Source organism: Erpetoichthys calabaricus, chromosome 4, assembly GCF_900747795.2.
Source record: "Erpetoichthys calabaricus chromosome 4, fErpCal1.3, whole genome shotgun sequence".
Taxonomy (NCBI): domain Eukaryota; kingdom Metazoa; phylum Chordata; class Cladistia; order Polypteriformes; family Polypteridae; genus Erpetoichthys; species Erpetoichthys calabaricus.
Window position 1 is genome coordinate 45,375,767 of NC_041397.2, and position 144,179 is coordinate 45,519,945.

At 38.4% G+C, this 144,179-nt stretch overlaps 2 protein-coding genes across 3 annotated transcripts; one reads left to right on the forward strand and one right to left on the reverse strand.

Moving 5' to 3' along the window:
• Window positions 1-8,723: 8,723 nt before the first annotated feature.
• Window positions 8,724-14,033, reverse strand: lipt2 (lipoyl(octanoyl) transferase 2). The gene is made up of 2 exons (XM_028799393.2): window positions 12,863-14,033; window positions 8,724-10,709 (listed from the first exon to the last, which is right to left on the reverse strand). Exons 1-2 carry the CDS (start codon window positions 13,317-13,319, stop codon window positions 10,438-10,440), a joined length of 729 nt encoding a protein of 242 aa, XP_028655226.1. The 5' UTR covers window positions 13,320-14,033; the 3' UTR covers window positions 8,724-10,437.
• Window positions 14,034-24,468: 10,435 nt separating this feature from the next.
• On the forward strand, window positions 24,469-69,807 carry pold3 (polymerase (DNA-directed), delta 3, accessory subunit). 2 transcript variants are annotated; one of them, XM_028799390.2, is made up of 12 exons: window positions 24,469-24,657; window positions 25,526-25,581; window positions 30,191-30,293; window positions 35,279-35,318; window positions 37,873-38,005; window positions 49,472-49,736; window positions 50,001-50,070; window positions 50,202-50,388; window positions 52,450-52,559; window positions 59,416-59,507; window positions 59,963-60,041; window positions 68,535-69,807. In XM_028799390.2, exons 1-12 carry the CDS (start codon window positions 24,601-24,603, stop codon window positions 68,744-68,746), a joined length of 1,404 nt encoding a protein of 467 aa, XP_028655223.1. In that variant the 5' UTR covers window positions 24,469-24,600; the 3' UTR covers window positions 68,747-69,807. The 2 variants fall into 2 exon arrangements, with proteins under 2 accessions (XP_028655223.1, XP_028655224.1); XM_028799391.2 differs by having other exon boundaries at window positions 49,472-49,703.
• The last annotated feature ends 74,372 nt before the right edge of the window (window positions 69,808-144,179 follow it).

Below are 144,179 nucleotides of genomic sequence, written 5' to 3' on the forward strand. Positions count from 1 at the left end.
TAATCCCAATGTAATTAGAGGCTCAATTTAAAGTATGAGCCATTTTGACCCTCATTAACAAAGCTAAATGCATCTGCTTTGTTCGTGTGTAGGTGTGTGCAGTAAAGTACATTACTACAAACACCTTGATAACCTTTGAACCTCCCCGCCTAATTTAAGGATTTACAAATATACCGGTGTATTTATATCCACTAATCTAAAAAGCCTCTTAAAAATCAAGGCAGATCAATTTGCTGCACTCCACTTAGACATGGAATGTTATCTAACTTGTTAAACAAAAATGAGTTCAGATATGAAATTTAGTTAAAGTATACATTAACTAAATATAAATACAGTATATTTAAGTTTCCAATTTGAAGGATCTTTCTAGAATGCATTGTTAACCACTATAATTCTGGGGTTATTTGGAACTATTTTTTAGTTTTTTTCCCTTTCATTTAGGATTCAAGACAATTATGTATACAGAAGTGGCTCATTCATATAGCACTACCGTTATTACATGTCAGATATTTTTAGAGAAACTGAATATACAGTGCATCCGGAAAGTATTCACAGCGCATCACTTTTTCCACATTTTGTTATGTTACAGCCTTGTTCCAAAATGGATTAAATTCATTTTTTTCCTCAGAATTATACACACAACACCCCATAATGACAATGTGAAAAAAGTTTACTTGAGGTTTTTGCAAATTTATTAAAAATAAAAAGCTGAGAAATCACATGTACATAAGTATTCACAGCCTTTGCTCAATACTTTGTCGATGCACCTTTGTCAGCAATTACAGCCTCAAGTCTTTTTGAATATGATGCCACAAGCTTGGCACACCTATCCTTGGCCAGTTTCGCCCATTCCTCTTTGCAGTACCTCTCAAGCTCCATCAGGTTGGATGGGAAGCGTCAGTGCACAGCCATTTTAAGATCTCTCCAGAGATGTTCAATCGGATTCAAGTCTGGGCTCTGGCTGGGCCACTCAAGGACATTCACAGGGTTGCCCTGAAGCCACTCCTTTGATATCTTGGCTGTGTGCTTAGGGTCATTGCCCTGCTGAAAGATGAACTGTCGCCCCAGTCTGAGGTCAAGAGCGCTCTGGAACAGGTTTCATCCTGAATGTCTCTGTACATTGCTGCAGTCATCTTTCCCTTTATCCTGACTAGTCTCCCAGTCCCTCCCTCTGAAAAACATCCCCACAGCATGATGCTGCCACCCATGCTTCACTGTAGGGATGGTATTGGCCTGCTGATGAGCGGTGCCTGGTTTCCTCCAAATGTGACGCCTGGCATTCACACCAAAGAGTTTAATGTTTGTCTCATCAGACCAGAGAATTTTCTTTCTCATGGTCTGAGAGTCCTTCAGGTGCCTTTTGGCAAACTCCAGGCGGGCTGCCATGTGCCTTTTACTAAGGAGTGGCTTCCGTCTGGCCACTCTACCATACAAGCCTGATTGGTGGATTGCTGCAGAGATGGTTGTCCTTCTGGAAGGTTCTCTTCTCTCCACAGAGGACCTCTGGAACTCTGACAGAGTGACCATCGGGTTCTTGGTCACCTCCCTGACTAAGGCCCTTCTCCCCCGATTGCTCAGTTTAGATGGCCGGCCAGCTCTAGGAAGAGTCCTGGTGGTTTCGAACTTCTTCCACTTACGGATAATGGAGGCCACTGTGCTCATTGGGACCTTCAAAGCAGCAAAAATTTTTCTGTAACCTTCCCCAGATTTGTGCCTCGAGACAATCCTGTCTCGGAGATCTACAGACAATTCCTTTGACTTCATGCTTGGTTTGTGCTCTGACATGAACTGTTAACTGTGGGACCTTATATAGACAGGTGTGTGCCTTTCCAAATCATGTCCAATCAACTGAATTTACCACAGGTGGACTCCAATTAAGCTGCAGAAACATCTCAAGGATGATCAGGGGAAACAGGATGCACCTGAGCTCAATTTTGAGCTTCATGGCAAAGGCTGTGAATACTTATGTACATGTGCTTTCTCAATTTTTTTATTTTTAATAAATTTGCAAAAATCTCAAGTAAACTTTTTTCACGTTGTCATTATGGGGTGTTGTGTGTAGAATTCTAAGGAAAAAAATGAATTTAATCCATTTTGGAATAAGGCTGTAACATAACAAAATGTGGAAAAAGTGATGCGCTGTGAATACTTTCTGGATGCACTGTATCAAGTTCAAGAGAAAGCAACATTTTACACTAAAGCATGTTGTAAAAATCAAAAGAAATGGGTGCACAAGCCTAGGCAGTGAGAATACTGTTCAATTTTCCTACTGTATATGTACTGTTAAGTAAAAACTGAATTGTAATTTAGAAAATTAAATCATCAATTCTATTTTGTTCTACAAGTGCAAATCAGGTGTTGTGCTTTTGCATCTGGCTAGGGCACTCTTTTAAATCTTATTTGGAAAGTTTCTTTTTTTCCTGTTGTAATAATATAGTTATTCAGTTAAACAATGACATTGTGTATTCCTATTCAGAGGAATATAAGACATAAAGAACATAATGTCTATTTCATAATCAGGTAGCTAGGACAGAAAATTATGTAACCCCAGTAGTGAAAGTAAATCCGTGTGAGTCACAAGTTTTTATCACAACATTTCAAAGCATTGCATCTTGAGTCACATATTTTGAGTTGTGCTTTGTCTCTTCTTAAGAAGAGTAATGGTGCTAATCACACTTTCCATTGGCACTCAGACTAGTTATTGAGTAAAATTCCTAATGAACAATGTGCATGGCTCAAACCTATTTTTACAAGGGATTTATGTATTCAGGATACTTGCACTTATTTCAAACCTTTTAAAAAGCTTGTATTGTTGCATTGGTAAATTACACTGAAAATGACTAATTCTTAATATTAAACTGATTAGTTCATTCAGATTCAGACACTCTTGTGAAGACATGCCTTCTTCCCCAGTTTTCAAGTTTACGCCTTGGCCTGGCATCGAATACTTTTTCAATATTTTTTTGTTCTGGATCTGGCAGGGTAAGCCAATGATAGAAGACGATGAGTAGAAATAATGCAGCACCAAACACATTGGTAAACACTAGTAATCCTTCCACCTCTGCCATTGTAAAGATCTGAAAAATAAGACAATACAAGGCATAAGGCTAAAAGAAAATAGGAACCTTTTAAACATTTACAGCACATGAGCACAACATGAAAACTTAAATGATTAACTGGTCAACTCTTCATATAATATTAACATACATGGCATGAGGTCAAACCAGGCTCTAAGTTTTTAGTTATAATTATCTTCTTCAAGCACTCTGCTCTCCTAATTAAAGACAGATTGCATTTAAGCATCCGTAAAAGTTGCCCACATCTCTGCTTTTGCTGCCTACCAGTATTTACTTTTATTTACTTATTTATTATGGTATATTTACTATTCTGTAAATTTTTTTTATATTTTATTTTATTAAATTCAAAAAACATTCCATACATGCAAGTCAAGTTTAACAAAACTTGTTTGAAACAAATCGACCCCCACCCATGAGAAAGACAGCAGAGTAGCACTTACATAATGGTAAAAAAATGTAAATAAATAAAAATAGAATAGAAAAAGTGAATCCACTTATTCTAAAATGTTATTTATCAGATCCTGCCAGGTTTTGAAAAAGTTTTGTACAGATCCCCTAAGTGAGAATTTGATTTTTTTTCAATTTTAGATAATACAGTATATAACATCAGTTATCTACTGACTTAAAAGAGGCGAGTTATCATTCTTCCAGTTGAGCAAGATAAGCCTACGTGCCAATAGTGTAGTAAAAGCAATTACAATTTGTTTGTCCTTCTCTGTAAATTTTGTTGTTGTATAATAATCCTTTTTGCTTAGCTAAATATTATAAATGTTCCACATAACAAGACATTGCCATGTGAGTCAAACCATCCCAAAGGCCTTTAATTGTTAATATATCATTATTTATGTATTACATATTATTTCTGATCCATCTTCCTGTTCATGAGCCTCAGGTACAAATGAACTAAAGTCAGATAGTTCAAGAAAGAACATGTTAATATAATCTGCTGACCTTTAATATTAGTTAAGGGATTTCGATGCACAGGCCCCAACACAGAAGGCCCATGTTTAATTAATATGCAAATTATATGAAAAAATCACAATTGCATGAATTGGATGGGATGGATGGATAAAAGTGATCAATGTCTGCCTTATAAGATAACTATGTATGTTTGCAGCCTGGCTGGGATGAGGGGTGGATTTCTTTCATAGACTGCAAGACCCTCCTTCGTCAAAGTACTTTCAAGCTGATGAGCCATCATGGCTTTGGTATTATTATGGCTTACTCATAATAACTTACAAAATCAGACTTTGTGGCAATTGTTGACGTAATATTTTAAAAAGAGTTTATGGATGAACAAAGTAGACAACCACAAGTCGGAAGGTTCCTTACCACGTTGGTCACTGTGGACAGTGAAAACGTTACACTGAACGACTCTATGTAAAAATTTAAAGGATGCATAGGTTACTATTGTCTCCAGAACATCCAAGCCTGAACTTGATTACACTTGCCTGATAAGATGGTTGCACTATGGTAAGAATGACAAAGAGTACGTGTTGTGATATCACTGAATTTCTAACACTAGACACAATATGAAAATGTACTGTCACCTAGTCAATGAACCAGGACCAGTCCCTTGTATATGCCACAATCAAAAGATGAGCCATAGAATTTCATCATGACACAGATGACCCCAGGTCTGCCTAGTCTTCCACAATGATGACAGATTACATTAAAGGGAGAATTTTGGACCTATCATTAACAAATGACGAAGCATGAGAAAGGTAAGGGCATTCTGGGCGCCCAGAATGTTGACTCCTGAAATGAAGCACAAAATAGACCATGAAGAACCACAAGCTAATGAATTCTAGCTGGGTGAATTTTAAAAAGTGTTTCGTAACTATGGATACATCACTATGACTAAGAGCACTATAAGTGTAAAGAACAATCAGAAAACAGGAATCACAGTTACTCTACAACACCAAAGAAATTCACAATAAAGTCAGTGCTGGCAAGATCATACGCACAACTGTTTTGGGCATTGAGGGTTCTTTTTTCCCACACTGATTAAATGCCTTCATGAAATTGATTTGCTCTGGCGTTTGTGGCAGTCAATCAGGCAACAAAAGCCATTAATCATTCCCTTTCTGCTTCAAAGCACACACAGTGCAGAAGTTGAAAAGGCTGCTTTGCTTCACCAAGGGTTCAAAGAAACACCAAACCCACCCTCTTCTCCAGGCTTGGGTTTCACAGTGGATATTAGTAGGTTTGCTGTCTTGTCTCGCAGTGTCTGCACAGGTTTTCATCTTGAGTAATTCATTTTTTCTTCCACGTCCCAAACGATGTGCTAGTGATTTCAAATTAGCCCAGTGTGCGCGTGGGTGTGTGTGCATGTGGGACCTGCAATAGTCTCATGGACGATGCTACTCTGCTACTCAACTGGATTTAATATTACATACAAAAAACATGCTGTAATTTGCTCTGCTGACATTACATTGTGTTGCCAATGATATGATTCTCCATATATTGCAATATATGCTGAGGCTACTGTCAATGACTGTGTAACACAGAGTGTACACACTTTAATTTAACAGGAATTTAAGATTTTTTTCCTTGCTTGAAAATAATAAAATGATAACCCATTCATTTATTTTCCAAACCTGCTTATCCAGAGTGGGGTTGGAAAAGATTGAGCTTATCCTAGCAGGCATCAGGTGCAAGGAAACGAACAAGCCCTGGAAGGTCCATTGCAGAGTGAACATACATACAGACACACACACACTAAGGCCTATTTAGCATTGCCAATCCAATATGCCTGTATGTCTTTGGACTGTACATTATTTAATCTGTATAAACTTAATTTTAATAAGGTGCACACGGTTTCACTGACCAGAATTCGTTTTCCGTTTCCTGTGTGGAGTTTGCATGTTTCATCTCATGTCTACATATTTTTTCCTTCCCAAATCTTCAAAGACTATTGTGTAAGATTAACTGGTTACTTTAAGTAAACCCCTCGTATGACCGTTATGGTAACTTTGCATTAAACTGGAGCTGCGCGCTGAGCCCAAAGCGAGCTGGATTGCGCGTGCTCGAAACTGAACTGATAAGGCTCGTGTTTAAACAGCAGTCGAGTGATGGGGACATTTTCAGATCTGTGAAGATGCGACATCCTCAGTCGGAATTTTGACAGAAAGAAGCAGCGACTGTTGACCTTCTGCAAACAGATAATAAAATTAGAATTTTTCTCTTGAAAAAGGCAACTAGGAACCCCATTTTATTGAATATCATATCAGTTCTAATGCAATGCGGCATCAGAATTAAATGTATTTTTTCTACTTATAAAATTAAATCAGGTAAATAAATTATTGTTTTCATCGCAACTGACAAAATTCGAGTTAAAAAAAACCCTCCTCATTATACCATTGGGAAACAGTGAAACTCGCATTTCCCATTGAACCTGAAAAGAAACAACGCACTTATTCCTGTACCCGAACATAAGTCAGAAATGAAGGAAGGTCAGATTGCTGCATTATTTTTCCACTGCAGTTATGCTGGACTCGATAATACTTATGGTTTAGTACACACACAACAACTTAAATATTAGGAAAATAACTTGTATACCAAGACAGCATGTAATTCGTTGGCTCCGCCATTCTGATTTTGATTTTTGAATTCAGAAACTTTATTAACAAACACAGGGTGACTTTATTGGCTCATCTCAATTGGTAACGGCACGCTATTTATGCACTTGAAAGTTTGTTTCTGCCTCTTTTTTGTTGTGGGACATTTTATTTAAAAAAAAAAAAAAAGTTAACATTATTTTATAATAGTACTAGCATAGTAGTTTGCTGGATAAATTTCCATTATGCTTTCTATATTTTGAATGTATTCTTATTTTTCAGTTTTTTTAATATCTCTCCCATTATCTTGTTAAATACTATTTTTGTATAAAATCGTTTGTTTTATAAAACATTCTATTCTGTATCTGTAAATGAAAAAATATGACAAAGACCATATTTATTTATAACTGACAAGAAATAATCATATAAAAATATTCAGTGATGCAAACGAAAAAAGATGTATACATTCTGCAATAAAAATATATGCATGTATACAACAACGCAATAATACATTTTCCAAAAATATTAATTGATACAAAATATATTTAGATATATTTTTTAAAAATATTTTCTCTCTCTCCCGGGCTTCTGTAAAGTTTTAATTTTCCCGTTGGGGGGCAAAAAAGTCTATCTATCTATCTATCTATCTATCTATCTATCTATCTATCTATCTATCTATCTATCTATCTATCTATCTATCTATCTCATATGCATTGTTCTGAGTACTAGTATTTGATTAAAGTACAGGTTTAACTGCTGATTTTCAAATGCTTGTAAAAAGAAAAGAACTTCTAGATATATTTAAGCAGATGATTGAAAATAATCTAAAATAACTTATTAGAAGAAGAAACCTATAAAGCACACCAACTACTTTCTTAGTTATTGACCAATTACTAATGCTAATATAAAATTACTATGTTCGCACAATTTTAATTGACCTGAATTTTAAATCGTTTTTGCCTTTTTTTTTACGAAGTAGACAAATTATAATGAGATGTAAAGCAAGCCAACATGTGAACAGCTAAATTAGACACCTTTCTTTCTAGAAAAATAGTTGAACAGCCAAAAATTGAAGTTCTGAGAAATACTGAGCTGACATGGTCTGCAAAGCATCCGAATGATAAACACAGAGAAAAAAAAATCAGTTTTGGAAATGACTGGTGTGGCAGAATGAGAACACTAACAAACCAGAGTAAACAATGGGTCTCATTTATAAAAGTTTGCATAGACTCAAGCGTTAAAATCTGCGTCACCAAAAAAAATCGGATTTACAAAACTTGCCAAACACACATTTCTACACAATTTACCTTTATATATTACAATTATCTTGTAAATGTGTATAAGTGAATATGCTTTAAATCCAAACAACCATATGTGGACTATGCTAATCAACCTCATACATATTCAATAGCAATGCTGCAGACTCTCTCCTGACGCATTGAGTTGTATGCTGCACTCCGCAACTGAGTGTGCAACAGCATGTATGATATTGTATTGCCCCTCCTCTGCATAAGGTGGCAGTATCAAAGTGGGTACAAAGACTGAGGGTTCAGCTAGTCACCTTAGCAACACAACAGCCACCACATTCATTATCACCCCGTCTGCCAAGGCTACTTTGCCTCAAAATAAAAGAATGATGAGTTGATCTAGGCAATAGAGCCACAATGTCCTATGACTTGTGTGTTAATGGAATGTAACTGTTTATAGTTAACAAAAGTGGCTTTCTTTCCCCTCCAAGTGCCATTACTGCAAAGAGTGCAGTAAAGTGCTCTGATTATGTCAGGAGAACCGGACACTACTGCAAATTGCTTTTTTATGTTGGCAAAATGTTATTTTTTATGTATGTGAACCCACACCACACAAAAACTGAATGTACTAGCTTGGTTGGTTAGTGGCTCCCAGCACAGCAGGCCTGATTGAGTGAAACTTGACTTGAGATATTCCTGACCTGTCAGCCAGTTCCCCGAGAAGTGACAACATATGGCCGATATAAACTGATGAAAAACCAAAAAGTTCTTCAGTGCAAATACACAGAATTGGTCATCTTAAAAGGGAAGTAAAATAGAGTCTGCACATCATGTTCATTACCTTTAAGGTTTATTATGGTTGTCACTTCAATGCACATTGTACCAATGGTTTAGTGATATGAATTACTATACACAAGTTATCATTTAGTTGGTTTGGCTGCATTTACATACTTGTTCAAGGTTGTCGTCATTTCCCAGTTAACATGAAATGTTGCGCATTGACAGGTCACAGTTGCCATAACTATATGTACGTTTTCCCTTCATTTTTTTTTTTTTTTAATAAATCCAACTTCTGCATGGAAATTTAAAGAGATCTGAAACAAGCCAAATGATGACCAGCTAACGCAGTGGATTCAAACAGTCCTGAGGTCAGATTTATAAAACTTCTGCGCACACAAAAAAAGACCAGAAATCGGCATTTAGTAAATTTGACTCCAGGACTCTTTGAGACCCCTGAGTAGCTGGTTATCCATTGGCTTGTTTTAAATCTCTTTATATTTTTTGGTTGCTGGTTAAGGTGCAAATAAAACAATTAAGTAAGTCAATTATAGTTACAATTATGGCAAATGTATGTTAAATTGGCAGAAGTAATAACTCATTCCTAATTAAGATAGTGGCTGGAACAAAAACCTGCAGCCACTAATGCCCTCCAAGCCCTGAGTTTGTCAACCCTGTTTTAAAGGAAAGTCATCAACTAAATATGCAGTAAGACATGTTCTGTTAATTTTAACGTTTTAGCTGCATTCACCTAAAAGACAACAAATGAAAAAGAAAAATTGGAGGTTTATTTTAACAATCACATAAAATAATCAATTAAATAAAATATCATAAGCAAAAACACTACTCTGTTGTAGATAGATACCATAGGAAAGTATGGTTAAGACAAACACTTCAAGAAAATACAATCATTTAAATCAAAGGTATACTTTCATATTATTTCATAATTGACTCTTATTTGCACAAATTGAGCAGATGTATACTATAATCAGTGAAAAACAAAAATCATAAACATTATGAGTGAACCGTACATTAATTAATTTAATTTTCTATATTCTCAGTAATGTGAATTTTCAGGTTAAGGGCCTTGCTCCAGGGCCTAATGGAACAGGATCCCTTCTGGCAGTAACGGGATAGGATTTGAACCAGCAACCTTCCAGATAAAACTTCTTTACGTTTTCACACCCTAAAACTAACAGCATGAAATGTTTGATGCTGTATGCATAAACTGTACATGGTATTAAAATTTTATGTATATGAATGCTGTATATGGTGGTATATGAAGTAGTAAAACAGAAGGTTAAAACAGTATTAATTTAAAAAAGAAACATGTACTCTGTTTCATTGCTTTGTGCACATATATGGGAAACAAAAAAAAAACAATATCATATTTTCAAACCCTCTTAGTCCAGCACAGGTTCACAAGGAGTTGGTGTCTGACCTGAACAAGGCTGGAATAACAAATATTAAGTGAAAACTTTATGGAATAAAGTGTATCAGTTGATATGAGTAATGAACATTTTAGTATCTTTTTGGTTTAAACTGTACATCATTTATAGGTTTGCAAGGTATAACAATAAGCAACTATTGCTTATGGTATACTTTATGGAAAGTTATGTTTACCAATGAAAATCCCTATTGTACATTTTAAGGATACACTTATCTACTGCAATTCACTTGTTGTATATAACTGAACAATATTCTTGACACAAATTCCTTTATTCCTTTTAACCATTAGGTGATGCTGCAAGGCACTGTAAAATTATCAAGCGATGATTACTGATTGTTAATTCTTTTGGTTGGCTCTTCCAATCCTTTCAATTTTACTTCCTCTGAAAAAGATAAAGTACAGTTAAACTCCTCCAGAAAAGCATCAAGAAATGGTGGTATGGCTTCTATGACAGTAACGTCTCTCTTCAGTTCCTGGGACAATGAGGTGACTCCTTTATTAACAATTCCACATGGTACAATGTGCTTAAACCACGTCATATCCGTGTTACAGTTCAATGCCAAACCATGTGAAGTAATATATCTGCCACAGTGGATACCTAAAAATGACAACATTGTATCATTATTATATTACTATTATATTATTAAAATAGGTTACAATACATGGAGTTACTTTCTGAGAAAGTCACAATTGTATCTGTATAATTAACAAATACAGTAATCCTTATTTAATCAATGTCTACTTTAGACCCATACATTATGACAATGGAACAAACTAAATTACAAGCGTATTACAAAATGTAAGGTTAACACGCCTGAGTTAAGGAGCCATAGCCACATGAGTGCATATTGTCCTCTGATTTCCTCATGTCAATGGCACAATCCTTTCTGAAATTAATCACCAACTGGTACAGGAGTACAGTCATGTCATAAAAAGGTGTGATATGGAACCCAAGCACTTCTTTGCTAGAATAAATTGTGTTGAACTCCATGATCAATAAAGAAAGACAAATTAAGCTTAATTATATTTCAGAAGAACTGTAACAGCCTGACTGAAGTGCCTTGACATGGATTTATTCAGGGTGGTGGTGGATATCTTAGTTGATTGAACACATGCCACAACAAACTTAAGTGTTAAGAGGAAAAGTAGTACTTAACTAAGTCTTTTACTAATAAACATACTAGCCTTAATATATGTACAAGTCCATAAGGTATTCTTGCCTTACATTTTGAAATGCTGTTGTATGCCTAACATACACACTTTTTACATCTGACTGAAGTCAAGCAATGGTGTTTGTCATACATTAACATTAAACAAAATGACAAATGGTGAAATTACTTGTTAATGTGACTTTCAAATTTAAACACCCTCTCAAGGAGTAGACAAAAAGAAAGGAATATGTTAATAACAAACCTAGTTCTCCCTCAGCAATAAAGTAAAATCTTGCAACTTTAAAATCAGCAAACATGATGAATGGTTAAAATTGTACAAGAGTCCAATGTTGAATGCAATGCTAACTACATCTGGATTAAATACAGACTGGGATTCAATATGTACTACTATTTGTGAGTCTGAACGTGGAGGTATAAACATGAGCTTTAAAGATTGCTTGTTAGTCTTTGTCTGAAAAATTGAATTGTATATCTCTAGTATCAGTGATAGCCGAAGATAAAAAAAAATCAAATGCAAAGATAACCTGTCAAGTGCAGTGTGGATGGAACAACGAAAAGAAGGTATCAGGGGTCCTCTGTGATTGAAGAATCGAGGTGAAGGTTAAAGGTAAGGTTTTAAAGACAGTCCTTAACCAGCAATGATGTATGAAGTTAAGACTTGGCCAGTGAAGGAAGCACAGGAGAAGAAGTTAGATGTGGCAGAAATAATAATGTTGAGATGGATGTGTGGAGCTACAAAAAAGGAAAATGAGACAATCAGAGGTACAATAAAATTGAGACACATAACTAAGAACATATAGGAAAGTATGTTGAAGTTGCATAGACATGTGATGAGCAGAGGCAATGAATATGTGGGCAAAAGAGTAATGGGAATGGAAGTACGGCAGAAGAGAAGGTGAGGGAGACAAAAACGGAGGTGGATGGCTAAAGTAAAAGAAGATCTGAAAGAAAAGGGTCTCACCGGGGAGCAGATGAAGGACTGAGCTGTTTGGAGAAGGTTGATCAGGCACGCCAATCCCACAAAAAAGTGTGAAAAGATGAAAAGAAAGATGAAGTAACCTGAGTATATTTTGAGAAAAATGTTGTCAGGGTTGCTCCAAAGACGCAAAAACAATTACCAATGTACAAAGTACCTGAAGGTCCTCATTTATTCTGTGTTAAATACCTTAGATTTTAGTGAAGTGGCACATACTGTATATTGTTGGTTTTCATGGCTGGATTTAAGGTATCACCTGCCCTGATTATTTTAATAATAAACTGAATAAATGTTGAAAGTATAGTAAAATCAAAAATTAGGAAGGTGATTACAAAGCCCGTAGATTTTTATAGTGTGAATGTAATTTTATAAAAAGCTACATTAAAATTTTATTTCATTATTATTTGATTCTTATTTTATTAAAATAGCACCATAAATTAAAATCTGACTTTACGATTATCTGATTCTTACTTTATTATAAAATTACACAGCAGAAGCATTTCGTTCTTTAAAGGTTTATGACCCATTCCTCCCTCTTCAATTCCCACTTTAATAAAAATTAAATTAGCTATAAAAATCATTGATAACACCTGTTGTGCTTACCAATTGCACATATTTTCTTATTGTCAACCCACACGCCGGTATCAGATGAGGTAGAAGCCTTCAGCCCAAACGTGCCACACAGGTTTATCAAAGTCTTTTCCAGCTGACAAACATACCAACGGATGCTCTTCTTGAAGCAGGCGAGATTCAGAATAGGATAGCAAACTAACTGTCCCGGGCCATGAAACGTTATAAGTCCACCTCTATTTGTACGGAAAAACTCGGCCCCAAAACTTTTCAGTCGTTCTTCCTCTTCTATTGGGTAAGGGGCATTTCTGATACCAATGGTGTAAACTGGAGGATGTTCACATAAAATCAGCGTGTTTATTATTGGGCGATTTTGTACATTCAAGTTATCCAAGTGGTGACGAATGTATTTCTGCTGAACTTGCAAGGCATGTCCGTAAGAAATTCGTCCAAGGTTTACAATCTGAATTAAAGATTTTGAGTATGCCATATTTTAATATGTACAAACTGCACTTAAACGTCTCAACAAAATAAACACCACGCCTTGGATAGCTGCATTGTCGCTGTTAAGAATAACTACTGCAGGAAGCACGATTTCAAAAGTGGATAAATCGTGTAATTTAATAAAGTAACAATAATCACCAGTAAAACGAGAAAGACAACACAAGGTGTAAGTAACTGTATTGTGAATAATGGTTATGGAAGATAACCGACGTATAGAACTGAATACATTCTGCCTTCAGTCAATATCGTTGGGGTATATTTATTCTAACCACTTACAAACACAGACGTTATTTCTGCGTAATGTCGAACGCCTTAAGAAATCGCTTTAGAGTAACTGATCGATTAGGCACTCTGGTCACCAATCCCCTTAACTATTTTTTCGCTGATTTTATACTTATTTGAGTACTACAGAGTTCAAATTATACTATGCAAGCCTCGGTTAAGCCGCCATGTTTATTGTTTCACGTGACCGTCATTTTCAATCTAGAACTTTATTAACAATGTCCGTCACATGACAAATAGAATAATTAGGTCCGTGACGCGCGCTAAGCTCGGCTGTCTCATAGGTCCATTTTTTTTTTGAGTAGGAGGCACTGTATGTATGGTTTTTGAACATTCACATGTTTTACACCCAGTATGATGGTTAACTGACCATGCAAGGTGTCGCAGCTATATTAGGGTGACCAGACATTTTTAAGTTCCAAATGTGTATGTATGTGTGTTAACTCATAAAGACGCATAATGCCCATCCTCGTTTGTTTAATGCTTACTTTGTCTCATCATCAGAGAAGAATCAGGACGGGAAAAAGCCCATCTTCATAAATAAACGCATATGCTGCACAATGCTTAAACTATAAGTTGCCAGCACTCTCTATGTTTTTTTTCGGCTTTTTGGTCCCCCTTACGTTGTATATACAACTTCTTAATCGAGCCTGGTCCTCGGAGTATTTGGCGCGCTCATATTTGTATATTATTTAGATGCCGGATGGGGTTTCGGGTATTCAATATACATTTTATTGAAGATCGGGGTCGGTGGACCACTGATTTTCTTGTCTTTCTTGTCATTGCTGGTTTGATGTATGTAGGCCTAACAGCTGAGTTATGTTTGCTGCACAATAAAACGATTTTACATGGGAATTCAATTAAAACTGGGAAATATTGTTAAGTTGCTTCTCAGAAAAGGTCGAGGCTGCCCCAGTGAAACTTGAACGTCTGGTCACGCAGTGCTATACGGATACTAGGTCAGAATTATGGGACACTCAATTTAATTTTTTTTTTGACAGAAACCAATGCCCATTGATGCCCGACTAAGACCTGAATGAATGGTTTAATGGAAACTCTTCAAGTTGTCCCGTGATGGCCTGGCTTCACAGCCATGGTCTGTACCAGCCTTGCACATGATGCTGCTAGAAGAGACTTACTCAACTCTATTCATGAGTGAATGAATGAAGGATTTGTCTTAAATGGATAAAGAAAAAAAAAGAACCAGACATTATTTTGTTAATAAGTTAATTAACAATTCCTGGATGGCATGTGATCATTTAAAATCAAGTGAAACATATTATGAAAAAATGCTATAGTCTGGTATATGTCTGGTCTCACAACACAAACTTTTTTCTTAGCAGAAACAATGTCTTTTTATTCACATTATTAAATTGGAGAATACTTGTTGAATTTATTGATGTAATTTAAATGTTTTCTTCCTTTTATTGAATTACCAACGTTCTTGTGTGTGTGTGTGTTGCAGGTTAGAGTATATTAAACAGTTTGTGACTTTTAAACCTACTTTTCTTGTCAGCAGAAGTCATATTCAGCAGACATGAAGTTTCAGCAATTGATCCTTCTGGCTTTGTTGGCATTTTACATAAGAGGTAAGGTTTTATTGTTTTGTTTTTAATATTTTATTATTCATTCTTATATACAGTAGAATTTAATGTATGCTCCAAAATCATTTGACATAGATGGTAAATTTTACATTAGAAAAATTCTTTCCAAACTACACCTGTGGAGATTCAAGATTTTGGAGGAGCTATATCCCTGCTCTGCAGGCAGTTAGAATTGTGCGGAGGATTGACTGTATGCAACATACAGTATAGAATTTTATGGTCATTCTTCTGTCCCATAGATAGAATGATAGATAGATAGATAGATAGATACTTTATTAATCCCAAGGGGAAATTCACATACTCCAGCAGCAGCATACTGATACAAAAAACAATATTAAATTAAAGAGTAATAAAAATGTAGGTAAAAACAGACAATAACTTTGAATAATGTTAACGTTTACCCCCCCCCGTGTGGAATTGAAGAGTCGCATAGTTTGGGGGAGGAACGATGTCCTCAGTCTGTCAGTGGAGCAGGACAGTGACAGCAGTCTGTCACTGAAGCTGCTCTTCTGTTTGGAGATGACACTGTTTAGTGGATGCAGTGGATTTTTCATAATTGACAGGAGTCTGCGCAGTGCCCGTCGCTCTGCCATCTACTAATTTCAGGTTTGTTAGTCTCATAGACTTTATAAAATAAAGAGATACATTCCTATTAAGTGGCATATGCCAGTCTCATTTGTCTATCTTTGAAATGGCCTTTAGTTTTTGAATATGATCACAATCATGCTTACATAATTTTTCTAAGTGACTCATGTGTTGTAAGACACCTATAAAAAATAGTGCAAACTTTTTAAACATGTTATAACTGAGACCTGGCTTACCTTAAATGCCCACTGTGACTTATTGCTGCTCCTACAGTTTTACCTTTGCTGTTGTGTTAACAGTTCCATCTCAGATCAAATACAGAAATCTCTTACACAGCTAATCTAGAAATCACTCTGTAGCTTGGGCAACTAATCTTGCTTTTATCTGCTTATTGAATACTCTTGCATAAAATAATTCTGAATTTGGAAATAACATAATAAAAATAAGCATTTATTTGAAGTATACTCTTAAAAATAAAGGCATCAGAGTGGTTCTTCATCAGTGCCAAAGTCATCAAAAAAAGGCTCTAAAAAGAACCTTTGTTTATTTATATCCATAACAGTCTCCATAAATAAGCATGAATAGATTATTACAGAGAAATACCAATGGGTTCCTGAGTTTAAACAGACTTTTCCTACATATAATAACATGGGCTAAGTTCTGTTTTTCTTGATCTCTTCTATCCTGATAGGTAGTCTACCATATGTTAAAGATTTCTATTTTGTCCACAGATTATGAATGCTTTCAAAGCACAAAGAACCAATTTCTAATGCAAAAAACCCTTCCCATATTGAAATGGATTTTTGTGAAGCAATGGTTCAACAAAGAACCAGATAGACCACTAAAACGTCATTATAGAACTGTTATTTCTAAGGTTATATGCCACAATTGTACATGCTTTATCTATTCTTTGCTTCTGATTGTTTTGTTGTTTCTCCCCGATCTTGTGTTGGGGAAAATAGGTTCAGAAAATTACTAATAATTTCATTCTGAATGTTTTGCTTTTTCTATCTGACCTTGTGTTGGAGAAAAAGTTCAGAAAATGTTGTTATTTAGCCTCAACATTTTCACTACTAAAAAACAAAGACTAAAGAGTTAAATCAAATTCATTTTATATGTCATTGTATTTCCAGATGAAGTTGAAGCTGATACAAGTCTGCCGTGGGGCTGTTCTAACTATGATGGGACCTGTCGTATTCTTTGTCTTCCACATGAAATTCCTTTTGGGGCACTTGGATGTACTAAAGGATCTGTGTAAGTCAACTCACACACCCATATAAGCAGACAGTGTACTGTGGCGGCTGGGAACCCGGACTTCAAATTACAAGAATATAACTTCACATCTTCTCCATGTGCACTTTATCATGTACTAATATAGATCTTGACTTGTGCTTTGGAAGTACTGTTTTCATCATGAAAGATGTCACGCAAAGTGAAATGCAGGAGGAAAAACCATTAGAGAAGTAAAACCCCTACTTTACAGTATTTTAGGTAGAAAAACAACAGAAAGCATTTAAAAGTATAGTTCTTTAAACTGCTCAGCTCTCAAATATACAGTCAATTTATTAGAATAACACATTAATATTTACTATTTAATGATAAAAATGGATAACTTTCAACATTAAGTACAAATGCACAATATACTGTATTGTAATTTCCTGGAAGCTAGTATCTCAGAAGGAAGAAATCCCAAAGAATTATGACATTTCATGCTATTTGCAGAATTTGCTAATAAGTAATTTCTGTATGTCGATGTTACATCCTTTAAAACAGTTCTCTATAGATGCTTGTGAACATATACTGTATTTGGGAAAATAAATTAGATGAAATTATACTGCAAAAATAATTCAGTTCTAATTTAAAATTATTAACAGCAATAATGAATGTGTAATTTTCTTTTCTTTACTTTTCAGGTGTTGTGTAAAATTCTCCCTTTGAATGAAAAAAGTAAAGGGATATATCTACACCCAGGAAACCTTTTGTCTTCCACTTTTACTAGTGAACATGTGCCTTTTCAAGAGTGCTCACTTTCTTCTTACCCTGAAACAAAAATTAGAAATGTAGAAAATTAGGAAAAGATTATGCATAATATATATATATATATATAAAAGAATTTTAATCATTTTTGTGCATTATTTGTCATAAGATGTTCTTATGTATCGATTGTGTTTACTTTCTGATTACACTATATGCAGTCAATATACTGTATTCTATTCATGAACTGCTATGCTTTTATACTTGTACTATGTGTAGTCATGGATACACAGCCTCTGTCTTGTATGTAGCATCAAGGTTTAGGAGTATTGCAGTTTCTTTCCACTATATAGTATAGTTATGAAGGATAAGGTGATAATAAAATTCACTTGGACCGACTTTACTCTATTAAGTATTAAATATTACCAATCATCCATCTGTGTATTCCTCATATCTAATGTGAAGTAACGTATGGATGTTTTAAATAAAGTGTGTTTGAAATATATTTTCCTTCCTACAACATCCCAAAAACGTACTTGTTAGCTTATATTGCAATTCTGAATTGGCTACCTGTGAATATGATTGTGTGTATGAATATGGATGTGTGTATGATGCACCATCCAGTGTTGGTTCCTGCCTTGTATTCAGTGTTGCTGAAAGGCTCCAGCCACTCATGATACTAAATTGGATTAACTTACCGGTAATTGATCTGAGAATGTCATGTTATGCAAATGTACACTGTATTATTTATGAGTGGGATTTTCATGTTAATGTACAGTTTGAAACTTTAAATATGTGGATTCATTTCCAATCATATTTCACTTCTTCAGAAACCATAAGCAAGCAATTGTTGGGAGTACGATTAGAAAATATAGCATTTTCTTGAGAAAAAGACTTGCTATTACATTTAATTTTACAATTATTTAATATATGTACAGTTATTTAAAACATGTATTCATTTTGAAAGAATTCTTGTCCTGTATGTTTGACAATTGCAACCACTTGGCCTTTTAACCACAAAAGAAACACATTTCTGAATGTCTTTGCAGTCCTGGCCATACACCAGATGTCCATGTCTCTGTTATGTGGATGGCTGATCTTCTTCCTTAATTCACATTGCAGGATTATTATGAAGTTTAAATTACCATGCATCTCCTTTTTCTACTGACCACACCTTCTTTCTGCTACTGAGCTACTTCTCAATTCTTTTCTTCTGTCTAAACACACAGGACAGATTTCTTACAGCTGTTTTTAAACAGTTTGTATAAATCATAACAACTTAATAAAATTCCTTTGTTGTAAACTATCAGGCTAAAGTAATGTACTGAAATAATTCATGAAGTTTTCTTTCATAATATTAAAAGTTAAGATAAAATGTTTTAAGTACTAAAAGTGATATTGAAACAGTTAATAAAAATAATGAAGCCTTTGTAGTGTAATGGTTAAGGCACTGGATATCAATCACAATGCTGCCATTTTAATTCCTGCCTTGGTCTTGCTGTGTAACCCTGAACAAATTTCTTGTGCTCTCATTGTAGAAATACCTGAAAAAGTTGTAACATTTCCTAAACTTTTACGTCGCCTTTGATAAAGATAAAGCCAAATTTACAATAAGAATATCACACACCTCACTCTGTAGTGATACCTATCTTATATTTAACTCTCCTGTTATGTTGCGGATCAAATTGACCCTTTTTAAAGTTAAAAAATCTAAAAAAAATAGTTACAAGTATTTTTTTAGTATGAAACGTTTTCTGCTTGGCTTAATAAGTGTAACCAACATATAAAAAGAAAACGGTTCATTTGACATATTTGCAACTCCCGCCTGCATACAATTTCCTTCGGGATTAATAAAGTTTTCTGATTCTGATGTTTATATTACATAGATGCTGTTCGGGTCAATTTGACCTGGCAATCAAAGTGGAGGTTAAAGGGGTCAGGTTTCTTTGCAACTGTGAGACATATTTCACTCCAATCACACATATACACATACACACACCCTCTCCCTATTCTATTGACCTCATCTGTACAGTGTGAGAATGCAGGTGTTGTTATGACTTTTTACGGGAACCTTTTCTGTTCCTGTGAGCAAACTCCATCATATTGAGTGGACACTCAGCAGGGGAGGAACAAAACATATAAAGATTCTCTGCAAGGGAGTCCTACCAACATTACACTCTGCAGCTACTGTACATATGATATCCTCTCTGTCAGAGGTTTACAAAATGAGCAGCAGAAGTAAACAGGTGACAACCCTGGAGGCTCTGAAACTCATCTTTGATCATGACAGTGAAATAGAGGAAGATGTGTCTGAAGATGAAGACTATCTTGAGGTCAATTCTGAGTCTGATGATTCTGACTATGAACCAAATGATTAAACCGCTATTCATATTCCTCCAAGCAAAACATTCACATCAAAAAATGGTGAAATACAGTGGTCTTTATCCCCAAATATATGTAAAACAAAACTGTCTGCAGAAAATATAATAAAGACAGTGCCAGGGCCCACTAAGATGACAGTGACTCATGTGACAGACATCAAGTCAGCTTTTGAAGTGGTCATGCCCAACTCAATACAGAAAATCATTCTCAAAATGAATAATCTAGAAGGAAGGCGTGTTTTGGGGGAGAAGTGGAAGGAGCTGGATAAAATGATTTACATGACTATTTGGGGTCCTCATCCTGGCTGGGGTCTGTAAGTCAAAGGATGAATCAACATCCAGTGTGTGCGATGTAGAGACAGGCAGGGCTATATTTTGTGCCATGTCTCTGAAGACTTTTCATATTGTCTCCAGAGTAATCCTTTTCTGATTATCGAGAGACAAGGGTTGTCAGACAGGAGAGAGACAAGCTGGCAGCTATTAGGACAGTGTGGGAGAAGTGGCTAGAGCAACTTCCACTACTCTATAACCCAGGCCCTAATGTCACAGTGGATGAAAGGCTACTGGCATTCAGAGGTCGCTGCCTATTTAGGCAACATATGCCTTCCAAACCAGCTAAATTTAGGGTGGAGTGGTGGCTCTGAGGCTAAGGATCTGCGCTGGTATCCTGAAGGTTGCCGGTTCGAATCCCCGTCACTGCCAAAAGAGATCCTACTCTGCTGGGCCCTTGAGCAAGTAATTGCCCTTAACCTGTAATTGCTCCAGGGGCGCTGTACAATGGCTGACCCTGCGCTCTGACCCCAAGGGGTATGCGAAAACTAACAAATTTCTAATACGAGAAATCGTATAAGACGAAATAAAGAACAAAAAAAAAAAGAACAAAAAAATACGGCATAAACACCAGCTATGCATTGAACATGCAGGTTTACACTGGAAAGCCAGTTGGAGGAGCCCCAGAGAAGAATCAGGGTACAAGGGTTGTGCTTGATATGACACAAGGTCTCAGTGGGCACAAAATAACCTGTGACAATTTTCTTACAAGCTACAACTTGGGTCAGGAGCTTCTAAACAGAAAGCTCATGATGGTTGGAACAGTCCGAAAGAACAGGGCTGAACTCTTTGCTGAGCTGCTGGTAAACAAGAACAGGGACCCTCAGTCTTCCATGTTTGCCTTCACAGACACCACAGCCTGAGTGACTTACTGCCCCAAAAAGGGGAAAATCGTTTTGCTCATAAGTACTTTGCACAAAAATGCTGAAATTAGCACACGAGAGGACCAGAAACCAGCTATGATCCTAAACTAAAATGCCACCAAAGGGGTGGGGGGGTTATGGTGGAGAATTTGGAAAAAAAAGTCATGGAGTCGTATAGCACCAAGGAAATGACTGTGTGCTGGCTGCTGGTTATCTTTTACCACATGATTGATGTTTCAGCCTACGACGCATTTGTCATTTGGTCAGAGATCTTTCCTGAGTGGAATGTGTCAAAGCTGTACAAGAGGCACATCTTCCTTGAGGAGCTGGGGAAGGCGCTTGTGGTACTGCATATACAACAGAGGCAGCACATGCTAAGGACCCCAGCTGTTGCAGCTACAGTGGGGGAGGTCCAGGAGAGGACTTCACCTAGTACACCAGCGTGTGAGGTAAGTAAGTGTGTGTGTGTGTGTAGGTGTGTGTGTGTGTGTAAGTGTGTGAGCATGTTGTGTGTGTTTTGGGATCAGCAAAAAAAACATAGTAATCATCGTCCTCTTCTTTTTAGGTTGCTGCTGGGGGAAAAAGGAAGAGGTGCCAGGTCTGCAAGCCATTTGATGATGTCAAGACGAGCATGACCTGTGTGAAATGTGCAAAATTAATTTGCACAAAGCACACTGTGATGACATGTCCCTCATATGCTGTGTAGATGCACACACATACACCTTGTTCATTTTTGTGTATTTTTGGTTCTGAACATTGCATAGTGTTTAATAATAATAAATAATAATTCTTTGCATTTATATAGCACTTTTCTCACTACTCAAAGAGCGCTCAGAAATTGCAGGTTAAGGGCTTTGCTCAACAGCCCAACAGAACAGAGTCTCTTTTGGCATTTATGGGATTCGAACCGGCAACCTTCCGATTGCCAGTGCAGATCCCTAGCCTCAGAGCCACCACTCCGCCTATCACTATAACAATGTGATGACATGTCACTTGTGTGCTGTGGAGACTCACAGACACACATGCACACGCACGGCGTTTGTATTGCTAATCTCTTATTTTGTTGTTTTGCTATTTTGTTCATTTCTGGTTCAAAACAGTGCTTAAATAAAGTTTACTTTCAATACAAATCCTCATGACTCATTTGTCTTGATTTTAAATCAGTGGGTCAATTTGACCCTGAACAGAAAAGGTGTCTTGTGCTAATTTAGCAACATCACTCCATAAAAAGAAAAAAATTAAAAATGTAAAATAAAAAAAATAAAAAAAATCAATGTCACGTAAAACTTGTATGTTATATGTAGGTCTTTCCAATGTTCATTAAAAAAGTTTTAAAATGCATTTTTTATGAATAAATTATCCTCATTGAACCATGATCTGTGAGAGGTTAAGAACACCATTGCACTAAATATTGATTGAAATGGTTAGTAATTGAGTTAATAATGAGATATAAACAATGTTTATTGGGATTTTTTTGGTTTCTGACACTTTTGGATAATTAAACATGTCCCGGGTCAAATTGACCCAGGAACATCATTGCTGTTCCTGAGAAACGAATGTAACAGGAGGGTTAAGAAGTAATTTTGTCACTGCCATGTAATATTATATACTGCAAATGCATATTCAAAAATGACCTTAATAAAAGAGAAGAACTCTCCACTCTAAGTTTCCAATGCAGAGCCAGCATGGCTTTTTTTTTTGGATGCTAATAGCGTGCAGACATGGGTTCACTTTACATGTAATAAGGGAATAAGGGAATAGCTCTGCTCTTAAGCAGGAAGCAAAACTTCATGTTTACCTGAAGAATAAAGCATTTAATGAGTGTAACAGCCCAAGGTGCAAAGCAGTGGACCTTCTGCAATGCACATGTAAAAAGTGACAGGAACCCTCTGGTAAAGTGACTTACTACATAAAAAACTAAGAGTATATTCAGTTGAAGCCTACTCTTTGTAGATGTGCTCTATTTGTTTACACACATATGCTAGTATTTGTTTGTGTATGTGTGTGAAAGTTGTGCCATCTTTGCAGGAGCAGACTTGGATCATCTTGAACATCTATTTAAAAGATAAAGCAGTTCAGGACATAATTAAATTATATGGTAATTAATATCTGCAATTTAGCTTAGTTTTAGTTATGGAATAATAGTGCAAGTAGGCATTCTGTTTACAGCTGTCAGGAAGTCTGTTTTTTCTTCAGTCATTATGGCTGCTGGAATAGGTAAATATCCACAGGCACCATACTGGCCCACATATACAGTGGAAAGACAAACATGGTCTGAGAATCATATGGTTAAGGAAGATACAAATTTCAAGGTAAGGTTTTCATCCCAGGCTTCGAGGCCTGTGTGGGCCCTGGGTAACCATTACCCCTTCAGCACAAACCCCCCACCCCCATGGTGAACACCTCAGTGCAAGAAAAGCATTCAGTTGGAGGCTTGAAAAGATCTACATGGTCTCATCCTCTGTTGTTTGTACTTTATTGCATTTATATTTCATTCAGGCATACCATTTTGATAACCCAAACCTCTTTCTGTGTTTTGTATTTTATTACAGTAGTCATACTTACTACACATGGCATCATATTACTGATCCTAAAAACCGATAAATCTGTTACAATGAGAACAAGAAAAATGAGAATTTACCCTTTAATCACAGTGTTACTTTTTATATGGGTCCGTGAAATATTAAACATATATGCCTTTGCAAATCTGCAAATACTTTTTAAACACATATTAAGAGTAAATTGACATCAAATGGTGTAAGTTCTTTAAAAAAAAATATTAAAACTCTAAAGAGCTTTCCTTTACCCGAATTATCCGCCAGGGCAGCAATTCGAGGTTAAGTGGTTTTAAAAAAAAAAACTAATTTGATTACATCTTGCCTGAAGAAGGGGCCTGAGTTGCCTCGAAAGCTTGCATATTGTAATCTTTTTAGTTAGCCAATAAAAGGTGTCATTTTGCTTGGCTTTTCTCTACATTCATAATGGCTAACACGGTACAACACCCTAGTACAGTACTACAAAAAAAAAAACTATTAAGTTTGATCCTCATGAGGCTCCGTAAAGGCATGTGTTTATTATCACCAAGGAAACAACCTCGTAACCTTTCAACTCGAGACCTGACTGGAGACCATAGAAGAATTCTGAACTAGAAGGGTTCCCGCCTGAAAAATAATCAGCCTTGGAGGGAGTTGATGGTGGGGTGAACTTGATTGAAAAGTGCAGTAAATCCAGACGAAACAATTGGCGATATGGATGATTTATACATCGATAATATTGACGAGTTTGTGTACGATCAAAACAAAATTGTAAGTCTTTCCGTTTACATTTTAAAGAACATGCGAGTGTTAGTACTCAAAATGGGAATATAATTCGAAAATAATTGCATGGTGATAAGTGACCGTGAAGACTCACCGCGGCTAATGCTGCTGCTGTTGTTGTTGTTGTTTTAAATGTACAAAACTGCGAATCAGCTTGCACGTATTGTAAAATGGTTTCCAAGCGTGAAATAACCGATTTTAAAGTATATCCTTTTTTGTTATATTAAGTTACTTCGTGGTAATTGTTGTGTTTCTCACATTTTCACTAGTGATTTAAAACGAAAAAATGTGCTTAATTTGATGACAACATCATTACTAAGAATAGAATGAGCAGGTGACACAAGCAAAAAAAAAATATATATGTATGTATATATTATATAATATTGCACATTTTTGTAATTATAAGCATGCAATAACAATAGCAGTGAGGACTTTGGAATAAGTTAAATCCAAATGATTAATTTCTGGCAGAAAAATTAGCATAATGTAGCTAATATATATTAATTAAAAGATGCCAAGAATGTATATTTGAGTTAAGTTTAAAGCTCCACACAGTGGTTGTGCTATAACACAATTGCCCTGAACATTACAGTTTGGCATATGTGTTGGTTCTTACAAACTGATTCACAGACCCATTTTTATTTTTTCAGGCAGCATTCCATATAAATCCACCTTAAGCATCTACTTTCTAATCACTTATCCACTAATGGCTGCAGCCAGGACCTATCTGGGTAGCACTCAGGCAGGACAAAGTCACACTGGAGTGATGGTTATTTGTGATTGAACATAACAAGCATAACATTGAATCATAATGTAAAAGAATTTCCTCATTAATTTTCTTTATACTTCTTCACAGGTGACATATAAATGGCTGAGCCTGACCCTTGGGGTTCATGTTAATCAGGCTAAGCAGTAAGTAAAACCATAACATTTTTTTTTTTTTTTTTTCATCTGTTAATTTTGAAAAACTTTGACACATGAAGTTTATGACATTTATTCTAGGCAGCTTCAAGTATCGCATACATTTAATTCTACTACTATGTTTAAGCGCTACCACTTGTTATAAAAAAAAAAAAGATGCTGTTTCATTTTGTACACGGAACTGAACACATTCTCATTTATTCAGAAAGTTTTTTATTTAATTTGGTGTCCTTAGATTATTAAGGCTAAAACTCTATAGACGTTTCAGCTATGTAATTAATCTTATTATTCGGATAAGCGTTTCTTTCTGCATCTAGTGCCTGTTGAGAGTTAAGTGTGACTGGTCTAGATTTCATCTATCATATGTGTAAAATGTATTTTTATATATTTGTTCTTTTAAAAATAAAGTCACCTTTATGTATATCATACTAGGTTTTTTTTTCTGCAAATTTGATTCTGTCCAATAAAATTATCTTGATCAATTGCCTATACATGAGGATATCCTACACTAAATATTCCATTTATTCTTTTTGCTTCACCTGTACACATGAAATAAGATTACACTTAATTAATGATGGAAAGATGCTGAAATATAATTTTGGACTGAGGCAAAGCTCCTGACAGTTAATGCAGGAACTGAAGGTGATGCTTGGAAAAGCAGGTTGAGGAGACTAGTACTGGTGTGTGCAGTAAAGGTTGTGTTTAGTATTCAGCTTGTTGGAGGCGGTTTAACAGAATGTATACTTTGTAGGTTGCAAGCATGAATTTTGTTATATGCTGCAAAAATTATGGTGGATACTTATGAATTAAGTTTAAAGTGAATGTGAATTGGAGGTCCTGCTCAGTGACGTTGTTTTGGTAAAACTTGGGTGACATGTTGATGCAAATATGGAGGTGATAGCAAGGGGGAAGATGTTCATCCAAAAGTTTCTTCATAATTTTGTTTCAGAAGAACTCTTTCTGGCATCTACCAGCTTGTGTGAAGAGCTGTATAATTTGTATTAATGAATACAGTGTAGTGTTCCAGTTTAGAAAGGGCAAAGGTGAGTATCAGTTACATTCTTTAATGGTTAGAAAGACAAGAGTTGTTTTCAGAAAATTTTGGGGTAGGGATGTTAAGGGTCATGCTTAAGAAGAACAACCTGAGGCTTTTTGAACATGTGTGGTGAAAGTTGTAGAATGATTGACTGGATTATGTGGGGTAATGATTTGTAAGTGGAAGCTACAAGACCAAAAGTCAGGTTAAAGAAGACATGGGAAAAGGCATTATGTAGAATGGGTGTGAACTTTAAAGATGTTCATAAGAATTAAAACAGGGTAAAGAGATTTTTGGGAATGAGCATAACCAGGCTAACTTGGTGGACATTAAATTAGTTTTTGGTTTGCTCGTGCAATTCTGAACCTCATCTTCTAGTCCATGGGAGAGCCGTGTTGGTCCTGGAGGGCCACAGTGGCTGCAGGTTTTTGTTCAAACCCAGTTGCTTAATTAGTTAACAACCTTTGCCAATAACAGCTCTCATTTAATTTCATGGTTTGTTAACTGTGCCATGTTGGGTCACTCTTATCAAATGATTTGAAGCCTAAAATGAATGAGCAATTTTCATTCCTTCAGTTTCCTTCAAAGTATTTTATTAATTCAAATAGTGCACAATGAATACACAGGTGTAAATTAAAACAATCTAGATAGAGAACTGCTGGTTCATTTTATCATTTGGATCTTATTGCTAATAAGAAGCTATTAAAAGCAGTAAATGCAGCTGTTTAAGAGTATATAATATGCAAATAAGGGTTTGAAATCTTAACAAGCGAGACAACTGAAATGAAACTTGAGCAATAAGTGGTTTATCAGTAATAATTGGCTTCTCATTAAGCACCCATTCCAGTAAGCCTCATGCACGAGGCAGGAACAATCCCTGGGTGGGGCACCAGCTCATCACAAGGTAAATATGAGCACACACATACACTAGTAGCATCACCAAATCCCCTAACCCGCATGATTTTGGAAGGAAACTGAGGCACGCCGAAAAAATATAAACTCCAGGCAAGGTACACCCAGGACATGACCCCCTTAATGCGAAGCAGCAGCAGTAGCGCTACTGCTGTTCCACCATGCCCTCACATGATTAATACATGCCTTAATGCATTTCATCATAAAAACAATATCAAGTATACATCTTAGTATTCTACAATGTTCAGAGAGTAAATGTTATGTATTCTGTTTGGTGATTGCTGCCTGCACGCTCCTGTTGGCGTAAGAGGAAGCCCGTTTAAGAAGAATGTAACAATTAATGACTGGGTTGGGGAACACTGAGAATACGAACCATTTAACATGCACTTTAGTTACGATGGGGTTTGAAAAACTCTAGGAAATTAAAACATGATTTTAAGAAGATATTTATAATGTTCTACTGTAATGACAAAATAAACAACTTTAATCTTGTTAACATTTTAATTTTAATTTCGACATAGACCCTTTTGTTTATTCACAGTGTCCCTATTTTTTTCTTCTCTGTGGCCTTAATATGCTTCCATATGACACTCACACGGTAGGCTGCGACTTGCCTGTTCACATCGACATTGATATCTGACCACTTCTTTTTTTAATTTCGGGCACTGTGCAGCTTTCTGAACTTGAGCCCTTGAGTGCTTTTGCCACTCCATCAGTTTCTTTTTGTTGCTTAATACCACTGCTTAAATGACCAAATAGTGTTTTTCTTTGCCTCCACTTCTCTTAGCATGACCTCCATTTCGTCTTCACTGAAATTCTTTTTTTTTTTTTTTTTTTTTTTTTTTTTAAATACGTGCTTCTGCCGTTGTCTTTTATCAAAACAATGAATGGCTGGGGCTATTTATATTGATTTGCAATATATATATATATATATATTCACGGCATTCGAAGTCTGTGTCACAATCTGATTGTATGGGTGGTTACCTACCAGGTAACGCTTGTGGTTGGCCAGCAATCTACTAACATCCGCCACGGTGCCCTCAGTTTGTGAGGAGCAGATCATAGAATGGTTGAAATAGTTTACTGTCAAATAAATGCAAAGAGTACGCGACACGTGTTTCGCCCTCATTCTGGGCTCATCAGGCGTACACACTCTACTGCACTCCACAAACTGAGGGCACCGTGGCGGATGTTAGTAGATTGCTGGCCAACCACAAGCGTTACCTGGTAGGTAACCACCCATACAATCAGATTGTGACACAGACTTTCGAATGCCGTGAATGTAATTACCCCGATCTACATGCTGTCAAATAAACGAACCACACGCCGTGGCGCAACGTTAGGGCATCGCCTCAGGTGCTGACGTCCAAGGTTCGATTCCCGAGAGGGAGTGCAATGGAGTGTGTACGCCTGATGAGCCCAGAATGAGGGCGAAACACGTGTCGCGTACTCTTTGCATTTATTTGACAGTAAACTATTTCAACCATATATATATATATATATATATATATATATAATATTTTAAAAATGTTTAAAATTCTGGGAGAAGTTGGGGTGGGGCCGTAGGTGTGTGGATTTACATTAAAATTCACGTTGATTGGGATTTATAAAGGGAAAGTGCATAGAACTTTGCTTATGCACAGTTTGATGCATCTGAATTTTTTTTTTTTTGTGTGTATGCACATTTCTAGTTTTGTCCGTATGCCGTGTTTTAGTCTCAGTTCTACGCAAGGCGTTTTACATGAGGCCCCAGATCTGTATCATTGCTGCAGTCCACATCTTGAATTTTCAAAGTTTATTAGTGTACCAGATTTTTATTGGGAAGTTTTATTTGAACAGGGGTGATCAAGTTAGTGATCTGCATCAGAAGTGAGCTGCAAATATGTACAGCATCCTACAGTGCTGGTAGAAGAGATGTCGGGAATTGAGAAGATGGCATCAAGTTGAAAAAGTGATGATGTGTGAGTACTGCTTTTGCTAGTAAGCAAAAGTAGCTCAAGATGATGTGTGGGGGGGGGGGGGGGATGTCCGAGAAAGATAAGATATGAGGAAATAATCATATGTTACTTTAGTGGTGGACGTATGCATGCATTGGATTAGTAGTTCTGGAGATAAAGTGATCCATAATAGTATGAGTAGGAGACATAATAGACTGAAAATCCAAAGTCATGAGTTTTGAAATTACCAAAAATGAAATCATTATCTAGGCTAGTGCAGAGTAGAGAAAGACATTTGCAAAAGCAGTGAAGAAGTTATGGTAGTGTGATAAATAGGCTTCATGCTCTTCATTTTCTATCTTGACATGTCTTTAATGAAATAAAGATCAAAAACTGCACTTTTAAGAAAGAGTTAAAAATGAAAAGTTTCCTTGTCTTTGCTAGTTAGAAGTATGCAAGAAGAGGTATTTATTGGCGCCATAAGATTAGTTAACATTTTTCTACAATATATTTTCTGCCTGTTTCTTCCAGCTTTATGTCATTTTATTAAAGCTGTTTTCATGTCCACTTTCATTTAATGTATTTGGTGTTGCAAAAGTGAACAGTTTACAGTGTTTTTGTTATGCCATGAAAAGGTTCTTGCATTGTCAAATTTAAGTCTCTGTTCCTTTAACATGATAATGTATCATTCCATTTCATTCTCTTTTATTTCTAGGATGCTTTATCATTATTTGGAGAAAAAACGTAAGGAATGCTCTGCTTCTCAGCTCCATGCCACTTACCTAGTATCTGGAAAATTTCAGCAGAATGGCAATACAGTAAGCAAAGCATAAATAATAGAAACATTTCTATTAAGGGGAGGGTGCACCACAAACTGAGATCATGATATTTTTCCACAGTCCTGACAATGCAGATAGTGTATTGTGAGGTAAAAAATAAATAAATAAGAGGGTATCTTGTATATCTGTAGTACTAGGGTGTTGTACCGTGTTAGCCATTATGAATGTAGAGAAAAGCCAAGCAAAATGACACCTATAATCTTTTTAGTTAGCCAATAAAAGGTGTCATTTTGCTTGGCTTTTCTCTAAATAAGAGGGTGAAATTCTGAAAAGATTTGTTGTAAGTTTGAAATAATTAATTTACTACAACATGCGGTATTGACGCATATTATTCACATACAAGTATTTTACAACTATTAGGTTATGAAAATAACTGGTTTCTTTTAAATTCTGAATTGTTTACAGAAAAACTCATTATTTTTAAAAGATAAATATAGATCATAAGCAGGGACCAGAGCCTGATTTATTAATCATAAATAAAGCAATTCAAGCCATGTCCTATTTGGATGTTAAGTTGGCACACAAAAATTTTTATGCATTGGTTCCAATATCTGCTGTGAGGAATATTGGTTTGAGTTTCTAACAAGTATTGTGTTTTGTCCATTTAAATTTACCAATATCAGTGTGTAGTCTACATCTGAAAGAGCCCAGTCTTGTCCATTTCTTCAGTCCCAACTCTCGGATCACATTTTTTCTCCTGTCAGGAGTCATACAGATATGGTTTTTTGTTTCAATTGTGGATATATATATAGACTTTTATATATACCTTTTTTGTCACCTGTTAAAATTTTACATGTCAGAATTGTTCAACCAATTTTGAAGACATGCTCAGAATGCGTATGCACACGCATCATGCCTGCCGCGCGTTTCCAGCGTTCATTTGATGCGTCCTCTGAGCAGGTCCTCAGAAATTAACGTGACACGTGTGTGAGATGCAGTACCAGCAAAAAGTCAGGGCGCGCAGTGTGATAAAAGTTGGAATGTGACATCAGAGTCTGTTTACTATCTACATGTGACAGAAAGTCACTATGTGGATCCTACAGAATCGATGTGCGCGCTTCGATGTCTGATGAATGGTTCGATGTGGTGAAGCAAAATGCCGACATACAGATGCATTTGTGGTGCTTTTATATTTAATCGTTGCATATTCTCCATTGTAAAGACACGATACATTTTTTTTGCCACTTCATAACAGCAACATAATGTACAGTGCTGTATTTGGGCCAAAAAGAAAAAAAATAAGGACATGGTGAAAAGGTGTATTTTGTGATTAAAGTGGAAATTTTGGCCTTTAATCTCGAAATGTCCACATTAAACTCATAGTTTATTTTATCATTAACTCTTTTAGGGCGGATGTCGACTTTTGTCGACAGGAGGGGTTGAGGGCGCAACAGACAATTGAAAAATAGGCACCAAAGCAACACGTATTATAAGGAGTGCAATGTGGCAATGACTGAAATTGGCTGCTTTGAGCGAGATCAGACTTTGCTGTGTAAAATGTATGCAGGCTCATGCAACATGCAAGACAGTAACATTTGTCAAAAGGAAATATTTTTTGTTGATTTGATATGTTAAACAATTGCTTTGTGTTCTTTTTTAAAAAATGTTAGTTTTTGGAAAAATATTCAGCCCTGGGAGAAAAGAAACAAAAAAAAAAATTAGCCCTAAAAGAGTTAAAGCAGACCATCATAAATGTCATCCCTGTTTTTAATCGCTACGAGCTTTTGGGACTTCCTCCTGACATGACAGCAGTGGCAAACAGCAATAGATCACCACACAGAACACATTAAATGTATGATATTCAAAATTTAGAATCTTTAGATTTATACTTAACACTTTCATGATGAAATGCATTAACGTATGTATGTTACATTTTACAGATAAATTGTTAATTTCGTTTAAATAATGAATACTGTTAATAATTACACACATGGAGGTGACACGGTGGCGGAGCAGTAGCATTGCTGTCTCGCAGGGAATCACTTCGCTGGTATTCCCTGCCTGGAGTTTACATATTTTCCTGCTGGGTTTCCACAGTGTGCTCCGTTTCCTTCCAAAGATATGCAGATTTGGTGACACTAAAATGACGCTACTGTATATGAGTGCTTATATTCACCTTGTGATGAGCTGATGCCCTGTCTAGGGATTGTTTCTGCCTTGTGCCCAATGCTAGCTGGAATGGGAAAATCCCTGGATTGGATCCTTTTCAGATGACACTTTGCTGCAATATTTCTGAATTTAATGGGTGTTCCAGGCAATTCTCAACACAGCGAAGCCGAACCTCTTCTCAAAGTGATAGTATCTCACACTGCCACCTGGTGGATTCTTCCAGATTTAAGTAAAGCATGTGCACAAGTATAAACAGTAAAACGCTTGCGTAGCAGGAGCGTCTGCTGCAGCATGCGTCACGTCACGTCACGTGAAGTATAAACCCGGCCTAAGGGATATTGTAAGTTGATGTTTTCATCTTCCGCACCATCACCACCAACTGTTTCAGCATAGTCTTTTGATACGCATTTAATCAATTTGCCATGTAACTGATTGACAATTTTTACATTAATTCGTTTAACTTCATCATTTCTCGGTGCTAGGATTGCTCGTGTACTCATTTCTTCTGTTGATAACGTTTTGGGTTGAAATTCTTCAATAAGATTTGGACATAATAAGTCTTCTTTTATTGGGAACTTAAAGTGAGGAAAACGTAAAAATTTATAAGAGCTGAGAGCACAGGAACTGTGTCTGACAATAGCATTCATACGAATGAGAGGTGAGAGGACCGTGGGCGTGGGCCGTTAACCAGAAATGGTTGTGAGGAGAGCAGGACTTGAAAAAATCTCTTGGCAATAATCTTGTCTCGCGGGACTTGAAAAAATCTCTTGGCAGTATTCTGGTCTCAAGATTTTCTTTTTTAATAGAGAGATATAGTCAATAGTAGGTACTGTATGTATATTATGGCTTAGTGGTCTGGTTTGCCAGTTACTTACTTTGTTCATAACCTTGTACCAGTATAGTCAGAGGGGGGATGTGGGAAATGCAAATGAGTGTATGAGCAACATGATTAAATACTTTCAACTGACTGAGAGTTCTAGAATAACCTCATTAAACCTTTTCCTAATGTAAAATAGTTGTTTTTTTCAGTCAGTTTTCCCTTCTGAGCAGTCTATTAACTGTAGAGGTCTGGATGGAAGGTGACACACAATTGGAAATCTAAATCCATCTGATATGACAGGAAGGATCAGTTGAACATAAGCATATTTGCAAAGCTAATAAGTGTGTGTGCAAGTGTTTTTAAGTTGTGAAGTATGTGAAGACTGTATTACTAAAAAGTTATATTTAACTATTAGGGACCAAATTTTGTGTGAAAGCATAGACAAATGGTCTGTTATATGCATTGTCTTTCACATTTTCTAAGTTTGTGTTTTAAAATCCTAACATATCCAGTTTAAGTTTCTGTTCAGCCATTTTTTTTTTTTTGACCCAGTAATGCATATGACTCTAATAAGTACACTGGTTGTCTGGTTCCTTTCTTATTTTTCATTATTTTTATATTCATTCCTCCTCACAAAATTTTTTTTTTCCACAATTTGTATTTTGTTGAACTTAATAAAAATGTCAGCACAAAAAAGAAACCCAGTATCATGAACCTACCAAATCCTTTATCTTAAAATAATTTTAGTATAGCATTAGAAGTTTGTGTCAATGTAGGTTCTAGATGCTTTTGAAAAACACATTTCAAAATAAGTTTTCTAGTTTTAAAAAACAGACCATAGAGAAATCAAATCTCATGTACAAATTATGTGAAAAATCTCTTTAGATGGCAATTGTTAAGTAAGATACAGTAAGTAGATCAAAATTATTTAAAAAAAAAAAAAAAAAAGCAGGGGAGAGAAATCCTAACAATAAACCTTTCAAATGTACAGTATAATGTTTAAAGAAATTAATCTGCATAAGGGTAGACCTATGCTGTAAAAGAGAGGCAAATGTAATTGAAACATCTGAGTAAAATCTTAAGTAACTACTATGTATAAAAACCCCTAACTTTTTATCTTTTAAAAGAAAGAGTAACCTCAATCAGGGCCTTTCTATTGAATTTTATGTTAGGGTACAGAGTGTGCAAGCATAGCACACCAAACTCCTGTTCAAGGTATAGAAAAGTGAACATAAGAACGGAATAAAAATATGAAAATATGTCTCGATTATGCTGCTGCATGAAAATATGTCTCGATCATGCTGCCGCACCTTTCCTCAGTTTGAAGTACAAACACCAGGTATCACTCCGAGAACCACCACCTATAAACCTGTCTACATAAACCTCAAAAAAATCAACAAACTATAACAAAACATCAAAAGAATGTACAACACTGAAACCTTCGGCAGACAAGGCATTATTCTGCCCCATTACGGCTATATCATCGGAGATTGTATAGCAAAGAAGCATTATAGGAAATTAAGTCCAAAAATAGTAACAAGCTGTTAAATAAATAAATATGTATTGCTTTTTTTTGTAAATGCTGCAAAATCTGTGTTGTATTTAATCCTGGTTAGAAAGTAAATGCTAGAAGAAATGTTAATAATGCTAGAAGAAATGTTAAAGCTTGTTTTTCTTTTTGGCCTTAAAGCACTTTTACATTTATGGCTTTTTTTCAATGAATGTCTAATTTCATTTTAGTTGCTAAACTCAAGCAGTATAACATCATTCTGTCCAACGAGACAGAGTTTGTTTTTTGGGATAGAGAACATTTTTTAAAAAATCGAGTGTCTTTTGGGGGCAAAGGAAGGGGGTTCTTTATTAATTAGAGTCATGTTACTTATTTAACAAAGTTATTGTTTTTTTAAATCTCCAGAAACACTTCAACTGTTTGATGCTCACTTCTGCCATGTTTGAACTATAGTAGGTATTAAATTACAAATAATGCCACATGGCCTTGGGTTGAATCTGATAATTATTTTGTATTTTTTTGCAGTGTCACAAAGTGACTGTAGTTCGAGAAGATCAACTTGAAGGTACTTGTTTTCACTTTTAAACAGTAACACTACTTCAGTACTATTTTTTTTTTTTTAATTTCAGCTTAAAGTAATATTTTACTTGCCTGTGTTATAGTTTGCAATCTTCATTTGCAGATGTGTTTTTTATTAATGATTCACAGTGAAATTTTTAATTTTAAAGTGAAACAAAAATGAAAGAATCCACATGTTTTTATAATTTTTAGAGCCACTATTTTCTAGAGTTCCCTTTAGTAAAAATTGCATTTTTTGTGGGGATTGTGTGGTATCTTTTTTTTTTTTTTTTTTTTTTTTTTAATGTAAGCAAGACACATAAATATAAATAAAATATTTTAAATAATATTGAAGCAATCAAATCCTCTTTGCTTATACTTGATCTTGGTATGTATCCATTCAAATTCCTAGTGACTCAATTTCTCTTGTGTCTTTTTAATGAACTTTATGCCCTTGCTTAATAGTTATGCCTGTCTGTGTACTGACTTATTGTTATGACAATATCATGTTTTTCCAATAACCGTCAGTCTGGCTTTTTGAATTCATTATTTGTTTTTCCAGTTTTTGTTGCGTTTCTGCTTTGTCCTAATCTTCATTTAAATACTCAAAAGTAACATGGTCTTTTGTGTGTTAATGTCTTCTTCTATACAGTTAATTTTGGAGGATATGGCTTTTTTATGTTTACATACAGTGCTATGTAAAAGTTTGGGCACCCCGATAAAAATCATTGTATCAATTTATAACTTACTAAGCTTTTGAGGCAGCAACTAAATTTTAACATATTTATACCTTGCAAGCAGCAACATTTCAGTAGTGAAATATTTTTATTGGACCAACAGAACCAATTTAATGTGCACTTAAACAAAAATAGGCAAGTACATAAATTTGGGTGTCCCAAAGGAATAATCCTATCAATATTTAGCAGAGCCTCCTTTTGCTGAAATAACAGCCTATAGACGCCTCCTATAGCCACTGACAAGTCCCTGAATTCTGGCTGGTGGTATTTTCTTCCATGCAAAATGCCTCCAGTTCAGTCAGGTTTAATGGCTTCTGAGCATGGACAGCCTGCTTCAGATCAATTCAAACATTTTCAATGATGTTCAGGTCTGGGGACTGGGATGGCCATTCAAGAACACTGTACTTGTGCCTCTGCATGAATTCCTTGGTAGATTTTGAACGGTGCTTTGGATCATTGTCATGATTAAACATCCAACCCCAGCGTTACTTCAACTTTGTGATGAGTCTTTAACATTCTTGTCAAGAATCTGCTGATACTGGGAGGAATTCATGCGGCCGTCAACGTTAACAAGGTTTCTAGTACCTGTGCTAGCCACACAGCCCCATAAAATGATGGACCCTACACCAAATTTCATAGTAGGCAGCAAGTTGTTCTCCTGGAATTCTGTTTTTTTTTTTTTCGCCATACATCACACCTCTGGTTGTGAACAAATAACTCTGCCTTAGTCTCATCTGTCCACAGTATTTTTTTCCAAAAATGTTTCTGGCTTCTACAGATGCATTTTTGCACACCTCATGTGACTCTTCTTATGGGGAGTACTCAGATAAGGCTTTTTGCGCAAAACCCTTTCTACTGAGCCGTTCCCGGTTCAAAGAGCGCTGGACTGTGGAACGATGTACAATGACACCATCAGCAGCCAGATATTCTTGTAGCTCTCTGGAAGTGGTCTGTGGTTTTTCTGTGACTATTCTAACCAGCCTTCGGCTGTGCCTTTCAGATATTTTTCTTGGCCTAGCACATCATTCCTTCACAAGGACTGTTGCTGAGGCCGTCCATTTCCTAACTACATTTCTGACTGTGGAGACACAGTCCAAACCTTTGTGATAATTTCTTGTACTCTTCTCCTAATTCATAACAATGAATTATCTTAGTTTTTAGGTCAGTAGAGAGTTCTTTAGAGGTTCCCATGTTGCCACTGTCTAAGATTGAACCAAGTACAAGCACAACTAGCAATTACCCATGTAAAATAACCTTTTTCATGATTGGTTGCATCTGCCTTTGTTGTTTAAGGTCTAATGAGCTAATCAAAGCAATTTTGTGCTGCAACCTGTCGGCATTAAATGAGTACATGTCTTCAAATTAATGCAATTAAAAGGATGTCCAAACTTTTGCACATTTCATTTGTTACATTTTATTTCGTATAACTCAATAATGCTACACTGAGAATTTTGGTCTGATAATCATCCCCTTGTCTACATTTCTCTAGTAAAAAAAAATGGCTTATTGGTGTGATCTTCTCTTATGAAGACAGAGCAAATTATCATGCAAACCTTTTTGGGATTTTGGGGTGGGGTGCCCAAACTTTTACATAGTACTGTAATATATTGGTTAATGGCAAAAATGCCATTTAAATATACTTTATTTTTTCCATATATTTTTCCCTATAAATTGCCACTATAACAAGCCATTGACAATACACTTGCTCTGATAATTTTATTTTAATAAGGAAAAGAAAATGTTAAATAGATTTTTAACACTGAAAGCATGTGCAATAATGTGTATTAACAATTACAACATTTACCTTTTTATATCTTTTGACAGATACAAAATCCAAATTGATTGTAACTGCAAGCATCCATGTTTATAGCATTCAAAAGGCAGCACTTAAAGATAGCAGCCCTCTCTTCAGCACAGATTATGATATAATTAAAGAGAACCTTGATAATTGCAGCAAGTAAGTATTCATGTTGCATTTTAAATAAAGCCAGAATTTCAGTTTTTACAGATATGTGTACCTCTTTTCAGATTTTAACTGTTTAAATTGATGGTAAAGACATTATTAAGCTTTACAGTTTTATAGTTGTACAATGCATACATTTCGTTGCATGTAGGCCAAAATACAAGTATATTTTGAGGTATTTAATCTCTGTTCTTATCCATGATTGCTTTATGAATATCTCTGGGGAGCTTTTTACATCTATCTTGAAGGGTTTTTTTTGCAAACTGTGTTCTATTTAACACATAGGATTGGTTTATTTTGACAGATGCAAAAGCTTAATTTGAATTTAGGTACCCACTAAAAATACTGACCCTGGTCCACCTAATAGGCTGTATTTTTGTCCAGCTCGGCAAGGCCATAATGATGTTTGTTTATTAAACTGCATATTGCCCAAGCCAGATGTTTAGCCTACTGTCTAAAATGATGGAATCCCCATGCTTTAAAAGAAAACACATTGGTTGTGGCTAGCTAGATTTCAGCTCTGGGTCTTCTTGGTAAACTATTTTTTCTGTATAGCTGCTGAAAGTGCCTCTAGAAGTGGTACCATGACTTAAGAAAGCTTATTAGCTGGTGAATGCCTTTACCACCAACCACACTGATTCACAACATCTTTGTTCTACTTGTATCATTGCACTGATCCTGTTTGTGATTTCCTGACGGTTGTTAGTTTTTTTTTTTGTTCATAATATGATAGGTTGCTGTAGTCCAACCTCGGAAATAGCCTGCTTGTTTAATAGTATTGTAAAGCAACATAAAAGTGTTGTTTTTGTATTTCTGCACAGTATTACACAGTTTGCTACAAATGTTGTCACTGCTTTGATGAAAATGCTTTCAAACCAAGCCGTGACCAGGATGCTTCTTTTTTGCTGAATGCATCGATCTATTCCTCCTCTAGATTCACTGAAAAATGTGGCATAAATACTGCCCTCGTGTCTATTTAAATGAACTATTTAAATCAACAACATAAAGTATATCAAAGCAAATCTGTAGTAAGGTGCTAAAATGTGGGAAAGCAGTAAGATATCCCAGTGCAAATTGAAAACAAAGATGTAATTGATTATTTATTTAAACTCAAGTTACTTCGAACAATGATTAATTGCTAACATCATTAATTTCCTTTCTGTTCAGTGTAGATTAGTGTGTAGCTTCTGTCCTAATTTATTTACATGAATGTGTATGTGGAACACATGGGTCATAAATCTTCCATTTTTTTAAAAGTTTGTTTTACAGAAAAGAACATCCCTTTGGTTAGCTTTCTATTTTTTTTCCTCCAAACTCTGGTACTTTTGTTCATTTTCACAGTTGCCAATGTGATTGGACACAATTACATTTTAAGAGAGTTAGCTGCTTTTCTGCATTGCATTGTGTCAGTGCACATGTGAGAGTCAAGCATGATCTTCCATCATGTTGGGTGAACAAACAGTTAAAAGCATTGTGGTTGCAAACACAGAAATTTATTCCAAAAAGAATCATACACATTTTTATGGCACAATGTTAATAACATCCAGCATATATTGTCTTGGGTATTGCATTCATTTGTAAACTATAATTTTAATTACTCTTACCAATAGACACATGCTTGCAGACAACTCAACAGTGAAGTGGAGGTGGCGTCCATTTTACACTTACCAGCCCCTTACCATTTTTGTTTTCATATATACTAGATAAGGTGTTTTGTCCTTTCCATGCGCCCTCTCCTCAGTAGAAGTAATAATCTTCCTTAAAAATGTATTCAGGCAAAAAGTTACTGTGTGGAATAAGGGAGTTCAAATATTACACAAAGCAATTCTGTATCCAAAGGTAGATTTTTATTTGTTTTGGACAAAGTGTTTAAGTTAACTATTAATGAAATAGTAAAGAAACTGACACAGATAACTGAGGAGAAATGTATGTTAGCCAATGCATGCACGTGGTATGTCATTTATTTTATGAAAAGGCACTTTTAAACAGTGCACAACACTATGGAAACAGAAATTTACCTGACAGAGCACCATTCAGAACAACAAAAAAAAGAATATTTAAATCATACTTAGTTCTCATTTATTCTGTTAATAATTAAAAGTTTCCCTTTTTATTTTTTTGCATTTCAGTAATTTCTAAGCTTATGAGAGGCTGAATCTTCTTGTTGCTATGTTGCTGAATGCATAATGTAGTAAATGTATATTGGTTTTTCCTCAATTGATGTTTAGCTTGATATTTAGTGATTATAAAAGGAAAAAACTAAGTCAAAACTGACACAAGCAGGATTTAGAAGAACGTAATGTAAACAAGGACAGCTATGAAGAGGATGAAAAATGGAGGCCATTGGTCCAGATGACATACCTATGGAATCATGGAGGTGTTTAGGAGAGATGGCAGTGGAGTTTTTAACCAGATTGTTTAATGGAATCTTGGAAAGTGAGAGGGTGCCTGAGGAATGGAGAAGAAGTGTATTGGTGCCGATATTTAAGAATAAGGGGGATGTGCAGGACTGCAGTAATTACAGAGGAATAAAATTGATGAGCCACAGCATGAAGTTATGGGAAGGAGTAGTGGAAGCTAGGTTAAGAAGTGAGGTGATGATTAGTGAGCAGCAGTATGGTTTCATGCCAAGAAAGAGCACCACAGATGCAATGTTTGCTCTGAGGATGTTGATAGAGAAGTTTAGAGAAGGCCAGAAGGAGTTGCATTGCGTCTTTGTGGACCTGGAGAAAGCATATGATAGGGTGCCTCGAGAGGAGCTTTGGTATTGTATGAGGAAATCGGGAGTGGCAGAGAAGTATATAAGAGTTGTACAGGATATGTACGAGGGACTTGTGACAGTGGTGAGGTCTGCGGTAGGAGTGATTGATGCATTCAAGTTGGAGGCGGGATTACATCAGGGATCGGCTCTGGTAATCGGCAGTGGTGATGGACAGGTTGACAGACGAGATTAGACAGGAGTCCCCATGGACTATGATGTTTGCTGATGACATTGTGATCTGTAGCGATAGTAGGGAGCAGGTTGAGGAGACCCTGGAGAAGTGGAGATATGCTCTAGAGAGGAGAGGAATGAAGGTCAGTAGGACCAAGACGGTATACATGTGTGTAAATGAGAGGTCAGTGGAATGGTGAGGATGCAGGGAGTAGAGTTGGCAAAGGTGGATGAGTTTAAATACTTGGGATCAACAGTACAGAGTAATGGGGAGTGTGGAAGAGAGGTGAAAAAGAGAGTGCAGGCAGGGTGGAGTGCATAAAGAAGAGTGTCAGGAGTGATTTGTGACAGACGAATATCAGCAAGAGTGAAAGGGAAGGTCTACAGGATGGTAGTGATACCAGCTATTTTATATGGATTGGAGACTGTGGCACTGACCAGAAAGCAGGAGACAGAGCTGGAGGTGGCAGAGTTAAAGATGCTAAGATTTGCATTGGGTGTGATGAGGATGGACAGGATTAGAAATGAGTACATTACAGGGTCAGCTCAGGTTGGACAGTTGGGAGACAAAGTCAGAGAGGCGAGATTGCATTGGTTTGGACATGTGCAGAGGAGAGATGCTGAGTATATTGGGAGAAGGGTGCTAAGGATAGAGCTGCCAGGCAAGAGAAAAAGAGGAAGGCCTAAGCGAAGGTTTATGAATGTGGTGAGAGAGGACATGCAGGTGATGGGTGTAACAGAACAAGATGCAGAGGACAGAAAGATATAGAAGATGATGATCCACTGTGGCAACCCCTAACAGGAGCAGCCGAAAGAAGAAAAAGAAGAATGTAAATGTAAAAGACCCTGATATGTTGAGGAAAGTGGCCATCTCTTGCAATTTCAGGCTGCTGTACAAAGAGAAATAAACAAATATACAATTATGGCCTGGAGGCCAGTTCAGGGAAGGGTAAACAATTACTTGGTATTTGATGAAGTTGGGATCATATAATGAGTGATCATCTTCATGGAATTCATTGAATCTCAATCTCACTAAAAGAAACAATACATCCTGACATAGGTCTTTTGGAAATGTGTCTACATGCACCTGATCCAGCTGAGAGAGGCTCTGGCTACCTACATCCCTTAACTGGACAAAAAAGGGTCTTATAAAAGTTTTTAAAGGAAAGAGTAGAGGTCTTGCCATTGGTTTCTTTAGTGCACATAAGCGCATCTTTTTAAGTTGACTATTGTAGCAAAGTTCTGTCCCTCAAGGTTCGCAATCCTTGAATTATGGCCTTTGTTTGAACTTGGGTATTCAGCTCTGTTTCTGAGCTATTTCCCTGAGTGTTTCTTTGTCTTTGATTGATTGTCTTATCAAATAAGGCTTGAGTCTATATTTCGCTGATGGGCCACATCAGGCAAACTGTAACTTTTTAGCTGTAATTAAAGAGTGTTTTGCTATGGCTAGAGCACAGGTCCACCGCTAAAAATCGATAATGTCAGCCTTGTCTAGCAAATACCTTTTAGTGCAGAAAAAACTGTAGGGAAAAGAATTATGGAGTACATTGTTATACAAGGAGTGGTGGAAATACACTCCTCCTTCTTTCGGCTGCTCCTGTTAGGGGTTGCCACAGCGAATCATCTTTTCCATATCTTTTTGTCCTCTGCATCTTGTTCTGTTTCACTCATCACCTGCATGTCCTCACTCACAATATCCATAAACCTGCTGTTAGGCCTTCCTCTTTTCTTCCTACCTGGCAGCACTATCCTTAACATCCTTCTCCCAATATACTCAGCATCTCTCCTCTGCACATCTCCAAACCAATGCAATCTCGCCTCTCTGACTTTGTTTCCCAACCGTCCAACTTGAGCTGATCCTCTAATGTACTCCTTTCTAATCCTATCCATCCTCATCACACCCAATGCAAATCATAGCATCTTTATCTCTGCTATCTGCAGCTCTGTCTCCTGCTTTCTTGTCAGTGCCGCCGTCTCCAACCCATATAACATAGCTGGTCTCACTACCGTCCTGTAGACCTTCCCTTTCACTTTTACTGTCTGTCTGATACTTGTCTGTCACAAATTACTCCTGACACTCTTCTCCACCCGTATCACCCTGCCTGCACTTTCCTTTTCACTTCTCTTCCACAATCCCCATTATTCTGTACTGTTGATCTCAAGTATATAAACTCATCCACCTTCGCCAACTCTACTCCCTGCATCCTCACCATTCCACTAACCTCCCTCTCATTTACACACATGTATTCTGTCTTCTTCCTAATGACCTTAATTCCTCTCCTGTCCAGAACACATCTCTACATCTCCTGTGTCTCCTCGACCTGCTCCCTACTCTCACTACAGATCACAATGTCATCAGCAAACATCATATTCCACAGAGACTCCTGTCTAATCTCATCTGTCAACCTGTCCATCACCATTGCAAATAAGAAAGGGCTCAGAGCCGATCCCTGATGTAATCCCACCTCCACCTTGAATGCATCAGTCACTCCTACTGCAGACCTCACGACCAATCCTGATTTTTAAGATGTAGGATTTAAGTGTTCATAAAAATGAATACAAAAAATAATGCAAAGTTGTATTCAGAAAATGTTGGGGGAGACCCATAAAGCTCTCAAACTCAAATGAACAATACACAGAGGTCACTTCTTTTATGGGAGATATGGATATCAGTGAAAAGCTTACTCCATATCAGGCAGACTCATCAGGAACCAAAGTGTCTTCTTCTACAACCTGATGATGTGTTAAAAAAAATTATCTCATGGGGCATGTTGCAGCTGAGAAACACTGTGAAAAGGCAGAAGCAACAGAGAACAACCCAGCATGAAGCTACAACCATTGGTAGAAAGTCTTTTGTAATAGTGAATCCAGGTTTTATATTCTTGGTTCATGAAGATGCCAGTAAAAAGTGTTGGCCCCAAGTATATTCATGTAGATGATTAACTGCAATCTTCTGTGAAGCACAGTGGTGGCTTAGTCATCGTCTTAGGGTTTATAACAGCTAGAGTGTAGGGAATGTGGTCAGAATCAATAGATTGATCTCAGAAGTACAAACAAATTTTGATTCACCATGATGGCAAAAATACCAGAATAGATGTGGTGGTGTGCATGAGTGAGTCCTGCAAAACACTGTTACCCTATTTTCTTACTTTTGCCCTATGCTGCTGGCATGGGTTCCAGCCCCCCACTTCTCTCTGAAGTGAATTAAGTAGGTTTTGGAATGTTATGTTTTGTAGATTTTGATTTACATATGAATGGCCGTCTATCAACTTTAACTTAAAAATTAAATTAATATATAGTCTTGACTCAGAATTCCAGTGAATAATGGTGATATTAAATTTATGTGGTCTGAAATGTAAGTGATATTATGATTTTCTGTATATTTTCTTATGATGTGTTTATTTATGTTTCAGCTTTTGGATCTGCTGTGTTACATACAAATTAGGTGATAGTGAGAAATTATTGCTAAGGAAGTGAGTTGGCAGTGGTTATTTCTTAGAACTAAGCTGTCACGAGGCAATGTAACATTTGATAAATCTTCTAGCGATTTTCAATCATAATCTTTATTTACATAATCTTAGCAAGTTGGAGACATAAAGCAGCATGCTCCCCTGAAGCCATTTGCATAGTGTGAAATACCCAGGAATGTATTCCAACTAGTAAGATAAAATCAAACAGTGTTAATTTTGTCTTTAGTCACAGGGGCGTGCTCTATGTGTAGGAGAGCTGACAACCAATGAAGGCTCATCCAGAATTACCGTTCATATAATGCAGTGATGAGGGGGAAAAATGTGGGTGTTTTGGACTTCACAAACAGAAGAGAAGCACATCTGTCTCTTGTCTCATGTTTTATGTATCACAACAGGAAAAAGAAATAGGAAAAGAAAAAAAAGGGCAGAGACTGTGGCTGAACTTATTGTACCTGTTGACCCTTTGTTCAGTGCTGGCTCCGTCAGGAAGCATGTTATTGACTGGCACAAAAAAAGAGGCAAGCACAACTGCAATGGAAGGTCCACTCTCAGTCAGCTGGCCAGCGATTTTTAGTTGTTTAAATTCATATGACCCTGCGATGAGATCAACAACAACATTTATTTATATAGCACATTTTCATACAAAAAATGTAGTTCAAAGTGCTTTAAATAATGAAGAAAAGAAAAATAAAAGACAAAGTAAGAAATTAAAATAAGACAACATTAATTAACATAGAATAAGAGTAAGGTCCAATGGCCAGGGAGGACAGAAAAAACAAAAAAATAAAATTTCAGACAGCTGGAGAAAAAAATAAATCTGCAGGGGTTCCAGGTCACGAGACCGCCCAGTCCCCTCTGGGCATTCTACCTAACATAAATGAAATAGTCGACTGAAAACAAAAGCATGAACTAATTTCTCAGCATCTTTCAATGATATAAGAGGTCTAACTTTTGCTATGTTTCTGAAGTGAAAAAATGCTGTCCTAGTGGTCTGATGAATATGTAATTTAAAATTCAGATTACAGTCAACAGTTACCCCTAAGCTTTTTACCTCCGTCTTGACTTTTAATCCTAATGCATCAAGTTTATTTCTGATAACCTCATTATATCCATTATTGCCAATCACTAAAATTTCAGTTTTCTCTTTATTTCGCTTGAGAAAATTACTATTCATCCATTCAGAAATACAAGTAAGACATTGTGTTAGTGAATCAAGAGAATCGGGGTCACCAGGTGCTATTGATAATTACAGCTGTGTGTCATCAGTATAGCTGTGGTAGCTCACGTTGTGCCCTGAGATAACCTGACCTAATGGAAGCATGTAGATTGAGAAGAGCAGCGGACCCAGGATAGAGCCTTGTGGAACACCATATAGGATATCATGTGTCTTTGAGTTGTAATTACCACAACTAACAAAGAATTTTCTCCCTGCTAGGTAGGATTCAAACCAATTTAAGACACTGCCAGAGAGGCCCACCCATTGACTAAGGCGATTTCTAAGAATATTGTGATCAATGGTGTCAAATGCGGCACTCGGATCTAGGAGGATGAGAACAGATAAATGGCCTCTGTCTGCATTTACCTGCAAGTCATTTACTACTTTAACGAGTGCAGTTTCTGTGCTGTGATTTGTTCTAAAACCTGACTGAAATTTATCAAGAATAGCATCTTTATTGATGTTTATTTAACTACATAATGATTGCCTTCTCTAGAATTTTACTTAAGAAAGGCAGGTTAGAGATGGGTCTAAAATTTTCAAAAGCAGAGGGGTCAAGATTATTTTTCTTGAGTAGGGGTTTAACTACAGCAGTCTTAAGACAGTCTTGGAAGACCCCCATATCTAATGACGAATTTACTATGTCAAGAATACTACCAATTAGCACACCTGATACTTCTTTGAAAAAATTTGTTGGTATTGGGTCAAGGATGCAGGTGGAGGGTTTCAGTTGAGAAATTATGTAATGTAAACCAGGTAAATCTATCCTGGTGAAAGAATTTAATTTGTTTATATCGGAGTACTGGGGCTTAGGAGGAACCGCAGTGTTGGGGAGATATAGTATGTTATTTCTAATATCATTAATTTTTTAATTGAAAAATACAGCAATAGCCTCACAGGTTTTACTGGAAGTATTTTGGAGGCATTCCTTTGCATTACCTGGGTTTAGCAGACGATCAATCGTAGAGAATAAGACTCTGGGATTACTAGCATTGTTATTTATAATCTTAGAGAAATATCAGCGCCTCTCAAGACGGACTGTGTTATTGTATTCTGTTATTTTAATTTTCAATATTTCATAGTGGATAGTTAGTTTAGTTTTCCTCCATTTACACTCAGCTCTACGGCATGTTCTCTTTAAATCACACTCTTTGGGTTCCATGGTATAACAATGCTAGAAGTCTTTTCAGGTGCAACTGTGTCAACAGCAGCTCTCACTTTAGTATTAAATCTTTCCATCTTACTATTTACATTATCCTCGCTATTGTAGTTGGCACTATAAATGGACTGATTGCTTAGAATGTTTGTAAGTTTTAAAGCTGCTGATGAGTCAAAAAAGTGTTTTTTAACAATATGCTTCTCATGAATGTTTTCTATCATTATTTCTATATTAAATAGTAGAAGAAAATGGTCTGATAGACTCTTATCAATGACCTGCTTTACATCAACGTTTAGTCCTTTGGTAATTACTAAGTCTAATGTAGGACCTGCTTTATCTGTAGGCTGATTAACGAGTTGTCTCAAATCAAAAGAGTCCAGGAGGTTCACAAATTCTTTTACTTTTTGGTCACATTGTCTATATGAAAGTTAGTTGCTGACTATTAAGAGTGTGTCATAGTTTGTAATTAAAATTGACATTAAGTCTGAGAATATCCTCAAAGAAAGATGCGTTAAATTTAGGAGGTCTATACACAAATAATACTAGAACGTGAGAATCTCCATGAATAACAACGGCGAGATACTCAAAGGACTTGAATTTACCAAAACTGACCTCTTTACACTTTAACCGGCTTGAGTAAATGTTTGGCAAGCCGCCACCCTTCTTTCCCTTCGATTAGAACAGCCGATCAGCAACTGTGGTCAGCAAGTATGACATATCCCACAACCATAAGTCATGTAATGTGACATCAGCATTATTCAAATCATTCATTGTATGCTAGATTGTTGGCCAGAGGCCTTAACTACGAAATGTGCTTGCAATACAAGCAGATAGTGCTGTATAAAGAAGTAACTAATCATTTAATTTCATCTAAAAACCTGATGCACCTTTTAGCTTTATATTTTTATACCAAATTGTGCACATTTCTTAAAGGGAAGGGTGTAGGCATAACCCTTCACAAATTAATCTGACTGCAAAAGTACTAAACAAACCAAAAAAAAAGGAAAGGCATATCATCCATCCATCCATCCATTTTCCAACCCGCTGAATCCGAACACAGGGTCACGGGGGTCTTGCTGGAGCCAATCCCAGCCAACACAGGGCACAAGGCAGGAAACAATCCTGGGCAGGGTGCCAACCCACCGCAGGACACACACAAACACACCCAGCACACACTAGGGCCAATTTAGAATCGCCAATCCACCTAACCTGCATGTCTTTGGACTGTGGGAGGAAACCGGAGCGCCCGGAGGAAACCCACGCAGACACGGGGAGAACATGCAAACTCCACGCAGGGAGGACCCGGGAAGCGAACCCGGGCCCCCAGATCTCCCAACTGCGAGGCAGCAGCGCTACCCACTGCGCCACCGTGCCGCCCTTAGGCATATCATTATCACATAAATTAACATTATTTTCTAAAAAAAATTTGGCAAAAACAACATTTTAAGTACAAGGTTTTTTTGTGATAACTTCTCTTTTGATAAGTCTTTAGAAGAAGCTTAAAGGTTGGGCAACAAACAATAATGAGTGCATCTAATGTTTTTGTATTCATTGCACAGGTATTTTACACAGAATAGAGACCTTTGATGTTTTGAACTAATTTTTATGATTATTTTATTATTAACCAAGGCATTGTGCCATATTTTGTATTTCCTAAGGTCTTAACACCTAGAAAGTGCCAATTTTAATAGTAAAATTATTCCTTTTTCCATAGCAGGTTTTAGCCTTTGAACTTATAGCTAGAACTAGTGCTTAGGGGAAAAAAAATGTGTTCACTGTAAAAAAAAAAAAAAAAAAGGTAGAGGTGCTCATATTTATTTATTTATGATTGTACATGTCTTACAGTACTATTGCTATATTTCATATAAATAGGGCAAGTACCGTAAATTATTATAGATCTTTAAGTCTTCTAACTACTCCTATTTCAGTCAGAATGGCTTGATCTTTGGGGACAAGAATTTTAAATTACTTAAGGTTGGGAGCATGCACCTTAAATAGTAAGTTTAGCAATAAAGAATCTTACCATATTTTATATGAGCTAGTTGCATATTAAACACTGTGACAGATAGGGGCGCTCTCACTCCCTTGAACCCTCAGTCTATACGCCAGATAAAAGGCCAAATATAATATTTATTTAGACTATAATGTGCACAAAGCACCCTCCTCTCCACAATACTCATATTATAACCAATAATACAATCAATAATCAATCCTCCACTCTCCCAGACACATTGCCACCCTTCCACCCAGCTCAGCTCATTGCTGGGATTTCCCAGAGTCCTTTTAAAGTCTTTAACCCGGAAATGCTTCTGATCCATACCCCTCCCCCACCCCCCCAGTACAGGTCAGATCTAAACTCCTCTTTTCTTCAGCCTGGAAGTATATCATTTCTTCTATTTCCGCGATTGTGAATTACTTCCGGGCTATATGGAAAGTATAAATCCCTGAGCCTCCCTGCAACGTCCTCCACTGGCCCCCATGGTATCCAGCAAGGCTGTGACGAAAGACTCAAAGTTCCATGATGCCCTATTGGAATTTGGGGGCCCTTCCATGTTGCAGGGATGGCTCCATCTGGCAGCTTGGGGGTGTTGGCCGGGATATACGGCCGGCAATCCCTCACAACACTTACATTTTCAAATTGTATTTATTTAAATTATTTACTAGTTTACTTTTACATTTTTAGGTACAGTGCAATACGATGTGCCATTGCTACACCCAGAACTTCAGAAGAAATATCTCGCCTTCAGAGTCTCGCTCATGTGACGACTCCAGTGTCAGATGGGCAAGCAGTGACTAGCAAACCTTCCATAAATGGAGACATGTCTGCTACAAAGCCAGTGTCCCAACAAGCAAAGGGTATTGTGGGACTATTTGCATCGAAAACCACATCAAAGTCCAAAGAGACCAGCAAAGAGGTGAAAACGGAGTCAAAAGAAAACTCAGCCACTGTATGTTATCTGAACTTGTATAAATTTCTATCATATCTTTGCCAATTCAGGCAAATTTTCAGTCTAACGTTGATTTAATTCTGTTAGGGTTATCTGTCCAATTAGCAGCCAAATAGATACTCTTTTAATAGATTAGTACTGTAGATTGTAATTTTTTATAAATATTACTAAAATATTACTTCATTTTCCTGCACATTATAACTTTAAGTTGATTGTAAATGCCGTAATTACACAAAATGGTTAACATTGTATTTGTTTTCTTAGGCAGCGGTTGCTGATAAGCCAGTAAATAAAACTAAAGTTCCTAATAACTTTTTTGGAAAAGCAGCAACAAGTAAGTTTCTTTGTTAATAAATGCATTATGTCATTTTTTTGGAGTTTCCTTGTGAAATATACATTTCTTAGCACTCTGCATATATTTAAATGAAAATTAATTTCCAAATATAACCCATGTCAAATTGACAGGTAAATCTAAATCATCTGCCCAGGATGAAGGGAAGCTAATAAAAGAAGAGACTAACTCTCAAGCTTCATTATCAAAAGAAGTGGAAAAGCAAAGTTCTAATTCAGTTGTTAAGCCAGCACCTGATATCAAAGAAGAATTACCGAAGAATTCTGAAGTGCCACCCAAAAAAACTAAGGAAAATAAAATGTATGTAGTATTAACATTTTTAATGCGTGTTCACCAATTTTGTCTTTTTTATTATATGACCTCGTAATTGTTTCAAATAAAATAATATTTTATTTGTTACATACAAATTATACATACAGAATTGGCAGGTCCACCACTGGCACCCTGTGCTTTTCATAGATGAGAGCAGGTTCACCCTGAGCAAATGTGACAGACGTGAAAGGGTCTGGAGGAGCCGTGAAGAATGTTATGCTGCCTGTAACACCATTCAGCATGACCGGTTTGGGGGTGGGTCAGTGATGGTCTGGAAGGCATATCCATGGAGGGACGCACAGACCTCTACAGGCTAGACAACGGCCCCTTGACTGCCATTAGGTATCGGGATGAAATCCTTGGACCCATTGTCAGACGCTATGCTGGTGCAGTGGGTCCTGGGTTCCTCCTGGTACACAACAATGCCTGGTCTCATGTGGCGAGAGTATGTAGGCAGTTCCTGGAGGATGAAGGAATTGATACCATTGACTGCCCTCCACGCTTGCCTGACCTAAATCCAATAGAACATCTCTGGGACATTATGTTTCAGTCCATCCAACGCCGCCAGGTTGCACCTCAGAGGTCCCCCAGGACACCATCCGTCGTCTCATTAGGATCATGCCCCGACATTGTCAGGCATGCATACAAGCACGTGGGGGCCATACAAACTACTGAGTATGATTTAATGTTGCTGCAATGAAATTTTGGCAAAATGAACTAGCCTACCGCATAATTTTTTCTCTTTGATTTCTGCGGTGTCTTTGAATTCAGCCCTCTGTAGCTTGATAATTTTAATTTCCAGCAAACGATGTGGCATCCTTTCATTCCTAACACACTACCCAGTCCATATCAATATAGATATTCATGATGATTTTTTTTTTCCCCATTGAGACCTGATGTGTTTTCAAAGTGTTCCTTTAATTTTTTTCGGCTTTTTTTTTTTTTTTTTTTAGTTATTTAACTTATTCAGACAGTGTTCACAATAGTTTTTATATGTCTTTTAGCTTACTTTCTGAGAAGTTGTTTTTATGTTTTCTGTATTAGAAATTTAGAAAACAAAGAGTTCCATAAAACTCAATTCCAACTTTCTGGTCATATTGCAGTCTATGGCACACCTTGACCACAGTCACTGTCCCTTATCTTCCACATTCACTGAGGTTCCAAAATATAAGAAAGAATTGCAGTTTAACAAACCTCTTCTGTGTATTTAACAAGAAATTAGATGTATCTTTTATATCTTTTTATATATATATTTTAGATTTCGAGTATTAGATGAAACTACTATTTTCTACCTGCCTAAGATATTGTACTTCTCTTGATTTGTAACTGTTGTCTGTGCTGCACTTTGCTTACACATATTTAATACATTTATCTACAATTTATTGTATAGAAGACAGTTCTTTATATTCAAGTAACATTTTATTAGGTATATTATTAGAGTACTTTTAACTTTTGCTTTTATTTCTCTGCAAACTGCACAATGATTTTCTTTGGTATCATAACATTTAGCGAATAGTTGCTATTTCACGATTTTAGTTGCTTAAAATTCTGAGGACTTGATAGCTTCTCATTTAATAATCCAACAAAAGTGAGGTTTGTAACAAGATCATTGGATTTCCCTAGTTTGCAACCATTTATTTCTCCTTGCTTTCCTGGAACTAAGCCCGAAGGCCATTGTTCATACATTCACGTATTACCTGGGAGCTTTGCAGATGTAAAGATTTCATAGCCATCGGCATAATTAGAAAGGCATTATCTGCTTCTTTCTCTCACACCCCCAAAATTTTCTTCAGTAGAGTAACTAGGTAGTGAAATTATGTTCTTTTAAATATTAAAGACCTAGCTTTTGAAATTATTACAATACTGAGTGAACATTTAAGTAGTACTGTGCATCACATAGTAATTTATGTCACACTTTTGCATATCTTACAAAATGGTGGCAGTAGATATACAGTAATAGATAACATTTATGTATGAACTCAATACACATGCGTGCATGTGTGCAGTTACATATAATAATATATAATATTTATCAATTTTTTCCATTAGCAAGACAAAGCGACTAGAACATTCTGACAGTGAGAATGAGAAATCAGAATCTCAGAAAAAGAAAAGGAGAAGAATAAAGAAACCACAGCCTGAAAGTAGTGATGAAGAAGGTAGAAATTTTTGTTTTGTTTGTTTTTAAGCCCTTCTTTTTTATTGGGTATTGTTTTCTATGGCAAGCCAAATTAACTTCCTGCGTATTTCAAGATATCTCGAATATATTTTCATATATCTTAAAATCACTTCCTGTAAAATTTCTTATACTTTCAATGGAACTTCCTGCCTATTTTAAGATATCTCGAAATGCCTTTAAGATATCTCGAAATGCACAGGAAGTGATTTTGAGATATCTTGAAATGTATTTGAGATATCTTGAAATGTGCAGGAAGTCATTTTAAGATATCTGAAAATGCATTTCAGATATCTCAAAGTGAATTTGGGATATCTTAAAATGAGAAGGAAGTTATTTTAAGATATCTCGAAATATAATTTAGATATCTTAAAAAGCATTTAAGATATCTTGAAATTCACTGTTTCAGATATCTGAAATACATTTTTAGATATCTAAAATTAATTTCATGATATCTTAAAATGGGTCTCTGCTCTATTTCAGATATCTAACAATGTATTTCAAGATATCTAAAATGCATTTTAAGATATCTTTAAAAGGACACTCAATTATTTCAAGATATCTCAATAGCATTTTCAGATATCTACAATACAATTTAAGATATCTCAAATACATTTCCAGATATCTCAAAACAGCTTCCTGTCCATTTTCAGATATCTCAAATACATTTTCAGATATCTCAGCATCACTTCCTGCTCATTTCAAGATATCTCAAATACATTTTAAGATATCTTATAATAAACAAGAAGTCCCATTGAAATAATAGGCAGTTTTACAGGAAGTGCATTTAAGATATCTTAAAATGCATGAAAGGTCAATTTAAGATATCTGAAACTGTATTTGAGATATCTTGAAATGCATTTGAGATATCCCGACATCTATTGCAGATATCTTAAAATGTAAAGGAAATTATTTTAAGATATCTCAAAGCGAGTTTCTGATATCTTAAAAAGTAAATTACATTTTAAGATATCTGAAATTCATTTTGAGATATCTCTAAATGTTAATTCGGCTTGCCATAGTTTTCAGTATTCTTGTACAACTACAGTGAGCTTATCCAAAATTGGAATGAGCATAATTGATTTGTGCATTTCTAGTCTATTACTACTTACATATTTCTGACACTAGGTGGCAACATGGCATGCAATGTGCTTTTTATATCGGCTAAAAATGTATAGTAGAACTGTGTTAATTTGTGAAAAGTTTACAGGTGAGAAGATGCAAAATTATTTATGCAGTTTTGTGTGTGTTTTTTATTTCAAGTCATTCAAATATTTATTTATACATAGTAATTGATATGTATAAAATTATCTCGTTTTACATCATTTTGAACAGATTTTATGCTTAATAAGCTATTTTAACTTTTACAGTAGAAAACATGGTTAATCTTATTTTTATTATTGCTGTTTTGTCATTGAGCCCTAAAATGCAGACACAAGTACATTATATTATGTAGTTGGGCTGATATGATAAGCATTTCACCAATTCCCTTAAAAGTCGTGTTAGTATGTCTGAAAGAGAGCAAATACTCTATACAACCAAAGTGATAAATCTAATTGCAAGACAGAAAGGTGAGTGAAGACGTAAAATGAATTAAATGGTAAATAAAAAGCAAATTAAAAATAAAGCATGTCATCTGTTTCTTCATGGTCAGATGAAAGGGTTCATTTTATATGTAATGTTTGTACCTAGTATCAGTAGTACAGTTTGTATTAAAACCTTTATGAGAGATGAGTTATGATCAAGGGTGCTAAGAGAAGGAAATAGCATTATGTTTGTAATAAAAAGACTACAGCTGGACTGGGGCAGGCAGAACTTTGTGAGCCTTTAGTGCTTACATGGCCTCTCCAGCACATCATGTTTAAAGAACTGAGCGGGCTGGATTTGATGTAAAGACTTTTTCTTCATGAGATCAGACTGACAGTATGGTTTGAAATCATGTTTGCATGTTCCCTGTATCTGCTTTGGTTTCCCTTAGAAGCTAAGATGTCCTCCCACAGTCCAGAAACCTACAGGTTAGGTGACTTGACAATGCTAATTTCACTGTAGTGTGTTCATTTGTGTGTTCACCCTGTGATGGATTGGTGTCCTGTTCAGGTGTTGCTCCTGCCTTGCATCCAGTGATTGCTGGGATAGTTTCCAGTTTCTCCAACACCCTGCTCTAAATAAGAAAGGTTAGGATGATTAATGGATGGATGCAGTATTAACAAAAATAATGTCTTACAAAGCCAATATCCATCTGTTAGTAGTCTAGTCTAAAATTCTGAGCAAATGGTTAGAATAAATAATGTTAAAGAAAGGTTACCTATTTCCCTCACTCCATTAAAAAAATTAATAAAAGTAAAGTAACCTACAATAAATGAAATTTAAAAAAATCTTCACCAAGAGGATCATTCTCCTAATTCTGTCTGCTTTGATGGATGGCTTCCAGGTTGTGACATTATTGCCGTTAGTACCGAATGCCCTCTCTGAGGAAACACTTGTTGCATGAATGAATGCGTGAATTCTTTTCTGTGAGGTTGCTGATCCATAGAAAGTTAGCTTCATGTATTTTTCACAGTGCCTAGTGGACATGTATCACTTCTGCATTGACTAGCGTTTTGCGACCAGACAGGTTTAGAAAGATCAGTCTAATACAGTGTCTAGTTTTTGAACAGGCAGGAATTACTGAATATGCTAGGCAGAATCTTTGTTAGACACAGATAGGTAGACCAGACGTAAATATCTTTTATCTTAATAGAAATGTCAGTGTAACTGTAAGGGGCAGTCTATAGTCCTTATTCTGTAATTCGTTTTCAAGAATTCTTTTCACAAGAAGTAGTTTTCTGTAATAAAAGTCTTATAGAAAAGTATTGAGAGAAAAAACATTGTAGCGTCCATAGTTGCAGTTAAGATGTAAAATACAGCACAGTCGGGGAAAAATCAAACTTTATATCATTCCACTCTCACTTGCAAGCCAGTAGATATTGGCCACTGAAAGTATGCATTGCTGTATCAATAACATGTTGCCTACACACTTCTTCATTGTACAACTTGTGCACTTAATGTCTGATAGCTGTTAAAGTTGTTGGCCACAGTCATTGTGGGGTGACAGTGCCGAAATCCAAAAATAGAAAAAAGGCTTTGGAGCTAAACGTGACCGTTCAAAAAGTATATTAATGCTTCTTTATAAATAAAAAAAACATTTTTTTTTTATAATTTATATAAGATATCATTCACCTTTTTGCTACTTTTAGTAGATTTACTACTTCCTATGATTTATAGACCAACCTTGGTGGATTGAGAAAAGTTGCAGCTTCAGATTCAGCTCTTCAGAATTTGCATAACTGAAATTAATAATCAGTAATTCTAAATACAAAGGCCAAAAATTTACAGTTTCGTGTTGAATATTTTAAAAGACAAATTTTAATTTAATTGCGATACACCATATTTGTCTTTGATGTAAACAGTTGAACTGTTGGTTGAGAGAATTGGATCCATACCAATTGAACATTATTGTTTCATAAAGAGGACTGTCCAGATATCTAATCATTTCAGAACTGTTTTTTAGTTGTGCTTACTGGAGTGTGCCTAATTGCACTAAATTTAAAAATGAAATATTCAGTGAAATGTTTTTACAGCCATTCATTTTGTTTCTCTTTTGTTATGTGTTTTGTTATGCACAGTTGGTTTCTTTTTTTGTATAGTTCAGGTTAATATTGAATAGATTTCAATGTCCATTAAAAAAGTATGACTATTTTATATTATTAATTGAACATTCACTTTATAGTTTTTAATATGCACTTAAATGTGCATCTATATATATAATTCACTAAGCCGCCGACAAGTAGTCACCCATGGAAAGCACGCACCGACAAGTAGCCACCCATGGAAAGCACGCAAGACAGCCACGCCCACCATATATAATTCACTAAGCCGCCGACAAGTTGCCATCCATGGAAAGCACGCAAGACAGCCACGCCCACCAACTCTAAGACCATTGGATACGACGACAACTCGCAGAGCCAGGCCCACCAACTCGGACGCAGCAACTCGCAACACCGGGCGTCATTCACGTTCGTCTCTGCTAGACTCCACATGCACCTCTGAGCCACGTTGACTTTTCATTAGTCAACCTCAGTGGAACCTCGGTTCACACAGAGGCAGCGCGAGAGAGAGCCGCGCACACACACAGGCAGTGCGAGAGAGAGAGCCGCGCACACACACAGACAGCGCCAGAGAGACAGAGGCACACAGGCAGCGTGAGAGAGAGAGCCACGCACACACAGGCAGCGTGAGAGAGAGAGCCATGCACACACAGGCAGCGTGAGAGAGAGAGCCATGCACACACAGGCAGCGTGAGAGAGAGAGCCATGCACACACAGGCAGCGTGAGAGAGAGAGCCACGCACACACAGGCAGCGTGAGAGAGAGAGCCACGCACACACAGGCAGCGTGAGAGAGAGAGCCACGCACACACAGGCAGCGTGAGAGAGAGAGCCACGCACACACAGGCAGCGTGAGAGAGAGAGCCACGCACACACAGGCAGCGCGAGAGAGAGAGACAGAGGCGCACACACACAGGCAGCGCCAGAGAGAGACAGAGGCGCACACACACACACAGGCAGCACCAGAGAGAGAGCTGCGCACACACACAGGCAGCGCCAGAGAGAGACAGACGCACACACAGGCAGCGCGAGAGAGAGGGGGCTGGACTCATAAGGTAGGAAAGCAGTTAAAGAATGCACTGGGCTTGATTTTGTTTTCACTTCTGTTTACAGCGATCGGTTCGTAGTGTGCATTGTTGCAATGTTACTTTTCTTGGTGGTTTATTAAATTACGGATTTTTTTCAAATGTTCATTTTTTTCCCTGTGCTTAAAACTCATTTTAAAAAAAAAAAAAGTGTTTTTAGCCAGCGGTTGGTAGCGCTATAGCGCAAACTATTTCAGTGTTAGTTTTCTCTGTTGTTCAAGGTTTTCTCAGTGTTATTCAATGTTTTTACATTTAGTTTACTATTACGCTGTGCATTCTATGATTTAATTAACTATATTTGTGCTTAAAAACTTAAAATATATATTTACATACAGTTCATACAGTCCGGAACTGATTAATTGTATTTACATGCAATCCTATGGGAGAAATTGCTTCAGTTTACGACCAGAGTTTTGGAACAAATTATGGTCGTGAACCAAGGTTCCACTATATTCTTTTCGGTTATGACTCACGACTGCGTCCACCATCGCAAACTGTTTTACACGCCATGGTCTTAGAGTTGGTGGGCGGGTCTCCGTGAGTTTCTCTTGCGAGCGGGCACATGACCAGGTGGTGTGTATGCTTCGAGAACGAGTGTGGATGCGGCAGGACTATCTAAGAAGAGGCATGTTTGTCGCAGATGTGAATCGTTGTATGCAGCGTGTAAAACAGTTTCCGAGGGGTATCCCATGGTCTTAGAGTTGGTGGGCGGGTCTCTGTCAGTTGCTGTTGCGACCGGGCACATGACCAGGCAGTGTGTGTGCTTCGAATGCGAGAGTGGACGCGACAGGACCATCTAAGAAGAATCATATTTGTCGCGGATGTGACTCGCTGTATGCAGCATGTAAAACAATTTGTTTGTTGTGGATGTGAATCGTTTTATGCAGCGTGTAAAACGCTGTATTGTATGTTGCCCTCTCCAGAGTTGCATCTTTTCATTCACCTACAGTCGTATCCTCAAAACCAACCCCATTTGGACAACTGTGTCTTTCAGGAAGTGTTCACCCATCAATACATAATTATGCAGCGTATGCTATGCCGCGGGTTGGCTAGTATTGTATAAAATGTTTAAAACACTGGAGATGGTATGATGAGGAAATGGGTAGTATTGCTGCCTCATTGGTTCATTGTCCAGCATTTGAAGCTTGTGCTTGGTTGTTATCGGCTTGGAGTTTGCAGAATCTCCACACCAAGGACATGTAGGTTAGGTTAACAGGCAATTCAGATTAACATAACAATGTCTGATTGCTAGTATCTTCTTTAATTTGCCTCTGTTCACCTTAGGGAAAGTTGTACAATTTATAATTCTATTACTTTCATACTTTAAGTTTCAAAGAATAGATGGCCCTTTTATTTAAGAAATCTAAGGAAATAAGTTTTTCTTTTTAACATTCTTGAAAAATGGCTGCTGTTGTCCTTTCCTCAGATGAACATAGATCCTGGGACAAAGTATATCAAAATAGTGTAAGATATATCCTGCATCACTCAAACATACACAAAACATAAATCACTGTCATCAGATCAATTTAGAGCAGCTAATCAACAAACACCCACACATCTAATTGATGGAACATGAAAACCTAGAGAATAAGCCACACAGATATAGGAATAACATTCTAACTTAGTCTTTAAAACTAAAGAGGCATGAGGCAGTAGCACTGAATATTTAGTCACCATGTAACCTTCGCAAATGCTATTCATAACTATTTATATACATCCTCAAGAAAAAAAAAATCTTGACATTCTGTTTTCTTGGCTTCACTTTCTTATTGTTTATAGATGGTGTGAGCATGTATTATGAATATATGTGGTCATTCTAGTTAATAGCCAAGTGCCTGCTGGCAAGACCAAGGAGAACTACAGTGAGAGAATTACCTGAAGTTAAAATACCTTGTGTAGCTAAATTTAGAGGGATGCTGCTAAATGTCAACAGTTATTCTTGGAATGAGTTATAGGAATCATTTAGCTCATAGTATACAGTATATCCAATAGTTGTTTTTTTTTTTTTCTTTCTTAATATATCTCACACATATATGTATATCTAAATTGATAGACGACTAAGTTATTTTTCTTTTGCTGAATGTTTTGTTGTTTTTTCCCCCTCACAGTTATTCCTGATTCACCTCCTTCATCCAGTGCAAAAACATCATTAGCATCTCCACATAAAGAAGTTAAAAAAGAGCCTGCAAACAGTACTGAGGTATAAGGCATACAGATCATATGCATGTTTGATTTCTTGAATATTAACTATTAAACCTGCAGGGATATAGCATACAATTATTTGCAATGTTTTCAGTATTTTTAGTTTTTAGCTCTGCGTACATTTGTATTGTCTTTCCTGTAAATTAAGACCTGGATGGTCCTTCAAACAAGACATTAATACATAATATTTGTAAATTTTAATAAGAGATTCTCTGTAAATAATATTTGTTGAAGTCTATCTCCCAAGAGAATAATACATTTATTGTATTTTTACTCATTGTTAAATTGTGCCTATCTTTATATTGTATTTCTAGATTACTACTACAATCTGAGTCTTTCTAGGTTACAGTAGTTTAATTGGCTTTTGTTCTTCCTAGTTAGTATTCTCCAGTATAAACAGTTTTATTTTAGAAAATGAAAAAAAGCTTAATTAACACTTGCTCCTTTGTCTAGAATACATCAAATGTCAGGAGAAGAAAGAAGAGAAAAGTTTTGAAATCTCGAACCTCTAGGGATGAAGAGGGATGCATTGGTAAGTGGGTAATGGGGGAGAAAAAAACTGACTTGTTTTTGTTTTCTCTGGTATACAGTTTAAAATGATGGTAGAAGTAGGTTGCAGTCAGTGTTGTATGAGTTACAGATTTGTCTTAATTTATGTAAAGTCAGTTACTGCTAGTACTTACTCCTACTAAGAAATGTTTGTCATAAAGAATCCCGATTTCCTGAAAGGCACAAAATATTTAATACATAGAATGATTAGTTCTGGAAACTTAAAGTTCCCAGTGGAAAAATTAATCAAAAAGAAAATTACTGAATTTGCATAAGATTACATATCATTCTCAATGTGTGCTTAATTCAGTACATTGAAGAAAACTCGTACAGACATGGGAAAACGTGCAAATTCCAAACAGGCAATATTTTGGGGACCTATGTTGATGTCACTGTCACTATATGCCTGCCAACACACTATTGATCTAAAATGAAGATCATAAACAACTGTGAAGTTAAGAAAGGTAAAGTGACAGCACTTGACTTGAAGCTGGCTCATTCAACTATTTTGACGATCTTAAAGGATAAAGATAGAGTGAAAGAGGCAGTGAAATCATCGACGGGATTTAAAGCTATAATCACTAAGCAGTGGAGAGGCCTCATTCGTGAAATGGAGAAATTACTGGCAATCTGGTGTGATGACCAGATACAAAAAAGAATTCCGATGAGCTTTTTAATAATTCAGTTTTAATTTGAAGGTACATGAAAACGAAGAATTAATGGGAACATTTACGGCAAGCTATGGATGGTTTCAACGGTTTCATCAGAATATGCAGAGCTGATCACCTCTATTCTCTTTATTACAGTATACAGTACACTATTTTATAAACATTTGTAAATATACTAAAAATGTTATAAATGGTTCAAAGGTGAAATTAAAACAACATCTGATGATGATTGAAACAAACTCACTACCAGTAAAATATGCTTGAAATATTGGTAAGGGACAGCTCCTCTCTTATCAACCAATTCACTTAGCAACCTTGTCGTAGGAATAGAACTTGGTCCTTAAGTGAGGAATGTCTTTACTAGAGGCACACTGCCTACATCTGAGCATATATTGTCTCTTCCACCTTCCTTCAAAACTTTGAAAGAATAAGTAGCTTTCAAAAGGAGACCCAGGACAATCGGCAAAAACCATGCTAAGAACGTGGAGGAAGATGTAATGTGAGTTCACCACTACCGAGTAAAGAAACCTGTGGTCAGCCAGTGAAAGCAAACCAAGAAATCGGCACAGTACTCATCAGGATCAAGGAAGTTATGCTTGTGGCAATGTACATTTTCTGTTCAGAAATATTTTTTTCCATGTAGTACAACTGTTAGCAGTGTTAGTTTTTGGCCCAGTGCCTATTGTCTTGAGGCACTAATACTTCCCTTTAACTGATTTTGTTTTCCTTGTGAAGAATCAGTCATTGATGTAGAGTTGCTTTTCATGTGTCAGGCTAAAATGTTTAATTAGGAATTTTGTTTTTGGTGACCAGTCCATCTTTAACATAGAAAATATGTTACGTAAAGGTGCACAGTAATGACCCAGACAGTCAACATATGTCATACCTTGGAGCACCATTGCAAGCCCGCTTTCACATATCATGTAAATAACTATCATTAATCTGCAGTGCTATCCTGAATGTGAGTAATCAGCTTGCAGCAGCCTTTATATCCTGCTGTCCCCAACCTGCTTACCCTCCCGCATTACTTGTTATTTAAAGCTGGGTAATACATTAAGTGTTTTTGATATACAGCCGTCTTAGCCCCTTTCTGTGTCTGACTGCTTGTCTGAGGTATAGTTATTCAACTGCTGCCTGTATTCTTTTTTTTTCCCGCTGTATATAAAAATAAATAATAATTTTATTTCCTTTTTTTTTTAAGATAAGGTGTGAAGCAGAGTCATTCAACTTTTTATATCAAAAGGAGGATGTGCTCTAAATTTAGAAGTAAAATCAATTCAGAAAGTTAAGATCTGTAGCAGAGTAACACTTAATTTCTTACAACTGAATTTTGAATTAACTGTGGTGCAGTAAAGTATTGCCACTCGATTAACCATTTCTTTAATATTAGCTAATTAAAATATAAGTAAATTATTTTAAATTATTTATATTTAAGCTGGTGACAGCACATTTTATTGTTGAAATGTGAAAATTATAGGCTAGGTCAATGTTAAAGATACCATTCAAATTAACTATGGATTCTGACTAACTTAGGATCAATCCTTTATAATTTTTTTCAGATTGCAAAGAAAAATTGATGAATTTGAAATTCAAAAGAAAATTGTGTATAATTAGTGATTAATTAAATGTCTAATAAACCATTTTAAAACAGTGTAGCAAAATGTACTCCCAAGGTTGAAGTTATGACAAATAGATAGTATTTATCAAGTAGGATATTGTTCTAAACAAAACTTCACTGTTTTTTTTTTTGGCTTTTCATCTGTTAATTTGGAGTTGTATACACAATGTAGAATCAGCCTTGTTGACAAGTTTCTTAGACTGCAGCTCAATGTGACTCTGTAATTGATTCAGGAAATTAGTCTAGTGAGTATTGAACAGGAAGGCCAGCAAACAGTGAGTTGCTGTAGTTGAGATAAGATGTAATGACCTCATGCACAATGGGTTTTAGCATATCTCATATTTAGTAATGGGTGAAGGCAGGCAATATTGCACAGCTGATAATAGGTTTTGCTGGTAAGTGAGCTTATATGAGACTCAAAGGTAAGTGGTGAATTGAAAAAGACACCTAGGGTGAATCAGTACACCATCTACAGTCATATGAAAAAGTTTGGGAAGCCCTCTTAATTCTTTGAATTTTTGTTTATCATTGGCTGAGCTTTCAAAGTAGCAACTTACTTTTAATATATGACATGCCTTATGAAAACAGTAGTATTTCAGCAGTGACATTAAGTTTATTGGATTAACAGAAAATATGCAATATAAATCATAACAAAATTAGACAGGTGCATAAATTTGGGCACCCCAACTGAGATATTACATCAATACATGGTTGAGCCTCCTTTTGCAAATATAACACCCTCTAGACGCCTCCTATAGCCTTTGATGAGTGTCTGGATTCTGGATGGAGGTATTTTTGACCATTCTTCCCTACAAAATCTCTCCAGTTCAGTTAAATTTGATGGCTGCCGAGCATGGACAGCCTGCTTCAAATCATCCCATAGATTTTCGATGATATTCAAGTCAGGGGACTGTGATGGCCATTCCAAAACATTGTACTTCTCCCTCTGCATGAATGCCTTTGTAGATTTCGAACTGTTTTGGGTCATTGTCTTGTTGGAATATCCAACCCCTGCATAACTTCAACTTTGTGACTGATGCTTGAACATTATCCTGAAAAAATTTGTTAATATTGGGTTGAATTCATCCGACCCTCAACTTTAACAAGGGCCCCAGTCCCTGAACTAGTCATACAGCCCCACAGCATGATGGAACCTCCACCAAATTTGACAGTAGGTAGCAGGTATTTTTCTTGGAATGCGGTGTTCTTCTTCCGATCTGCAAAGCGCTTTTTGTTATGACCAAATAACTCAATTTTTGTCTCATCTGTCCAAAGCACTTTGTTCCAAAATAAATCTGGCTTGTCTAAATGAGCATTTGCATACAACGAGCGACTGTTTGTGGCATGAGTGCATAAAGGGCTTCTTTCTCATCACCCTGCCATACAGATGTTCTTTGTGCAAATTGCACTGAATTGTAGAACGATGTACAGATACACCATCTGCAGCAAGATGTTCTTGCAGGTCTTTGGAGGTGATCTGTGGGTTGTCTGTAACCATTCTCACAATCTTGCGCATATGCCGCTCCTGTATTTTTCTTGGCCTGCCAGACCTGGATTTAACAGCAACTGTGCCTGTGGCCTTCCATTTCCTGATTACATTCCTTACAGTTGAAACTGGCAGTTTAAACCTCTGAGATAGCTTTCTGTAGCCTTCCCCTAAACCATGATACCGAACAATTTTTTTTTCCAGATCTTTTGAGAGTTGCTTTGAGGATCCCATGCTGTCACTCTTCAGAGGAGAGTCAAAGGAAAGCACAACTTGCAATTGACCACCATAAATACCTTTTCTCATGATTGGACACACCTGTCTATGAAGTTCAAGGCTTAACGAGCTAATCCAACCAATTTGGTGTTGCAAGTAGTCAGTATTGAGCAATTACATGCATTCAAATCAGCAAAATTACAAGGGGACCCAAATTTTTGCACAACCAGTTTTTCACATTTGATTTAATTTCATATAACTAAATACTGCTTCAGTAAAAATCTTTGTTCGGAAAACAGCCCAGTACTCAGATGTTCCTAGGAAATGAAAGACATACCACTGTTATCTTTTTTTGTTGAGAGTAAATTATTATGCAGGCTGGGAGGGGTTCACAAACTTTTTCATATGACTGTATGTTAAGAATGAAGTTTTAGAGGCAATTGACTTGGGGCAACTAAAAATACTTCAGTCTCATCAGTATTGAGTTTAACAAAATTAACATCCAGCCAAATATTTAAATCCGCAATACAGACAATGATGCGGCAGGTCAGTGGAAGACCTGGCATTAAGGTAGAGTGTCATCTGTGTTACAGAAGACTATGTTGGCCAATAATTTGTCCTAAGTGGAGCATATATCCATATTACTAACCGAGAATGGTAAACTGGATGGACGCAGGGACATCCGGCCATGGGCCGTAGCCGCAAAAGACGTACTGCGCAAGCGCCCCCACAAAACCCCCCTTCCAAGCAACGGAAACCGGATGCAAAGCAACGTGAAATAAGAAATGAGGCGCCCATAGCACACAGAAAAAAGGAGTCAGACGCGAAACGGAACACACACAAAGAAGAGAATTGAGACCCACGACACACAAATGAGGCAACGCCCCCTAGCACAAAAAAAAAAAAAAAAAAAAAAGAAGTCAGACACAAAACGGGACAGACTAAGGACATAGCACACGAAACATACACAAAAAGCAGGATTCGGACCCACGACCACACTAACATAAATAAGAAATGAGACACAAAGCACCATTGCTAAACAAACCGTCCGTATTAAATATACGTCATCTGAACACATTCAAATTATGCAGCATAGGTCGATCTCATTACACTGATGCACTGTTAACCGAACAGTGAGTGCGATCCTCCTTATTACTTATCCATATTTATAACGCTGAAGAACAAACAAGTCATGAATTCACGCTCACGGGTACAAAACGATACGGCTCGAGTGACGGGACCAAACACACGAACCCGCATGAAAAAAAAAATACATGTCGGTCGACTAACCGACATACAAAAACGGGCAAGGCTCAATACAAACAATGACCGCCGTAAACTGCAACGGGCTTCTCACACAGCACAGGCAAATCGATTACGGCTCCAGAATAGCACGTCCCAATTCATGCACATACAACGACGCGCCTCTCAAACGGCATAGACAAAACATTCACATGAAGGACATCAACGACAGACACCTGCTAAACGTTTGCGCCAGTTAGCTGACAACGCGTTCAATAATGAGTCCACTATTCATGAAAATTCATTGGGATTAATGAATGTCATTTGCAATCATTGTCATTCACTTAACTTCCCTGAAGAAACAACTGGCAATACAAGTAATGAATTTACACGTTATTGTCAAAAGGGTCACATTTGACTGCCTCCTTTACATTCATATCCTGCATATCTACAGAAGCTTCTAACTGACGAAGTACCTGAAAGTAAAAACTTTATGAACTGCATTACATCCTACAATAGTTCATTTGCTTTTGCATCTAATGGCATCCACTCACTTACTCAACACCATTGATAAACTTCTACAAACGTTGATGATTAATAATATTCCCTTTGGAGGAAAGGTACTTTTATTAGGAGGAGATTTTACACAGTGCTTAGCTATTGTTTCACATGTCATGCGCTCGGCTATTCTTCAGTCCACCTTAAAATACGCAGACAATTGGCATTGCTTTCAAAAGAGTTACGGAGATATTTCGAACAACAATCTCATTACACCAAATACCCCTTTTAACACAACGAACTATATTCTGTCCAAAAAATATTAATGTTGATCACATTAATAACCAGGTCATTTCATTACTTCCTGGAGTGGCACAGCTCGGACCCACGAAGACACTAACATAAATAAGAAATGAGACACAAACCCCATTACTGAACGAACCGTCCGTATTAAATATACATCATCTGAACACATTCAAATTATGCAGCATAGGTCGATCTCATTACACTGATGCAGTATTAACCGTTCAAACACAGAAAAGGCTCCATATTAACAGAGAGTACGATCCTCCTTATTACTTATCCATATTTCTAACGCTGAAGAACAAACAAGTCATGAATTCACTCTCACGGTTACAAAACGATACGGCTCGAGTGACGGGACCAAACAAACGAACCCGCATGAAAAAAAAAATACATGTCGGACGACTAACCAACATACAAAAACGGGCAAGGCTCAATACAAACAATTAACGCCGTAAACTGCAACGGGCTTCTCACACAGCACAGGCAAATCGATTACGGCTCCAGAATAGCACGTCCCAATTCCTGCACATATAACGACGCGCCTCTCAAACGGCACAAACAAAACATTCACGTGAAGGGCATCAACGACAGACACCTGCTAAACGCTTGCGCCAGTTAGCTGACAACGCGTTCAATAATGAGTCCACTATTCATGAAAATTCATTCGGATTAATGAATGTCATTTGCAATCATTGTCATTCACTTAACTTCCCTGAAGAAACAACTGGCAATACAAGTAATGAATTTACACGTTATTGTCAAAAGGGTCACATTTGACTGCCGCCTTTACATTCATATCCTGCATATCTACAGAAGCTTCTAACTGACGAAGTACCTGAAAGTAAAAACTTTATGAACTGCATTACATCCTACTATAGTTCATTTGCTTTTGCATCTAATGGCATACAGTCACTTACTCAACACCATTCATAAACTTCTACAAACGTTGAGGAATAATAATATTCCCTTTGAAAGAAAGGTACTTTTATTAGGAGGAGATTTTACACAGTGCTTAGCTATTGTTCCACATGCCATACGCTCGGCTATTCTTCAATCCACCTTAAAATACGCAGACAATTGGCATTGCTTTCAAAAAAGTTACAGAGATATTTGAAACAATCTCATTAAACCAAATACCCCTTTTAACACAACGAACTATATTATGCCCAAAAAATATTAATGTTGATCACATTAATAACCAGGTCATTTCATTACTTCCTGGAGTGGCACAGCTCTTTCGAAGCTCTGACAAAGTTGACTCTGATGACGACAATGACCATCTTAATTTCCTCTTAGAATATTTGAACACTATTAACCCAGCCGGATTACCACAACACAATCTTAGCCTTAAAAATGGAACAATAATCATGCTATTAAGAAACCTTAACACTAAACAGGGTTTATGCAATGGTACACGTTTAGTCGTCAACACCATGCCACACAATGTTATTAAAGCAAAACTTCTTACAGAATCACATGCTAACAATACTGTTCTAATTCCTACAATTACCTTACAACTTCTGACCTGGAATTACCTTTTACACTTAAACGGCGACAGTTCCCCATTACACCTGCCTTGACCATGACCATCAACAAATCACAAGGACAAACCATAGACAAAGTTAGCATCCACCTCTCTGAGCCCGTTTTTGGACATGGACAACTTTATTTGCTTCCTATATGCGTCATCTACACCTTCACACTATGCTATATCTCATTCATACATCACGCTCTTTATAAATTCACAACACCAGGGGTTGGCGAGCGAAGCGAGCAGGGGGCGGAGCCCCCTAGTAATATATATAATATATGACCCAGAACTGTGTACTTATTATACCCTATATACATTTAGTGTATAATGTCCCCAAAGAAATATTGTCCCTTTTGTCAATTTGTTATAAGTGGCCGGGGTGATGATTAGCTTGATTTCAAGAGGCAATAAACTGTGCATTCTGATGGCTATTAACAGATTAGTGCCCCTATACTACTTTTTTATGCATCACAATAAAATTAGTAGGTGGCAAAAGGTCATTCAGGATGCTGTGTCATGGAGAACATGGGCAACTAATAATGCCTCCATCCTGGTTTCTGCCACTGCCTTCAGTGAGTCCAGTGTTGATCTTGTAATATGGCCTTTCTAGTTAGCTTATAAACTTTTGACCTCTAGGGTGGGCCACAATAGTTCACTTTTCACTGTAAACTAGTGGATCTGCAGTTTGACACATTAATGAAAGGGTTTGACACTTGATATTATACTTTTGTAGACTAGGTGTTCATAGGTCTGCAGTTCTTGCACTTTATCCCCCCTTATGGTGACTGATCTCTGGGGCTCCCTTGCATGCTGAAAATGCAATATCACCACCTTTGTCTTGGTAATGTTCATTTGGAAATATTACATGTGTACTACAATCTTTATGACAATTTTTCTTTTGATTATTTCAGTGACTGAGAAGGTCTATGAAAGTGAATCTTATTCAGAGAGTGAAGATGACTTTTCAAAGTCAAACAAAACACAGCCTACCAAGTCAACAGCCTCGGTCAAAACAGTAACTGGAAAAAAAGACGATGAGAAAAAGGGTCATAAAAAATCACCAGCATCTTCTAATAAGGGATCCAAGCAAGCATCAATTATGGGATTCTTTCAGAAAAAGTAACTTTAAGTATTCCTATTCTAGGTTTTACTGATTTACTAAAAGACCAGATTTGTAATTTATCGTTGCTGTCAGTCAGGTGTTGACCAGTGAGACTGAAAATGTGCACATTCTGTCTTGGAAGACATGTTCTTAATGCTGGATTGGCTGTGGGGTGGGACCAAGCTCTGCTTTCATATGGTGAACTGAAGTAAATTATAATAGTTTTGTGTTAAAAAAAAATGTTACTCGTTTTCAATAAGCTGAAATGAAAAGCTTGTCAAACTTCAAAACTAAACTGTGTTTTTCAGATGAAAGTTTTGGCTGTCTATTCCTAATTATTTGTGAAATAGTTATAAAAAAGTAATTGGCAGGTTTCACATTTTTCAGAAAAGAACACAACATGATAATAATGCTATGAAAATTATAATTATGAACACAGAGGAAAAATATTTTCCACTTGATAAAATATATTTAGTAAAAAACTTAAATTATGACTGCTTGAAATACAGGTTGTCTTATTTCCATATTTTAGAAAATGAGTTGTTTTTACTTTTGAAATACTCAGAACAAGCACTGCCAAGTTTACTTTCTATGCTGATTCTTTAAAATGTCAGGTTGTACAAAGGTAAGTCATTTCTCAGCATCCTTCGTAGTCATAACTTGGCGGAGCTACCTTGTTATTGAAAATGTACTATTTCTAATGTTTACTTTGGGCTCTCTGCCAGTTTTAACAATCTACTTTGCCAGAAAAAATAATTGCGTCTCTGTTGCTGCTGGCTTTTATACATGACGATTCTTCAAGTTTATTGTTTAGGCGGGTGAAAGTCACTGATTCCACATGTATAAAGCAATGTAGCTAAAAATAATCTTAGTAGAAGGCAAAATATGAGTTAAAGAAACTCTGTCAATATGACAGTTCTATGTTTGTGTGTTGAAAAACAAAGTTAAACACCATTGGCTTGGACACTGCTGCTACTTTACAGTTTTTCAAAGTGCCAAGTACACACGTCAATATTTCATATATATTTTAAGTTGTGTAAAAATTGCAACCTTTGGTTTTCTAATAAAAGTAAGTGATATTCCTTTTTGTTTATGGTGGTTTTTTTTCTTTTTTGTAGAAATTGATTTAGTTGGCAATTTATATTATGTTTTCATACTTTGGTTTTCAGATTAATTCTTAAATGCATTTGTTTCTTATTTCTGCTATAAGTTAACGTATTGAAAAAGTAGGGGGTGGTCTGCTGAATTTAAATTTGTAAGAATGAGGGGTTTTAATTTAAAAGCAATGAAGTCACGTGTTCCTAGATGTCAATGGATTATCTTGTGGATGGCTGACATGCATGTGTTTTGCACGTTGTACAGTTAACAGTAACACTGTAATGCCGTGTTCATTGAAAGATTAGTGTGTGTTGTGGGATTCATTATCATCATACTGGCATTTATTGTTAATCATCTTTTGTTTTTTAGATTTTTTTTTTTTTTTTAAGTTGCCTGTTTATAAAATGAGGCATAAATGATGTCTGGAAAAATAAATTAGAACCAAATGGTGGTTTTCTTTGATCTACATCCAGTGATTTGCAGTTTATTTCAATGTGCCAAACAGGAGTCCACCAAGAATGTCTTAATTTGGTTTTTAGCACTGCAGAGAATAAACTTCAGTCAGTCACTTTAGTAACGTTGCTGAAATGAAACCATACGCTGACTGAAGAGTTATGGCACTTTTTTAACATTTTTCATTTGTTTAGTCTCTCTCTAATGCAGTATGATACAATTTTACTGCTATAATATAAACACGTACAGTATGTTGTTGTTCTATCACATATTATATACTTCATAACATCATATGTTTGTCAGGTTTTACCGTTACAAACACAAGCACACATTGCAGTAAAATAGGACATCAATTCTTATGCAGTGCAATTAGGATCAATAAGGATATGTCCAAAGGTTTTTTGTTAGTGTGGCAGATTGAGGGCGCTGTCGTCCTCTTGAACCCTCTGACTTGACTCCAAACACGAGGTAAAAGTCCAAATATTATTTTTATTTGAACAATAACGTGCACAAAGCACCCTCCACTTCACAATACTCATAAATCACCAATAATCAATCAATACAATCCTCCACACTCCCAGACGCGTTGCCACCCTTCCACCCAGTTCAGCTCCCCGTCTGGGATTTCCCATAGTCCTTTTATAGTCCTTGACCCGGAAGTGTTTTGCCCTCTCTGTCCACGTGACTAGGAACACTTCCGGGTCATATAAAAACTCTTCTTCTTCACCCCGGAAGCACGTCATTCTTCCTGTCGCTATGACTACGACGTACTTCCAGGTTATAGGGCACATAATAGTTTCTGGGCCTTCCTGCAGCGTCCTCTGGAGGTACCCATGGTATCCAGCAGGGCTGTGATGAAAAACTCCACTGTCCATGATGCCCTGCTGGAACTCGGGGCACCTCTATGTTGCAGGCAGGGCACCACCTGGCGGCCTGGGGGTATTGGCCGGGATAAAAGACCAGCCATGTCCCACATTAGTCATACATACAATGCATACATCCATTCTCAAAACCACTTAATCCATTTTAGGGTGGTGCAGCATATCCCATCAAATGTGGCAGAAGATAGGAAATGGCATAGGACAAGCATACAGAGCCACATTCATTCAAATTGGGGTCACTTTAATTTGCCAGCTAAGCAAACCTGCATATCTTTTCAGGAGGTGGGAGGAAAACTCTCACAGATAGCAAATGTGTAAATTCCAGATAGATAGCGACTCTGCATGGGGTTTAAACCCAAAGAGATGTATCTTTTAGGCAGCAACATTAGCCACCATGCAACCATTTATTTCTTCGATTCTATGTTTTGTTTTTTTAACACATGAAACTTATTCCATATTTTTTATGTTACAAAAATTAGTAATTAGTATAGACATAACATTTTTCTCCTAATGTCGGATTTATAGTCCGATTCAAATATCTGGGTATTCTTTATTTTTAGCCTCCAAAGCAGTGCTGCTGAACAATTGCCTCTTTTGGGTCCTAAATGGTCATCTGGGTGCTTACTGTAACTGTAATGGTAGTTTCAGCTTTACCTATATAATATTTACAACAAAAGTGTAAACTTCTTTTACAAACAAAGCAGCCTGAAATGTTGGGATGTGTGTATTTAAAAAGTGGCTGTTAGTTCACTATATTGATATAAATGTTTAGTAATATTTTATTACCTACATTATGTCCTACACTTTAGAAAGTAAAACTGAGAATTCCTTATAAACTGATTTGATTGTATGTTAATGGGTTTTAGTCATTCAGGACAAAGTTTAACAAAGTTATTGTAATGGTTAAAGTTTATTGCCACACCGAAAAGGAAAGTGGTAAGAGATGCAACCTGTTGGCTGTACAGCCATCATCAAGTGTGCAGCCACAAATTGTTTTGCCAAGAACGTTGTGTATTTGAATTTCTTTACTTTTCAGTGTGGAAACATTCATCTGTACAACCAGAAATTGTTTGTTTTTCTAAAACATTGTATCTTTTAACTCCATTCTGTTTTTTTTTTTTTTTTTTTTTACTTTGCAGATGCACGCAGATGCAGCCATACACTAACTTCTAATGTTATCGTATATTGTGAAGTTAAAAAAAACAAAAAAAAACACACTCAGATGAAATTATTTCAGAGGTTTTCAGAAATGTTTATGTAAGCAAGTGTTGAAATGCACTGATGTTTTAAGCAGAAACAATGAATGCTACAAATATGTATTTTGAAAAAAAGCTGTTTTTCTGATTACATTAATTTGTATCTTTACAACATTAATCCCGTTCAGAGTTGTAAGGTAAAGGAGACTATTCTAGCAACGTCTGGTGGAAGGCTGGAGCCAACTCTGGACACATAGCACCAGTCTGTTGCAGGTTTTAAACTTTATATTACTGTTGTATAATTTTAACTTTATTTTTTAACAAGCCGATAGATATGTTTGTCACTTTTAAGAATGCAACTATTTTTTAATGAAAAATTAATAAATTGCAAGCTTTTCAGAAAAGGAAAGAGTATTTTATTGTAGTTGGTTAGAAAAATGTTAGAAAATCACTTGAAGTGTTTTCTTTTTTTCTTTAATTCTCATAGCTACACTGGTAATATTTTTATTCTAACACAACTTAAAATCTGTTTTTATTTAAAATATCACTTAAGATTAATTATGTTGTCACCTTTCAACCTCTTACATTAACAAAGTAATATTTGTATTATTCACACATGCTTTGATATTTCCTCAAAAAAAGAGGCTTCACGTTATGTTTTTCTCAGCTGCACTCATCCAGATAACAATTCCGCTTTGAGCCTATTGCAGGCACTTATTCAGGAAGGGTCTTTTGCCAGCCGGAGACAGATGGTCATGAATGACCCTCATTGTACCTTTTAAAGCATGGAAAAAGAGAACGTGCCCACCACTAGATGGCAGTTATTTGCTCTGTACTTTTGTAGCTTCATTGATGCAAATTCAAATTCTTACTTGAAGTTCATAACATATTGTCTTATTTAAATATAGCCAATATTAGTCACATGAATATTTTAAAAAAGGCCTGGATTTTATTGGTTGGTACCATTGCAGTTTCTCATAAATGTGGAGTCTCCACCCTGCAAATAAACCACTTAGACATTTCTTTTACACCTACTAATTAACTCCTGTTTCATATAATTTTAATGTGATTGTGAAAACAATCTACATTGAGAACGTTGTAAATGAGAAGCAAGTATACCTGTGGTATTTTAATAACTAGTCCAGCAGCACTGTTTAATAAGAACAGAAAGTTTTAAAGAAGTTTAATTGAGTTTATCTTCACTTTCTTTAAATAATTTCTATTGAACAAAAAACAACAGTGAAGGGGTAGCATGGTGGTGCTTTAGGTGCTGCTTTCACAATCCTCCACTACAGGGACAAGTTGGGGTCCTTTGAGTGAACAGCTGTGTCTCTGAAGGCCTGGTTTTGAGCTAGCACACTGTCGTGAACCGAGTCTTGACTTGGCTTTGTTGCTGTCTAACTTACCACTTCATCATTTTTATTAGTTGTTTATCATTATTGTGACCGTTAGGTTCAGATCAAGCCTTTGGAGATCATGCTGATGTGGTTAATTATATAGCACTCTTTATAGACATCAGGCTAATGCTGCTGTACAGAAATGTAAATTAGATTCAGTCAATACAGAACTGTGAAAAGTAAAGCCTACAGCAAGGTAACACAGATTATAGACTCTGCAACAAGAGAAAAGAAAATTTTGAAATTATGAAAATCCTTAAGGAAACAAACAATACTTAGCTGCACACAGTTTTGACATATGGGAATGTCTAGGATTTCTGCCTCAAAACACATACGGTGCCCTCCGTAATATTTAGGATGACGACGCATTTTCCCTTGATTTACCCCTCTCTTCCACAGTTTTATTACAAATCAAACAAGTCAGACGTGATTAAAGTGCACACTGCAGACTTTCATTTAAGGATATCTTCAAACATGTCATTTCTACATGGTGAAACTGAAAACACTTTTTATACACAGTCCCTGTATTTCGGGGCACCATAATGTTTGGGACAGTTGGCGTCACAGGTGTTTGTAATGCCTCAGGTGTGTTTTATTGTTTCATCAGTGCAGACATAAGATACCTCGGCTTCCTTCTACCCTTTGGAGTCTGTAGTTATCATTGATCACATGAGTCAAAGAAGCCATTATGAGTCAGAAAACAAGAATAAAACCATTAGAGGCATCCATAAAACCTTAGGTTTACTTAAATGAACTGTCTGGAATATCATTAAGATAAAAGAATGTGCAGGTGAACTCGGTAATCGCAAAGGGACCTGTAGGTCAAGGAAGACCTCCACTGCTGATGCTCACTATGTTAAAAGAAAACAACCCAAATGCCTGTCCAACAGATCAGAAACAGTCTTCAGGAGGTAGATGTGTATGTGTTAGAGATGATTATCCATAGGAGACGTCAAGAACAGAAATACAGAGGCATCACTGCAACAAACAGAACGGCAAGATTACAGTTTGCAATAAAGTACTTAACAGAATCTGCAGTATTCTGGGGAAAAAAAGTCTTGTGGACAGACAAGACACAGATGAACCTGCAAGAGCAAAGTGTGGAGACGATAAGGAACTTCCCAAGATTCAAAGCGTACCAATGGTGCAGGGGGAGTTTTGGCTTGGGCATGTGTGGCTGTCACAGGTGCTTTTATCTACTCAAGTTCCAGTAAATGCCTCCTTGGATGGCACCTTGTCCTACAACAAGATAATGATCCCAAACATACTTCTAAGACAACACACGGGCTTTTCAAAGGTAAAAAACTGAAAATTCTTGAATTGCCAAGCCAACCACCCAATTTAAATCAAATTGAGCAGGGCTTCCTTATGCTGAAGAGAAAACAAGCAGGAGCTGAAGATGGCTGCATTAGAGGCTTGGCAGAGCATCACCAGAGAAGATCCTCAGCACCTACTGTTCTCTTTGAATCGCAGACTTCAAGCAGTCATTGCATGTAAGGGATATACGGCAAAGCACTAAAAATTCCTCCCATTGCTGTGTCCCAAACATTATGGTGCCTTGAAATAGGGGGACCATGTCGAAAAAGTGTCTTCATTTTACAAGGTGTGACCAAAATATATTCAAATACCCTTAAAGTATACAATGTGCATGTTATTTTAATCTGTGGAACAAAGGAGTAAATCAAGGAAAAATGTGTCTTTGTCTTAAACATCATGCAGGGCACTGTAGTTGCGATCACTACTGCACAAGTCTATTGGCCAAAGTCATTTCTAATTGTTTTCAAACTATTTCAGCTCCTCTACTGAGAAAAATTGTTAACCTGTTCACCTGAAAGGATCAATCCACTCTTTGCATGGAGTGAAGGATAGGCTCAGGTTTAGAGTCGCTCATTTTTGTCAATGCCATTCATGATCACATGTGGCAGAAATTACAAGCCACAGGCAACGGCTGGATAAATTCAAATGGATGTTGCCCCCCAAACACCAGAGCTGCCACTGTCACTGCTTCAAAATGGGCACTGTTGCAGCCTTGACTTTTTCTTGATTCCCTGTTCTTCAAAAGCAGAAACTGAGATGAAGGTGAGATATAAAACGAAACCATACTATATTCTATAATGTAGCCAGTAACAGGGAATGCCACCGATGTATATCATCCTCCTCGTCGTCGCTGTTGTCAGTGTTGCAATGAGACGACACGGGCTCAGCTGTAGCAGTAGTAGCAGGCGCAGCACGACCTCTGCGGCGATACAGCACATCTAGCACTGCCAGCTGGATACAGTGTGCATAACATAATTGATGCTCAACTTCCAGTAGTCTTCCGACCTTTGTCATGACACTGGCACCATCTGTACAGATGCCTACTACGTCACTGGTAAGACTGAGCTCAAATTCTGCCAGTTTACTCTGCAGTAAGTCAATGCACTTCTCCGCCGGCATCGAGCCATGAACTCTGATTAATCCAAGGTTCCAATACTTCAGACCTTGTTCATGGACATTCATATATCGTTGATTTCTAGTGGAAGTCCATTCATCAAATGTTATACTAAAGCGCTGATCCTGCTTCTTGTTGTTAGCCATCTCTTCTGTTACCAGCAATCGGATCGTTTGACCGTGATCCATTACCAGATGCTTCACAGTTTCAGCAGAATTTGGCGAATTTCCGAAACCAAGTGCGGACAGAGCTTTTTGTAAATCAGCTGACGAAACAAATATTCGGAACGGAAGTCCATCTCTAGCCGTCATTTGTGCTAATACTGCCTGCAATGTACTTTCGTTCTTGTTCTGCAGATATTTCGTCATTGGCCCCACTGCTATGCGCTTAGATGTCGTTGGTGTATCGTCATCATCCTCTGATTTTTGTTTCATAACAGTTATTCGATGAACTCTTCTCAGATGCTTATGTAATCCCTTTGTCGAGCCACCAGCTGTTTTCAAAATACTTTTACACAGTCTACCCTCGGCCAACTGGCCTAGCTTTTCACGCAAAAAATGCTGCCAAACTACGTTGTTTTTAAACTCGACAAACTTGGCCATTTGTACGAGGCTTTCAAAACAAACAACTGATGTTCCGACTGCCGACTGGACCCGACCTGTGCTCCAGTTGGAAACTTGACATCAGCCTGTACTGTCAACAGCACGTGCCACAGACGTCAGTGAAGTCTACCCCATCCCGGCATTCGTGAACTGCAGAGTGCGGACTCCTCCCAGTCCACTGTGCTCAGTCAGCCGAGAGACTGACTGCTGCTGGTCTGTTGTTGACTGAATTAATTGGCAACACACTACACCGTGGGCCAAAAAACCGTGCCACTTAATTATTTTCAACTATAACTGTTATTTCTTGATTGATTTTTACACTTTTACACGCTACATATGCGAGTTTGGCCGTTCCCATTTTCCTGGGAATTACAGCAGTTTCATTCCTGGGAACGCGGGAATGAAAAATGTCCGGGAATGGATTCCCTACTGTCTACCACACTACTGGGTAGCTTATTCCATGTGTTTGTGAAAACTTTACCCTTAACAAGTTTCCAACTGTGTCCCTGTGTTCTTGATGAACCCATTTTAAAATAACAGTCTTGATCCACTGTACCAATTCCCTTCATATTTTTAAACACTTCAGTCATGTCACCTCTTCATCTTCTTTTGCTTAAACTGAAAAGGCTCAGCTCTTTTAATCATTAATCATTTTAATCATTCTTCATAACACATCCTTCTGCTGATACCAGCATAGGAAAGACATCCCCACCCATAATTACAACAGCGCAAGTGAGCAGAGAGCTGAGGAGACTTCGTGCCAGCAAAGCAGCGGGTCCAGATGGAGTATCGCCACGACTGCTGAAGGTCTGTGCATCGGAGCTGGGGGGCCCTCTACAGCGCATCTTCAACCTGAGCCTGGAACAGGGGAGAGTCCCGAGGCTTTGGAAAACATCTTGTATCACCCCAATCCCAAAGGTATCACGTCCTAGTGAGCTGAATGACTTTCGGCCTGTTGCTCTGACATCACATGTGATGAAGACCATGGAGAGGCTGCTGCTTCACCACCTTAGGCCACAGGTTCAACACGCCCTTGACCCTCTGCAGTTTGCATATCAGGAGAAGGTGGGAGCAGAGGATGCCATCAACTATATGCTACACCGATCCCTCTCTCACTTGGACAGGGGTAGTGGTGCTGTAAGAATTATGTTTCTAGACTTCTCTAGCGCCTTCAACACAATCCAACCTCTGCTCCTTAGGGACAAGCTGACAGAGATGGGATTAGATTCATACCTAGTGGCATGGATCGTGGACTATCTTAAAGACAGACCTCAGTATGTGCGTCTTGGGAACTGCACGTCTGACATTGTGGTCAGCAACACAGGAGCGCCACAAGGGACTGTACTTTCTCCGGTCCTGTTCAGCCTATATACATCAGACTTCCAATACAACTCGGAGTCCTGCCATGTGCAAAAGTTCGCTGATGACACTGCTATCGTGGGCTGCATCAGGAATGGGCTGGAGGATGAGTATAGGGACCTAATCAATGACTTTGTTAAATGGTGCGACTCAAACCACCTACACCTGAACACCAGCAAAACCAAAGAGCTGGTGGTGGATTTTAGGAGGCCCAGACCCCTCATAGACCCAGTGATCATCAAAGGTGACTGTGTGCAGATGGTGCAGACCTATAAATATCTGGGAGTGCAGCTGGATGATAAATTAGACTGGACTGCCAATACTGATGCGCTGTGCAAGAAAGGACAGAGCCGGTTATACTACCTTAGCAGGCTGGCGTCCTTCAACATCTGCAATAAGATGCTGCAGATGTTCTATCAGACAGTTGTGGCGAGCGCCCTCTTCTACGCAGTGGTGTGCTGGGGAGGCAGCATTAAGAGGAAAGACGCCTCACGCCTGGACAAACTGGTGAGGAAGGCAAGCTCTATTGTTGGCATGGAGCTGGACAGTTTAACATCTGTGGCAGAGCGAAGGGCGCTCAGCAGGCTCCTATCAATTATGGAGAATCCACAACATCCACTTAATAGTATCATCTCCAGACAGAAGAGCAGCTTCAGCGACAGACTGCTGTCACTGTCCTGCTCCACTGACAGATTGAAGAGATCGTTTCTCCCCCAAACTTTCCGACTCTTTAATTCCATCGGGGGGGTAAACGTTAACATTCAACATTATACATAGTTATTGTCTGTTTTTCACCTGCATTATTATCATTTTTTAATTTAATATTATTTATTGTATCAGTATGCTGCTGCTGAAGAATGTGAATTTCCCATTGGGATTAATAAAGTATCCTATCTATCTATCTATCTATCTATCTATCTATCTATCTATCTATCTATCTATCTATCTATCTATCTATCTATCTATCTATCTATCTATCTATCTATCTATCTATCTATCTATCTCATGTAGCCCTGGAATCAGCCTAGTTGCTCTTCTCTGGACTTTTTCTAGTGCCGCTATGTCCTTTTTGTAGCCTGGAGACCAAAACTGCACACAGTACTCCAGATGAGGCCTCACCAGTGCATTACAAAGCTTGAGCAGAACCTCTTTGGACTTGTATTCCACACATCAAGGCGCTATATAACCTAACATTCTGTTTGACTTCTTAATGGCTTCTGAACACCGTCTGAAAGTTGATAGCTTAGAGTCCAGTATGACTCTTAAATCCTTCTCATAAGGTGTACTCTCGATTTTCCGACCTCCCATTGGGCGCTGTTTGCATTCTTACACAGAGAACAGAGTAGGACGTTTGGGTTGATTGTGCTTGCTCATTTGATGTGTGGCACACTGAGATGTGAGTGGTGACTGAGGTGTTTCCACAAATGCAAGTAATGTAGTAACAATGAAATCAGAGCTGATGGGTAGAGAAAAATGTGTTCGCCAGATCTGCAAACTGCTGATACAAGAAGCATGCATTTTTCATTATGAGAAAATAGTATATGACTCTGGGGTGCTAGCATGAGCAACTGATGACGTGGTGCATTCATGCATTCAGTATATTGTGCATCTGAGTGGGGAAATCTGTAATCAGTCTGAAATCCACTTTGTTTTACTGCATGTTTGAATAAATCAGTATCCTTTTATGTTATATTATCTAACTTTCCCCTGCGGCTCAGCCCGTGTAGTAGTGAAACAGGGCAGACTTTAAAAATCAATAAACAAACAGGTATCGTTAGCCAAACGGAGGCAAGGTGCACTGTAGAACGTAGCCAGAGGTAGACCGACTCGAACGGAGGCTGGCGCGTGAGTGAGGAGGGCCCTACCTGGCTCCCCACTCCTGACGTCCTGCTTCCTCTTCCCCACGGCCCGCAGCCTCTGTCTCGGATTAGCACAAATATATCGCTCCTGCAAGCAAGCAATGATTCTTAGCACAATGAGAGAAGTCACAAAATCAACTGGAATGTTCAAGCAAAATATAGAAAACCTGATCTAAATCTGTTAGGTAGTTCTCGCGTTCGCTAGCTAAGCAGAGGCAAGGTACACACCCCGATGCTGGCACGTTAGTGAGGAGGGCCCCCATCCCCTTGGGGCGCTGCATCTCTCTCGGATTCACACAAATAAATCGGTACCGCAAGCAAACTATGATACTTGGCACAATGAGAGAAGTCACAAAATCAACCGGAATGTTCAAGCAAATAATAGAAAAAAACCCGATCTAAATCCATTCTCTCTTGAAAAGCGAACAGACAGACAGACAAACAGACGTTGGATTTTGTATATATATAGATATGTGAAGTTTGTAGTTACTTTTAACCTATGAACTTGTTATAGCACTCTGAGCCTGTCCTCAGTGAAGTGCACTTTACAAAAACTAAGCTCTGTGACAAGTAAGGAGTATTACAGCAGCCCAAACCCCAGACACAACCACCATGACACAAGTCCTGGGTTCACATGAAAGGTTTACTAACCAAAATACCTCAGACGAGGCTTTGAAAATAATATAAATACATTACTTCTTCTTCCTATCATCCATCCATCCATCCATTATCCAACCCGCTATATCCTAACTACAGGGTCACGGGGGTCTGCTGGAGCCAATCCCAGCCAACACAGGGCGCAAGGCAGGAGCCAAACCCCGGGCAGGGCGCACACACACACACCCACACACCAAGCACAATTTAGGATCGTCCATGCACCTAACCTGCATGTCTTTGGACTGCGGGAGGAAACTGGAGCACCCAGAGGAAACCCACACAGACACGGGGAGAACCTGGGAAGCAAACCCGGATCTCCTAACTGCGAGGCAGCAGCGCTATCCACTGTGCCACCATGCTGTCCTCCTATCATCCTCCTCCTCTTTTTCCCTCTCTTTCCACTCCTCCAGGCGAGCTTTATCCATCTTCTACCTGACTCCAACTCCCCTGGATGTGGTCAAGCTGGCTCCATTTATCTTAGACCCAGGAGTACTTCAGGCATTGAGGTAAAGCTCATTGGAATTACTTCTGTGTGAAACGGAAGACCCTGTAACACCTCTGGTGGCCCCCATGGAACCCAACAAGGCTACTCTATGGGACCACAGTTCCCAGCATCCTTTGAGGGTGTCTGCACAGGTAGCATAACCCAGAAAGGCCGCCATGTAGCGTGTCTACCAGGTTATCTCCCTCTGTTTTTCCATCACACTGGCCTCCCAGCCATATATTGTTCCTGGCCAGGATGCCAGTGTACCCACTACTGCACTGACATCTTGTGCCTGTCTCCTGCCTGAGGCATGACTTCTCTTCACCCTTCATCTGGTGCCTGCGAAGGGCTAGCCTCTTGTCCTCCCATGGGTGTCATCCATCACACCTGAATACAGGCTTCACACAGATGGTGGCCGAGTAACATTTACTTATGTAGCACATTTCCATACATAATTTGTAGCTCAAACTGCTTTAAAAAAGTAAAAGAAAAATCATAATTATACAGATATTTAATTAATTAATTAGTACTGGAAGCAGCTTGCTGCCTCATACCATGGGGACATCTTGGGTGTCCTGTGTGTAGATTTTGCATGTTCTCCCCATATCTACATGGGTTTCCTCCCACCACCCCAGGACATGCAGGTTATGTGAATTGGTGGTGCTAAATTGTTTGTGAGTGTGTTTGCCCTGTGATATACTGGTTCCCTGTCCAGGGGTTGTTCTTGCCTTGCATCTGATCTGATACTTACTAAGAGAGGCTCCAGTGACCCTGCCCAAGATAAGTGGGTTAGGAAGATGGATGGATGGTGCAGTAACAGCAGTAGCTTTACAAGAATTCAACCAAATTGTAATGGTGGCATAAGCATTAAGTGTTCGGACAAAGCTATCAGTTTACTGGTCAGTCTACATCCTCCTCACCCTTGACCACAAGCTTTAGGTAGTGACTGCACAAAGGAGGTTATGAGTACAAGTCAAGTTGGGAAGCATGCACTGGTACAGTGCGTTGCCGCACCCACCACATGACAGAACAACTCGGGATCCCGGTTGGCAACCCCCCAGTCCCACCCTCCAGAAATGACCCTCTATCTGCCGCAGCCAGGTGTTACGTGGGCGACCCCTTGGCCTGGTCCAGCCACTCGGGTCTCCAACAATGAGGATCTTACGAGCTGGATCATCGGATGAATCACGCCACATGGCTGTAGTGCCATAACTGACGCTCCCTCACAGTGCAGGTAATGTGCTTCATTCGGGACTCCATGAGCAACTGCTCATTCAACACAAAGTCAAACCAGCAGTACCCAAGTATTTTCTGGAGAGACACAGTACCAAAGGAGTCCAGTCTTCATTTCAGGTCTCAGGTGTAAAGACTTGGACCTTCGTCCTTTTGCATAGATATCAGGAGTGCCACACACCCCTTTCCAGCGACCTCATGACCCTGCATGCTCTCCAATCCGTCTACTGACTTCATAGGAAGAGTCACCAGAGACATGAATGTCGCTGCCGAGGTAAGTGAACCTCTCGACAAGGGCAACACTCTCTCCACAGACAGACACACTGCTGATGGCTGTGTCCAAGAGGTCATTAAAGGCCTGGATCTTGGTTTTTATCCAGGACATTCGCAAACCCTGACACGCAGACTCCTCGCTCAGTCTCTCAAGAGCCCTGATCAAAGCTTCCATCTCCGCAAAGATCACAGCATCGTCAGCAAAGTCAAGATCCATGAATCTTTCCTCAGCAACAGACACTCCACAGCCACTGTATCCCACAAGCGGTTTAAAATATGGATCCTGTGCAGGTTTGCTTGGCTTACTCTCCATGTGAGGAAGAGAAGCTTGACAATACAGGAGGATCTCGGATTAGAACCACTGCTTCTCCAGATTGAGAGTTGGTATGGAGATTTAGACAGGATACCCCCTGGATTCCTCCTACATGAGGTGGATGAGACATGGCTCATTGGAAGAACACCAAGGGGCAGACCCAGGACAACCTGCGAGAATTATGTCTCTTAACTGTCTTGGGAGTGTCTGAGTATCCCCTAAGAAGTGATAGAGGATGTTGCTGGACATAGAAAGTTCTAGTAAGTCCAAGTATGATGACTCTCACCAGGAGAAGTCAAATGAAAATGAAGATGATGATGATAACAGCTCTATGTACTCATAAGCACATGAATATGGAGAGTTTTTTTATTCCTTCAATTCTTCAATGTACACACAAGCTCATCAGAGCTGGAGCTTATTCCCTCAGCATCAACCACAAGTCAGGTACCATCAGATGTCAGTCCATTGCAGGGCACACTCATACACACAACCTCTGACAACAGGACAGATTAGACTCCACATTCAACTAAACTTGTGCCATCTTCGAGAAGCTGATGGCAAACCCACAAAGACTTGGACGTAACATTTTGAACAGGCCTGGATTCTGGACACAATTTCCTGGAACTGTGAGGCAGCCTCACTAATCGCTGCACCGACTTGCCACCTCAGAAGTTTTAGATTTATTGCACCAAATATGTCTGTTGTCCTCCCACTCTAAAAATGTTACGGGAGTATTTCTCTTTAACATAAAAGTGTCAAATTACGTTTATCCTTGTCAGAAAATGAAATAGAGTGAGAAAAATGTGAACTGGTGAGAAGCCAAGATGATTAATAGAGGTAAAAATTGTAATCATTTTTAAAATAAATAAAGAGCAATCCAAATAACTGTACATTAAATCATAACAACTGTAATATTGTCCCTTAGTGCCTAACAGTAAGGTAATCTCAAAATTTGCTTTCCCTTGCATCCACCTATTTTCTAACCTGCTTCTCCAGTTCATGGATGTGGGAGCCATGGCCTATCTCAGCAACACTGGGCACCTGGCCATCGCAGGGCTCACTAACTCACTCACACGATTTATTCTATTATTTATCAGTTGCCTTGATGTTGTTAGTGCTTGTGATATATTTTTTTTTTATCACATCGTCTTCTGAAACAAATGATATTTAATCAGCCTCAGCTGAGCTGCTGAGGAACCTCGGACCCTTGAGATGAAAAATAGGTGTTAATAGCTTGAGGGTGCCAAGTTTAACTCTGGAGAAAACTTAAGAATAACAACCCACTTTGGCACGGTGGAGTTATAACCAATTGTTGAGAAGGACAAAGGAAAAGTAGTTGCAGTGGTTCAAAGTGGTGCTTAGATCTTTATAGGCTTGGCAGCAGGGAGACAGAAAGAGTGATAAACTGTTTCCAGCTTTCTCTTCAAAGGTGAATCTGTAGGAGGGCCAGAAAGGATCAATAGCATCTGGATTGTTGTATTTTCCAACTTTCCTAAATGCATAGATGAAACCAATGATTAAGGTTTTCTTTCGGTCTTTCTCAGGGGAAAAAAATACAAGCTGATTGCAGAGAAGATTGAATATTCAAAAAGCCAACAACTTATGAAGGAGGAGTAGATGGGGGAAGAAAGTCTGCCACTTTCATCAGTTGGCACCAACCTGGATGTGTAATTACAGTAAGGAGAGAAATAATTTGGGTGGCACAAGTGCTCCAGTAGTCCTGGGTTCTAATTCCAGTTGTTGTCCGTGTCTACATGAGGTTTCTACCCACAACCCCCAAATTAGTACAATTTAAGTTAATTTGTGACTAGATTTGTAGGACTGGGTGTGTGCCTGAGATTGACTAGCCTTCTAGTCACTGCTGTCACAATGGGCTTCATGACCCCCAATTTGGATTTAGCAAGTCTGAGAATATTATGTACTGTATGAAATAGTTAAAAACTGATGGATACATTTGTCCAGTGGTCTGCAGAACTAGAGGGTGTGCAGATGACAAGTCATCGAGGGGGGGTTAGTGACTTGACATTTTGACCTTTTAAATTCTTGGACATCTTCTTGTGCAACATCTGACAAGTTATGGTTTCAGGTTTGGCTCTCTTGCAAGTGTCTCTTTGGTGAAACGAATGTTGTTTGACTCCATACTTTTATTGCAAATGGTGCTGGGTTCATTGTTATTGAGCAACACATCTAAGATCTTGCAATCAGTTATTGTGTACTAGCTGTCCCCTGCGGCTCTGCCCGCGTAGTAGTGAAACAGGACAAACTTTAAAAATCAATAAAAAATAAAAATGTAATAATATGTATTAAGAATAATTGATATTGATAGCTTTCATATCCGAGGGGGGAGAATGTAGCTGTGATCTCTTTGCCAAATATGTAAAAAGTTGGCAAGGTATCTCTGGCCAAGCAGAAAGTAGGTATGGTCAAACGTTGGTACTGTATCTGATCGTGTTCAGCTCTGATGGGAGAGCGTCCCCCACGTGGGGAGAAGAGCACGTGGCCCTGATATCTCTAGCAAATGAGCAGGTATCCTCTAAAACACACATAGCTCTGGTCTCTCTTTCAAAAACATCAAACATTACTCTTTAACAATATCTAGATGACAATGTCTGCTGAACAAACAGAGGCAAGGTACGCTCCAACACGTGGCAAGAGGTAGAGCGACTCGGCCTCACCAAGCTCCCTACTCCTGATGTCCTGCCTCCCCCTCCCATCAGCCCGCAGCCTGTCTCTCAGATTTGCGCAAATAAATTGGTGCCACAACCAAACTATAATGCTTAGCATGATGAGAGAAGTCACAAAATCAACCGAAATGTTCAAGCAAATTATAGGAAAAACTCAATCTAAATCCGTTAAGTAGTTCTCTTGTGAAAAGCGGACAGACATACAGACAGAAGTTGGATTTTATATAGAGAGAGATGTGGAGTTCTCCTTATGTTCACATGAGTTTCCATAGGTGTTTTGGTTTCTTTCCACATCCTAAATGCATGCATGTTAGGTTAGGTTTGTTTAATATAAAAGTGTCAATGTGTATGCACCCAATACTGTTAGGCTGGGCCTCCTTGCTACTTTATAATGGAACTAAATGTGCTACCCTTCTATGATGGGTTGAAATCTATTAGAATGTATTTTGCAATGCATGTAGTAATAAAATGCATAGCATTTGTCATTATAGCAAGTGGCACATCACAGACATTTGAAGTATTAGAATGCATGACTACAAATGTTTATGATGTGCCATCTGTTGGAATGACAGACAATGAAACTGGACAGACACTCTGTAGAGTGCTGAAAGTGAACGAATAGATGGAACAATGGTGTCGTAAAACAGTTTGATTTGAGTCGTTTTGTTTTTCTCCATAGCACAAGTTCACATGTAAATACAGTGTCAAACTGTACAAATTACTAATTATGTGACTCATATCACAGCACCTTGTTATGAATGACAAGGGCGTTTTTAAATGCACAAATTTAAGTACTCGGTGAAGGGAGGCACAGCAATGGAGAGTGGTAAGCGGAACAGTAGGGGGGGACGTTGGCTAATGAAGCACATGCAATTGTTGAAAAAAGTACAGTTGGCTCCTCATTTACAGCTCCCAGAGTCCAGATTAATTCACTGAGAGGAAAGGGGAGAGAGGGAAATGTGAAAAGAATGATGTGTATACACATACACGCACATACACACATGCAATTGTGAAAGACGAAATAAGACAGATGATCTGGAAGAGCAAAGTACTCGAACGGATGGAGGTCCAGAATAGGGTGGAGACTACCTTTGGTTTTGAGTACCTTCCTGAAGAGGGTGTCAGGCCTTCTGGGCTGCAGTCCGGAGCAGGGGAGGCTTTGGCCTTATTGACTCACTGCAGTTACAGATGGAAGGGCAGTAGGAGAGTTGAGGAGGCCAGGTTCCATGGCAAATGTTGAGGCTGTTGATGGGTGCAGCGAGTACATGAGGATTGCTGGGGATGAGAACAATGTTGCCAGGGGTTAGCATAGTAATCCAGTGTGATGATGGAGTAAATGCAATGATTTTTAAGTTGCTTGTTCTGTTTGCTGAAGGGTGGCAATATGGGTAATGTGGCCACATGCAATGAGTTCTGTGATTTGTGTTGCTGTGTTGGGAGGACTCAGGTTTTTTATGACTGCCACAATATGGCTGATTTTATTTATAAAGGCTATTTATTGTCACTTCATTGCTTGAAATGCAAGCATACACCAAGAAACTGTTGTTGTAGTCCTCACTTGCTGAAGTCCATCCTCAGTTAACAAACTACTAGATGCCTCCGGTAGGTGCTGTTTCAAATCTGTGTGCTCCCAGGTATTACAATTTACATCATGTACACACATAAAGAGGCAGATTTGTTTAAACAGACATGAAAACTAAAAAGTTTGAAACTGATTAACATAAATGGAGCCCAACAGTATCTGTCCATTAATTAATTTGTTGAACTATGGGCGATGGCCAGTGGACAATGGAGAAGATGAAAACAAAAACTCCTGTCAGCAGCATCCACTGGAAAAAACAAACCTCTTGGGGGTCCATGAATAATTCTAAGAGGATACAACCAGTAATGTGGAGCCAACACACTGTCACAGTGACTATTTATAAAATCAACTATTTTGTGTTTTGTATTTGTAATTAATTTTAATCACTTTGCGGAAATCTGCTTTCACATTGACAGTGAAGAGTCTTTTTCTGTTGATCAGTGTCAAAAAAGCCCAAATAAATCCACTTAGATTCTATTCTGTATAAAAATTAAAAGAGGAAACTTCCCAGTAGGCGAGTACTTTTCATAGACACTGGATATCTTGGTTTGTTTCTACTCATCTAGTCATCTTGTGAACCTACATTCCAATCACAAGGTTGTAGAGCACCATTGGCTCTTCTGCAACATCTGAAGCAAGGTAGGAACCAATTGTGGATGGGATCCACACATCCCACACTTATTTAACCATGAAGGTGTGCAAATTCACCTTATATGTACAACTCTGGAATATAGGTAGCCATAGCCCCCAAAGGAAATGCACATAAAAGAAAAGAGAAAGCGCAAATACTGGTCAGAGAATATGGTGGCTGAGAACTGAACTGGGATCTAAGCACTGCTGTTTTTAAAGGAAATTTTTGACATTTAATAGTCGCCAGAGTGTAACATTAACTCTATTTTTAAGTCTAAAAATGTTTCCAAACAGAATACATATGAAGCCAATGTTTATGCACCGAGTTCTGAGCTGCTCTAACCCATAATAAAACAGTGAGTTTAAGCTGAGAAAAAAAATGAGTTAGAAGTGAAATGTTGATTGTAGATCTTCTTCAAAATGTCTGTGACGTGAATGAGTCTGCTAAAAGCCTTGGAACAAAAATGGGGGGGAAAAAGTATCAGGTTTCTTTGCTCCCTTTCCAGATTTGCTTTCCTTTTCAGGCAAAACTAAATTTCTCCAGCTGAGCACTTTGGAATTTGTATATCTAATATTAAAAGAAGACTGAGCCATGGAGGATCATGGGATTTTATTATTGCTTGATGATAACTCGAGTACCCCAGGAGTTGACACGTGAGACTATTGTGAATATTCACTCTAATTAAAAAAACAATGGCCCGGGGACAAAGAGGATAGCTGCTTCACAGTGGAAAATTCCTGGGTTTAGATGCCAACATGGGAGCCATCTGTGTGCAGTCTGCATTCTCTCCCATTGTCTATGTGGGCATGTGGGACCCTGAGTCCAAAGTTAGTTTTAGTTTCCATCTTTTCTTTGCCTTAGATTTTGATGTTGTGTTTGCACGATATATTTCTTGATCTCCCGATTTTGACCTTTCACCTGGCACGACTACTGTTCTGATACACGTTATTATCTCCGGGACCGTTTTCACTTACAATAAATCTACAGACACTGCCTCATCTCATATGAAAGGAATTAGTACAGCAGATCCCAGCTGTTACTTTAAAATAAATTATTCAACAAGAACATAGGGGCACAGTTGGAAACTTGTTAAGGGGAGATTTTTACAAAGAACCACCGACACAAGTAATAAATTACCAAGTAGTGTAGTAGAGAGTAGCACTTTAGGGACCGTCACATCTTGACATGTTATTTTAGATAGTGTTGGTGAATAGAAAGAACAGGCTTTGAATGTTCTAATCTTTTTATATCTGCCTTTTTTTGCACCCATGTTTGTTCCTCATGTTAGATTAATGGGTGACTCTGCTTTTTTTCCTAGTGAACATACAGTACCCTCCATAATATTTGGGGCAAAGACCCTTTTTTCCTTGATTTACCACATTGCCCCACAGATTACAATTACAAATGAAAAAATTCAGATGTGATTAAACTGCACATTGCACACTTTCATTTAAGGGTATTTGCATACATTTCATGTTTCATACATGTCGAAATGACAACACTTTTAATACATGCCCCCCAATTTCAGGGAACCATAATGTTTGGGATACAGCAATGGTTGGTATATTAAAGCAGTCATATTTAGTTACTTTATTCACCTATCCCTTGAATGCAATGACTGCATGAGGTTTGCTATTCAAATACTTCACCAGGAGCGGAGGATCTTCTCTGGTGACCCTCTAGCAAGCCTCTAATGCAACCATCTTCAGCTCCTGCTTGTTTTAGGAGCTTGTCCCCTTAAGTATGTGGAAGGCATGTTTAACTGGATTTACATAAAGTGACTGGCTTGGCCATTCAAGAATTCTCCACTTTTTTAGCTTCGAAAAACTCCTGTGTTGCTTTAGCACTACGTTTGGGGTCATTATGTTGTTGTAGGATGAAATGCCATCCAATGAGTTTGGAGTGGTGATGCTAAATTGGCCCTAGTGTGTGCTTGGTGTGTGGGTGTGTTTGTGTGTGTCCTGCGGTGGGTTGGCACCCTGCCCGGGATTGGTTCCTGCCTTGTGCCCTGTATTGGCTGGGATTGGCTCCAGCAGCCCCCATGACCCTGTGTTCGGATTCAGCGGGTTGGAAAATGGATGGATGGATGAGTTTGGAGACATTTACTAGAACATGAGAAGATTGGATGTTTCCATACATCTCAGAATTCATTGTGCCACTGCCATCAACAGTTCCATCATCAATGAAAATAAGTGAGCAAGTACCTGTAGCACCCATACATGCCCAAGCCATAACACCTCCAGCACCATGTTTAACGGATGCGGTAGTAAGCTTTTGATCTTGGGCAGTTCCTTTTCGTCTCCACACTTTGCTCTTTTCATCCCTCTGATGTAGGTTCATCTTTGTCTTATCTATCCACAAGACCTTTTTCCAGAATTTTGCAGGCTCTATTAAGTACTTTTTCACAAACTGTAATCTGACCATCCTGCTTTTGTGGCTAACTAGTGGTCTGCATCTTGCAGTGTCGCTTCCGTGCTTCTGTTCATGAAGTCTTCTGCAGATAGTAGTCTCTGACATATACACATCTGCCACCAGAAGACTGTTTCTGATCTGTCAAGTTGGCATTTGGGGCTTTTTCTTTACCATAGCAAGGATTCTTCTGTCATCAGTAGTGAAGGTCTTCCTTGGCCTACCAGTCCCTTTGTGCTTACCAAGCTCACCAGTGCATTCTTTCTTCTTAATGATATTCCAGACAGTTCATTTACATCATCTTAAGGTCTTCCTGGTGCCCCTAATGGATTGATTCTTGTTTTTCACCTCATAATGGCTTCTTTGGCTTTCATTGGCACAGCTCTTGTCCTCATGTTGAACAATGACAACTACAGACTCCAAAGGGAAGAAGCAATCCCAGGTATCTTATGAAGCAATGAAACGCACAAACACCTGTGACACCAATTGTTCCAAATAGTATGGAGCCATGAAATGTGGGGACCAGGTACAAAAAGTGTTTGTCATTTCTACATGGTGTGACAAAAATGTTTGAAGATATCCTTAAATGAAAGTCTGCAAAGCACACTTTAATCACGTCTGAATTGTTTGATTTGTAATTTCAAATTGTGGAGTAGACGGGGAAATCAAGGCAAAATGTGTGTTTGTTCCAGACTTTATGGAGAGCACTGTATGTATCTGTATGCCCTGCGATGGACTACTCATGGTTCAGGTGGTTCAAGTGTGCCAATTCTCATAGTGTTGCTGTGAAATAGTGGGGTCAGAATATGTCCGTCTTGTTATCTTCACCTAATCTGTGAGAATTAGACACTGAGAAAATGTCACATTGTTTCTTTGGTTACTCACTACTTTTATAGCATACAAAACTCACTCATTCATTATGCAAACCCTTTTCTTCTACTAAAGGGGCTGTAGATGAAGCAGAGCCTATTCCTGAAGCACTGGGTGCAGGTTAACCCACAACACAATGCCAATCAATTACATGGCACACTCAAATGTACCCCCCCATTTGCTTATACCAAGTGAATGTAGAGTGGTCATATAATGTCTCCTGAATGTCTTTGAGCTTTGGTTGGAAACCAGAGGAAAACACAGACAGACATAAGGAAAAGGTAGGAATTCCATAATACACCAGTGTGCATGGAGTTAATTTTCTAATAACTTCACATACAGTATGTTTCAATTACATAAAATGCATTATTGTAGTCATACAGTTCAGTTTTATCTTTTTTGCAAGAAGTGTTTCGCTGTTTTCTCTGGTGGCTTTCATTCTGTTTTGAAAAAGACCTACAGTCGAACTAAGTAATCATAAAAAAGAACACAGCAGCATAAACGTAATTGAAATTAGCTCTTCATTCAAGTTGCATCCAGCAAAGTGTAAAATGTTCAAGGCTGCTCGTTTAATTTCATCACCAAAAAAAAGACCAATAAGGCATCCATCTGTGCTGTCATGTGTTTTCCAGGGACTTGGTTTCCTCCATGAAATAATCAGATAAATGTTGGACACAAGATACTGTATGTGTGCAACAAATAAGGTGATGGGTTTAGCCTTGAACTGGCTTGCTTTTACTACGGAGAAGTTGCATCACTTTATTACCAGGGGACAAAAAGGGGGCTCTGTTTGGGCTCGGCCAACACTTCAGTCTAAGCACACAGCATTAGGTTTCAGCTGGATTCCTCTTGGTCTCTTGCTTTCTCGTAAGATTTCAATTATACTTCAGTTACATACTGCAACAGATGTGGAATGTATTTTTTAGCCCAGGTGGAATAAATCAATTGGCATTTCAAAAAAAAAAACTCCTTGTTATTAAATTTAAATCGTTTCACGCCTTAATATTTCTTCAGAGTGCTCTAAATCCTTTAACTATGAACACCTCCAAAACCTCCATTTTAATAGACTCCCATGTGATTTACAGACACATATTTACAGAAAGCACTTGACAACAGGAAAAAAAACACTTTCCAAATGCCGGTAGGTTGTTGAACATTCTTGTGTAGCCAGGCCGGATTGGAGCCACTTGTTACGGTTCAGCCAGGATCTTACCTGACATTTTTTTTTATCTTTTTGTTGTTTGTAAGTATTGTTAATGATTGTGCTGATGTCTTCTTTGTTATCTATTTCTTAATGCGTATGCTCTTTAAAATATTGTTTTATGTTAATATTATACTTTAAGCATGTTTTGTGCTTTGCACACTTAAAGTGGCACCAAAGGGGGTGGAACCCCCTGTTGCCGCCTCTGGGAACTGCCTCCCAGTCCTTATAAGCCGACAAGCTAGGCTGGTGGGAGAGATTGGCATTGTTGTTCTGTGTGGTCAATGATCTATGTTAAGTACTTTTTTTATTTTCTGTATTTTTTACGTTAGGATTGTATTTTTTAGATCTTTTGCTGCTAAGTTTGCATGTTCTCCCCATGGCTTTTGTTTCCACACATCTCAAAATATGGGCAGGTTATGGACAGTGAAGGCTCTAAACTGGCCCTCTGTGTTACGGTTTAGCCAGGGTTGTAGCCCCGGATCAAATTTATTCTTTGCTTATTAATGGTTTTGTTATTTTTCAAATATTATTTGCCTTTTTATGTTATTGATTATGTTCATGGTGTTGATTTGTGGTCTCTTGATTTATGTACATTCATGATTTTCTTTGATTATATTTTCATTAACTATTTTGTAAGTATTGTGTTTCAATGTATTTTGTCTTGTTCCCTTTATGTTTCTTGTATTTTGTAAGTGAAACCCAAAGAGGCCAACCCTGATGTCACAACTGAAGGGTCACCTTCTGCCTTTACATTCCAAACCTGAGGGCAGATTCTTAAGTGGTCCATTGATTGTCATTCTAAAGTGCATAACAGTAAGTACTGTTTTGGATTATTTTTGCTTCTGTTCTTGGGTTTTGATTTTGGACAGTACATTGACACTTCTTTGCCTTGGATGGCTTTTTAGGCAAATCATTTTTTTTTAATTATTGCATTTATAAAGGTTACTTTATGGCTTTGTCCTTCCTAGCCAAGGGTTTTGATGGTTCCTTTCCCTAGAAGGGCATTTACAAGTATGTTTGGTATATTCTGGGAAAATACAGAGATATTTTGAACTGCAAAAGCCAGGGTCAATTTTAGGCCTAGTGTAGGACTTGTTTGTGCATTCTTTGGAGGCCAATGCCTTCTTAACTGTAGTTGGGCACTCATGTCATGCCATTCTGTGGGAGTATATGTGAGTACCCTGTGAAGGACTGACAGCCCATTCCAGACATCATTCCTGCCAGATACGTAATGAGACTTGAAAAGATTCTGAACCAATTAATCGTAAAAAATTGAATTAATGAGATTTATTTTTACTGACCTTATTTTGTTTTCTTACTAATTGAGAATATTTCAAACAATGGACTGAAAGTAAAAGAAAATTTAAGAAATGAACAGATGAATATTTTTTTGAAATGCCACAGACTGATTTTTTGGTTAGCATGCCTGACTGAAATTCTCACTGCAGCCAGAGTCATACGATTTTAAACACCCCATTGTGATTTATTTTTATAATCCTCCTTGTTATATGATAAACTCTCTGAGAATAAATCATCCTGTATTAATCTGAGCCCTGCTTTTATATACACAAAGGACTCGCTTGCATAATCACTCCTGGCATTAGAAGCGCAGATTGTTGAATGACTTGCTTGTGTCTGGTAAAGGCACAAATGTGAGATGATTTGCAAGACAGAACTCTGTGAATAACCCACTGAAATAAAACATTTAGTCTGTCAGGTACAGGTAACAAAATAAAGAATGTTAATAATGTCATATTACAACATTCCATACACAAATAATCTCAAGGAGGTCAAATGCATTAAAAATGGTACATTTATGATATAAAATACACATAACATGTGGCATGGTTACCTCTCAAAAAGCAGTTTGTTTTGGAGAATGAATGCACACCTACTGTATATACAGTACATAGTCATACCACAATTATTTAAATAAAATTCAAGTTTAAATTTGTTGTGTGAATTAACCACTTGGTGTGCTGGGATTTATTTTAGAACAGAGGTGTTTTTAGACATCTAAGCTGATATTTGTGTGATCACAAGGCCATAACACGACATAATGGTCATGTGTTTCAGCAGAAGTCTGTTATGGTAGCTCAGGGTAACACTACTTGTTATGATTTCAAATTTCAGTGGTAAAAAACAAACAGAAGGCATACAAAGGTTTGAGGAGTTCAAAGTGGAATCTCCATTTATTGGCATGAGAAAACATGCAAAAATGAAATGAAACAAGGTAGAGCTTTGGCAACACTGGTGTGCCATCTTCACTTGTTGTTCACAGAATTACTCTATAGGGTCCAGAGACAGGAGAGGGTGGCCATAAACACAGGTCAGGGGTGGGCTTACTATTTCTCTTCCAGGTCATGGTCTTTCTGACTATAAAGGAAAAGGACATACAGGTCAATCGTAGTTTAGCCTCAAAATAGAAACTAAGGGCACCCTTTACTGTATACCAGAAGATGCTGTATACTGCATGGTATTCATCTTTCCTTTGGGTTTTTTTGTGTACATCTCTAACATCTTTGCAAATAAATCTTTTAATCTTTTCCTCTGCGCTTTTTGTACTTGTATAGTCATTAGCTTTCACTCTTATAGACAAACCCATCCATACCCTTATCTATTTTGGCAACCTTTCCTAATTTATTACATTTACAGTTATTTGCTTAGCAGACACTTTTATCCAAAGCAACTTACAAAAGAGTTTAAAATAATCAACTAAACATCAGTAGGTGTCTGTTTGGGAAATGCGACAGGACAATGGTAAAAAATTGATACTGTATATACTAAGTTCTCCCGCGGATAAGTCGGGGCTTGATTTTACCGTATAATTTCAGATATTTTATAACGTCGGTCATATAAGTCAAATGCGGAAAACTCACGCTATTGGCGTAAGAGATTATGATATGCTAACACCCACCAGAGGGAGTAACCATGGACCACACTGCCTTTTTTTTCTATGTATTGTGCCTAAATGACTACACGGTAATACCCGACTATTCCGAAACAATGTTTGTGTTTTTTGTATCGCACACCCTCATACACCTTTATCGTAAGAGTATCCCTTATCTATGATGGAGTGTTCGATCAGAAGAAAATATGAAGCTGGTTTTAAATTAAACGTCGTTGAAGTAGTGAAAGAAATTAGTAACTGCGCTACTGCAACAAAATTCGATGTGTCTGAGAAACTGGTGTGAGATTGGAGGAGGCAAGAAGATGTTAAAAAAAAAAAAAATTAAGTGTTGTATTTTTGAATAGGCCTATAAGTCTGAGTCTTATTTTTCAGGTTTCAAGACTGGACTTATATGCAAGTATATACAGCAATTACAAATGAAGAGCTCAGAACAAAATATAAGCTTGTTACAATTCATAGGTTAAAAAAAACCTAACAGCTAATATCAGTTAGACAGAAATTCACCAAACAAGTGAGTCTTCAAACACCTCTTAAACACATAGAGGGAGTCAGAATTTCGAACAGAGATGGGCAGCTCGTTCCTCTAGCCAGGAACTACATATAAATAGAGTCATGGTTGAGATTTAATGCCACATTGATGTAGCATCACTAGATGCTGTTCATCAGTAGACCTAAGTAGTCAAGAAGGAGTACAGGATCTCACAAGTGCCTCAATATAGATTGGTGGAGACTCACTGACTACTCTGTAGGCAAGCATCAAGGATTTGAACTTAATACAGTATGTGCTGCTGCCTGAAGCCAATGTAGTGATCTGAGGAGAAGAATGATACTTGTCCACTTCCTCCAGTTGAACACCAGACATGCTGCCTCATTTTGCAACATCTTGGTGACACATACCAGTACTCCTGCCAACAGTGAGTTGCAGTAGTCCACATGTGACAAGACCAAAGTCTGGACCATGAGTTGTGCTGCATAGTCTGTCAGATACAGTCTGATCTTGTGGATACTATACAGAGTAAACCTGCAAGACTGAAAGATTGTAGCAACATGGTTCCTGCAGGACAGCTCATCATCGATCATCACTCCGAAGGCTGTGTACAGACTTGGTAGGTGTTAGCAATAATGAGCCAAGCTGAATGGAGAGGAGGGTGCTGAAACAAGAAGGTCCGTTAATACCAGGTTATAATGTCCGTGAGATATGCAGCGATTGTAGATGATACTGTGTGGCCCTCTGGAAGAAATGACAGGTACAACTGCATATCATTGGCATAGCGCTGATAGGAAAAACCATGGGACCAGATGATAGGCCCTAGTGAGGATGTGTATTGAGAGAAGAGAAGAAGGCACAGCTCTGATCTTTGATGTGTCCCTGTGCTTGCCTGATGCACCCTTCACATCTCTAAATACCAATTACACATGGTAGGATCTGCCAAAGAGGTAATTTCAGCACCTGGGGGTAGCTCCAGCAATGCCAAGGTTAGAAAGAGTGGCAAGAAGGATCTGTTGGTTAACTGTGTCAGAGACAGTGGAGAGATCTAGCAGGATTAGGACAGATGGTAGCTCTAATGTGTGGACAATCATAAGTAAAGTCGTCTCTGTGGAATGGCCCCTCTTGAAGCCTGACTGATTAGGATGAAGTGGCCTGTTCTGTAGAATAATGGAAAAAACTTCTTTACAGCACATTCCAGTATTTTGTATAGAAAACATGGGAGAAGAAATAAGGCCTAAAGGACTTGGAGCACAGGACACAAGCTACAACAAACACTTGATGGGGTGCCAGTCCATGATCACATACTCATATAAACACCAGCACTTATTCATTCTGGATCTATTTAGAGCCACCAATTACCTTCAAATGTATTATGAATATGTGTTTTTGTTAATTTTATCGTTATTCTGCAATTTTATTGAATATTTTCATGAAAAACGTGTCTTAAACATGATGAAATGTATGTGAGGCCTCCAAACGAAACTAATAAAGCAGGCCAGGACATTTACTAGCAAACCCAGAAGAGGCTCACCCAGTCCAAATTACTCCAACTGCTAACTGCCAGATTTGGTCAAGCTAGGCCCAAAAATGAAAAAAAAAGAAAAACGAAATGAAAATTTCAAAAAATAAATGTTCCAAAATGCCTCACAAGTTGAAGAACAAAGGAAAGTCTCTGGTTTGTGATCTAAAAGACAACTCTGATCCTTTATAAGTTAAAAATATTTATTCAAACAAAAAAGTGAATAACAAAAGAGTCTCAAAGGAGCAGGCAGGAATTGCCTAAAAAGGCACTCCTAAAGCAAACAGGTCTATATACACTAATCTAGAAACAGAATCAAAAGACAGAGCTAAATCAAAGTCAGAAAAAAGCATAAATATCCAAAAAATAATACAACACAATTCGAAATCGACTTCAAGGAAAATGCTGTCTGAGCTCCTTTCTACTGGGCTTTAAATAGCCAGAGGGAGGGCTCAGGAACAGTGATGTCAGCATGGCCCCGCCCCCTTGAGTAACCATCTACAAACAACACAGAACATTAGAACTTTTAAAGAAGCAAAACATAAATACACACATAACAGAAAGGACATAAAATATGAAAAATAAGAATGGAAAAAATAACAAAAACAACAATATAACATAAAATACACATGACTACAGATTGTTACATAGATAGATAGATAGATAGATAGATAGATAGATAGATAGATAGATAGATAGATACTTTATTAATCCCAATGGGAAATTCACATAACGGTCTTCACCATTTTCTGGCAGTCGTTGTATTGCCACAGCCATTTAATTCACTGTTGCTGTGCCTGTTGCCAGTCACCTCACATGGATGTCATGTGACACATTATGTTATCACACTTCGCATATTTAATATGGCACCACTCAACAGTTTGTTAGCAGAATATTGGGCTGAAGACAAAAGAACTGCCAGTTTAAATGACTGTGAGTTGGAGTCAGTTATCCAAGTGAGTATTAGGACTCTTGTTATATTTTCTTTGACTGCCATTGTGGTTTAATGATTTGGTTTGGACAATTGGCACAAACAGTCTTTAGGTTTTGACGTTGGCTAGCCTTCTGACCATTAATTTGTTTCTTCCCAGAACCTCTTTCCATCTCATGTTTTTTCTGTTCTGCAAAGTGATAAATACATCTGTGTGCCTGCTTTTCCCCAGGTGATCATTACAAAAAGCGCCCATTTGGGATGGGGCAGAAACCAGATTACTGTAAACTCCGTCAAATACTTGAGGTGTGTGCAAATTGGAGGGTTACACATGATGTCATACATACATTTCCTCATTTCTATACATTTTTAAAAAGTACTCAACCATTTCAGTTGATTAAAGACCTTCACAGTTTTAAGTTCCTCTCATTAAGTGAGAATTCTAAAGATACCATTTACAGTTTTACAGTCTTGTTGAAATGTGAAATGCAAGTGCAGAACCTGTTATTTGGTTATATGTGCTTGTGAAGATCTCACTGCATTGGCAACATTCGTAGCAAATCTACAGAACTCAATTACCTTTGGAACCAGTCTGTTATTTTATATGCTATTTATTATCTCTTATTACTATTCAGATGTATGTTTCAGTATTTGTGTTATTTAGAAAAATGCAGATTTAACTTACAAGTTTTAAAAGCAAAACTGACACTTTTTAAACTTTGTAACATGAATACTTATTTTGTATTGTATTAAGATTTTGTATCCCTCCTTTTGTCTTTTTAGGTGTTTGTGTTTTTTGTCATTTTAACCCATTCCCTTATTTGTCCTTTCTCTATGTGACATTTCTGATTTTTCCTCAGTCGCTTTTCCCAGAATTTCTCATTTAGGGCTCTCAGGTGTTCACTCCCAGGTGCCTTCCCCTTTTGTCTGGTTTGACAATTTGTTTCCTTTTGGAGTTTTTGGTTGAGACCTGCTCATTTTGTACTTATGGTATTATATTCTGGAATTGTGGATTTTTAATTATCTTTTTTTAATTTTATTCTTTGCATTAGTGTTTTGTTTTTTTTTTAGTTTTTTTTTTTTCAATTTTGTTTATTTTGAATTTGATTGTTTTTCGATTAAAAACATTTTTTTGGGGGGCTTTTGCAATTGTGTTGTCTTTTGAAAGGCATTCCCTCCAGGCATTAACAAAGTATATAAAAAACAAAAAAAGGTCAATTTTTTATATATTATATATAGGTATAGAATTATAGAATTTTATATAGGTATACAAAGAAGTGCACTTTGCTTGTTTTCTTTTGATGTTGATTGTTTACACTCTGCAACAAGAACATTCAAAAGAAACCCATTGCTTCTATGTAATCTGTGGGAATATAAAGGGGACCCCACACTCCTCATCAATCGACAATGAATGGAGTCACTCTAAACTTCACAAAAACTTTGTAATTTTAAAAAATGACATGATTTGCCCACCCAGTGGTTTCCAGGCCCTTCCCTTTACAGTCTCTTGCTTCTCCGCTGGCTCTGATGCTCATTTGGACCATAACTACAGCTTTAGATCACATAAAAAACTTGGGGCCCAAATCATGTACAGTCAGTATTATTCCTTTCAATCTAAGCTGGTGGGAGAAGGATTCCTTCTTTTAGAACATATGCTGGAGTAGACTGGCTTAAGGCATAAGACACAAAAAGTAGGATATAATTTAAAATAATGAGGAATTGGCGATCTATAAACTACTGGACCCAACTGTTACACAATAATGTAGTGACCAATGTAGGAACTCTCAGATAAATGGTCTGTGTGGAAAGCCACATCCTCTGTCCAATGTTAAAGTCACGAGCGAGTTTGCTTTTCTTGTCAGTAAATATTTAGGAAGAGGTAAGCAGCCTCTAATTATTCCTAAAATTAGATTAATATTCTGGAAAACGTGATAGAGATGACTTAATGCTCTCTATACAGTAAGATGGGCTTGTAACCATACAAAAATCTCAAAGGGTGACATATTTTCAACTGAGGAATTTAGTATATCCATCCATTTTCCAACCCGCTGAATCCGAACACAGGGTCATGGGGGTCTGCTGGAGCCAATCCCAGCCAACACAGGGCACAAGGCAGGAACCAATCCCAGGCAGGGTGCCAACCCACCGCAGGGAATTTAGTATATTGACCTGGAAAATTCAGCCTGTGAAACAATTCCCTTCCAATCCAATTGACAAAAATTTGCAAAAAATCTAAAATACTGTTCCAGGTCCTAATTTGTTAATTCTAACTACCTATTACTTTCTGGTGATATCTCAATGAAAGGTTTCAGGATTGAAAAAAACATAAAGTCTACAAAATTCTTTAACCTTTTCTGACCTAAGCGTCAAAAATATTTGACTGTTAATTAGTGATATATATACAGTATATCAAATTTTATTTTGATATATTCATTAAACTTCAGGGAGAAATTGTCTTTTTGCATGATCTTTGGGGGTCTGGGCACAGGATCAGACATCGTATAGCACTCCGGGGCAGTTTTCAGGTTAAGGGCTTTGCTCTAGGGCCCAACAGAGTAGGATCCCTTCTGACAGTAACGGGATCTGAACCGGCAATTCATCCCATCATCAAATTTTAATGCCCTCTGATTTAGTACAAGTTCAGCTTGCCTAGTTATGTCAATTATGAATAGCACTATTTTGAATAGCAAACACAATGTAGAAATACATTTTTTACATTTTGTGAAAACAATGAGAAAATAAACAAGGTCATAATGAAAACAGTGTTCAGAAGCCATTAAGAAGGCTAACAAAATGTTAGGTTATATAGCACCCTGATATATGGAGTACAAGTACAAGGAGGTTCTGCTCAGGCTTTATAACCCACTCGTGAGGCCTCATCTTGAGTACTGTGTGTAGTTTTGGTCTCCAGGCTACAAAAAGGACATAGCAGCGCTAGAAAAGGTCCAGAGAAGAGCGACTAGGCTCAGTCCAGGGCTACAGGGGTTGAATTATGAGGAAAGATTGAAAGAGCTGAAACTTTACAGTAGCTAAGTTTCCATCCAGTTTTTTGCGACGTTTTGTTATCGACAAACAGAATATACGTAAAAAAAATGTGCGAAATTTGTTGTCTCCAGCCTGTTTCCATCAAACTGGCTTTTTATCGATAAAATGGTGTGCGTGATGACGTCATCCCCCCCCAAAACAAACTGTCGCATAAGTTTTGTTGTATCGCGAAAAAAATCTGCCCTTGAGCCGTTTCCATACATAATTTTGTGTATGTCGCAAATTATCTACCTTTTGTTTTCCACGTTACACCCCCTCCACTAAACAAAGAAATGGAGAGATTATTCAGACAGTTTTTTGAAATTTGCCAGCTTACTGTTATTTCAGTTTCACAAATAATTGGAATTGTACATAATATCTGAAGACGACAGCAGAATGAAGCAGTTGCTTGTCTGATAGCCCTAGAGCTCGAAGAAAGTACCCCAGTGCGACGAAACCCACGGGTATGGGAGAGACGACGGAATAAGACCTTCTGGGAGGAGGTGGTGGAGAGACACTTCACAGAAAATCTCTGGCTGCAACATTTTATAATGACACGGCCGACGTTTGAGATGTTGTGTGGATTCATCAGTTCTGATGTTGCGCCCATCACAGGTTGCCACCGACCACCGGTTCCAACCCAAAAGTGGATTGCCATCACCCTTTACAAGCTGGCAACCTGCGCCGAGTATAGAGTAGTTGGAGAAACTTTTGGGGTTAGTAAAACTACCGTCCATCGATGTGTATATGCTGTGTGCACCGCTATTAAAGAAAAATTATTGCGGCGTTATATAAGACTTCCGACTGTAGCGGAGGCCAATGAAATTGCATACCGCAATTCCTTGGTGCATCTTGTGTCACAGATTTACGGTGCGCTGGATGGCACGCATGTGCCTATTCTTCCCCCGACGGAAGGCTACCGCGATTACATTAATCGCAAAGGGTGGCCATCTATTGTTCTCCAGGCCCTTGTTGATGACAGGTGCATGATACGAGACATTTACGTTGGCACTCCTGGAAGTGCCCATGATGCAGCTGTGTTTGCAGCATCGGATCTGTACAGGTGAGCCTACCTTTCAACATCCCTTCTCAGTGCGATAACAACTGAATTAGTACTGTAACCTGCTTCCCTTAAGGTTTTTAATTAAAACTGAAATTTGAATTAATACAAAATAATGACGTTTAATCAAAAAAAAAACTCTCTTCATCAGACCATGCGAGCCGCTCCGCCATTCTCGTTTTGATTGCACGTGATGAAAATGTGACACATTTATTTGCGTTAAAGCCCTTTTTTCCGACAAAAAGTGTTTCCAATGTAGTTTTTGCGACATCTGAATTATCGATATGGAATTTATGCGCTAAAGTTAAACGGAAAAATATTATGTCGACATGTACAACATTTTATCGGTAATTAGCATTTCCATCAGCTATAGCTAAGTTTCCATCCAGTTTTTTGTGACGTTTTGTTATCGACAAACAGAATATACGTAAAAAAAAATGTGCGAAATTTGCTGTCTCCAGCCTGTTTCCATCAAACTGGCTTTTTATCGATAAAATGGTGTGCGTGATGACGTCATCCCCCCCAAAACGAACTGTCGCATAACTTTTGTTGTATCGCGAAAAAAATCTGCCCTTGAGCCGTTTCCATACATAATTCTGTGTATGTCGCAAATTATCTACCTTTTGTTTTCCACGTTACACCCCCTCCACTAAACAAAGAAACAAAGAAATGGAGAAATTATTCAGACAGTTTTTTGAAATTTGCCAGCTTACTGTTTCAGTTTCACAAATAATTGGAATTGTACATAATATCCGAAGACGACAGCAGAATGAAGCAGTTGCTTGTCTGATAGCCCTAGAGCTCGAAGAAAGTACCCCAGTGCGACGAAACCCACGGGTATGGGAGAGACGACGGAATAAGACCTTCTGGGAGGAGGTGGTGGAGAGACACTTCACAGAAAATCTCTGGCTGCAACATTTTATAATGACACGGCCGACGTTTGAGATGTTGTGTGGATTCATCAGTCCTGATGTTGCGCCCATCACAGGTTGCCACCGACCACCGGTTCCAACCCAAAAGCGGATTGCCATCGCCCTTTACAAGCTGGCAACCTGCGCCGAGTATAGAGTAGTTGGAGAAACTTTCTGGGTTAGTAAAACTACCGTCCATCGATGTGTATATGCTGTGTGCACCGCTATTAAAGAAAAAATTAATGCGGCGTTATATCAGACTTCCGACTGTAGCGGAGGCCAATGAAATTGCATACCGCAATTCCTTGGTGCATCTTGTGCCACAGATTTACGGTGCGCTGGATGGCACGCATGTGCCTATTCTTCCCCCGACGGAAGGCTACCGCGATTACATTAATCGCAAAGGGTGGCCATCTATTGTTCTCCAGGCCCTTGTTGATGACAGGTGCATGATACGAGACATTTGCGTTGGCACTCCTGGAAGTGCCCATGATGCAGCTTTGTTTGCAGCATCGGATCTGTACAGGTGAGCCTACCTTTCAACATCCCTTCACAGTGCGATAACAACTGAATTAACCTGCTTCCCTTAAGGGTTTTAATTAAAACTGAAATTTGAATTAATACAAAATAACGACGTTTAATCAAAAAAAAAACTCTTCATCCGACCATGCGAGCCGCTCCGCCATTCTCGTTTTGATTGCACGTGATGAAAATGTGACACATTTATTTGCGTTAAAGCCCTTTTTTCCGACAAAAACTGTTTCCAATGTAGTTTTTGCGACATCTGAAGTATCGACATGGAATTTATGCGCTAAAGTTAAACGGAAAAATATTATGTCGACATGTACAACATTTTATCGATAATTAGCATTTCCATCCGCTATATCGGTAAAAGAATTTGAAGCGCTAAATATTTTTTCGCAAAAACTCCTTGGATGGAAACCTGGCTAGTGTGAGCAAAAGAAGATTAAGAGGTGACATGATTGAAGTGTTTAAAATTATGAAGGGAATTAGTACAGTGGATCGAGACTGTTATTTTAAAATGAGTTCATCAAGAACACGGGGACACAGTTGGAAACTTGTTAAGGGTAAATTTCACACAAACATTAGGAAGTTTTTCTTCACATATTGAACCATAGAAACTTGGAATAAGCTACCAAATAGTGTGATAGACAGTAAGGACTTTAGGAACTTTCAAAACTCGACTTGATGTTATTTTAGATGAATTAATTGGATAGAATTAGCAAGCTTTGTTGGGCTGAATGGCCTATTCTTGTTCAGATTGTTTTAATGTTCTAATATTCTAAATGTATGAGTTTATAAACCAATTCATTGCCAGAGGAATCAAGACTATAATTTATAAAAGAGATTTCTTTGTGGAGACACGACAAATACAAAAAGTGAGGTGTATATTTTGGAAATAGGAAAATTCCTATTTTGACATGGATAGAATTTATTTATTTGGTTTTAAAGTGGCACGCTACTGACTTATATTTCATCTTTTGACATGCCATTCTATGCCTTTCTGCCACTTTCCACCTCTTGTAAGTACAACTATCCATCCATCCTTTATCCAACCCGCTATATCCTAACACAGGGTCACGGAGGTCTGCTGGAGCCAATCCCAGCCAACACAGGGCGCAAGGCAGGAAACAAACCCGGGCATGGTGCCAGCCCACCGCAGTAAGTACAACTAAATAATCTTTAATATCTGCCTGTTTATTCTTATCTAAGCTCTGTCACTTATAAGAAATTACTTCAACCAAATAATTGTGACTACCTGACTTATCCCGATTTCGAAACCTTGCCATTTTTTTAAAGTTTGACAACATTTTGTGATTCGTAACTATTACTAATGGTGCTTTTATTCAAATTAGGCCTTGTACACTTTTGAGATCCAAGTTAAAAAGTTGGCAGAACCAATTTCTTGATTAATTAGTGATGGTATTATTTACTCCTAGTCACCTCAGATTTAACTTCCAGAGCCCCTCATAGATGAACTTGTGATAAGACGTACCTTTTTAATTATGCATGCACAAAAATACAGAACAAAGTGGAAGGATTAAAATATGCTTTTAATTTCACATAGTTACTTACTGTGACAGTAACATAGGGGTACAAAAAAGGATTCAAAAGACCTCTTGCCTCTGACCCCAGCTGTCAGTTGCTTTTGAGGCAAGCTCCGGTGAGGGACAAATCTCTACTTTTCGGTGCCTTTTTTAACACCACCATTCAGCAGGAAGTAGAACATAAGAAGTTATCAACCTAATCTGTGGAGTCTGTCTGGATGGATGGATGGATGGATGGATGGATGGATGGATGGATAGGTAAATCTTCTCCCACCCTTCATCTGTCTGACTCAGGCAAAATCTGTCCACTTTTATACTGTTCTTAACAGCTGAATGTGACAATAATTAATACATCTAAGTGTTAGAGTCACCAAAAGAGAATAATGATTTTCTTTATCCAATTAAATTAACATTATATGGTAAAGCAAGTGTACCTTAATGACTTTAGACAATCAAAGGCATTGGAATTTCAAAAAGTGGCTTATGCTTTTGATTTCTCAGATTTTAAATTCATTTGTGTACCCTAAAATATTGATAATGATAACACATTAAATAAGAAGAAATAAAAATTAAAAGCATTCCTGAACAAAACAATCAAATACTAATGTGCTAATGACAATGATGTCACTCTAATAACAATATTACCTATTAGCAAAATAGAAATAAAAAAATCAGTAACACATTGAAACAAAAGGAAATGTGAAAAACGTCAGTAAGGCATTGTTGATAAGCAGCTGGTCGTGTCTCAAGAAACTGTCACTAGGCAGCACCTGTCAGACATTTGATCTCTAGTTAGTTTAGTTTCATGTCTTTCACGATTCCCACAGGAAATCTGAACAAGGGCCAGCATCAGGATCTTTGTCGAACTTTATTCTAAATTTTGCAGAACTTAATTCTAAATCTTGTTGCCCATAGCGAGAAGCTGGTATTATTAGACAACCTTTTTGGGGGTGGTGGTGTCCTCTCTGGCATCTGGAATGCATGCCCCTTCAGTAGAACAAATGGCACCCCTTTGTGTATATAACGCAGACTTTAAGGAGCATGTGCCCCTTGGTGTACAGAGCATGTCCACTTTTACTCGTATAAATGGCACCCAGTGGGTAGCAGCCCCCACTCAGTATAATCAGAGTTGGATGACCTGGTGAGGGGTCCCTCTTGGTGTCTGGAGCACGTGCCCCTTTTCATAAATAGCCACCTATGTTGCCTAATGGATTGAGTGGCCCTGTCTTTGCCACTCCAGTTTTTCCTTGTTACTGTACTAGAAAATATGGAATTTCATTCTTGCCAATCAATAAAAAAATTAATGTGTTATTTCATAAAGCTATGTCATTATTTTACAAAAGAATTGCATTTGTTCACAATAATTAGTACATTATTTTGCTACAATATTGCCTGCTGCTGCCAGTAAACTTGTTCAAGTGCATGTCCTGGTCATCTAATAATAAGAATAAGCATGCATTTAGCAAGCTATCTAGTGACAAGAATTGTACAAAAGTTATACAGTATGTACAGGTATATGTTTAGTTTTAATCAGGTTAAAGTTGAGTAATTTTAGTACAGATGTTTTAGCAAAGGCAGATTACCTCACAGCTCCAGTGTCTGCATGAAGTTTGCATGTTCTCCATGATGCATTTTTTGATTAGTTAGCATCAATGAGTGTGCTAAACCTCAGATGACTGCCTGTTTTAACACTGAATGCTCGAAATGTGACAGTAATACTTCTGAATTATCAAAAAACGTTTAGTTCTTCATGTGTTGTAAAGTAAATAACAGCCATACCACGCCTTCCATTCTCAAATTGAGTTCTTGAATAATCGGGTCATGAACACTGCACCACTAAATCACACTTTTTCAAAATATCTGTAGCAAATAACTGCATTCAAACTAAATATACTTTATTTATAAGGTTCTCTCATGGATTCTATGCAACATGCTCTTTTCTGTTTGACTGTGAGATTGTATTCTCAAGGGACGCGTGTACCAGCCAATATTTTTGCTTCTTGCCTTATGCTCAGTGCTACTGGGATAATCTCTCTGTGATCCCAAACTGGCCAATTAAATTTACGCCACAGTACATGCAGGATTAAATGTACACGCTGTAACGTATGTCCAGTTCTTGTCATTTGATTGCATGCTATGCACATGCATAACCTCTCACTCAGTAGATGTCTGGTGCATGAGCATGCACAATGGTACTGACTGCAGCATGTAATATTTTAGCAAAATAACACAATACTTTTTTATGCGTGTGGCGGAAAGAAGCTTTAGTAAAAAACAGCATATTATAACTTTACAGGTACATTTCTTAGAAGAATATTACATTGCATATTTCATTTATGCTTAGTTTCTTATTTGTGTGAAAGGTGAACTTTTTACAATCTCACTCTCATATACAGTATAAGGAGAATTTGGAAAGCAAATGAAAGAGAATCTGACCTGAATGAAAACAAGCTAATCCATCCACCAATTTTTGAGCCCATTTACTCCAATTGTGGCAGCATTTTGACAAAATATCATGTAAAATTTAAATTCATTGAGGAGGTTGCTGTGTCAGAGAGTGGATGTGTAGCATTGTTCATAATGACACTCAGTTTTGTTTCAATTCTCTCCTTTGCTGCCACCTCCTGGAGATCCAAAATGCATCATATAACAGCTTTCCCTTTTAATTAGCGTGTTGATTCGGTGGGCCTCTCTTGAAGTGATGTTACCAGCCCAGCGCACCACAGCAGAAAAAATCACACTGATCATTATAGTTATAGAAGATGTGAAGGATGTCACTTCCAAAATTAAAGAAATTCAGTCTGGTATGGAAAAAGAGCATGCTCTGCCCTTTCTTATATAGCTCCTCTGTGTTCTGAGGCTAGTCCAGCCTATCATTAATGTAGACCCCCAAGTCCTTGTAGGAGTAGAATCAACTCCACATCCACTCATTCAATAGTCATTCAAAGGGTCTCTTTGGTGTGGTGAAAGTCAATAACCAGTTCCTTGGTTTTCCTGATGTTAGGATGCAGGCAGTTCCCTTCTTCTCACACACTGTCTCACCCTCATTATCAGTACACCCCCATAATAATCTGAGTATTTATAGTTGGAGATGTAAAGAGTGAAGAGAAAAGGAGGACAGGACTGTTCCATGGGGTGCTCCAGTGTTGCTCACATTTGCATCAGAGACACAGTCCTTGAGTCTCACAAACTGCAGTCTGCCCGACAGATAGTCCATTATCTGGAACACCATAGGCTCGTCCAACTGCATACACAGTATATGAGCTTACCCCTTAAACAGTGATAATAAATAATAAACCGTATGCAGAATTTATGATGCAACTGCTGTTGAATTGTAGAGTAACACAGGCTAGTGAGATGCCAGCTGGCCCAATGCCATTCCTCCTCTGTTTACAACCAGATAGCCAGATGAAGTGCTGCCAAGTACTGCCTTCAATCAAGTTCTCCTGTTAGCTGTTTTGATTTCTGAACTAAAAACAGTAGGGATCTGCAAGTTAATCAGCTGACAGTTAATTAAAGGAGCGCCAGTCCTGTAGAAGAACTCACGTGATGTAGCTGAGAGTATCCATAAAACTAAGAAAGTCAACATTTCAGTAGGATGGTTCTGAAAATCACCGCCTTGAGCCGAGTTCCTAAGCATTACTGCTGGCCACGGGATCAGAGGTTATGTGAACACCTTAATCACTCATGAAAGCAAACCCATCCATAAGAATTAATTACTTTCAAGTAATTTGGCTCTCCTGGAATCAGGATACTGCCTGCTTAATTTTCAATGCTTCAATTCCTTGAAGCTTTGAATTCTAGCAGCACCATATGGTTCCATGCCTCAGATTTACTGTAACTTCGTAGAGCCGAACTGCTTGTGTGTTTCTCCACCATGAAAATTGAGAGGGATGGCAGCCATTTCCAGATGTAAAATGGTTTCACCCTCTTTTCCTTTTAAATAGTCTCCTTCCTGTCAATCAGTAAGATAAAATACACCACACTAAAACATTTTTAGCCTTTCATGAATTTAAAAATGTAAATGGGTTTGCTTTATTGTTATCTCTGAAAAATAAGGAGCACTTAAGAAATAGTTATGATCTTGTATTTCAATTCAAAATCATATGGAGACTTACTGTAATCGCCTCTAGTGTGGCACTTTGCCATTCACTGATCCCATTTATTTATTTCTTTAGAAATATTCAATACTGAGTTGTGTGAATGGGTTGGTGAGAAAGACATAGGCGTTATGCCAAGAAGAAATAGACTGAGTTGGTTTGGACTTGTGGAACCAAATGTGAAGGATGTTTTGGAGAAACATGTCAGTTGTAAGACTGATGGAGCTTTTTGCAGCATCATTGGGCAGAAGGCAGGAATTAGACCCTGGATGGATGGGTGGGTGGATAGTCCACCACACACAATTCACATTCTCTCATCCAGGGTGGTTTTATAAATACTGTAACTGCATATTATTGGGACACAGGATGAAACTTGAACATCCAGAAGAAACCTGTAATACATGGGGAGAACATACAGCAGCTACAAATTCAATAATCTATGCTTGTGTCAAACACAATTACATGTAAATTTTAAAATGTGAATAATTCTTTTGAACCATAGGAGATGCAGTTATATAAAATGGAAATGGATAGTTAAAAAATGAATGAATAAATACATTAAAAATGGATGGAAAGAAACATTAACATTTCTTATGTTTGTATTTTCACACATATGTGTCTTCCATTGCCCATGCTTTCTTTTTTAAGAACATAGCCATTTACTAAAATTGCCTTTATTAACCTAGACATTGCTGTTTTTTCAATATTGATCCATGTAGAATTAAAAGAAAAGAAAAAAGAAATGCACAAGTCCTCAGACACTGCTGCTTGGTGGTACATGAACCAAACTTTAAACCACAAACACACACCAAGCTTTATGTTGATAATTTAACAGAACAATCTGCCACAATTTGTCAAAAATGTTATGTGTAAACTTCTTTAACATGGTATTTATTGTAAAATATAAGTGGTGCTACAGTCTACCCATTTGATCCTGGAGAAGAATTTGACTAAAATTCAGTACACATTGATATTCTGAGCTTTGGCTGTCAAATCTCAACACATAAACAACACATGGCCTGAACACAAATCAGTACTTTGACTGATCCCACTCAGTATCGTCAGAAGGGAGTAGCTGATTAAATGAAAGCACTAGAAATGGTGAAGCACGTGTTGCTAATTATTAAAAGCCGAGGGGTTCCATCCAGTTTATAGCCATCCTGTGGGTTTCTTTCATGCCTAATCTTCCTCTCTGCTCTTGAAGGACTGAAGGCTCACATCTGTCTGAAAACTTTCTTTGCCTTGTTGTATGGTTTCCTTTCACTCTTTACTGTGTATTTATTTAACTTGCTAAGCCACTTGAGAACGAAATCTAATTTACAGAGATGGCAATTTAGATGTAGTAAATTATAATTATTCAGGAACACAGAGCGAGCCCATAGCACAAACAGTACTTGCCACCTACAACATCTTAAGCACAGGGCCACCCTGCTTTTGCAAGTTATTAGTTTCTTTTTTCTATCTAGTTGCATAGATTTGGTTTATAATATATTATTTGAATTAGAGGTGTCATGACAAGTGTGCACAGTAAAAAACATTTAAAGGACACGTGTGTCTATGGGTCATTTTCATTAAATTGCAGTAGGGAAACACCAAGGATGGTGGGGTGGAAAGGGAAGTTAACAGATTCAAGCACTGCAATGTAAGAAGAAATGGATGTGCGTGTTTCATTCAGAAGACCCTGCACTGTCAGCAGGAGTGTCTGCCTACTCTAACTATCCTCTAATCAGTATAGACCACCTGTATTGGAGATTAAAAGGAGAAAATAACTGAGTTAAAAGATTTGTTTTCTGAAGCATTGCTTTGTTAATGATCTTTCGATGTTGTTTCACTTTGCTATATATTTGTACTATCTAGCATTATGGTAATTGGTATAATGTCATTTTAAGATAAGTTTAATTCAGTTGCTTTAAAAAAGCAACTTTCTGAAAGTAAGTCTTTGTAATTTCCTACCCCCAGGGATTTAGGAATGTGGTCATTCATTATAAGACCACCATCTGTCACGAGGAGGGAGAGAATTGACCAGAGTGGGTGTGAAGCTGTGCTGACATATCAGAGGCATTGTTTTAGTCTATATGAGCTCCAAATATCAAAGACAGGGACCCTTTACATTCTGTGAGTCCCCAGTGGTGTAGCTAGTGGGGGGGGGGGGGCAAGGGGGGACATCTGTCCCCAGGCGCAGCATCCTGGGGGCGCCAAATTGATGTTATGAAATTTTAGAACGAAATGTTTTCCATTCTTAAATGCACTAAATAGTAAATAAAAAACATACCCAACAGACAATAATTTATGCCCTCCCCCTAAATTTATCCCCCTAAAATTTTCTTTCCCTTCCCCATTGCATTTTGGCAAACAGGAGGGTGCTGAAAACCCTAGCTACGCCTCTGTGAGTCCCATCCCCCAGGAAGTAAGCCTGGACTTTAAGCAGGTTTGAGAAGGCAGTGTATGGCCTCATTAATAGTATATCCTTACCTTCTTGTTTGTCTGAAATTGGAGAGATGGCTTACATGCAGGAACAAAGCTGTCAAACTAGGATCTGGGTTGTACCCGAGCTGTTTCATTGGCAAACACTGCACGCTCATACTGGTCCAGGAGGTGTACCCAGGGCTGCAGAGCCAGATTAGTTGGAACTTTCCATGCTGCTCTCTCTCTCTGTCGGCTGCCCATGGAGACATGCCATGCTGCTGTTATGACTAGGAGTCCCAAAGCACGTAGATTCCAAAAGCACTTTCAAAAGTGCTAATTAAATGAAGTAATCCTGTCAAAAACCCTGGCTAAATACAAAAAGGGTCATGTAGAATCTTTATAAAATAAAAAAAATACATTTTCACAGAAATGCTTTGTTAAGTACATGAAACCTTATAGAGCACACAAGGCAAAAAGGACTTGCCAACAAGGCAAACAAGTTCCAAGACACAATTCAGTGGTGTAGTTAAGAAACAGAGCAAAATGATCAAAAATATGCAGTAATATCAAAAAGCCCAAGCACACTAAAACTCAAGTAAACTCACCAACTCGAAAGAAATTACCAGGAAACAAAATGCCAGGAACTGTGGGAGACATTCCGAATATATAGGGCAGGGGTCCCCAACTCTGGTCCTGGAGGGCCACAGTGGCTGCAGGGTTTCATTCTAAACCTTTTCTTAATTAGTGACTTGTTTTTGCTGCTAATTAACATCTTTTGAATTAATTTTAATTGACTTGCCCTTGAAGACTCAGACCCCTTGTTTCTTTTTCATTATTCAGCAGCCAAACAATGATGAGATACAAAATGAGCATAAAGATCAGCAAACTGTGTCCATCATACAATATCTGAAAATAAAGAAAGATGGATGTCTCAGGAATGTTGATCTACTGAGGTCCACAAAACATTTTAACAGTGCTCTTATAAAAGAGAAAATCTACAATTTCTGAAGTGTATGCTATTGCACAATGTTAGCAACAACAAGACATGGAATTAAAGAACGGGTTTAAATAACAACAAGAAACGGTGTCTAATTAAGCAACTGGTTGGAGTGAAATTGGTTGGAGTTTGAGGCCCTAACTTAGTTGGTCTTCTCTTGGCTCACTCACTTCAAATTTCATTTCTGTTCGGGTGCCATTTAAGGAAAGAAATGAAGCAATTCTGAAGAAGAAATGACGAAATTGAAGGGAACAAATTTCAAAAAACAAGTCAATTAAAATGAAAGAAAAATGAGTCAATTAGCAGCAAAAATTGGTCACCAGTTAAGAAAAAGGTTAGAATGAATACCTGTAGCCACTGCAGCCCTCCAGGACCGGAGGTGGAGACCACTGGTATAGGCCGAATACAGTTCTTGAGGGTGATTGGTCAGTGGCCCCATCTGTTGGGGGCACCAAGATATGGCCTTATATAGCCTACATAAAATCACACCCTTGTGGTCTACTTCCGCAAAAGGTGGTACTGGTCTGGTAAAACTAAACTATTAAGACTTTAGGGCTATGTTTATGCAGACCGAATAGTAATCTTTCTTTATAGATTCAATGGTTTTGCTGCATGTACTACACTTATAGTATGATTCAATGTTAACTATACCTTAAATAAAGTATCTATCTATCTATCTATCTATCTATCTATCTATCTATCTATCTATCTATCTATCTATCTATCTATCTATCTATCTATCTATCTATCTATCTATCTATCTATCTATCTATCTATCTATCATCTGTCTTCATAGGTAATACTGTAAAATATAAGGATAAAATATAAAGAATGAGACTATCAAGACTTGTATTATGACTATAGTGGTACATAATAATTTTAAAAAATGGTACACATTTCTCACCTTGATTTATTGAATCCACAAAAACTGAAACGATGTTTAAATATGTTATTGTTTCATAGACAAAGTTCAAGTCAGTCACTTTGTCACTCATGTCTGCAATACTTTTAGTTTTTGTGCAAAGAAACGTGTGGATGAGCACATGGGACAGCGTGTTTTGGGGATGTCAGCAAGCATAATTTTTTTATCAACATTTGTATGAAGAGAAAAACATTTAGAATTATTCTTTAAGAATCCTTTCAGAGTCGTTTCCATGACCACTAAGGGACTCTCTGACCACATAGAAATGATTATACACCACAATCCTTTCATTATGTCTACAAAATAACACATTTACACTGCCCAAAACTAAGGAAACATTTATAACAATGGCCCTCTAGGCTTACAAAATCTCAAGATAATTTATAAGAGTGTCAGAGTGTTCCTGTATTTGTGTTTCTCCACTGCTTAAATTCTTCGTAGAGCGGAGTTTGTTGTTACATTGGTAGCTGTATAGTAGCTGAAGGTCCTGTTTTAATCCCTGTCTTCTAGGAAATGTTTTTGGAAGACATGGATCCAGATGCTTCTTCACTACCTCATTGGGTGTGTCCTCAAGGTGAAGACTCCTTGACCATCCTTGGCATGTTCTTCACAGACTGACTTCCAGTTCTCGCCTGAGGAAAGGAGAGAATATGTGTTGAGGCAACTAGAACTTCTCAACTTAAGCCATGGACTTTCCATGTCCTCCCAGACTAAATGTCACAGGAAAGCAGAGTGAACCATGTCATAATATGAATTTGTGGGTATGTCTTTGCACATGGTGATAAATAAACAAGGTTTGCAAATCTAGAAAAGTAATAAAAAGTCTTCTGAAATTAAATAGTGTAGGCTATCTGCAAACTGAGCAAACTAAATGAGTATTCAACCTTTTTAGAGAAATTGGACTCAGTGCTTTGATACCTTCTATTGATTACATAGCCCTATTGGAAGGCATTGATAAAGGATGTATATACTTGGAGAGACCTGATTTGGAGGAATGGACTGTCTGATTTGATCTGAGGTAATGAATTGTTTTTGCATAATGAAGAACAAATTTCAACACCAGATTGTTCATAAGTGTAGTTGGTACCATTTTACCTTGAAGGCAAAGGTTGTTAATTGCTTTTTAGTCATGTTATTTGATTTCAGTCTGTATTCTTAAAACCTATGGAAAAATAAGTGTCTAGCTGTCTACTAAGCTTGCTCTAATAGCTGGAGCACCTAATGGAAAGACCTAGAAAATTCAAATCAGTAGTGAGGATTTTGCAGGTGAATAAGAAGTGGATGCCTCCATTCAGAATGACTTCAAATCCTACTCTCAAGAGGAGTTTCTCCTGCATCTCAGGAGAGGCTAGGAGCTTGGAGCCCAAACGGACCATATTTTGTCAGTGGTGGATTGCTTCAAGGGGCTATAGTCAAATCTTTGTTGGTCCCAGTCACAGTTTCAAACCCTAGTACCTGTTAAAGGACGTCAACAGTAAGAGAAGCTGTCAAGCTGAAGAAAAAGACCTTCCATGCATTGTTATATGAGGGTCTCTGGATTTGATTGAGAGATACCAGAAGGCCAAAAAAGGTGTCAGATACAGTAGTGACCAAATTGAAGTGTTGCTTATGGGTTTAGTGTTGTCTGGTCATGAAGGATAATTCAGATGGCTTCATTAGGTCCAGTCAAACCAGCTGATGACTCAAGGAGACTGGTGAACTGGAAATATTGTTGAGAGGTGGTAAAAGCACTTTAGGGCACTTTAATCCTGATGCATATGCACTTCTCAGCGGAGGCTGTGCCAGAAACACTGGTTGGGGCAGTGTTTATCTGTAGCTGAGGCCACTGTAATATTTAATAAATTTATAGTGAAGACCAGAAAGGTATATGAGACTTGATTGGAAATGTTGAAAGTACTGCATATTAAGGAGTATTGGCTAACAGGCCTCTTCAGTGTTGTGTCAAAGGTAAATACAGTGCCTCGTGGTTGGTAGACTGAGGTGGCTATCCCAGTTTTTAAAAAGGTGGACACGAGGGTTTGCTGCAGTTTCTAAAACATCACACTCCTCAAACTTCCTGAGAAAGCCTATGGTACAGTAATGGAATAGAGAATCTGTCAGATAGTGGAAGATTTAGGAGGAACAATGTCTATTCTGTGCTGGCCTTAGAACAGTGGAGTCTTGGGAGATTTCCAGTTCTATTAACTTACTGTATGATCTATGGACTTTGAACAAGCTTCTGATGGTGTGCCTTCCCTGGGAATCTTGTGGAAGTTGCCACAAGAGTACTGGATTCCAAGGGTGATGCTTTACGCCATTCAATACTTGTATGAGAGTGGAGACTGTTCAGCAGGAATTTTGTCTCCTTTTCTGTTCTTGATTTTCTTGGACAAGTTATCAAGGCATGGCTAGGGTTTGGAAGATATCTAGTAAGCAAATAATTAACTATTATTTTGTGAATCTTGCTTGCCTGTTGTTGAGTACATTGTTTCTTTTTTTTTCTTTAAGACAATTTATTCAGATGAATACTATAAGAGATGCCCCTTCAGTCTCAGCTTTCAAATCCCGGCTGAAGACTCACTACTTCAGTTTAGCATATCCTGACTAGAGCTGCTGATTAACTGTACAGACTGCATCTCTGTTGTTAGTCATTAGTACTAAAACATAAGTAATATGATAGTTATAATTTCTTACTAACCTTCACCTATTCTAGTTCTCTTCTCGGTACTCAAATGTGGCATCCACCAAATGTGTCTATCCACCAAGTTGTTTTGCCTGCCTAAGGTAAAGTCATCTCTGATGGAGGATTGCAAGAATCGTCGGGTAGAGGGTTTCTTTCATCGGATTGGCTGGCCCAGGGCTGTTGCAGCTGTGTAATGGCCAATAGGAGGAGGCACCTTGATGGCTGAGGTCTCCAGGACTCTAAACAAATCCAAATCATATTATGTGATATCATCTACTGTAAAATTCTGCTCTGTACTTGTGATATTTTTTACTATTATATTGTATTGAGTATTACTTGTGTTTTGTTCTGTGTATTGTATTGTATTGACCCCCTTCTTTTTGACACCCACTGCATGCCCAAACTGCCCGGAAAGGGGTCTCTCTTTGAACTGCCTCTCCCAAGGTTTCTTCCATTTTTTCCCTACAAGTGTTTTTTGGGAGTTTTTCTTTGTCTTCTTAGAGAGTTAAGGCTGGGGGGCTGTCAAGAGGCAGGGCCTGTTAAAGCCCATTGCAGCACTTCTTGTGTTACTTTGGGCTATACAAAAATAAATTGTATTGTATTGTTTGTCTGAATATGACATAATGAAGGGAAAATCTGCCAACTAGCTGAAATCCATAGTTAATGATGACCATTGTCTTCTGAAAATTGAGACAATTTGTTGTATTTCAGGCTCCAAACTGGGCTTAACACGGCTTAATGCATCTTTCTTTAGAATGTGTTCATTGTCCTCTGTCACCAGCTATACATTGACGCTTTATTATTTTTATATTAAACAGGTTAGAGTCCAGTTTGGCATGGCCCCAGGCTGAAGTCTATATGTTCTCATTTTGTTTGCATGCATTTCTTCAGAGTTTACAAACATTACTACCACAATCCAAGACTGTCTTTCAAGCTACGCTTCTCCAAAGCATGGATAAAACGACCTATGTGTAGCCTTCTGTGTGCTCGCTGAACGACCCTAAATGAAATAAAGTAAGCAAATGGAAGAAGCCAAGGTCTGTAAAGATAATTAAAACAATGTTTTTGTATTTGCTTAGGAAGTGAACTCTGGGTCAGTTTCAACTTTGGTCTTGTTGGTGTTGAGCTAGGATTGATTTGCAGTGGAAAAAAAAATGAAACCATATCATGTTAACAGGAATTTCTACATGGATTAATACTTATTTACGCCCTGACTTTGACCTCCTTCCCAATGCATCTTACATGGGCTTTGAGTTGGCTCTGAGGTGTTTTTTCAAAATGTTTAACAATGCTGGTAAATTAAGTAGACAGCCATAAGCCATACAAAATAGAATTGTTTTTTCCATCGTGGCCCAGATCTGGCAGCTGCTAAAACTGAGCAAAGCTGTAGCGTTGTCTTGAGCCTGAATTGGGTAAGGTGGAGAAAATAAAGGTCTTCTTTATAGATCATTATCGAACCCACTTAATTCAGTTTATGGTTGTGGGAGCTGGAGTTATTCCTTTTAGCAGAGGGCACAAGGCAGGAACCAACAGTTCCTCATCATGCAGTGCCATTTTCTAAAATACTAAAGTAGACTTTAGTTCACAGTCGTTCGTCACAATGCAGCCTTAATTTTAAGTAGCATCAGCTATTATTAATGCATATCTGAACAGGGTTTCATTCATCCATCCATTTTCCAAACCGCTGAATCCGAACACAGGGTCACGGGGGTCTGCTGGAGCCAATCCCAGCCAACACAGGGCACAAAACAATCCTGGGCAGGGTGCCAACCCACTGCAGGACACACACACACCCACCCCCACACCAAGCACACACTGGGGCCAATTTAGAATCGCCAATCCACCTAACCTGCATGTCTTTGGAATGTGGGAGGAAACCAGAGCACCCGGAGGGAAACCCACGCAGACACGGGGGAGAACATGCAAACTCCACGCAGGGAGGACCCGGGAAGCGAACCCAGGTCCCCAGGTCTCCCAACTGCGAGGGCAGCAGCGCTACCCACTGCGCCACCGTGCCACCCTGAACAGGGTTTGACTCAAAGAAATCTTTACCACAAAATAATTTCAAGTTAAAATAAATGTTTATTGTTTGGGAAGATCTAGATTGCCCAACAAAGCTCTTCTTGTGTGAGCTAAGGTAGACCGCATATTATTTATTAATCTCATTAGTACAGCTTCAGTTTTTCTTTTTTGTTGAATGCAAATTACAGTGGTTCGGCACAAATGTGCTCCCTTTCAGTACTACACAGAATGAAGCAGATGCATAAGATAAACAAAGATCAACATTTTTACCAGTTTTTCATTTGCACCATCTTATCAAACTTTTTATATAGTGCACCATTCATCGCAGACAGTGCCATTACAGAGTGTGTATTATATACAGTATATAATTAGTCAGCGCCCCTTGGTAAAGATCTGTTTATACAACCGGCTGACAACTTGCTTGGTGACTACTGACTGTGCCCGGCTGTTTGGAGGACACAGTTAAGCCGCCGTCACAGTGAAAGGCTGAGTAGGTGTGCTGTGATATACATGTCTTGTAGCTGATATTGTCATTAGTATAACATTTTTTTAAATATTCATTTAGAGTCTATCTGACCTTCATAAAAAGCTCAGCCTTTGATGGATGGAAACGAACATCACAATAAAACAAATAGACAGGCTAAAATGTTATTATTAGTCCAATATGGCACTTCATATTGAGCGACAAATTCATAGTTACAGTTTAAGAAAGATTTTGAGATGCTTTGTGTCCATTATTTTTATGGCATTAGTAGGTTAAATCAGAAACGTGTGACACATGACATCACTGGGTCAAAGATTTAAAGGTCAGAACCTAGCACTCATTCATGTATTCAAGTTTATGGTTACATTAAAAGCTTCTACCATTTCTGGTTCATGACATTTTCACTTCTGAATTCTACCTATAATTTAGTTTAACAGATTAACAGATTTGCCTGTGTGAACTTCAGTCTGTTTTCTTGTTAACTTTTCTCCTCCTAGTCTCTTTTTCTTTCGACTTCTCCTAATTCCAAATTCTTTCCCCTCTCAGTTGCTTTTTGTTGCACACTCATCGCATCATTTTACATAAGAGGGCCACTCTTTTCGGACAGCTGTCTCAATACCCATCCTCTTAATTGGTGCCTGTTCTCTTAGTCTCAAACTGAGCACTTCTTACTTTAGACCCGAAAGTCCTCACTGTCCTATTGGAAGGGGGGACAGACATTCTTGGCCCATTCTGGACTGTGAGCCCTCTACTTTTTCCCTTCAGCTTTGGCTTCTTTCTGGATGCCCCATCATCTGTTGCATTTAGTGATCCATTGCATATACAGTACAAAGCATACTTGCCATCAACAGTGCTCATGTTTCTCCAGTGGCATGACAAGATGTGTCATCTTTGTTAGTGCATGAGTACATGCACCTTTCTGTTTCCTTTGCTCCTGCTCTATGCCATGTCTGGTATCTCTCTATCTCTACATGAATTTGTGTATATATGTGTATAGTCAGGTCCATAAGTATTTGGACAGTGATGCAGTTTTCATAATTTTGGCTCTGCACACCACCAAAATGGATTTGAAATAAAATGATTATTATGTGATTGAAGTGTATACTTTCAACCCTAATTTAAGGGGTTTACCAAAAATATCATATGAGCTGTATACGAATGACAGCAATGTTTCTGTATAGCCCCTCATTTCCAGGGGCTCAAAAGTATTTGGACAAACTAAAATAATCATTAAAATAATGATCATTTTCAATTTTTGGTTAAAAATCCTTTATAGTCAATAACTGCCTGAATTCTGGAACCCGTGGCCATCTCCAAGTGCTGGGTTTCCACTCAGTGATGCTTTGCCAGGCCTTTTGCTGCAGTTGTCTTCAGTTGCTGCTTGCTTTCTGCCATCAGTTTTATTCTCAGCAAGTGAAATGCATGTCCACTTGGGATGAGGTCAGTTGGTTTACTAGGCCATTGAAGAATACTCCACTTCTTTTTTGTTGAAAAGCACTTGGTTTGCTTTCACAGTCTGTTTTGGTTCATTGTCCTATCAGTTTTGCAGCAATTGAATATGAGCAGACAGTATAGTAAGCTTGATGTATTTCTTGTTTGTTGCACTCACTTTCCATGACCGGCCACTGAGTTTCCTTTTCTCAGCACTGCCTGTTTCTGCAGAAAAGATTGAACTGCACATCTGGAAACACCCTCTCTGCTTTTGGCTTCAAAGAAGCCTTCATGATACAGTATGACCCCCTTGTGTCTTTTTGCTATGCTTATTTTTGCCATGTTTTAAGATTGAAGGTTAAACCACCCCATCTGCCGCAGCCTCACATTTTTAGTATGGTTGTCCCTTGCCCAGTTGTACTCCCTCGACACAGTTGTTTCCGTTTCAGTCAATCACTTTAGTTCAATCTACACATTACACCATTGATCATTAGCACCTGTTTGCTATATTTGCTTAATCAAGCACTGGGCTGTATGTCTAAAATAAGCTTATATTTTTAAAATGTTAGTTTTTTTGTTTAAGGACATTCAAATATCTTAATGTATTGTTCACTTTTTGCAAAAGTAATTTTTTGTGACAATTATGTTCTTTTCTATTGACACCCAAATCCAGAAGGCGTAAAAAAATATAATCTAAAGCCAACATTTGTGTGAATTATCTAAAGTGTCTAAGGTGCTTGCACAGTACTATGTATATATCCATATATTCATCCATCTATCCATTCCTCTTCCAAACCCACCTAAACAGAGTAGAGTTGCAGAGCAGCTGGAACCAATCCTAGATATAGCATCAGCCACAAGATAGGAAAACTCTCTGAACAGGATGGCAGCCCATAGCAGGGTGAATATATACACACACACACATAGTATACAGGTGCTGGTCATAAAATTAGAATATCATGACAAAGTTGATTTATTTCAGTAATTCCATTCAAAAAGTGAAACTTGTATATTAGATTCATTCATTACACACAGACTGATGTATTTCAAATGTTTATTTCTTTTAATGTTGATGATTATAACTGACAACTAATGAAAGTCCCAAATTCAGTATCTCGGAAAATTAGAATATCAATTAAGACCAATGTAAAAAAAAGGATTTTTAGAAATGTTGGCCAACTGAAAGGTATGAACATGAAAAGTATGAGCATGTACAGCACTCAGTATTTAGTTGGGGCTCCTTTGGCCTGGATTACTGCAGCAATGCGGGCGTGGCATGGAGTCGATCAGTCTGTGGGCACTGCTCAGGTGTTATGAGAGCCCATGTTGCTCTGATAGTGGCCTTCAGCTCTTCTGAATTGTTGGGTCTGGCGTATTGCATCTTCCTCTTCTACAATACCCCATAGATTTTCTATTGGGTTAAGGTCAGGCGAGTTTTCTGGCCAATCAAGAACAGGGATACCATGGTCCTTAAACCAAGTACTGGTAGCTTTGGCACTGTGTGCAGGTGCCAGGTCCTGTTGGAAAATGAAATCTGCATCTCCATAAAGTTCGATCAGCAGCAGGAAGCACTTAAGTTCTCTAAAACTTTCTGGTAGACGGCTGCGTTGACCTTGGACCTCAGAAAACACAATGGACCGACACCAGCAGATGACATGGCACCCCCAAACCATCACTCTGACTGTGGAAACTTTACACTGGACCTCACGCAATGTGGATTCTGTGCCTCTCCTCTCTTCCTCCAGACTCTGGGACCTTGATTTCCAAAGGAAATGCAAAATTTACTTTCATCAGAGAACATAACTTTTGGACCACTCAGCAGCATCCAGTCCTTTTTGTCTTTAGCCCAGGTAGACGCTTCTGACGCTGTCTCTTGTTCAAGAGTTGCTTAACACAAGGAATGCGACAGCTGAAACCCATGTCTTGCATACGTCTGTGCGTGGTGGTTCTTGAAGCACTGACTCCAGCTGACAGTCCCACTCTTTGTGAATCTCCCCCACATTTTTGAATGGGTTTTGTTTTCACAATCCTCTCCAGGGGTGCGGTTATCCCTATTGCTTGTACACTTTTTTCTACCACATCTTGTCCTTCCCTTTGACTCTCTATTAATGTGCATTGACACAGAGCTCTTGTGAACAGCCCAGCCTCTTTTGCAATGGGACCTTTTGTGTTCTTGCCCTGCCTTGTGCAAGGTGGTCAATGGTCGTCTTTTTTGGGACAACATGCCAAGTCAGCAGTCTTCCCCATGATTGTGTAACCTACAGAACTAGACTGAGAGACCATTTAAAGGCTTTTGCAGGTGTTTTGAGTTAATTAGCTGATTAGAGTGTGGCACCACGTGTCTTCAATATTGAACCTTTTCACAATATTCTAATTTTCCGAGATACTGAATTTGGGACTTTCATTAGTTGTCAGTTATAATCATCAACATTAAAAAAATAAACATTTGAAATACATCAGTCTGTGTGTGATGAATGAATCTAATATACAAGTTTCACTTTTTGAATGGAATTACTGAAATAAATCAACTTTGTCATGATATTCTAATTTTATGACCAGCACCTGTATGTGGGAGAAACAGGTGGAAGAAATACAGGGTGAGTCCAGACAAGAGTTGGGATGCCAGCCAGGTTGCCCCTTTTAATCCTTTAGGCAGCAAGTGTACAAGTGTACGAGGATGCAAAGCATAACCAAACTGAACAGAAAGTAGCCTCCTTGCCTTCAAAAGCTTGTAAAAGCTCATAAAAGCGGGTCTGGATCATGGAGCTTCATCCTCTAGCAAGTCCAGGTCCAACTGAGACATTGCCATTTGGGGACGTCAGGTTTTCATTGGTCTTCTCTGAGTGGAGTCAGTTTCCCCTCAAGAGGCATCTTCTTGGTGATGTGGGGAAGAAAGGCAACAATACCTGGCAGGGCATTGCCTACCTTGGATGAGCATGTGTGACTGTGACTGTATACTGCTCAAATAGATTATAAGATCACTTTCTAATGAGAGTATAAAATCAAGTCAATGAAACTTCTGGGCTATTGATCTGGTCAGTTAAGTAGCAGAGGGGTTGTTAATCAGTTTCAGTTGCTTTGGTGTTAATTAAATTAACAACAGATGCACTAGAGGGGCAACAATAAGATGACCCCCAAAACAGGAATGGTTTAACAGGTGGAGGCCACTGACATTTTTCCCTCCTCATCTTTTCTGACTCTTTTTTCACTCATTTTGCATTTGGCTATGGTCAGTGTCATTACTGGTAGCATGAGGCGATACTTGGACCCTACAGAGGTTGCACAGGTAGTCCAACTTCTCCAGGATGGCACATCAATATGTACCATTGCCAGAAGATTTGCTGTGTTTCCCAGCACAGTCTCAAGGGCATGGAGGAGATTCCAGGAGACAGGCAGTTACTGTAGGAGAGCTGGACAGGGCCCTTTGTAGAAGGTCCTTAACCCATCAGCAGGACCGGTATCTGCTACTTTGGGCAAGAAGGAACAGGATGAGCACTGCCAGTGCCCTACAAAATGATCTCCAGCAGGCCACTGGTGTGAATGTCTCTGACCAAACAATCAGAAACAGACTTCATGGGAGTGGCATAAGGGCCCAACATCCTCTAGTGGGCCCTGTGCTCACTGCCCAGCACTGTGGAGCTCGATTGGCATTTGCCATAGAATACCAGAATTGGCAGGTCCACCACTGGCGCTCTGTGCTTTTCACAGATGAGAGCAGGTTCACCCTGAGCACATGTGATGGACGTGAAAGGGTCTGGAGAAGTCATGGAGAACACTATGTTGCCTGTAACATCGTTCAACATGACCGGTTTGGTGGTTGGTCAGTGATGGGCTGGGGAGGCATATCCATGGAGGGATGTACAGACTTCTACAGGCTAGACAATGGTACATTGACTTCCATTAGGTATCGTGATGAAATCCTTGGACCCATTGTCAGACCCTATTCTAGTGCAGTGGGTCTTGGGTTCCACCTGGTGCCCGACAATACCCGGCCTCATATGGCGAGAGTATGCAGGCAGTTCCTGGAAGATAAAGGAATTGATACCATTAACTGGCCCCCACGCTCACCCCCTTGACCTAAATGCAATAGAACACCTCTGGGACATTATGTTTTCGGTCCATCCGACGCCACCAGGTTGCAGCTCAGACTGTCGAGGAGCTCAGTGGTGCCCTTGTCCAAATCTGGGAGGAGAGACCCCAGGACACCATCCGTCATCTCATTAGGAGCATGTTCTATCCAGTAGGATTTTTTTTTCCATTGAGATCTGATGTGTTTTCAAAGTGTTCTTTTAATTTTTTTGAGCAGTTTATATATATATATATATATATATATAATATATATATTAATATATATATATATAATATATATATATATCATAGTCATATAGTTTATATATATCTCACACCACAAGTCAGAGGGGTTCCTATAACAATACATGCATCCATCTCTTCAATCTCTGATCTACAGTTATCATCCTTTCTTCATTATGTGTAGTTAAGCAGGGAGCACTTGATGATTATTGATGTTAGAAAGTTTCCTATGAGAGTAATGCCATGTTTCTCAGTATCCCATTATCTAAACGCCTGTCAACAAATCTTTAATCACGCTGAATTGTGGGCTGTTATAAAAAAAGCTGTTATAATTCATGATGTAAAGATCATTCAAATAGAGTGTCTCAGTATATTTACCACAAAAACTATTTAACAGATAATTAGTCATTAGTAATTTCAAATAAAACAGAGATTTGCACTGTAATTGCTTCTCTTTTAGAACATTAACTTACTGTATGTGTAGTAATTTAGAATAAACATCTGTTTTAAAAAAGGAATAGGTGTAATTTCCTAGTGAATATATACGAAAGGGATTACTAATGAATAGTCTCTGATAAATTCAGTGATTTTAATGTGAGTAGGTTTATATTGACTTGACAGTTTTACATAAATGCTTTTGATTGATACTTCCTGATATCACGTGTATAATACCAAAGGGAAAAATAAACAATTTTTACTTACATCTATCCATCCATTTTGCGAATGCATTTAGGTCATTATGGGGTCTTGGAGGGTCTGAACCTATCAACCATCCCTGAGCCAATTGCAGGTCAAACCCTGGAAAAGGTCCAAGACCATTACAGGCATTTAATTAACAGACATGAATTTAAATTGCAAGAAGTAAGACCTTTCAGTATATTTATATAAATGCAAGTAAGGATTGTTCTGTTAACATGTAGAAAACAATAGCCATGTCATTCCTCAAAATACTCAGAATAACAGAATTACCACATGAAAGTAGGGGAATGTCAAAGATTTGTTTCACATCTAAGCTGCCCACAAACCCAAATTAAAATCAAAATTGAAAAAACTATAACAAATATACATATACTGTATATATATATATATATATATATATATATATATATATATATATATATATATATATATATATATATACATTCATGTCATTCATAGTCTGAATTACAATCTGATTGTATGGGTGGTTACCTACCAGGTAACACTTGTGGTTGGTCAGCAAGTCGGCTAACATTCACCACGGTGCCCTCTTTCAGTTGTGAGAAGCAGATCATAGAATGGTTGAAAATAGTTTCACTGTCAAATAATGCAAACAGTACGCGACATGTGTTTCACCCTAATTCTGGGCTCATCAGGCGTACACACTCAATGCATCCCCTCTTGGATATCGAACCTCAGACGTCAGCGCTAGATGCGCAGCCCCTAACGTTGCGCCACGGCGTGTGGTTCATTCATTTGACAGCATGTAGTTTGGGGTAATTACATTCATGGCATTCGTAGTCTGAATCACAATCTGAGTGAGTGTGTACGCCTGATGAGCCCAGAATTTTCAACCATATATATGTATATATATATATATATATATAAATATTGTGGCACACGGCTGGGGGTCGTACTCAGCCGGGATGCCCAAGAGGACCGGAGGAGGGCTTGTGCCTCCTTCAGACCACAAGGGGGCAACCACCCTGGTTGCTTTGGGAACCTGTAGGGGCCCGTGTTCACCGCCAGGGGGCGCCCCAATGCCTTTGGAGCCCTGGACATCAGCACTTCCGCCACAGTTAGAGTATAGAAAACCTGTTTACGACCTTCTAAATACGTTTTTTAACATTATTAGAGCCCTCTAGACATGAAATAACACCCTTTAGTCACCATTACACTCGTATTACCCAATATATTAGACAAAATAAGAGAAAATAAGACATATTAGACGTTACAAATATCCTATTATTATTATTGTACTGTACATTTAATTACACACACACACAGTTCTTACACACAACCACTAACCTATGAAGGCATGAGCTCAGTAGGAGAGTCTTCAGGTTGTAAGCTGGAGCGCTGTTCGCAACCTCAGAGGATACAGACGCCCCTGGGAAAACCCCTGAAACAGCTGACAGTCTACCTTCACATTGCTCCTTACCCTTCTTATTTGCGCTATAACGCGTGATAAACCTCTCACACGGTACTGTGTGTATTGTGCAGCACCTCTCAGCTTTGGAATTGGTTGTTTTGTTTCTCTCTCTCTCAGACATTCTCTGCTCCTGGCGGAACTGTCATCTCTGACTTGTCATGGAGCATGTTTAAACTTTTGAAAAGAGACAAATGTTTGTTTGCAGTTCTTTGAATAAAGTTCTTTTTTTTCTACAACCTCCTGTGTCTCTGTGCAAATCTGTGACCCAAGCGTGACAAGGTGGTACAGTATCTTCAGCAGGTGCGTCGTTGTCTTCTTCCACTGAAGGAGTACTAGGAGTAGGCAGTGGGTGTCTGGGTGCGCGGCTGAAGAACATCTTGATAGGCAGTTGCTGGCGCTGTCTTTTCATATGCGTGAGGAGGCTTTTGTAGGGTATTGCCATCTTTGATCATATCCAAGAGTTTCACCTTCTCCTGGATGGTAAGCATCTTCCTCTGGCGCTTAGTTTCATTGTCAGAATGCTTAGAAAAAAGCAGCATGTTTAGGAGTCATCGTGGGGCTTAGATAAAAGTTCTCAGAAAGCGCATGCGTAGTGACGTAAGCATGTATGAGAAAAAATCGCGATAGAGTGAAGCCGCGAAAGTCGAAGCGTGATATAGCGAGGGATCACTGTATAGCTTAACGATTAAAATGATCTTTTAATATGTTTACATAAGGATGGACTTTTTCTCTTTGCTCTGTCCCTTTAAATTGAGAGGAATGTATAACAGCATGCCTTTAACTGAATGATGCTGAGGCAGGATTGGCTTTGTGTCTCCATAATCAGATGGAAAGCGAGCAGCCAGAGAAACACGAGGCCAAACCAAGATTAGCCATTAGTTAAACTTGGTACTGATCTTGTTTCGCTGTTCACTGAGTCAGCACTTAGATCTGAGGATCATCTCCTCTTTGTACTGTACTACTTAGTCTGGTCTCGATCCACTGATAGTATGGTACTGTCTCAGGTACACTATAGAAAAGGCAAGAATTCGAAAATCAATAAACACACACTTAATCATGGCCAAAACAATAGTTTTAAATTGTTGTTAAAAAGCAGAGTTGGAATTTGTTAGCCAGAAATATTTCAAAACAAAAAATGAATTCAAGTTTTAAGGTTTGGATTGAATCCAATCAAGGACAACCAGGATGTGCACGAAGCGACCATTATAACTTTAATCTGATTTTGTTACACACTGCACACTACTGGTTGACCTTGACTAGCAACGGGATAGTAACCATCCACAAATACTCCTCAAAATACAGTGGCCATAAGAAAAACAAAATGGCATTGAGGGAGAACACTACTTATTTTCAGCACTGCTAAAAAGTATATCAAGCACCAAAATAAATGTGACCAAGCGAGACTTCATTATCTCTAAAGCCCTCAAAACAAAGTCTAAATAAATTTTTGAGTTCAAGGAGAATTCATAAAAAGTTGCAGAAAGGAAAATATATCTTTTTGACATTTAAAAAAGCTTCTACCTCTCTCTTATTTGCTTGTTTTTAATGCCAAAGAAGGAGAGATGATTCATAAAGAGTTGGGGGTTAAAAACATAACCTCATATTGAAGAAGGTATCGGCTAGAGGGCTAGAAAGCTGATGACTTAGATACGTTTCACAGGTCTTTTACAGGATTCGTTCTCATCTGGTCATAAGATGAAGGTGAAGTGAACTTGAGGTGCACACGAGCTGATGGGTCAGCAGCTTCCACCTATGATGAAAATGGTCAAATAAGTCATTCTATTGGCCTTTGCTACACCCTTTACCCATGTCTCCCTTAGTGTAATCCCTGTAAGATGACTCAAATGGACACATTGATGACACCATGCGCATTTAGTCTGGTAGTTCTGTACTTTATAGTATACATTATCTTTGAATGTTGGAATCACTGAATGTTATTTAGAGTTTTATTGGAAACTACTATCTCTATATATATATATAATCCAACGTCTGTCTGTCTGTACGTCTGTCTGCTTTTCACGAGAGAACTAATTAACGGATTTAGATCGGTTTATTTTCTATTATTTGCTTGAAAATTTCGGTTGATTTTGCGACTTTTCTCATTGTGCAATGTATCATAGTTCGCTTGCGGTACTGATTTATGTGCGTGAATCCGAGACAGAGGCTGCGGGCCAAGGGGAGGAGGAAGCATGACAACAGTAGTGGGGAGTGGGGAGCATTACTTGCCTCCTCTTAGCTACAGATACCTTTTTGTTTATTGATTTTTAAAGTATTGTCCTGTTTCACTACTACGCAGGCAGAGCTACGGGAAACGGCTAGTACATTATATTTGCACATGTACAAGTGTACTATATACATAAACTCTGCAGTGAATAATAATTCAAAACTCTCAAAGACCAAGTCCACCCTTGAATTCTGTTCCTAAATTCATAAAAAAGAGATCATCACACTGACAGCTAGAAAGACGTTCTCCAGCTCACTGTGGGAAAACAGGCATCAAGACAGCAGCCCAGACTTCCAAGTTAGAAAGACAGGAAACAGGTTCTCCCTTTAAGACGAAGGCTGTAAAACATTCAAAAGTCACAGCACGCTGTCCCTGAAAGAGACAGAGTTGGACCATGTTGCCTTTTTAGGAAAGCATGGAGTAAGGGGTACGCTTGACAGATCTGGTTTATAAAGGGCTATGCAAGAAGCAGATGGACAGGACTATGTTCTCTGTTACTTTTCACCAGAGTGTTGTGCAGCACTTTTGAACTGCCATGCAGCTGTAATTGTGCCAATCACCCCCCGTTCAGCAGTTTGGAATTCCCATCCAGTTGTTATAGTGCCATTCACTCTTGTCCATTATCTACCTGCGGGGTCTCAAACTCCACTTGCAATGTCAACCGTGTGGTGTGTTGGTGCCTTGCAGTGCTCAGAGATCATGGGGAAACCCCATCTCCCTGCTTGTTGACTGTGTATTGTGCTTCGTTGAGCTTGAAGCTGCACCTGGGACCCCTCCCATGAATTGCAAATCATTTTTAAATGGTAAATACCAGCACATGTGTTATTCACATCCACTCAACAGTACAAAAATTTGACGGAACATTGGTGTAGGGACACCAGGGCTCATGGAGTGCTCCTGTAGCACAGTGAGGTTGTGTCTGGTTTGGAAATGGCCCAGGAGTGTGGTTTAAATGCCACTTCATGCCACACATTATTTGTCAGGAACATGTTAATTAACTCTTTGGTATATGCTTTTGTTTCAATGTGTTAATAACTTTTTAATCCATATTTGTATTATGTTGCATTGTTATTACAGTGCCATCATTATCTGAAACAGATTTGTATTTTCATTGTTAATATTTCATTTTGGATGTATTATTAATTTTTATTTCCAATTCATGCTGCCATTTTGTGGTCACATTCTTGTTGTGTTTCATCAGTTATAATGGTACATCTTCACGCCACCATTTGCCAATTACATTGCCGAAAATCCTGCACTTGTAATTGTTTTGCTACAAGAATTTATATCACATCATTAGCTCTTTGTTAACACCAAGGTTCAAGGCCCAGTGGCTTGCATGACAGACATCCAGCTGACAAAAAGTTTCCAACGATCAGGGCCTCCCCAGGGTGGCACAGAGAAGGAGGATGTTCAATAGAAATCATCTGCAATGGAATTACAGAGAAAGACTGGTAGAAGCAGGAGAGGTCCTTTGTAAGTCAGTGTAGGAGTACAGAGGCCACTCTGGGGCAAAATACCCTGCAAATGTGTGGCATGTCCCAGAAAAAAATTAGGAAGAGGCACCAGCACAAATACATTATAGGGAGACCCTGGTCAGAAACATGGAATGTTTTCCCAGAAAGAAGCTGGCAGATATGTCCGATCCTCTTCTAAAACAGAGAGTGATGCTGGGAATGAAATGTTAATGCAGGAAACTGTTCATTATAGTTAGAAGACACACAGTTCCAGATAGGAATGTGTATACAATCCTGTTCTTGTAACAGAGCAGGCAGCTGGGTAAATTCCTTGACCTTGTGTAGTTAACTGAAGCTCTGTGAGTGCAGGAAGATGAAGGCCCCTTAGAATGAGTTCTAGTCTGGTGTCCCTATGGAAAATAAAGGGTTGTATCCGACCATAACAGTGATTCTAGCCAGAAATGTCCCTGTGATGAGCTTCAAAGCCACCTCACAACTAAACACAGGTAGAATCAGAGGGTGGGTTGGGCAAATTGAGTGAAGGCTGTGTTAGGATCACTAGATAGATAGATAGAAGATAGATAGATAGATAGATAGATAGATAGATAGATAGATAGATATAGATAGATAGATAGATAGATAGATAGATAGATATAGATAGATAGATAGACACTTTATTAATCCCAAGGGGAAATTCACATACTCCAGCAGCAGCATACTGATAAAGAAAATCTTAAATTAAAGAGTGATAACAATGCAGGTATACAGACAGACAACAACTGTGTGGGGGAGGAATGATCTCCGCAGTCTGTCAGTGGAGCAGGAAAGTGACAGCAGTCTGTCGCTGAAGCTGCTCCTCTGTCTGGAGATGATACTGTTCTGTGGATGCAGTGGATTCTTCATGATTGACAGGAGCCTGCTCAGTGCCCATCACTCTGCCACGGATGTCAAACTGTCTAGCTCTGTGCCTACAATAGAGACTACATTCCTCACCAGTTTGTCCAGGCGTGAGGCGTCCTTCTTTATGATGCCTCCCCAGCACACCACCGCGTAGAAGAGGGCACTCGCCACAACCGTCTGATAGAACATCTGCAGCATATTATTGCAGATGTTGAAAGACGCCAGCCTTCTAAGGAAGTATAGTCGGCTCTGTTCTCTCTTGCACAGAGCATCAGTATTGGCAGTCCAGTCCAATTTATCATCCAGCTGCACTCCCAGGTATTTATAGGTCTGCACCATCTGCACACAGTCACCTCTGATGATCATGGGGTCCATGAGGGGCCTGGGCCTCCTAAAATCCACTACCAGCTCCTTGGTTTTGCTGGTGTTCAGGTGTAGTCCTTGATTAGGTTCCTATACTCCTCCTCCTGCCCACTCCTGTTGCAGCCCACAATAGTAGTGTCGTCAGCGAACTTTTGCATGTGGCAGGACTCCGAGTTGTATTGGAAGTCCGATGTATATAGGCTGAACAGGACCGGAGAAAGTACAGTCCCCTGTGGCGCTCCTGTGTTGCTGACCACAATGTCAGACCTGCAGTTCCCAAGACGCACATACTGAGGTCTGTATTTAAGATAGTCCACGATCCATGCTACCAGGTATGAATCTACTCCCATCTTTGTCAGCTTGTCCCTAAGGAGCAGAGGTTGGATGGTGTTGAAGGCACTGGAGAAGTCCAGAAACCTAATTCTTACAGCACCACTGCCTCTGTCCAAGTGGGAGAGGGATCTGTGTAGCATGTAGATGATGGCATCCTCCGCTCCCACCTTCTCCTAGTATGTGAACTGCAGAGGGTCGAAGGCGTGACAGACCTGTGGCCTCAGGTGGTGAAGCAGCAGCCTCTCCATGGTTTTCATCACATGCAATGTCAGAGCGACAGGCCGGAAGTCATTCAGCTCACTAGGATGTGATACCTTTGGGACTGGGGTGATGCATGATGTTTTCCAAAGCCTCAGGAATCTCCCCTGTTCCAGGCTCAGGTTGAAGATGCGCTGTAGAGGACTCCCCAGCTCCAACGCACAGGCCTTCAGCAGTCGTGGCGATACTCCATCTGGACCCGCTGCTTTGCTGGCACAAAGTTTCCTCAGCTCTCTGCTTACCTGGGCTGCTGTAATTGTGGGTTGGGGTAAACTCTCTCCTATGCTGGTATCAGCAGAAGGATGTGTGGAGGGTGCAGTACTCCGAGGTGAGAGTGGGTTAGGGTGGTCAAACCTGTTAAAAAAGTTGTTCATCTGGTTTGCTCTCTCCACACCTCTCTTGATGGTGGCACCTCGCTTCGAGCTGCAGCCAGTGATAATCTTCATCCCATCCCACACTTCCTTGATACAGTTATTCTGCAACGTCTGCTCCAGCTTTCACATGTACTGCTCCTTCGCCGCCCTGAGATGGACTCGGAGTTCCTTCTGCATGCGCGTAAGCTCATGCTGATCACCGCCTCTAGAAGCCCTTTTCTTCTGGTTCAAAAGGCCTTTGATGTCACTTGTAATCCATGGCTTGTTGTTAGCATAGCAGCGTGCTGTTCTTACTGGAACTACAATGTCCATTCAGAAGTTGATGTAGTCAGTAGTGCAGTCAACAACCTCCTCAATGTTCTCACTATATGATCCCTGCAGAATATCCCAGTCTGTAGTTCCAAAGTAGTCTCTCAGAGCCTGCTCTGCCTCAGGGGACCACTTCCTGAATGAGTAAAACTCATTTTACGAGTAGGCTCGTAAAACTCAAAAGGCTTCAGTTTCAGAAACTGAACTCTAGTAAGGAGTATTAGCATAAAGTAGGCCTGGCCCTGCAACTCTTAAGCACATGTGTGTACTGAAAAAAATTAAGATTATATGGAGCACTGGAAACCATTTATAGAGGTTATACTGTAAATAGTTTGTATAATTGATATTGAGATATCAAAGATAGATAATAAATAAGGAATGTAAAAGCCTCAGTGCAGTAAATTCTGTTTGTAAATGCTCTTTGGTGGCTGGATGTCTAGATGGCACTGTGTCTCACATCAATAGAGAACTGACAGTTCTGGAATGAAGTTGCCAGATCGCTGCATGGTAACATGTATCCAGTTCTCCATCATTTTTCAGTTGTTTATTATTAAGCCTGTTTTGAGCTGAATAATACAAACACCAAAAAGAGACAAAGAAACTACAAAAAAGACCTGGCTTGAAAGAACAAAACAATTTCTTTTTACAATAATACATTTTATACCAGTTGTTAACCAAAGACAGAGCAAAGGTTCTAAAAGCAGAGAATTCAAAGAACTTACAAAAAGTACAAAGAATTTAAGAAATGGATCAAAACAACAAGAACAGGAGGTAGTTACAGAGGCATCTCAGGCCTTTAAACTGGCTGCAGTGTTGGGGGCATTGTCTCCTTTGGCTCAATATACACAAAACAAGGAACATAATGAAGAGAACAAAAAAACATAACAAAAAGTAGGATATGCAATATTTAATAATCCAGTTCAAGGCTCATTTAATATTGAATGTGGTATCACTGACAAAAATACATTAAAAATGAATACATGCATTAATAAATAAGCTACGACCTGCAAAAAGTATATTTTGATTCACATTTAATTATTTATACATACATTTCATGTTGTTATTATTTATTTTTTGTCACATTTCACAGTACTTTTATTTTTCTGTGTATTTATTTAATTTTCTGTGAAATATTTCTCCATACCAGTATATCAGTTCCAGTTTCAGATCTATGCTGTCTGTGTTCCTATTATGGCTTTGAGTTAAGCCTGTTCTCTGGTTAATCTCCCAGGTTTCATTTAGGTCTCACCCTGGAATTTTGTTTTTTATTCTCTCTGTTATACTTCTTTTTGCTAAAATGTTCTAGTTCAGTTGTTTCATTATTGTTAATTATTTTCTTTTTTAGATTGTCCCCTATTTTTCTTGTTAATTGTCTTACTGCATGTAATGGAGGTTTGGCAAGACGTCTCTGCTATTACATGCAAGGTGTCAAGGATTCTAATGAGCAAAAAGACTGGGAGATGATGTGAGACACAAAAATCACAGTCAAAAACAGAGACGAGAGTCAAACAATGTCATGAAGCAAAACATAAGTAAACAATACAAATCAAAGGAGCACGGCACAGATTGAGAGTTGAAAAACAAATAGTTTAATACCAGAAGATCAAAACCCGACAGTACTTTTTTTAAGCTAACTACCACAAATAATGACAGGTTTTTTGTGTTGAAACAGTTATAATCTGAATATGTGATTGCTGCCATGTTTATGTGTAGTGTCGCATTTTTCTAAAAGACCAAAGCATTACACAACACTGTCAATAATGATAATAATGTCCTACTTTCACCAAACTATGCAGTGTTTTATGATCTCAGGCTGAGCAGGTGCTGTACCAGGATGTCAGTGATGATGGACTCCTATGATGCACCTGTAGACATTTGTGAGAACAGATGGAGAAATATGCACTTTCAAATATCTGAGGAAGTAAAGGCCACTGATGATCTTTCATGACAAGAGACACAATGGTTTATGCCCCCTTCAGTTTATCAGTGATTGTCACTCCAAGATATCTACAGCTGCTCTCCATTTCAACAGCATCCCATCCAATGAAGACTGCAGTGTGGTCTGATTTCTGATTCCTGAATCCTATGATGAACTCCTTGTTCTGGCCCCTTTCTGCCACAAGGGTGACCTTTTCCCTATAAGCTGTCTCTTCATTTTCTGTAATCAGGCCTATGGATGGTGGTGTCATCAGCAAACGTAGTGATGGAGTTGGTGTGTGTTTGGACGTGCAGTAATGCCTGAATAAGGAGTACAGAAGGGGCTTAGTACTCAACACTGTGGAGTATCTGTTTTGAGGGTTAGCATAAAGGTTGTGATGCTGATAATCTTCTTAATTCTGGGCTTTATAGTTAGTAAGTCAAATGTCCAGTTGCAGAGCAGGGCAGTAGGCCCTAAATTGCAGAGCTTGTTGATAAACAGTGTTAAATGCTTGAGCTTTAGTCATCTATCTGTCTATCTATCTATCTATCTATCTATCTATCTATCTATCTATCTATCTATCTATCTATCTATCTATCTATCTATCTATCTATCTATCTATCTATCTATCTATCTATCTATCTATCTATCTATCTATCTATCTATCTAAGGTATAGCGGTTTTTAAATTATTCACATGTGCCAGGAGTGTATGAAGTACAAGGCATGTGGTATACTCCAGGGAATGTTTGTGACAATATATAAACTGGAGGTGATCCAAGCTCTCTGGAATATTATATTTAAGTAGTAATATATCAGTTCAGTTGACTCCAGATGTTTAAGAACACATTAAGAACTCATAATACATTTAAAAGTTTTTTTTCTCATCAGTCCCTCAGACATCTTAAATTCATAGCTACCAATAAAGATTGACATTAAAACTACATTACCAATAAGACACCTTTTGAAATTTTTAAAAATCCATGATGGTTAAGCAATTGTACTTAAATATTACTGTAATCTTCCAAGAGACTAATGCTTATATTTAAGTACTTATTGCTGATATTACTTCCAACATATTCAAGAGTCTTGTGATGCAATTCACAGGTAGTTGTATGGTACTAAATTGGAAGAGGGTGGGAGACCATGTGACCCAGAGAAGTTGTTTTGTCGTGTAGGGTCCTATGGTGACCCCATTTTCCCCTTTATTTTCTTTATTGTGTAGACTTATCCAAAGTTCCTCACATCCCATACACTTACCACTCTGTGATCAAGTACACTACTTCAGTTCTGGATGATGCAATCTGATAATGCTAGATGTGTAATTTCAGGTGGTGCAGTAACTTATAGTTGCACTTATTCTTCCTGGTCAGCTCAGCATCTGCACAGGCCTCCTTTCTTCAGGTCATCAGCTGGCCTTTTTTCATCAGGATGCAACATGGCAGAGAGAGCATGCCTTTGAAAGCCTGTCTTTTTTATCACTCATGCGTAGCTCCTAATAAACACACTTTCCTGGGCCATTCTCCAATGAAATAGCTCGTACATAGCCCATGAACCACCTCAAGAAAATTGGATTCTTGTCGGCATCCTTCCAACAGACAAACAATAAAGAAAATGCAAGTCATTAAGCAATAAAACTGGCCATCTCTATTACAGGTGGCCTGCAATTCAGTCATAAAAACAGCATTCCCAAAGTTTTGGGGGTAGAGAAAAAAAATGTTTTGTCCATTTTCCTTGCTCTTTAAATATTATAATAAATAAAATGCTAATTCTACAAATAAAGACATACAAAATGGCAACTTATATGCACCATATCACTCCACCACAGAGGCTAATAGACGTGAGTTAGATCTGCTGTGTTAGGACTCCAGCCATTTTCCTTATATATACAAGATTATTACATCACAAACTTTTGAAAAAGTACAGAATATAACTTACCTTCATCTGCTGCATTACATCATGCCAACTGGCAGTAGGTCACACTCCTAACTTTCCACTCCGGGACCAAAAAATCTCTGTATCCAAAGCCTCCATCTAAGGAATGTGGAACTAGCCCCGGACACAGACAGGCAGACATGTTTTTAAGCACCACCACACGTTTATTTACACAACTATTATTTACAAAGTCTTTAAGTGCTACACAAACCCCAATCTTCCCCAAAGTCCAGGCCAACCACACTTTGCCTTCTTCGGACCGCCTCCTTCTCCGACCTCGTCCTGATTCCACCCGACTCCAGCCCCGAATGAAGGGAGGCGGCCCCTTTTATCCATACCCGGATATGCTCCAGGTGTGCACCGGCAATCTTCCACCCGACACGCCCCAGTGTGGCGGAAGTGCTGGCTGTCTCCCCGGAAGCACTCCGGGTGTTCCCTCTCTCCTTCCCGTACCGTCCAGGGTCCATCAGGCACGGGGACACCCCCTGGCGGTGACCACGGGCCCCTACAGGGTGGAGCTTCTAAGCCCTGTATCTGTGGCCCCCAATACAACCAGGGCGGTCGCCCCCTCGTGGTCTGGAGGAGGCATGAGCCCTCCTCCTGTCTCCCCGGGTGTCCCGGCCGGGTAGGAATCCCAGCCAGTTGCCACAGGAAGTAGAGGCTTCTTTGAAAGTAAGCTCCATCTGCTACGATTTTTAAAAATTCATAACGCAAGAAATGCCGGATCAGAGTTCAGCTTTGAGGTGGGATTTTCAACAAGATTTAACAATAATCCATAAATAAATTTCTGACATTAAAGAAAAGCAAGGAAAAACTTTGAAAGATGTCCAGAATCTTCTGAGTGCTTCTAACACTCATGACACAAAGATATTAGCATTGGAACAGCAAAATAAACGGCAAACTCACCAAGATAACTGAACTCAAAGGCTGCAGTCATTAGAAAATTATTTGCAATTTGAAAGTCCCTGAAAATGCGAAAGGAGACAACCCCCTAAAACATTTGAAGAAGTTTGGGTCAGTTACTTTTCTGGGTCTGTGTAATTTCACCCTGCTAATAGAATGATGCTGCTGGATCTATACCACTCAAAATAAATCTTTTTCGACCAAAGTCACTGATCCTGAGATTTCTTAATTATGTTGATCACCAGAGTGTTGTTTGTGAAGCATCGAGGAACCCAAATTTGGTATTTGAAGGACAACTTGTGCATCTTTTTCTAGATTTTAGCTCTCCCACTATGCAAGTGCAAACATATATGGTGCAGCTCGTGAAACTGGCTAAAGAGGTGGAACTCGGCTCTTTTTTGTTGTATCCAACCTGACTTCAGCTGTCTCAGGGCTCTTGTTGTGTGATCTACAATGAACGCAAACAAGCTTCTGACGTGATCGACAACTTTCAGCCCACTCTAATAGTCAGTACTCAACTATCTCTTCTCATAAGCCATTGCAAGTAGCTGTTCTGGTTATTGCCAAGCTTATACTTCCTGTGTTCTACCATGTGGCTTGGCCTGACAGGTTTCTGTTTTGTGACATGTTTAACGCCATGACTGAAATACAGTATGGTATGCAAAAAAGTCTCAGTTTGTTTATTAATCTGAGTTTTAATCAATTTGTTAATTCTGAGAGTTGTTTTTTATAACTGACAATGGGGACCGTGCTGGTGAACCCCAATACAGGCTGATGAATCGCTCAGCTTCCAGGAGTCATGTGTTGCACCGAGGTTTTGCCCCCTCTGGGTGCCAGTTTATTGTTATTATACTTATACCTTAGGATGCTATTTCTTACATATAGTTATTGTGCTGCAATATCATTCAATGGAATTGTTCCAAGTTAATCTCCTGGTTTAATTTCTTGGTATTCTTGTTAAATTTTGCTACTGAGAGGGGAGGGAGAGGGACTACTGCATTCATATGGGATAATTTCTGGATATTAATGTATGTTTGAGAGTGTTTGGGACATGGTCAGCGGAGTTGTTTATTTGTTAGTTATTACTTAGGTTGGATATGACAGGAATTTTCCTTCAGGGGTGGTCAGGTGGTGGGGGGAGTACGTCGTGGCTGCGACTGATGTCCTGGTATTGCTACTGACAGTTTTAACTTTAGCACTATCTCTATATTTTTCTGCTTTGATCAAGCAATAAAAGGATGGCAGTATTTAATTATCTGCAGCAGAAGAGACTAGACGTAGCATTACTTCAAAAGATGAAGCTTATTGCCAGTGACGTAAGAGGGCTGTTCATTATACATTACATAGAATCACCTCAGCAATCCGCAACCTCTAAGAAGAGCAGGGTAGCAATTTATTTGCATCACAGCTTACAAATCAAAATATTGGATGTGCAAATGGATTATAATGGTGCAATGGTGTTTTAATTATCCCTATGGGGTAGGTGAACATCTGCTGACTACGCTGGACCAATTATTTTATCCAAGAATATGACCTGAGCCTTGAGCCAGCAGTGCTAACCTCTGCGCCACTGTGCCTCATACAGCAGCAAATGCAAACCGTACGATAACCACACACAAGGGCCACATACTGGCTCGTTCCACTGTTTCAAATCATTGCTCCAGGTGCAGATGAAATGTCTTTTTTGTTTCCAAACTATCTGTACAAATGCTTTGCACTTTTTTCTTCCATGAAAAAGATAGAAATGCCTTGTAATTATTGTTATTTCCAAGGATCTCATGTGTTTTCTTTCTTGTCGGGTGGGGGCTCCTTTAAGGCTTGTTATGGATCTTGCTGCAACACATGGCTAATTATGTACGCTATAAGGATCAGTGTTATATATTCTCATTATGGTTAGCTAATGTACCCCTCAAATAAAAATATACTAGGACTCTAACTAGGACTCTGGGAACCTTCCTAACGTATGCTTGGGGAATTTCCTGTTCATGCCTTTTGGTCTAAAGTTGCTGCATTTATGACTTCTATCTTTTCTATGGACATACCCAAATTACCTCAGATATTTTTATTACTATTCCTTAACCCTCTCTCAGTTTTACGTAACAAAAACTATTGTCACTTGGGACAGCTGCTGCTGCTAAATCAGCCCTAGCCTCTTGTTGGAAATCACCAGATTTTCTTTCTGTTAATACTTGGAAGGCATATTTCCTTAATCTTTACTGATTAGAGCTCTCAGCTCCTAGGATTAATGGGGCATCTGGGACAAATATTGGCCAAAGACATCAACTGGCAGAAATAGTACAGCACCAAATATCTGATAATTGAACTTGTGCCCCATGGGACACAGAGTCTCCTGGGTCAGTGTTGCTTCTTCTCTTCGCCTCAGTCTGGTCAGGCATCTTGTTCCTTATGCGATGTGGAAATAACTTGAAGGAATAGAATGAGGGTAGGGGCTGTTAGGATGTCAGAGTCATTTTTATTTTTCCTTTTTACATAACCTCATAAATATCGTTTTGTTTGGTAAATTGTTATTATATTTGTATTTAATTGATTTTCAATAAACACTTAATCAAAAAAAATAAACATTGTCGGAGAAGGTTTAAGTTCACTCACTAGTTCAGTCACCTGTAGGGGGCAGCAGTTGTTGCATTGGTTCATTGCCACTAAGACCAGTTTTAGTATGGTGCTGCACAAGTTTAGTCCCCAGCAGCATACGGACCACAGGCTGAGTACACTCACTACTTTGACCTCATTGCAATTGACCCATGCCATTTAATTGCACAACACAGAGAGGGCTGTTATTTTACTACACACAATGGCTATTTGGCCTCCCTTGTCTCCCATGAACTGGTTTATAAATTGGTGGTGTACTTGTACTTGTTAAGTCCAGTAATTTGGATAATTGAGTGAGGCTGTTGTGAGTCAACACTGGAGATTTATAGGCAGCAAGCTGGATTGTTGCCTGACAGAGAATGGAAAGAGTAAGAAATATATTAAAAAGAAGACAGGGTAGGAACCAGAAAGATAAAACAAAAAAAAATGCATCAGACTAAACAACACTCTTTTCAAAGAGATGCCTTTAAAGTGTTTATTGGAGAAACATGGACTGGAAAAAAAATCCATAAAACGTTGAATACTATACTCTAAGTCTCCTGCTCCAATGTGAAACAACTGCAAAGTGCCCAGCATGGGTAAAGCTGTACAGCAGTATTCTGGATTTATATCTCGACACTCAGCCTTTGTGTGGAGTTCTCAACATGTCTGCACAGGCTTTTTTCTGAGTAGTCCAATTTCCCTGCTAGATCATCAAGAATGTGCAGGTTAGGTTAACTGCCGTGTGTGATTGTGCATGAAGGAGCCATTCGCTTTTGGGAAAATTTGATTACACTGGTTTGAGAATCCCTGTATGATTGTTGTTTTGTTTGCCTCAGGAGCACAACTGCCTCATAGCTACAGTGATGTTTTCAGTTTACAGTCAGCTCATTTTTTATTTAGATAGATAGATAGATAGATAGATAGATAGATAGATAGATAGATAGATAGATAGATAGATAGATAGATAGATAGATAGATAGATAGATAGATAGATAGATAGATAGATAGATAGATAGATAGATAACAACAATGTTAGCTTTTTATTTTCTCTCAGCATCAAGTCTTTCATTCAGCATCTTTTGGTTGCTCTCTCCCTGAAACCCCAATGGTTGCTGAAAATGCACAGACTGGAGGAACTGGGAGTGGGTGTTTAGGAAGAAGCTCTATGGGTAGGGCCATTGCAGCGCATGCATTTTGCCGCTATTCACTTCATACTTTTTAATGGATTGTCCCCAGATGTGTATTCTCATTTGAGAATCACGTCTGGCCCTGTGAGACTAGGTCAGGCACAGCTTGATAGCAACTTCAGTTCATGTTGATGAGCATTTGCAAGTATGTATTTAACTGCATTCTGTACATGTGACAATAATAACCTTAGTGTGTGTAAGAACACATTGCTGTGCCTTTCAGTGGGCTGGTGTTTTACCAAGAACTGGACTTTGCTTAGCATCTAATGTCGCCAGGATGGGCTCCTGCTCTCCATGACCTACTAATTGAAAAAGCAGGATGGTACTGTTCACAGAGCCATCTGGACGCAGTGGGAAAGGTGGAGAAACAAAATAACGTTGGAACAGATTGCATCCACTCCTCCAAATGTGATTTTCTAAAAAAAAAAAAACCTTCAATATTTATTTTTCACACACCTGTAAAACTAAGGGCCAAAATGCAAGGACTTCATTATCATTTCAGTCGAAGTACTGTTGAACAACTTCTTAGTGACAGATCTCAGCTGGGAAGCAGACTGCAAACTGATTTATTGTATTGTAGTTTCTCTGACCCTTTTCCAACTCACATCAGGCTGAAAAGGAAAAATGAAACTGCATTCAATTTTCTTCTGGATGCATCAGCAATGATTCATGAGGGAATATAAATGTTCTGCAGTCAGTGTACTTCCAGCCATCTTGACTCAGAGGATGCTCTGTTCATGCATTTGTTAATAAGGCAGCCAAGTGAAGGAAAATTCCATCTACACCACCAATGCCAAAAAAAGTCAAACACTGTTACTGATCATTGCACAGACTGATATCTGTACTTTTACCACAACAGATTTTCTTCCTAAATAATATATCATATAATATTGTGGACCACTAGGGGTCGCACCAGCCGCCCCACCCTGACACAGACAGATGTGGGACACAAATGCAAGCACACGCTTTTATTTTTCTTTCATTCTCTCATGGGAACCGCCTTCCCCCATTTCCCACACATACAGCACAGTCACAGGCACAGAACACACTTCTCTTCTTTCTCTCTTTTTGTTTCTTTTCCTCCACTCCTGGCAAGCTTGGCCTTCTCCCACCCAACTCTGGCTCCTGGAGTAGTGGATGCTGGCTCCCGGAAGAGCTCCAGGTTCTCATTGACCTACTTCTGGCAACACTTCTGGGTGAGGTGGAAGTGCTGTAAACAAGGGGTCAGTAGTTCTGAAGGCGCCCCCTGGCGGTAGCCATGGGCCCCAGCAGGGTTGAGCTTCCATACTCCCTTCTGTGGGAGGTAATGGTCTGGATATGTTCTCTGCCCCAGACCTTCTATTATAGGGGCATTCCAGCCAGGCAAGGGCCCTGGCAGTATGCTGCGATATATATATATATATATATATATATATATATATATATATATATATATATATATATATATATATATATATATATATATATATATATATATATACAGTGATCCCTCCTCCATCATGGGGGTTGCGTTCCAGACGTGAAAGGTGAAAATCTGCAAAGTAAAAACCACATGTTTATATGGTTATTTTTATATTGTCACGCTTGGGTCACAGATTTGCACAGAAACACAGGAGGTTGTAGAGAGACAGGAACTTTATTCAAACACTGCAAACAAACATTTGTCTCTTTTTCATTAGTTTAAACTGTGCTCCATGACAAGACAGAGATGACAGTTCAGTCTCACAATTTAAAGAATGCAAACATATCTTCCTCTTCAAAGGAAACAGAGAGGAACGCAAGCAAATCAATAGGGCTGTTTGGCTTCTAAGTATGCGAAGCACCGCCGGTACAAAGTCAAATCCAAATCCGCGTGCTTCTTAGCGGCGAAGTACTGCTTTTAAATTTTTATTAAAAAGAAAAGAAAACCTTTTTAAATTGAGGGAAAATATACCAATAACAATTTGTTAAGGATCTGTTTTTTGTGTGAAGCTGCCTTTACACAGCCTCTCCGCTGTTTTATAAACGAACGCCATATAAGGCCGTCCTTTCTCCTTGCTTAGCGGTTCTGTATTGTTTTATTGTTCGTTTATTACGATTGTTATAGTTATTGTGTAGCTATTTGAGACTCACTTTTCTGTTCAGGTACCCATTTCCTTTATGTAATCCGCGGATTTTCCGCTATTTTTTGTTCGTTTATTACGATTATAGTTATTTATTGATTCTCTTCTTTAGCTGACTGCCTGCTCATATAAGGCGCTCTGCTGTTTTTTTGTGAAGCAGCCTTTACACAGGTTCTCTGCTGTTTTATAAATGAACGCCATATAAGGTCATCCTTTTTCCTTGCTTCACCAAGGAAGCAGCCTTTTTATTTAATCCACGGGTTCTCCGCTGTTTTATTGTTCGTTTATTACGATTGTTATAGTTCTCTTTGTATACCACGTTGTCAGTTCAGCACTCCGGTTGTAATATGACCAAGCCGTGCAAGCTTACTGTTGAGAATGTTGAGAATGCAACGTATAGTTGTACAGGAGAAAAGCAATCTTGCCTCAAATCAATGGCAACCTTTTGTAGGTCTATGAACTTAATTTAAACTTTAGGTGTACATGGTGCTTTGTTTCCGAAGTACCTGCACTCATAAAAATGTCTGTATGCGTCAGTCGCTTCATATTCTTTTCCTACATTATCAATTGTGTAATGTGTTTTTTGAACAGGTTTGATTCATC

Bases quoted from the DNA above. Each gene is read 5' to 3' on its own strand.
- pold3 (XM_028799390.2), top strand. From the start codon at position 24,601: ATGGATGATTTATACATCGATAATATTGACGAGTTTGTGTACGATCAA. The intron at 25,582-30,190 runs GTAAGTAAAACC...TTTTATTTCTAG, and splicing joins CATGTTAATCAGGCTAAGCA to GATGCTTTATCATTATTTGG. The intron at 59,508-59,962 runs GTATAAGGCATA...TCCTTTGTCTAG, and splicing joins AGCCTGCAAACAGTACTGAG to AATACATCAAATGTCAGGAG.
- lipt2 (XM_028799393.2), bottom strand. From the start codon at position 13,319: ATGGCATACTCAAAATCTTTAATTCAGATTGTAAACCTTGGACGAATT. The intron at 10,710-12,862 runs GTAAGCACAACA...TGTCATTTTTAG, and splicing joins TAAGAAAATATGTGCAATTG to GTATCCACTGTGGCAGATAT.